At 44.7% G+C, this 141,923-nt stretch overlaps 1 protein-coding gene across 4 annotated transcripts; it reads left to right on the top strand.

Annotated features, from left to right (window-relative positions):
* The first annotated feature begins 6,172 nt into the window (after positions 1-6,172).
* Positions 6,173-100,394, top strand: MVB12B (multivesicular body subunit 12B). Of its 4 annotated transcripts, none has more exons than XM_082207763.1 (10): positions 6,173-6,191; positions 18,872-18,994; positions 32,588-32,695; positions 35,515-35,611; positions 36,499-36,628; positions 36,820-36,942; positions 46,381-46,478; positions 81,236-81,291; positions 85,069-85,128; positions 98,672-100,394. In XM_082207763.1, the coding sequence occupies exons 2-10, from the start codon at positions 18,884-18,886 to the stop codon at positions 98,756-98,758; spliced, it is 870 nt and encodes a 289-aa protein (XP_082063889.1). In that variant the 5' UTR covers positions 6,173-6,191; positions 18,872-18,883; the 3' UTR covers positions 98,759-100,394. The 4 variants fall into 4 exon arrangements, with proteins under 4 accessions (XP_082063889.1, XP_082063888.1, XP_082063890.1 ...); XM_082207762.1 differs by lacking the exon at positions 6,173-6,191 and adding an exon at positions 6,557-6,695; XM_082207761.1 differs by lacking the exon at positions 6,173-6,191 and adding an exon at positions 6,758-6,882.
* Positions 100,395-141,923: the final 41,529 nt, after the last annotated feature.

A 141,923-nucleotide genomic window follows, 5' to 3' on the forward strand; every position in this document is an offset into this window, starting at 1 on the left:
TACTAAGTACCAATTAGATGCTTCCTTGGGAAGCCATGGGTGCCCCCTTGCTGCCGGATCTTATTGAAACGCAAGGTTTATAAAAAATATTATTACACTAAAGATTGTCTCAGTAACAGCAGATCCATGGGGAAGCATTAACACTTCAAAATGTGTGCCAGTTTTTCCAGTTTGAGGAATCTTCTTGCATTTGTTAATGGGGCGTTGGGGGCATCTATTATGTATGGGGCGAATATTCCGCCTGCCAAACAACGTTGCTGTCTTAAAATTATTCTCCATTCTAAAGCAAAGCGGGGGCGGGGGGGGGCAGCAGCAAGATAGACCATTGTATTTCTGATAGCCTTAAGACCCTGAAATGAAAGGAAGCGCAATATCAAATTCAGAGATCCAAGCTAGATCTGGACAATATGAGCCATACTTATATTCCATAGCTTCTGGATTGGCTAGGGGAATGGCCATAGCTCTGTGATACAGCACGTGCCTTGCATGCAGATAGGTTCAGTCCTTGACATCTCCAGGTACGACTGGGAAAGACAATGAAGTCAATGCTGCACTCAACAGACCAATGGCCTGATTCAGTGGTACCTCAGGTTAAGTACTTAATTCATTCTGGAGGTCTGTTCTTAACCTGAAACTGTTCTTAACCTGAAGCACTTTAGCTAATGGGGCCTCCCGCTGCCGCCGTGCCGTCAGAGCACGATTTCTGTTCTCATCCTGAAGCAAAGTTCTTAACCTGAGGTACTATTTCTGGGTTAGATGAGTCTGCAACCTGAATCATATGTAACCTGAAGCGTATGTAAACCGAGGTACCAGTGTACAGTCATACCTCGGGTTGAATGTGCTTCGGGTTGAGCGTGTTCAAGTTGCGCTCTGTGGCAAACCGGAAGTAACGGAGCGCGTTACTTCCGGGTTTCGTCGCTTGCGCATACGCTCAAAATGACGTCACACGTATGCACAGAAGTGGCAAAAAGCGACGCGCATGTGCGCAGACATGCCGTCACTAGTTACGTTTGCTTCTGGGTGTGAACGGGGCTCCGGAATGGATCCTGTTTGTATCCAGAGGTACCACTGTATGTGGCTCTCCAGTGTTTCATACAAGGGGTGTTTTTTTTCTGGCCTTACCTGGAGATGCAGTACCGTATTTTTCGCCCCATAGGGCGCACCGGCCCATAGGACACACCTAGGTGTTTTTTTTTTGGGGGGGGGGGGAAATAAAGAAAAAAAATTATTTCCCCCCCAGGCGCAGGGCTGGGGCGGGGGAAGCCCGAGCTTCCCCCAACCCCAGTCCCCAGAACAGGCTGCTATCCGACTAAGGTACTTGAGAAAAATTTAACACCGATTGAGAAAGAGAGGTTTCAGAAGGAGACAGGTTTAACAATGGTTAAGAAAGTAAAATACCTGGGGGTTAATATGACCGCTGAGAACTTAAACCTATTTAAAGACAATTATGAGAAATGTTGGTCAGAAAGGACTTAGAGATATGGTCAAATTTGAAGCTTTCCTTGTTAGGTCGAATTGCTGTTATAAAGATGAATGTATTGCCAAGAATGTTATTTCTGTTTCAATCATTGCAAATTTTGGACAAAATGGACTGTTTCAAGAAGTGGCAGAGAGATATTTCTAGATTTGTCTGGCAGGGCAAGAAGCCCAGAATAAAATTTAAAATATTAACTGATGCAAAGGACAGAGGTGGATTTGCCCTGCCAGACCTTAAACTTTACTATGAATCAGCAGCATTTTGCTTGCTGAAAGAATGGCTGCTTCTTGAGAACACAGACATTTTGGATTTAGAAGGTTTTAATAATGTTTTTGGGTGGCATGCATACCTGTGGTATGACAAGGTTAAAGCACATAAAGCATTTAAAAACCATATTGTCAGAAGAGCACTGTTAAATGTTTGGACGAGATATAAAGACTTACTTGAAAACAAAACCCCAAGGTGGCTATCACCAATGGAGGTGAAGGCTCAGAAAAAACTTAATATGGAGGCTAAATGCCCAAAATATTGGGAAATTTTGGAACAAGGAGACAAATTGAAACTGCAGAGTTTTGAGAAATTAAAAGATAAAGTGCAAGACTGGCTACATTACTATCAGATAATGGAGGCATATAACTTGGATAAGAAAATTGGCTTCCAGGTGGAAAAATCAAAACTAGAAACAGAACTGTTAGAACCTAAAACTAAGATTTTGTCAAAGATGTATAACTTGCTGTTGAAATGGAATACTCAGGATGAAATGGTCAAATCTGCTATGATTAAATGGGCACAAGATGTTGGACATAACATTATGTTTGCTGACTGGGAACAGTTGTGGACCACAGGTATGAAATTTACAGCATGTAATGCCCTAAGAGAGAATATTATGAAAATGATATACAGGTGGTACATGACACCAGTCAAGCTTGCAAAAATCTATCATCTGCCCGATAATAAATGCTGGAAATGTAAAGAAATGGAAGGTACATTCTTTCACCTTTGGTGGACGTGCCCAAGGATTAAGGCTTTCTGGGAGATGATATATAATGAATTGAAAAAGATATTTAAATATACCTTCTTGAAGAAACCAGAGGCCTTTCTCCTGGGCATAGTCGGCCAATTGGTGCCAAAGAAAGATAAAACTTTTTTATGTATGCCACAACAGCAGCAAGAATACTTATTGAGAAGTATTGGAAAACACAAGATCTACCCACCCTGGAAGAATGGCAAATGAAGGTGATGGACTATATGGAACTGGCGGAAATGACTGGCAGAATCCAAGACCAGGGAGAAGAGTCGGTGGAAGAAGATTGGAAGAAATTTAAAGACTATCTTCAGAAATATTGTAAAATTAATGAATGTTAGAACGATGTTGGATAGAAACTAAGTGGTCTTTAGCTGTAATGCTATAAGAGAATACGAGAAAATGGTTATTAATAGGTAAAAACGTAATGTCATAATATTTTAAAATTGAAGATTAAGATGATTGAAGAGGGGAGGGATTTGCTGAATTAAAAATTTGAATTGGAATACAGAAAAGGGAGGCGTGAGGAGGTCCGGGAAATAGGCAAATGAAAATATGTGATGGAAAGACTGAATTGTTTTTAACTATTTTTATTTTGTATCTTTCTTTTTTCTTTTTTTCTTTTGTAATTTTTTGAAAATCTCAATAAATATTTTTTATTTTTTTTAAAAAAACAGAACAGGCTGCTATCTGCAAGCCGTGGGAGAGCTGCGCGACTTTGCACAGCTCTCCCACAGCTTGCAGAGAGCCGAACGAAGCCCGAAGCCTGAGGGGCGCAGAGCTTACTGTTTTGCCAATTAACACTGCAGGTTCCTTGGTAGTCAATAGCTGAGGAAAAATATATTTTCATTTGAACAGAATAGGCAAACCTCCTCAAACAGCAACAAACTGCCCCCTCAAACAGTAAACAAGAAATAACCCCAAAGAAATAATTTTCCCCACCAGACCTTCACCAACATACAACAGAATCAGTGGTGAGAAGCTTCAGCAGTGTTTGGTCCATCCTCCTCCTACCACATTGCCCTCCACTATTTGTACCTGCCTAAGCCAGGTGAGGCTGGATGTCTCCATGGCTGCCGCCTGTGCTGATTGGCGCTCCTAATATTGGCAGGAAAGGTTGGCTGCATGAGGCCAAACCTACACCTCTTCGGTTTTTCTTCCACATTTTCCACTACACTCACCACCCGTATTTGGGATTAAATACTGAGAGGTTTTATCCAAGTGTGGATTTTTTTAAAGCTAAAGATTAGTGTTTTTCCATCTTTAAGGAAAATCTGTACTTGCTAATACAAATTTAAATATTATGATATACGCTTGATATTTTTAGGATTGCTATTTTGAGTCAAAATGGTCAGTACTTTTAAACTGTTTTAAATTATGGAATCTGTTATGCTCTTTCTTTAAAAGGCACATTCTTTGTGAATGCATATCATGTGCCCTCCCAAGCTGTGATTGTCTTAATAACCCTGTATTATATCGGATATTTATTGTCTGCAAACCAACTAAACTACTACTTGTTTTATTTATTTGCTTCCATTTATGAATAGCTTCCCATAAAAACACTGTAAAAGGTGTTTGACAATGAAAGGGACTACCTCAGGTGATGAAATCTCCTTCGTGGGAAGCTTTTAAGCAGAGGTTGGATGGCCACCTGTCAGGGATTCTTTAATTGAGATTCCTGCATTGAAGGGGGCTGGACTAGATGACCCCTGGGGTCCCTTCCAACTCTACAATTCTATGAAATACCTTTCCAGTAAAATATAAATAAAAATAAAAACAATAAAAACAATTCCATATGTAAAAACAATTCAAAACAATTTCGTATGGTATATAACTCAAAACAATTAATAGAATAATAGAACTGTAGACTTGGGATCCCAAGGGTCATCTAGTCCAACCCCCTGAAATGCTAAGCATCCATGACACGGTGATCCATCCAAAGAATCCCCACCCCAAAAAAACCCATTTAGAACTATAACATCAAACATTGATTAAACTGCCTGTTGGAATAAAAATAAAAAGTTATCAGTAGGCACCAGAGGTTCAACGGGGGGGGGGGGGCTGTCTGATCTTAATTGGGAGGAGTTTCACAAAACCAAGCCCATAATACTGAACGCAAGGCTCCTGGTGAATCCAATGGGTGCTTCTGGGGCACCACTAACATTGACTCCCCCCAAATCCTCAGTGGCCAGGGATATAAGGGATCAGGCGGTCCTTGAAGTATCCTGGATCCAAATGGTTAAGGGCCTTGTGAATTAATGCAGGACTAAATGCAGTAATGTAAGGGTGTTTTTTAAAAAAATTATATATGCAGTGGGGTTTTTTCTGCCGGTCCTCAAGCGTACACAGTTACTGGCATTTCTCTCCCCCCACCCCATGTTAAAAGTGTGCCACCAGCATCAAGTGAATATTGGCACTTTTTTTCTATAAATAAAAAAAGCACTGTATATACACTGGCAGAGGAACGGGAGTGCGGAGGGAGCGGACCGCCCCCGGCACCACTATTCTGGTAGGGTGCCATTGCGGCAGGACCCCCCCCCCTGGACACACGCCAAGCCCCCACAGGCAGCGCGCCACATCCCCAGAACGTGTGCCATGCCCGTGGGCGGCACACCATGCCCCCAGGGGGGTGCCAGTCACACCCCCGCCTGCTCTCCTCCCCCAGTAGCGGAGCATGCATCTTCGCCACTGTATGGATATGTTTGTGCGAGCCACTTTGAGAATAATTTGGAAACATGGCAAATAAATACATTTGATGGTAATAGCACCCTATGGAACTCACTGTTACAAGATGCAATCACATTTGCTGATGATACAATGAACTCTAAAAGGATCTCTTCAAACTGGATGAAAAGGGAACAAAAAGGCAAAGGCAATTTGATGCAAAAGCAAGCGTCAACTGATGCACACTGGGGCAGTGTTGTGTACTGGTGAAGTGTGTTGGACCGGGACTTCGGAGACCAAGGATCAATACCCACAGTCATGAAGCACCCTGGATGAACTAGGGCGGGTCACTGGCCTAACCATAGCTGTCAACGTTTCCGTTTTTTAAAGGGAAATTCCCTTATTCCGAATAGGATTCCTCGCAAGAAAAGGGAAAAGTTGACAGCTATGGGCCTAACGCTCTTCACGAGATTTTTGTGATGATAAAATGGGGGAGAATCACACACACCACCTTGAGCTAACTGGAGGGAAAGCTGGGATATAAATGCAATAAATAAATAATTCCTAATTCCATATATGCAACAGCTAGGGTCTGAAATCGAGATGACGGCCCAAGGAGGTCTGGAGATTGCAGTGGATCGCTCAATGAAGATGCGCAGCAGCCTTGAGAAAGGGCAAAGGCCCATCTAATCTGGCATCCTGTACTCACAGGCTAATGGAACGTTTGGAAGCGTGGCCCGCGCGCAACAGCGACTCTCTCCGCTCGCGGTGCCCAGCAGCTGCTATTCAGAAGCATTACTGCCTCCTGCGCTGGGAAGCTGTATATGCGCTCCTGAGCCAAAGCTGCATAGGATTGCAGCCGAAGAGGCACCTCTAGCTCTCGTGTTCGCCAGGTGCCACCCTGGGTCTCTTTTTCCCCACCACCAGGAGACGCCTAGGGTTCAACCACGTGCACGCCGTGCGTAGGGAAGCGAGAACAAGGCGTTCGGCTAGGGGCACCTCGCCCTATCGGGAGCCTCCCCCAAGGTAGTAAAGAGGGCGGGCGTGATTTTTAATTTTACTGTATTTTTAAACGGCAACTCTACGGGAGGCCTCGGCGTGGTGGAGACGACGAGGCCAAAGGATTCCATTTGGGAAGGGCTGCCTGGGCGTGCGCCCTGGGCGCAAAGCGTAAGTCTCCGAGGGGCCCCTGGTGGTTGCGCTTGGGACGCAGGAGGCTCGTTCGGGGCGGGGGCCAGGCTCGCCCATTCATTCTCTCTGGGCCGGTCAGGGTGCTTGGGAGGTGAATCGAGAAAGCAGAGCGAGCGGCAGTGCGGGCTCCGGGAGGCAGGGGGCTCTGTGCTTGCGCCTCGGCGCCGGTGTCTTCTCCTCCTCGTCGGAGCGCCTCAGAGGCGGCGCCAGGCTCGACTCGGCCGCCTTCCTCCGCCCTCGCCCATGGCTCCCGCCGGCGGCCTCGGCTCCTGATGGGCTCCTGCGCTCGGTGCAACGGGCTGTTGGGGAGCGGGGGCTCGGTCTAGCGCGCCCGCCCGGGTAAGGATCGCCGCCGCCGCCTGCGGGCCCTGAGAGGGCCGCCTCTCCTTCCCACTTGCCGCTGCTTCTCCGCTTCTCCTCCTCCTCCTGTTCCTGCCTCCGCTCCCCGCCCTGCCGGGCAATGAGAAGCTGCTTCTGCTTGAAACGGGGGAGCCGGGATCAGCCGCCGCCAGCGCCCCGGGCAACAGTTAAGTGTCTCCCCTCCAAGGAGCCTTCGGGGCCAGGCCCGGCTGGCCCACCCACCCCCTTTACCCCCCACTCCGGACTGGGCCCTGCGCCTTCTCCTTCCCCTGCTTCTCTTTTCTCCCTGGGGGGTGAGGGCTTTGCATTGCTTCCTTTCCCCCCTCCCCACCTCACCTTTTGGTTTTGTGACCTCCAAACCCTACACACACCTTGTGTTGCAGGGGTGCCTTTTGTTGTAAGCGGGGCTTCCTCCGCAATAGATAGGATGCTTCTCCTGGATTGAGAGGGGGGAGGTACTCAAAACAAGCCGACAAACAAACAACAAAACGTGCTCTAGGGTGCTAGTGATGGTGGGGGCATCCCTCAGCCGCTTCCTTTCATTGTGTGGACACAGCTTTCCCTTGTTCGAAATCCTCTGGGAGCCTTGAGAATGGGTCTTGGTTTAAGGAAGAAATAAATGATTTCCTGGTAAGGATTCATAACAATGGACTGGCCTTCAGCCTAAATATCTCTTCCCATCCCTTGTCCATCTCCTGATCCAGGGGAAACTATAAGTGTATATCCCAAACAATCAGTCGATTCTAACCAATCAGTGGAAATCCAGCCAGGCACATGCCGTGGGGCTAGACCTACTCAGAGTAAACCTACTGAAACTAAGAACCATGGCTTAATCAGGTCTGTTGTTTCCACTGGGTCTACTCTGAGTAGGCCTAGCATTGGATACAACAGCCCATGTTATTCAATATGTCACGTGATGCTTTGGCTAGGTATTTATAACCCTCTGGCTACCAGCTGGTACCACCCTGCCATTTGTCGACTTTGTGAAGCACCACTGTATACTGGGTTGAACTGTTGACTGCTTGGCCTTGGCTGGTGCGCCCTGCTTTGATTGGCAGCTGATTTCCCAGTCCTTTGATGAGAATCTCTCTACACACATGATGACAGGTTTAATACAAGGGTTAAACCTGTCATCCACTGTCTTCTTGGTAGGGTGTGTTTCTGGGCAGAGCCACAGCATATAGTTCAAGCACATTTAACAGAGAGCCTGGGGACTGTAGTTTCCCCCTCACAATTCCCAGCACACTTGACAAACTACAGTTCCCAGGATCCTTTGAGGAGGGTGTCACAGGCTTGAATGTGCTTTAAATGTATTGTGTGTTTCTTCCTGTTTAAAAAGTAAGGTAACATAAGACAGATCCATAGGACAATACATGTATTAGGTGAATACAAAAGTCACATCCTTGTGAGTGAGCTCTTGAGTTCTCCAGGCGAGGTCATGGTTTGGAGAACTTGTGGTCCTCTAGATGTTGCTGGACTCCAGCTCCCATCAGCCCCAGCCAACATTGCCACGGGTCAGGGAGTAATGGGTATTGGGAGTCCACCTGGAGGGTCACAGGTTCCTTATCTGTGAGCTAGTTGTCAAGCAAAGTAGAGAGGGAGGCCAGAGGGAACCAACTACCTTAGTGTTAAGACCAGGGGTCAGCAAACTTTTTCAGCAGGGGGCCGGTCCACTGTCCCCCAGACCTTGTGGACCCCCAGACTATATTTTGAAGGGGGAAAATGAACGAATTCCTATGCCCCACAAATAACCCAGAGATGCATTTTAAATAAAAACACACATTCTACTCATGCAAAAACACAGAGTCCCGGACCGTCCGCAGGCCGGATTTAGAAGGCCATTGAGCCAGATCCGGCCCCCGGGCCTTAGTTTGCCTACCCATGGTTAAGACCATCAAGTCCGCATTGAAGTTGAACATTTGAAGATTCAGAACGGATAAAAGCCAAGTGTTTTTTCATGCAGCGCATAATTAAATTAGGGAACTTGCTCCCACTGGAGGCACGGGTGGCCATTAGCTCGGGTGGCTTTAAGAAGGTTGGACACATTCATAGAGAATAAGACTGCCAATGAGTTCTTCTTCCACAGTCAGATGCAGCAGTGCTTCTGAATACCACAGGAGAGGAGTTGTGATTGTGATTGGGTTCTGCTTGAGCGTTTTCCATTGGGGCATCTGGGCAACTGCTGTAAAAACAGGATGCTGGACTAGATAGGCTATTGGCCTAATCCAGCAGGCTCTTGTTACCATACATTCTTATGAACATGGATTTTTTTTCTTGTTCTTTTTTAAAAACAAACAACAAACAAAAAACCTGTGCAATTTTTCATCTCTTCACACCCACCTCTTAGTTACCATTTCAGGTAGGACGATTTCTACAACACTCCAGCCCCAGCTAATGTGAGCCATTTAAAAAACACATTGCAGTGAGATATACCGTATTTTTTTTTATACCGAAAGTGTACAATCTTGCAATGAACAGGACTTTGCAATTTGAAAGGGAAGCTTTATCATTTTTTTGAAGATAGTCAGAGAGCTGTGGAACTGCTTGCTGCATGAATACAAAGGGGGTATTATTAAGACATATCGCTGTAGTATTTTGGGGTGGAGAGCTCTGTCCTAAGAGCACTTTAAACAAAGTGATAAACCTTGCAGGAAATGAAAACAACACCTTTGTTGGGGTGACTGGTGTTGTGATTGCTCCATCACGGCTAGAAAAATGAACAGCAATGTGCAGCTCCAGATTGTCAAGGGGTTAGAGCACTGTACTTGCAAATAAAGGGTCACTTAAGTTTAGAACAGGGGTGGCTAAGCTGTGGACCTCCACATGTTTCTGAACTACAACTCCCATCAGCTGCAACCAGTGTGATCAATATTTGGGGCCCATGGGAGCTGTTGTTCAGCAATATCTAGAAAGGGTACAGGTTCCTCAACCCTGGTTTAGAAATGGAAAGAGGGCGCGCCACATAAATTCACAGAATTACAAACGTGTGTGTGTGCGCGTGCACACACACACACACACACATACAGAGCAACGTTCCTTTTATAAATCTAAAACTCAGGATCATTTGAATGAGTTCAGGGCTCTCAAAACATAGCCTACTTTTTCACACGAGGCATAATTGACAGTACGATTCTAAGCATGTTCATTCAGAAGCAAGTGTTGTTTTTGTTAGTGGGAGTCGGTGGCCACTAGCTTAAAAGGGATTATATAGGAATTAAAAGTCCAGGCAGCCACATTCTGCATTAATTGAAGTTCCCGAGTGGTCTTCAAGGGCAGCCCCTGTAGCAAAATATCGCAGTAATCCAATTGGAGAGGTTGCTAGACCACGAGAGTACACCTGTCCAGAAATGGTGACACAGCCAAAGCTAGGAAAACGGACCTTCTGTGACACCGAGTCCACCTGGGCTTCTGGTGACAATGCTGCATCCAGGGTACATACACCTCAGCTGGCAGGTCTGTTGATAGTAGGCCTCTTCCACCCAGCTATACTGGTCACATTAAACAGATTCTCAAAGACACGGCTCTCTTGCATGGCTTTTTAATTGATGGGGCTGTAGCTTAGTTGAGCTGTGCATTTTTGCACCCAAAAGGTCCGTGCTTCAATCCCAGGCATTTCCAGGTAGGACTGGGAAAGAATCTTTCCTGAAACCTTGGAGAGTCGCGGGCCATGAGTTTGGGCCATTCTGAGCTAGAGGTTTGCAGGGAGCAGATATAATTGTGGGGGGGGGGCACAAACAATTAGCATACCACATTGTCTGTATTCTGATGTTTCCTTAGGTCACATTCTTAGATCTTATGTTTAAAGCACCATGATAGTAAAAAAACACCCGTGGCTTCCTCCGTAAAATGCTGGGGACAGAAGTTTGCTAAGAGTGCTGAGAGCTGTTAGACTTCTAACACAGCTACAGTTCCCAGCACCCTTAATCTCCGGGTCCCAGGATTCTTGGGAAGAAGCAGCGACTGTTGGAAGTGGCATAAGAGTGCTTTAAATATATGGTATGGATGTGACCTATATTAGATTAAGGTAGCTTCCAGGGAGTTGTGTGGCAGGATACTCGAGCCAGATTTTTTAACATCTTAAAAAGTAGGGAAGGAGAGGCAGGGTGTCATCCAGGTTGAAAGCAATGTGTGTGACTTCCAAGGTGGATTGACTATGAGAGTGACATTTGATGCTTATCACACTTGCAACAAGTATGCCAGCTTGTAGTGCAACATGAATTCTGATGCTCAGTTCTTGTTCATAGATCACATTGAGATTCCCCCATTTTGCTCCTTGCTGAGATACTAGCCCTAGAACAACTGCCCAGCTCATGTTGGGTTTCTTCAGAGGATGTAGCCGAGTGCATCTGGTGCAGTTTTGTGTCATTGCAGGAAGACTTCTTTCCTGGTGCAAATTTGGGTGAGCATTTTTAGAATGAGTATTTTGAGGTTGCTGAAACTGCACTTCCTTTGCTCTCACTTCAGGAAGCTTCACAGGAGAGCTTAAAGCTTCTGTCTGTGCAGGGCTGAGTGACATGCTTCCTGTTTGATAACAATGCTGGTATCAGGTGTGATGTGAAGGAACTGATCGGATTTCCCTTCCCCATTGCCGCATCTCCTTCAGCTCAGAGCAGAATTGACCTTGCAACATGCCTGTGGTAGGGCTGAGCTGCTTGGAGATTTTCCAGGACCTGTTGAGTGGAGAAAGTGTTGTGGTTTAGGGAGCAGAGCATCTGGTCTGGCTCAGCCTAAGGCAGCTTCCTGTGCCCCTGTACTGGGAAAGGAACATAGCTTAGTGGTACAGCTTCTGCTTTGCATGCTGATGGTCTCAGGTTCAATCTCCAGCATTTCCAGGAATGTATGAAGCCTGGAGAGCCACTGCCAGCCTAGCTCAGTTTTGACTGGGCATGAAGGCAATCAGAATGATCTGGGATGGAGCGACCCCCATATGAGGAAAGGTTGCACTACAGTGGTGCCTCGCAAGACGAAATTAATTCGTTCTGCGAGGTTTTTCGTCTTGTGAATTTTTCGTCTTGCGAAGCACGGTTTCCTGGGTATTAACGGTTTTAAGAAAAAGGAGACAAACTTGCAAGACGTTTTCATCTTGCGAAGCAAGCCCATAGGGAAATTCGTCTTGCGAAGCAACTCAAAAAATGAAAAACTCTTTCGTCTTGCGAGGCATTCGTCTTGCGAGGTACCACTGTATTTGGGACTCTTTGGTTTAACAAAAATGCAAGCAAGAGGCTACATGATAGAAGCTCATTAGAAATAAGCATGGTGTGGAGAAAGTGGGTGAGGGTCACAGTAATTCTTCTGAATCCAGTTTGCTGGAAACCACAGGAGGGGAGAGTGCTCCTGTGCTCAGGTTGGCCACTGTGAGAACAGGATGCTGGGCTAGATGGGCCACTGGCCTGATCCATCAGGACACTTCTTACTTTCTTAAGGCAGCTCCCTATGCTCCTGTTCACTGTTTCCCCACCGCAAACACTTGCGTTGCCAACTGAAAACCAGGATGTTGCTCAAGAGCTGAAAAGACATGTCACCTCCCAACCAGGTAGACATGCCATTTTTCTGTCTCACCTGCAGCAACTTCCAAAGCTAGGAAATCCATTCCTTGTTGCTCCTATGGCAGTCATGGCAGCTTGCTATCCGGTGCATGCACAAGGAGTTCAAGAGCCCAGGAGCCCACCAGCCGTGGTGAGTGTCTGCAGTATTTTGGCCTGGTGACTAGCTTGGCTGCAGTCATCATAGCAGGGCTTAAGGACCAAAGGAGGGTGTGTGTCCCCCATTGCAGTAATGCATGGCTTTTCTTTTCTTTTTAAAGAGAAGTCATCCTGAAGTTGTGTATCAGACACAATACACAGTGGCAAGTTCAAAAGATAGTAAATATTAAAATAAAACAAAACAGGTGGGGTATTCAGGGGACCCAGCCAGCTGCTTCCTCTGATAGCAAAATCTAACGGTCTGTGTAAGGTTCAGAACAATATTTATCTAAATCTCCCATGCGATATCCGGTCTCTTTTTAGGTCTGATTTGGACACATCCTGTAGGCAGAATAATAATGCCCTTAAAGAGGCAGCTAGCAACAAGACAAAACAGCTTGTTTGGATCAATGGAAAAGCACCGTGTAGCAAGGAACAATTCTTAGTGTTTGAGGTGTATATCCTGAAACACACAGGATTTCTATGATGCTGGATTGTCTTTTTGGAAATTTTGTCTTTCCTGTGTCCAATGGGTTAATGTTTTGCTGAAATTTTGAGCCATTCCTTTCAGGCCAGGATAGAGCAGCAATTCTAAAACCTTTCAGCACCCAGGGCCTTCTTGAGATGACTGAGAATTACTGCCTCTCCCCCCGCCCCCTCTATTACAAAAACATAGTGTAAAGGCAGAGTCAGTCACAAAATGGAGGCGGAGTGTGGAATAATAATTTGGCAGTTAGTGACATCAGTTTCTATTGATATCTCATCCATCTTTGGAGATGGTTAATTTTTTTGCCACAGTGTTTTCCTTGTGGCAAGGAATCCCGTAGCTCAGCTTTCCTCAAGTTACAGATACTTTGCTCTGGAGATGTTGGGCCTTGGCCTCCCCGTTTTAGGTAGAATTTGCTCTAAGCCAGGCATAGGCAAACTTGGCCCTCCAGATGTTTTGGAACTACAACTCCCATCATCCCTGACCACTGGTTCTGTTAGCTAGGGATGGTGGGAGTTGTAGTCCCAAATCATCTGGCGGGCCAAGTTTGCCTATGCCTGCTCTAAGCCAAGAAGGCTTTGTCTTTTAGATTCTTCCTTCCCACTTCCACAATATCCCCCACCCCCATCCTTTGTAATTTCTTCTCTCATTCATTTCAGCTTTGTACCTTATTCTCCCCCTCAGCCAAACAGTTTCTTTCATTGCCCCTTCCTGGTTCTTTTAAATTCACCTCTTCCTCCTACAACAACTTTCCTCTCTTATCCCCTACCTTTCCATTCCCCATAAATCAGTCAATTGATTTGTCCTGACCCACCAGCAAGGCTCTTACTGCATTCTACCTCCATTGATGGAGGCAGCAGTACTTTCTGAATACAAGTGGCTGGAAACCACAGGAGGGAAGAGTTGCTGTTGCATTCAGGTCCTGCTATTGGGGCATCTGGTTGGCCACTGTGAGAACAAGATGCTTAATCATATGGGCCACTGGCCTGACCCAGCAGGCATTTCTTTCGTTCTAGGGAGTCTACCCCGCTACCAGGTCTGGCTGCTTGCCCTTCTGCCCCAGTATTGATTTCTCTTGTCTGGCAGTGGTCCTACAGGGTCATAGGCAAAGAGAAGAGGCAATGTTCCCCATTGCCTGTTACTCGAACCTTTTAATTGAAGATGCCTGGTATTGAATTGGAGACCCCTTGCCTGCAAAGAGTGGCCTCTGGAAATAAAAACATATGAAGCTCTTCCGATTATGTGAACATTCTAACATCTTAAAGTCATCATGATAACCTTTTGATAATCTTTCTGGGAGCTTGCATAGCTCTGTGTTTATGCTAAGTCATGGTTAGTTCATGCTAAGCTGCCACCTCTCTGTCCCATTAACACCAAAAGTCCAGATCCAGTAGGTGGTGACAGGAGAGAGAGGCCTTTCTGTGGCTGCTCCCCTAAATAGGATTCTCTCCCAAGAGAGGTTAGATGGGCTCCCTCCTTGTTATCCTTCTGGCAGGCCTTTGGAAACGAAGGAGCAGAGGGTGCTGACCGCTGAGCTGTCGTCAGGGCAAACTGTATTTTACTTGCTGGTTCTAAATGTGTTCCAGTGCATTTTAATAATTGTTCTTAATTAGTTTGTTGTTATAATAGATTTTTTAAAATGTTGAAACCCGCCTTGATTCCCAGCTTCAGAGAGAAGTAGGATATAAATACATTTGATATAGAAAAAGAGGGGTGGTTGGCTTTTGCTGTCGTACTCCCCAAGGGACTGAGTCCCCTAAGTCCATGATCAGTCTGAGATGAGTGGATGGAGGCAGGATGCAGTAAAAGCAAGGCAGATCTTTATTTTTCTGTTGCAACAGAGTTCCCTCCCCTCCTAGCAAGGAGGCAAGAGAGGACCATAGCCAAGAAGAAACATCTCTTTTAAGGGTTTGCATTTTGGCGTGGAGAAGAAGGACATCCCCTCTACAAACAGTCAGAAATTACATCACACATAAAGTGGGTTTACTATGGCTAAGGCAGGCCAAGGTGTGATATTCCTGAGCTCTGTTGCAACAGAAAAGTAAAGATCTGCCTTGCTTTCACTGCAACCTGCCTCCATCCATTCATCTCTGCCCAATCATGGACTTGGGGGGGGGGCTCAGTTCCTTGGGGAGTTGGGCAGCAAAAGCCAAACACCCCTATTTTTTTGTATCACATTTAATCATAAATATAATGGTTATGATTATGGTTGGGCTTAGTGTTAGATATGAGCTGAGCCAGTGTTCTCAAATGGACCCAGTGGCCTGACTGGGCATGTCAGTTTCCTAGGTGTGCTGTTCCCGTGAGAGATAGTGCCTCTCTCTTACTGCTCACCATCCTGGAGATAATAAGTGACATACTATGCATATTCAAATAGGTGAGCCAGTCCAAAGGGTCTAAGCAATAGGAAACCCAGAAGATTTGTTTGGGGGTGGGAGATATGAGAGAGAAGGGGAGGGGGAAATGGGGCAAAATAAGTGTGTGGGAAAGGCACATTGCTAGTTAGCATGCAAGAACTTCACTCATCAGCATTAATTAGACACTGGCGTCTTTCCACCACAAGTTGACTCCCCAAAGTGGAGAAAAACAGAATGCACAGTGGATGTAGATTTGAGTGTTCAGAGGTACCTGGTGTTTCCTCTGCTGGAAAGTGGGGGGTGGGCCCTGTTATTTGCTCCCCCATTCCACCCCCTAAGAAAGTGGGCAGTTGCCCCCACCTAGTATAGAAGGGCCTGAGATTTCTCCCTTTCCGCCTTTCCTCCCCCCCTCCACCATCCACCCCTTTTATAAAATGGGTCTTTGTGCGCCCAACGACAAAGTCCGAATTGATTCTGGGTTTCCTGCCCGCCCCCTGCCGCTCGCTCTGAGTCACACACCCACAAGAAGGCTTTTGTGCTTCCAAGCCGACAATGGCTTTGCTCTTTCCTCTCTTTTTTACTGCGTGCCCCCCGCCCCCACCGGAACCCAAAGGCAGATTATTGTTGGCATCTTCTAACAGGGGTGAGAGAACGTAGTTCTTTCTGCCAAAGTACATCCAGGAATGCCTGACTTGGTCACTTGGCAAATGCTGCCCTTTTTCTGAAAGATGGTCACTGTTCCACTAGGCTGCTCTTTATCATCATTTTAATTTATTAAATTACTTCTATACCACCCTTTATCTGAGGATCGCAGGGTAGTTTACCATGTGAAAACACAAAAATAGATAATATGATAAGCAACAAAAGAATACCTCCCCCTGTTTAAAAGGCCATAGATTGTTTAATCAGCGAAATGCCTGGGAGAAGTGGAATGTTTTTGCCTGGTCCTAATGATGTATAATGAAGGCGTAAGGTGGGCCTTACTGGGGAGAGCATTCCACAAATGGGGAGCCGCTGAAGAAAAGGACTGCTGTCTTGTTGCCACCCACCAGCACATGAAGAAGGGCCTCAGATGATGGTTGCAGGGTTCAGGTTAGTTCACTGAGGGGTCTTCAGCCTTGACCGCCTTGTAAGTCTCTCCGCCTGCCTGTTAACCCAAAGTGTTCTTTGTCCCTAGATATATAGTGGTTGGTTGATCACATAGTAAGGGGGAACGCTCCGTAGATCAGGGGTGCGGAGCAGTTTTCAGCCATATTCACATCTGCGGACCACATGCCAAGGGTGGTCAAGACAGAGGTGAAAGTGGATGGGGCAGCACAAGTTAGTTTGTACTGTTGTATTAACGGCTGCATCACAGCAGCCAGGCACACACGAGCCGTTTCCACACACCTGCGTCTCCATCATGGCAGGGGAAATGCGTCATCACAGTTCAAGGACACACTCCATCCAGTTAACAGCACTCAGAGAGGGTGAGGTTTGTGGCCTGGGTGGGGAGAGATCCTTGGGGATTGGACTGGGAGAATTTGAAGGCCTCACTTGACGTCCTGGCCCAAGATTCTCTACCCATGCCATAGTTCTATGTGCTTTCAAGAGATGATCCACTCACTGTCCTTCACTCATAGTTGGGCAAGACAGGGAGGAGCCACCCACTAAGCCAGGGCTGATGCCCTCCTGATGTTGCGCTGAAGCTTCACTGGGGCTGATGGGAGTTGTAGTCCACATCTTCTGGAGGACATCCACGTTGACAGCCCTGTGCTAATCCCTGACGCTGTGTGGCACCTGTACCAGCCTTCTTCAACCTAGACTTTGTTGGAACTACAATTTGCATCATCTCCAGCCAGCTCAGCCCAGTGGCAAAGGATGACGGGAGCTGTAGTCCAACAACAATACCTGGCGACCCAAGTTTGAAAGAACACCGTATTACAGGAGATGGTGTTGAATTTACACCAGAATTATTTTTTGTTTTCTATGCTTATGGGACATAATAGGGATCTCAAGACCAAGGACTTCGCATTTCCTAAATGCGACATCATACGGCAGTGGAAAAATCTGGATGGCCTAAACCTATCAGCTTGGTACTGAACAATTTGGACTTTAGCAATAATGGGAGAAAATCACATGTAAAATATGGGTTAGTCAAGGAAAAAAGTTACCGTAGTCATTTTACACCACCCAGCAGAACTTTATTGCATATGCATGCAGCAAAGACTAACAGAAACACAGATCAAGGGTAGTTATGGACATTTGGCAACAGTGGGACTTTTTATCCCCCGAGGACGTCATGATATGTCATGTGTGTTGCACCTGCCTTTTTACTGTAATTCCCCCATTTTTCGGAGTGTTATATTGTATTGCTTCTATTTAAAAAAATGTATTTTTTTCTTTTTTGGATATATACATTTGTGGATGGGGGCTGCCTTTGGGTCACATCCCCAAGCTATATTTAAAGCCCATGGCTTGAGCCCCTAAGAATCTGAGAACTCTAGTTTGTTTTAAGGGTACTGAGGACTGGAGCTCTGTGAGGTGTAAACTACAGTTCCTAGGGTTCTTTGGGGGAAACAAAATGCTTTAAATAGATGGTGTGGGTGTGAACTTTCAATGTAAGTGAACCTGCGTTCCACTTTTGAATCCTTTTTATTTCTTCCCTGCTTTAGTATCCTGCAACATCACTTTACTGCCTGATTTGTCTCTTGTTAAGATCTGTGAGATTACAATTTCCCACCCACCCATGGGTCTGATCCTAGTCACCTGAACGCAGCTCAGTGCTTTAGGCGAACTATTCCGTGCTATTTGCTTTAGCCACTGAGAGAGCCCTTGCAGGTGCTCACTGTGCACCTGGGGGTCACCTGTCTCCTTAAATAGGGGCCCTTGCAATGTTAGCATGCTGTATATTGTGGGTGTAGCTTTCTGAGTCTCCAACCACATGGAAATGATTGTATAACATGCTTCTTAGCCCTTAGGCCAGGGCTGGAGGACCTCTGCCGTCCTTTACCTAAATTGGAGCACTACGAAAAGTTATTTATTGCTGTTTTCTCCTGCTCCACATTCTTTTCTAGATTTAATTGCCCCCCTGGGCTTTGTCACCCAGCTGCAACCCCTTCTCCTATGATAGGAGCTCCCCTGGATCTCCCACCTACATGTTGGTTCTCCTGGTACTTGCAGGGGTTGCAATCTTGTGTACCACTGAATGTTTCCACTCTGCTTTGAGGTCTGAAGCCTATTGGTCTTGTTTTGCCTCCTTCAGGTGTGAGCTTTTGGATGACTGGTCGTCCTTAAGGTTTTCAGTCAGTAAACCCATTATTTGCAAATGCAGACCTGGGTGCAGTTTCTTTCTCCTTTTTAAAAAGTAGGCTACCACCCTTGGGCGTCTTTTGCTTCTCTCGGATGAAGACCTGCCTGGGTTAAACGTTCCTTAGGCAGTGATCCTTAGCTGAACCTAGTTGAGAGCCTATCAGAAAAGGGAGTCAATTCAACTGAGTTTTTATCAGCTGCAAATGCCACTTTGAGTTAGGTGTGCCCGGCCAAGGGTGTTTATTTTGGCAGCCTCTTGTTATACTGTGTGATAGGGCAGCCCACTGGCTTTTTGCCCGCTGACCTTGCCCTCCCTCTAAATCTTCTTCACTCTTTCAGGAACAGTCCACGATGCCTGAGGTTAGAGAACTTGCTGATGCCTTGCCAGATGTGTCCATGGACCCAATCACTGGAGTCGGGGTCGTTGCTTCCCGGAACCGAGCGCCTACAAATTACGATGTCGTAAGTACAAAATGAGTTGTCTTGTATTTTCCCTCCTTAATACAAAATCCTAAATAACTCTCTCTGAGCTTTCATGGCATTGAATCTGGATTATTTGGGTTTCGAATTCTTTTAATTTCGTGCACAGAAAATCTGCATTCATCCTGATGACTTGTCTCTAGTTGCTTTGCTTCTGTAAGCACTGCTTGCTCACTTACTTACTTCCTCATATCCTAATAAGAAGTAGTTTTCTAGCGTATGAGATTTTTAGTTTCCAGGCTCCCATCTTTGCTCCGAGGTCTAGAGCTATGGGGCCACATTCCCTTCTGGACAACTTCCCTGGGGGCCAAGTGCCATAGTGAGTGGGGCAGGTTGTCCCCGGCTTCTGTGAGCACACATGTACACCTCTCTGTCTTCCATCCAGCAATTAGAGTTCAAGTTTGCCTTCCCGCCAGGCAAAAATGCTTGAGTTCAGTGAGGGACATGGCCTTGGGAAGAGTTCCAAGAGCCACATGGAAAGGCCTAGAATGCTGCAATCAACCCCAGGTCTGAGGTCCACCGCCCCTTGGACTAGAAGTTTGGGGGTGGTGAAGCAAATGGAAGTTTTTTGAATGCTTATATTGATATTCTTGAGCTTGGTTACATATTCCTTTAATACAGAGCGTAACACAGGCTTCCACGTTTTGGTCTCCTTTCCTGCTATTGCATGGGGATCTGCCTGGGTTAAATATTTTTCTGTTTGTTCTGGCAACAAGTCTTGCTATGTAGCGATAGGCCTGTTGGCTTCCTGCCTACTGACCTCGGTTCATGTTACACACTTTGCTATGCAGAAAGCGCCTTCTGGAGATTTGCCCTCCAGTGGCTGCCATAACCTGGAGGGCTATACATGCCTGTCATTAATTTCTTTTTGTTCTGCTTGTGTTATTTAGGTACTGCTTAATCATTTGCATTTCTGAGCAGTGTGCATGTAAATAAACCACACAGAGAATAAAAAATCTGTCACAAAAGCAAAGTCTGACCAGCAGGCATTTTCTGCTGGAGTGAGGAAGACTTTGTCATGTGCCTGAAGTTCAGCCAGGAGGGTGCCTGTCTCATAGAATTGGAAGGGATCCCAGGGGTCATCTATCCCAACCCCCTGCAATGCAGGAATCTCAGCTCAAGCATCCATGACAGGTGGCCATCCAACCTCTGCTTAGAAACCTCCAAGGAAGCAGAGTTCACAACCTCCCGAGAGAGTCTGTTCCACTGTCAAACAGCTCTTACACTCAGAAAGTTATTCCTGATGTTTAGTTGGAATCTTCTTTCTCGTAACTGGAAGACATCTGTTTGAGTCCTATCCTCCAGAGCAGGAGAAAACAAGCTTGCTCCATCTTCCATGTGACAGCTGATAAGCGGCTTAGCGGCTTAGAAAAGGGAGGTGGGAGGGGAAAAAAACCGTAGGAACTCGCAAGACATTGTCGTCTTGCAAAGCAAGCCCATAGGAAATTCGTTTTGCGAAGCACCTCCAAAACGGAAAACTCTTTCGTCTAGCGAGTTTTCCGTCTTGCGAGGCATTCATCTTGCGGGGCACCACTGTATACTCTTGCACGTTCTGTAGCAGGATAAATAATTTATTATTTATACCCCGCCCATCTGGCTGAGTTTCCCCAGCCACTCTGGGCAGCTCCCAATCGAATGTTAAAAACAATACAGCATTAAATATTAAAAACTTCCCTAAACAGGGCTGCCTTCAGATGTCTTTTAAAGAGATGATAGCTGCTTATTTCCTTCACATCTGAAGGGAGGGTGTTCCACAGGGTGGGCGCCGCTACTGAGAAGGCCCTCTGCCTGGTTCCCTGTAGCTTTGCTTATCGCAATGAGGGAACCGCCAGAAGGCCTTTGGCACTGGATCTCAGTGTCTGGGCTGAATGGGGAGTGGAGACGCTCCTTCAAGTATACAGGACCGAGGCCGTTTAGGGCTTTAAAGGTCAGCACAAACACTTTGAATTGTTCTCAGGAACGTACTGGGAGCCAATGCAGATCCCTCAGGACCGGTGTTATGTGGTCCCGGCAGCCACTCCCAGTCACCAGCCTAGCTGCTGCATTCTGGATTAATTGCAGTTTCCGGGTCACCTTCAACGATAGCCCCACAAACATGGCACAGGTGTTGCAGGTCACAGTAGCCACTCCCTCACCATCCATGTCCTCTTGATTCTGCAGCAGCTCCTTCACTGTCAAGAAGAAGAAGAGTAAATTTATTATTTATACCCTGCCCATCTGGCTGGGTTTCCCCAGCCACTCTGAGCGGCTCCCAATAGAATATTAAAAACACGGTAAAGCATCAAACATGTCTCGTCTCTGGTGGGTGGGAGTTCCACAGAATTGAGCCCACTGAATGCATGGCTTTTGAAGTTACAAGCTATGCACCTGAGCCATTGGGGGCCACCAGCAGAGACTCCCCCAGAGATTTCAGGGTTCGGGCAAGGGTCTAAGGGATCAGATGGTCTTTAAGGTATTCTGGACCCGACTTGTTAAGAGCCTTGCAAATGGATATAACCTGCCCCAGAATGTATGGCTCCACATGGAAGCATGCATTGTTTCAGGCTTCAGAGCAGCACTGCCCACTTAATCACATCCCTTTGCGGAAGTGGCTCTCGTGCAAGTGTCGCATAATGTTTGTTCCGGACTTGCGAGAAATCTATATTTTCGCGTGACAGCATCTACTCTCTGGAACCTCACGCCTGTTGGAATGCCATGCGTACATTCCAGCCAGGGAGGGGAAGTGGCTGGGAAGGGGAAGTGACCTAGGGAAGAATCCCAAGGGTCAGATTCTGCTCCCTCCTGTGTATTGTAAGGATACAGGTGGCAGAAGCTGGGAAGGAGCTTAAGAGAGTCAGCCAGAGCAGATGCTTTTGAGTTAGGTTGACTGGTTGATCACCCTATATCTGAGCTTGGATTTGGGAAGGGAGGTGCTTTTTGGGGACAGGGAATCTGAAACCAGCCAGCTGGAGGTATGTAGCGAAAAAGCAGATGCATGAACCTGATCCTTGGGGGGCGTGGGGGAGAATGTGGATGTTGATGAACTGTTGTTGAACAAGAGTGTGAAGTCTCCCCAGAGCTCAGCTGGGTTTTTGGTTCTTGTCTTAGAGAATGTATTCTGATTGCTAAAAAGGATGCCTAACCTATGATGGAGTGTTCTAAGCACAAATTCAGCCGTAAACAATGTTAACATAAAAAAAAATTTTTTTGGGGGGGGATACAACTCTTTTCTTCCACCCACATTCCTCAGAAACCTGCAAAAGATTATAAGCATGGGATGGAGGTGATAGATTTGGGGAATGCAGGGTGGTGCCTTTTAATTTATCACTAATTGGAACATTAGGCATTTACCTAGGAGTCAGGCCAGTTTGAATTCAAAAGTAGTTTTTAGAATCATGGAATTGTAGAGTTGGAAGGGACCCCTAGGGTCATTTAGAGCAACCCCTGGTAATTCAGGAATCTCAACTAAAGCTGATCTGTGAGGGTTTCCGACTGGCAACTGTTTAACAATAGCAAAAACAAAATCACTTTTTCCACCTGATCAAGGAGGCTGAAATGAAGAGAGCTTGTCAGAAGATTTGTGCATAAAAGTACAGTGGCCTCAGCTCAACCAAAATGATGAAAACTAATTCCTACACTCGGAATATGCTCAGAGACATTCTGGAGTAGCCGGTGTTGGTTCAGAGTAGACCCAGTGATCATAGCTAAGTTAGGTTCATTAATTTCAGTGGGTCTACTGTGAGTGGAACATGGTAGAATGCAGTCCCATGTCTAATCGGAAGTATGTCCTTTCAAATTTAGTGGGGCTTACTCCCAGGTAAGAGGGGATAGGATTGCAACCTTCTTTATTCATATTAATGCAAACTAAACGTTTAGTGTATGTTCCACCCCCTTTTTTGGTATGATTTTGATAGAACTGTACGCATTGCATCATTTGGTGTATAAACAAAAGCCATCCTGAGGGGTATGATTCCAAAAACAAGCAACAGGTTGCTAGTCCTTATGAGTGCAATAAAACTCTTGAAAGTGCATGAACCATGGTGAAATTCAAGAGCTTGGTGGGGGATGAAAAGGATTGTGCATGGATCTTTCATTCCTCAGCCCTCTGGTTAGCAAGAGTTGATCAACCCTTGCGAAAACCATGCCGGCTCTCATCTTTTGCATGATCCATGCAGGTTGTAGACACTTAAGCTACTCTGGGTGTGGAATTTGGAAACCCTTGGAGCAGATTTATCTTCTACTTTTGATGCAGCAGAGAGGGTGGGTAGCACAGGTTACCTAGGTAAAGGTACCCCTGCCCGTACGGGCCAGTCGTGTCCGACTCTAGGGTTGTGCGGCCATCTCACTTAAGAGGCCGGGGGCCAGCGCTGTCCGCAGACACTTCCGGGTCACGTGGCCAGCATGACGAAGCTGCTCTGGCGAGCCGGCACCAGAGCAGCACAAGGAAATGCCATTTACCTTCCCGCTATAAAGCGGTCCCTATTTATCTACTTGCACTTAGGGGCGCTTTTGAACTTTTAGGTGGGCAGGAGCTGGGACCAAAAGACGGGAGCTCACCCCGCTGCGGGGATTCGAACCGCCGACCATGCAATCGGCAATCCCTAGGCGCTGAGGTTTTGCCCACAGTGCCACCCTCGTCCCCTACAGGTTACCTACTTGATGCTTTTAGCACTAAACTGCAAGGGAGCTCTGATTGGGGAAGGGCACCTGCTTTGCATACAGAAGGTCCCGGGTTCAGTCCCTGCCCTCTCCCGGCATGGCTGGGAAATACACTTAGTGGAAATCCTGGAGAACTGATGCCAGTCAGTGCAGACAGCACTGAGCTGGATGAACCAATGGCCTGACACTGTATAAGGCAGCTTCCTATGTTTCTAATAATTTTCACGCTGGAGCAGGGAATTTGAAAGCTCTGTTTGGGCTTTAACAGACCGCTGTTGCCTAGGAATACTGTGTTTTCCCAGCTGCAGTTGGAAGTAGCATTTTGAAAGGAAAAGGTATATGTGTCGGAAGTTTGGGGGGAAGGCACTCCACTGAGCCAGTATTCCTGAGGTGAACAGTATTATCTCTGCTGGCTCATGTACCTTTAGTTTGCAGCCCATTTTCTCCAATACATCCCAGTTCCTCAAGATCAGTCTTTCCCCCAACCCAGATGTTTCTGTGGCTACTGTGTCCATCCACTGTCATTCCCAATGGTTGGTGGTGATGGGAGAGGCAGTCAGCACCATCTTGAGGGCACTAGGTTGGGGGTAGATCAGCCTCCCGCAACCTAGTGCCCAAGTATTGCTGGAAGTCCTAAGAAGTTGTAAACTCCAATATGCACAGCTTGGCACCTTGTTTGAATCTGCCTGCATAGGCATGGCAGCTGGAGGCTCTGCTCCTTTGCCTCTCAAAACATTTCTCCTCCACCTTTCCACGGAACCAGGCTCGCAGTGTACGAAGATCAGGGCTGCAATCTAAAAGCCACAACACAAAAGGAAAATGAATTGGGGAGGGGGGAGGAGGAAAAAACCCAAGGTCAGGTACTGGGTATTAGTTATAGAGTTCAGCAGGTCATGGAGCTTAATCTAAGCAGCAAAATGAATGGGCTGCTTCATTCTCTACCCTTCTGGTAGTCTCACTGATGTTAGGAGAGACAGAGGGGGGTTTCACTTGTTCACATTCTATGACCCTGAATCAGTTGAACCAACAGAGGGTGTTGCAGATTCAACAGTTTGGCCCCAAGTGATTCCTTAGTTGTGATCCCTCCATTGCAGGGACTTGATGACTTTTGGGCTCCTTTTCAGCTCTGCAGTTCAGGAAGGAGATGAGAGTGTCCTTTTGAGAGGCAATCCCTTCACTTGATCCATGTCTTTTAACAGGAAAGCAGTAAGGGAGGTAAAGGTATATAAAGACATGGGGATAAGGGTTAGGCCAGCGCTGCCCCACCCCCAGCTCCAATAAATCTCCCCATCTCCCTTCCAGAATGTTGTCACATCCATGTTGTTGTTTTAAGTGTGCCTGTTGGGTTCAAAATATGGATTTAGAGGGGAAATGGTGCACTTGGAAAGCTGATAATGTGCAGCTTGAAAAAAATGGGGAGGAGGTTAGACGTGTTCAGTGTATGCATTTATTAAGCACTTAAATAACAGGTAAACGGATTTCAGATGTCTACAAAAAGTCATATAATTGTTTAACTCTTTGACATCTGACGAAAGGGCGTTCCACAGAGAGAGCTCAACTACCAAGAAGGCCCTCTGCCAGGTTCCCTATAACTTTCACTTATTGCAATGAGGGAACCACTATGGATACATGGATGGGGAATTTGCGCAGTTGGAAAATCTGCTTTTAAAAACAAAAAAACCCGATCGCTAATATACAATTCAGTCAATCAAAATCATAGGAGATTGCTCGACTGGAATTCCCTCGCCTATCTGGGGAATGGCAGTGTTCTGTAAAAAGTTGCCTGACAAGTTGGTGGAGAAAGTAGTTAGATGAGCAAAAAGCTCTGTTGATTCAGTGATGCGTGATATTCCAACCCACCCTTTCCCCCAGGCCCTACACAAGTTCCATAGCTGCAGAAGCAGATACAAGTGAAAAAATTCTTCTCTTGTCAAATGCAAATGCTATGCCCTGAATTGCTGTGACCTGCCCTAATATTTGGCACACTGAAGAGGCCTGCAGATTTTTGTGGCATTCTTAGTGATAGATTGGAGGATATCAGGTAGCATTCCCTGAGTGGGGGCCATGCTTTAGAATTTCAGTGGTACCTCAGGTTACATACGCTTCAGGTTACAGACTCCGCCAACCCAAAAATAGTACCTTGGGTTAAGAACTTTGCTTCAGGATGAGAACAGAAATCGTGCTCTGGCGGCCCGGCGGCAGCAGGAGGCCCCATTAGCTAAAGTGGTGCTTCAGGTTAAGAACAGTTTCAGGTTAAGAAAGGACCTCCGAAACGAATTAAGTACTTAACCTGAGGTACCACTGTATATCAGTGCTTCTTTCAGGATAAAAAATGAGGTGCTGGTACACGTGATAAAAATGCTGTGATTTCCAGCACAAAATGGCTGCCATAGGCAGCAAAAACGGGTGACAGTAGTACGTACCAGCAAGTATGCACCAGCACAAAAGCAGCACCATTTCAAATACCCAGGAGAGAGAATGGCTGCATGGTGAGACCTTTTATCCGAGGAGCTCAAGGTTGATGTACACACTACTTCCCTTCTCCATTTTATCCTTGCAACAACCACGTGAGGTTGGTTGGGATCAGAGACAGAAACTGACCCAAGGTCACCCAATGGGCTCTGTGGCTGAGAGGGAATTTGAACCCTGCTCTCCCAGGTCCTAGTCCGACACCCTGACCATAGCACCACACAGGCTGGAGCTGGGATGTAACCTGGAAGTACTTTATAGGATGCCTGGGTCAATGGGAGCCAATGAAAAAAAGAGTCAGAGCTCTCTGTGACCCTGCCAAAATCAGTGACTGCCTTCAGTGGTCTTCCTCTTCCAATCAAAATCTTCTTTAGCCATGGAGTCTTCCATTTGCTAGAGAACGGTTTGCTTTGCTTGAAGCTATTGGTATTTTGTAGACAGGACCTCCTGCTTTGTGTGTGCGCGCATGTTAATTATTTAAATGGCATGTCCTTAAAAACCATTAACAAGTTCCCCAAAGATAAATACAGGAGCTTCTTCTCAAGCTATAGCAGGAAATGAAATGACTTGTGGCTTCTGTTAATTATCTCAAATTGTTAGCAAGAAGGGCGGCTCCCTTGAAGCTTTTAATTTATCTGTTGGACTTGGAGGGGCTAACAAACGTTTTTGTGCAGTGGTGGCAGAGGAGGAAATCTGTGTCTGTTGTACAATTTTCAGCATACAGATTGTAACTTAACCTGCGTGTATCTGTGGTGAGGGAAGTGAGATGGTTTTGACAAGGGCTGGTGCAGCTGGGGTTTAAATAGCTTATGTATGTGTGTTTACCTTGCACATTTATGAACACTGATTCTATATTTGAAACCTTTGAATTCTTATAACAGGGGGAATAGGGATCCCTTACAGCTCTCATTACCTTTTATAAACTGCAGCTCCCAGGATGCTTTGGGGGAGCCATGCATGTTTAATGCGGTATATTAGTGCTTTTAATGTGTGTTGTGACAGTGTCTGTATTGGTAGCTGTTTGTAGTATGGCACATAGAAGGGCCTTGTGAATGTGGCCTCAATCTGTGGGGTGATAAAGAGCTACTTAGACTTGGCTGCTGTTACTCATTTCTTAATTGCTCCTTCTCTCACCTTCTTAGGCTTCTGTTTGCCTTGTGATGAGGTTCCTTTAAGTGTCTTCTTGCAAGCTATCCTGCTCAATTCCCTTCAAGTAATTAATACTCCATTTAAAGAGGAAGGAAGGAACCGGGAGTTTAAGGACACAATTATTTCTCTTGGTGCAAACCTTCTGAGTTTAATTTCTCTGACACGTGTCCTTGGGGCCAAATGTGACCTTCCAGACCTCTCTACCTGGTCCTAGGGATTCTCCCAGCCTATATGTCATCCTCAGCAACACCCCTGTCTCAAGGCCACACCTCTCACTGGCACCAGCTGACTCCTTATCTTCCTTTGGAATGTGTCCTTTAAACTTTGATTATGCCCCTTTCATCCCTGCATTGTAGATAGAGGGGTGTGTGTGTGTGTGTGCGCGTGCGTGCGTGCGTGCGCGAAATCTAGGCTGCTGTACAAAGGTAAAATCTGCAGTCATTGTTTTTGCCCACATTTGTATCTGGCCCTGTGTACAACTGGCATATAGCCGCCAGAAGAATGCTCAGGTGGGAATGGGGCAGGATTCCCCCCCCCCCTAAAGATATTCTAAAAGTACTTTCTGGATATCTTCAGGTGCTCATGAACTTGCTGACAGCTTCCTTTTTCTGTGTGGATGGCACAATTTTGGCTTAATAATAATAATAATAATAGTTGTTGTTGTTGTTGTTGTTGTTGTTGTTGTTGTTGTTGTTTCATTACATTCCACTTTTCTCCTAAGCTGAGATTCAAGGTGGCTTCCAACATTTTAAAACATTTAAAACATTATAAAATAAAAAGTAATAAAAACAAACTGGGTTAAAAACAATAGTCAAAATGCATCTAAGCACATTGAGAACCAGCAACTAGTATCCAGTAGCCTAGTGGCCAGCATTGCCTGGACCTTAGTTTTCAAAGGCCTGCCTGAATGGGAAGGTCTTCTCCTGCCAGTGGAAGGATAATAATAATAATAATAATAATAATAATAATAATACAGTGGTGCCTCGCAAGATGAAATTAATCGGTTCCGCGAGTCTCTTCGTCTTGCGAAGCAACCCTATTAGCGGATTAGCACTATTAGCGGTTTAGCGGCTATTAAAGGCTTAGCGGCTATTAAAGGCTTAGCGGATTAGCGGCTAAAAGGCTATTAGCGGCTTAGAAAAAGGGGGGGAAGCGGAAAAAATTTGGAACACTCTCAAGACGTTTTCGTCTTGCGAAGCAGCTCAAAAACGGAAAACCCTTTCGTCTAGCGGGTTTTCCATCTTGCGAGGCATTCGTCTTGCAGGGCACCACAATAATAATAATAATAATAATAATAATAATAATAATAATAATAATAATAATAATAATAATTTATTATTTATACCCTGCCCATCTGGCTGAGCCTCCCCAGCCACTCTGGGCAGCTCCCAATCAAGTGTTAAAAAACAGTACAGCATTACATATTAAAAACTTCCCTGAACAGGGCTGCCTTAAGATGTCTTCTGAATGTCAGGTAGTTGTTTATCTCTTTGACATCTGGTGGGAGGGCGTTCCACAGGGCGGCGCCACTACCGAGAAGGCCCTCTGTCTGGTTCCCTGTAACTTGGCCTCTTGCAGTGAGGGAACCGCCAGAAGGCCCTCGGTGCTGGACTTCAGTGTCCGGGCAGAATGATGGGGGTGGAGATGCTCCTTCAGATATACTGGACCGAGGCCGTTTAGGGCTTTAAAGGTCAGCACCAACACTTTGAATCGTGCTCGGAAATGTACTGGGAGCCAATGCAGATCTCTCAGAACCGGTGTTATGTGGTCCCGGCGGCCCCTCCAAAGAGGGAGCCTATCTAATGTGTCATGGGAGGAAATCCCACAATGTGGAAGCAGCCATCTGTCACCAACATCTGTCCTTCTGTTTCAGATGGGACCAAGAGAAGGTGCTCACCCATGGAGCTTAGCACCCAGGCAAATAAATGCCTTGGCACACATAGCCTGAACATCTGAAATGGAAGGACATAGTAATATATGAATACATTTTTGGAACCCTGGACTTTGCTTTTCTCCTCCTGTATCCTTCACATGCAAATACACAAGTGAAAATAATTTCCCATCTCTAGTTATGAGCTCCTAAGAACTGGATCAGGCCAGTGGCCCATTTGGTTCAGCCTCATGTTCTCACAGTTGGCTGCTGGATGCCCCAATGAGAAGCCTACAGGCAGGACCTGAGTATACCAACTTTTCCCCCACGGGATTCCTAGCATCTGGTATTCAGAAGCATGCTCCCTTTGGCGGTGGAGGCAGAATGTTGCCATCATGGCTAGTGCCCCTTTTATAGCCCTTTTTTGCTTAACCCTCCTTTCAAACCACCCAGGTTGGTGGCCAGCACTGCATCTTGTGGAAGCAAATACCATAGTTTAGCTGTGGAATGTGTGAAGAAATTCTTTCCTCCTAAATCTTCCAACACTCAGCATGCTTTATCTCTGTTGGAGTGGTTCTGCATTGGCAAATGCCCCAGACCCCTTCTTTACGCTGGATTATTCTAGTTTTGGATTTGGCTACTTCTGCTTTTACAGAACGGACTTCACCCCTTTTATCCAAGGAGGTGTTTGATCACAAGCTTTATCTGCACAGAAATGTAATTGTGTCGTGGACATCCTCTCTTGCAGCAACTATTTTCCTTTCAAAGTGGCTTTAGGGGAGGAAATTGTGGGGAGGTAAATGAACTTTCTCTTTTACTGGGTTGTTGTTTTTTCTTCTTCTTCTTTTTACTTCCTTGCAACCAGCTTGGGAATTTTCTTCTTTTAACTTCAAATGTTGTAAACCAGGGTTTCCCAAAATTGGGTTTCCAGCTGATTTTGGACTACAGTTCCCATCATACCTTACCACTGGTCCTACTAGGTGGGGATGATGGGAGTTGTAGTCCAACAACAACAAAATTCACAGGAGTGCAGTTTCTTTCAGGAAGTGTGAAATAGGTGAGTTCACATGGAAATAAAAGGCACGGACCAGATTTCTCTTGCATTCCAACTCTCATTGGCAGCAGCTCCCCAGGGTTTCAGGCAGGCGAAGTTCCCAGCTCTACTTGGAGATGCCAGGGATTGAAACCTTTGAACCTTCTGCATGCAAAGCTATTGCTGTTGCTGTGACCTACGTTCATTCCCTTGGAAGCAAGGGAAATAAATAATCAATTGGGCGCTCAGCATTAAACAAGGAACAATCAAAACAGGAACCTTCAACTTAGTCTTATTTAAGTTTGCGTGTGTGCGCGCACATGTGCAAAGAGAGAGGCTGAGGCTTTAAAAGCCCCTCTCTGAAGGTAGTGCAAACAGGATCTTAAGAACATATGCCAGTAATTAGATTAGGCTTTCAGCCCAAACCCTCACATTGATCATGCTGATAACAACATTACTTTTGTAAGAGGATTTTTAAAAATATTTTTTTAAAAAAAGAAAATGCAAACCTAGAAGCTAAAAATAGCAAAGTTGTCTAGACATGTCGTTACTTTGTAGGGATTATATAAAGTCACACCATACCACTTCTGGCCATTTCCTTGTGTCCCTTAATGTTCTCATCTGTGTTGCTAACAAAAAACCAGTGTTGATTAGGCTGGAAGAAATAAGTATTTGCTCTTAAATACTTAGTTCTGTCTCCTTAGATTTAAGGTGAGTATAGTAGACAGACTTTGTCAAACAGGAGGAAATTCATCCTCAAAAAAAGAGAGAGAGAGCTCTGAATAAAGTATGCATCTCTTTCTCTATACCTTAGTTTTATAAGCAAACTGTAGTTCTCATGGTTGCCAGTAGGCTTGATGAAAGAACAGGTGAGTGAGCAAATGGAGTGTTGCACAGCCCATATGATTTATTAAGAAGGAATGGCATTTAGTGGATGGGGCTGCCTCCTCTCCCTTAAGAGGATTGAGTCTATAGTGAATAGACTGTTGTTCTTTTTATGAGGGGTGGGTGGAACCTGAGTTCAGATCCTTACTCTGCCACGAAGCATTCTGGGTGGCACCAACAGAATCACTTCTTTGGTTCTCACAGAAAGCCTAAATGGTCAGAAGCCTCTACTTGCCTGTAGTAGCTGCTGATTCTGACATGGGATGGTTAGCTAGAGAGTTCCACTGCAACTCCTTGAGGATTGCTACCTTGCTTCCCTTCTAGTGGAGCTGGGGTTCTTGCTGCAGCGCCAGTGGCTTATAGGGATTATGCTGCGAATTCTTCTTTCTTTCCTGCTATTGCAAAGAAGGAGAAGAGTTTCTTTGAAAAGGAAGGTGGGCATATGAATTATATTAAGTGAGAAATCATCCGAATGAATAAATAAAAGCATGCAAGACGAACTGGCAAGCATCAGCCGGTGTTCAGAGAGAGAGGCTCAAATGGAGTGCTGCAGTTGACAACAGTCTCTGTCACCATCTTAAGCGATAGCTGCTACTGTTGAATGAAGGCTTCTGACAACTAAGCATGTGTTTCAGATACAGCTCAAGCTGGGCAGTCCATGCCTATCAGACAACAGTAGCAAAGCCACTTTCAGTTTCTCCAACCTGTGAAGAAGCTGGTGCTGGAATCTTTATACAGTGGTACCTCAGGTTAAGTACTTAATTCGTTACGGAGGTCCGTACTTAACCTGAAACTGTTCTTAACCTGCTGCTGCCTCGCCGCCGGAACCCAATTTCTGTTCTTATCCTGAAGCAAAGTTCTTAACCTGAAGCACTATTTCTAGGTTAGCGGAGTGTGTAATCTGAAGCGTATGTAACCTGAAGCGTATGTAACCCGAGTTACCACTGTATAGGGGTCAGAGAAGAACACATGACTTTCTCCAGCCTATCACTGACCAGACTCTTCATGCTGGATTTGCACCATATCTTGTCAACGTGTTATATTTATGAACTCTCAATCTTCAAATAGTTGTCTAAATTGAAGGGTGGATTAACTGACTGCCTAGCAGGGAGTATTTCTGCCTGCACACCATGTGACCGATTTCCCTTCATTTTTCGAACCACAGGCCTGTGAGGAAGGACAGAGGCTTTTGTGTTTCTCCCTTTAACCTCCAAACCCCCTCAAGAAGTAGTAGCCAAAGGTAGTTTTACCTTGATTAATATTTTATGTGGGGTTCTCTTTAATCAGTTGACTCACTGGTGACAATAGTTTTAGGACTGACACACACACACACACACACACACACACACACCCTTTGCTTTTGATCCTTCTCTCCATTGGAGGAGAGAGACTTAATGAGGTAATAAAAGCCTCAGGCCAGCGTTAATTAGGTGTAAAAGGCGAGCTGTGCCCCTGTATTAGCTATAGTGTGCTTTACCTGTCCTTTTTTCCTCTTCCTTCACCAACTCTTGGCTATTGATATTTTTTCCAGGTTGCACAGACGGCAGATGGCTTGGATGCTGACCTCTGGAAAGATGGCCTGTTTAAATCCAAGGTCACACGATATTTGTGCTTCACACGGACCTTTTCTAAAGAGAATGTGAGTGGCTTGCTTCTCAAGCTTGGGTGTTTGTTTCTTGGGCTGGTCAGGGAACAAGAAAGGTTGTAGTAGGAAGCAGAACAAACCAAATTTCTATCAAGCTTTCTTTCCTGGTTGCCTGTTGAAGGTTTTTAACTCGCCACAGGTGAGCAGGTAAATGTACTGTTCATATGCTGCATTAATGTTTTGATGTCCCACTGAAGGAGAAAGTGTCACATAATCTATGGATATTGTTCAAGTGATTTGTTGCTACTTTAAGACTACTACCACCCACTACATTTTGAGTTAAGATGCGTCCTGTTTGGCATGAGTATTGATTTTCTCACCAATATTCACACATGCTTTCATCTCAGATGTCTTGATGATGGAATAAAAGCTCACACGTTTTGCTGCTTAAGAGAGTTTTGTGATTAAGTAGTCTAAGTGTTTCTTTTTTAAAAAAAATAAAAAAAACAATTTGGAAATGTGGCTTTTGCAAGTCACCCCTTTAAAAACAAGTTTCAGCAAGGGGTATGCAGACATCTTTGCATGGGATACTGTTGGAATGGGAGGATCCTAAATACTGACCCACATAGGCAGCTTGGGAAATGCTGGCTCAAGGGCAGTCTAGTATGCGGCCTTTCAGATGTTCCTGAGCTACAGCTCCCATCATACCTGACTAATTGGCCATCCTGTCTGGAACTTACGGGAATTGCAATCTAGCAACATTTGGAGGAGGGACGCAGGTGGTGCTGTGGGTTAAACCACAGAGCCTAGGACTTGCCGATCAGAAGGTCGGCGGTTCGAATCCCAGCGACAGGGTGAGCTCCCGTTGCTTGGTCCCTGCTCCTGCCAACCTAGCAGTTCGAAAGCACCTCAAAGTGCAAGTAGATAAATAGGTACCACTCTGGCGGGAAGGTAAACGGTGTTTCCGTGCGCTGCTCTGGTTCGCCAGAAGTGGCTTAGTCATGCTGGCCACATGACCCGGAAGCTGTATGCCGGCTCCCTCAGCCAATAAAGCGAGATGAGTGCCGCAACCCCAGAGTCGGTCACAACTGGACCTAATGGTCAGGGGTCCCTTTACTTTACTTTAACATCTGGAGGGCACCAAATGGGCAACCCCTGTGCTACTTGAAAAGGCTAAAAAGCGGGGTGGAACCTGCAACAATCAGTTGCAGTGTGAAGTGCTTCCTGTTCAGAAACTGCATTCCATTCTCCCTTCCTCCAGTTTCCCATTCCACATGCATTCCATGGCCATTGACCACACCCAGTCTTAACTGGGCTGGGCTTGCCTCCCACTCCCTGCTTTGTTCCCCTCCTCGCAAATATTTTTTTGTACTTTTACAGACATTAGGATTTCCCCCTCAAGCCTGCAGGTTCCTCCCACTTTCTGTGTATATCTCACCTTTTCGCATACATTAAGGAGCGGCACTGACAGCCCGAACATCAGAGGATCTGTTGGTGTGTTCATGAGGTTTTTCTTTCTCCAGTGCTTGATTAATCAGGGAAGACGTCAGTTTGGATTCCATGTACTATTCCTTGTTCCAGCTGGCTTGCAGATGCTGCTCTTCTTTCTTTCCCCCCAGGAACTTTTCTTGTTTTTGGACCTTGCAACAAAATACATGTAGAGCTAATTAGCCAGATTCATTACATATGTCTTTGCTCTCCAGATAAGAGCTGTTTGCTGGATACGTTTAAGCACCCTGGGTTGTGCCCAATACTAGTCCTTTTCTGAGTAGACCCATTGATATGAATGAATCTAAGGTAGTTGTTTCCGATTAACTTTGGTGGGTCTACTCGATGAGTTGGATTAGCATCAACTATAACCCTCTCACTCTCCCCCAAAGTTCGTTTGATCAAAGTAGGGTTCTTTCAATGTCACAATGGCCGTGTACACAGAACGAATTTAAATCACATGACATCACCCCCCCAAAAAAATTTGACTTTTGGGAGTTGTAGTTTAAGGGTGCTGGGAATTGTAGCACTGTGGGTAGTAAATTACAGTTCCCAGCATTCTTAGGGGGAAGTCATGTGGTTTAAATGTGTGGTGTGTATGCAGCCAGATTAGTTCCCCATTTAAATTTTGAAGGCAGCCTTTTTGCCCCTTTCCCTGTCCCTAAATGCAACCCCCACTGAATCCCAAAGTACTTGGGTAGCTTTCCACACCCCACAAGCACAGCAACACATAATTGATTGAAATTGATTTTTTTAAAAACTAAATTTCCCCCCCACAACTGGACGGCAGGTTGAGTGGAGCTGGACTAGGTGAAGAATAGAATCATAGTGAATGAATTTCTAGATCAAATAGACAGGTGGCCTCTGCTTAAAAACATCCAAGGAAGAAGAGTTCACCACCTCTCATGGGAGTCGCTTCCACTGTCACAAACAGCTCTTAATGTCAGAAGGTTCTGACAGCTGTTAGGACACCTATATCCCCCTCCCAGAGCTACAATTTCCAGAGTTCCCTGGAAAGAGAGATTAATTATTAAACTGTTCTGAGAATTGTAGCTTTGTAAGGGGTCTCCTAACAACTCTCAGCATACTTAACAAACTACAGCTCCCAAAATTATTTGAGGGGAAATCATGACATAAGCCCAACTTAGTTGGATGCAAACCTGTTTGTCGAATTCAGCGTCCTGGGAATGGCACTTTTAATAATAGTACTGCAATAATGAAGGAGGAATTAAGTTTCTAGTCCTTTTGATTGTGACAACTTCTTGCTCCATTCGCACACTGTGTATGTGGGGCAGGTGCATAACTGCATGCTCAATTCTAAGAATTGTCATTTTGTTTGGGTTTCATCGCCTCTTGGCCATCACTTTCCTTCTGTCTCCCAACAGAGCCACCTGGGCAATGTCTTGGTCGATATGAAGCTCATAGATATCAAGGACACTTTGCCTGTCGGCTTCATTCCTATCCAAGAGACCATGGACACACGTGAGTTGAGACTGTTGGTCTTTGTGATGACCAGATTCTGTGCATACCCTCTTAGAGAAGGTGCTTTGTAGTGGTGAGCACTGCTGTGGGAATTCGATCCATCTTTTGTCTTTCATCCAGATTTGCTCCCACACTATGTGTGATTTGGATTTAGAGGCTGAGCACCGCAGTCAAGTGGGGAGGGTGTCGGTGGGCTACCAGATCCCTTTGATGATGCGGTCCAGGTTCTAGGTTTCTCTCCGCAGAAAGAAAAGAAGAAAAAAGAATTGTACATGGGCTCAGGGGTTGGCCGATGTCTAAAGATGCCAACATAACAAAGTAGACCTGATGATGATTTATGGACCATTTACTATCTGAAGATCTTGAAGCAAGTTACAGTAGGTAAAAATACATGAATCGTAGAATTACCAAGTTGGAAGGGACCCTAAGAGTCATTTAGTTCAACCCCCTGCAATGCAAGAATACAGGGGGTTGGACTACATGACCCTTGAGTTACCTTCCACCTCCATGATTTTATGATTTGGATATTTTTATGTATTCTGAACCATTTTGAGTTTTTCACATATTGAGCGATCTATAAATCATCATCAGGGCTACTACATGAGGTTGGTATCTTTACCTATCAGGTAACCCCTGAGTCCATGTACATGAATGTGCATGTAGAAGAAACATAATATGTCAAATGATTTACACAAAAAGCAAATACTTAAAACAGCATCAATATCCACTATTGGTATAAAAATCAGGGAGTACTACAAGGCGTGGGGGGGGGCGTGGGGGTGTTCAGAGGAGGGCTACACTTAAAGAAGGTCTGGGTTTTGTAGAGAGGTTTGGAGTAAGAGAAGAGGGAACCTACCCCTGAACTCTCACGCTGTGGCGTTTTGCAGAAGAAACTGCTTTCCGGAAGAAGAGGCTCTGCATCAAGTTCATTCCGCGGGATTCTACGGAGGCCGCAATTTGCGATATTCGGATCCTGGGCCGGGGCAAACAAGCCCCTCCGCAGTATACATTCATTGGGTAAGGGTCCCATCTCCTCCTCACCCTTTCAGTCAGGAATTTTGGAACTGAGGTTTTTCCAGATAGGAGTCCAGCATTCCCTACCAAAGGGACCCCATGCTGTTTGCGCCCCTCCAAGTGCTAGTATATTTGTTACCTTGACCATTGACTTGAGCTGTGTGGCTGATTGTCTTCTCTTGTCTGCTGCAAAGGGAACTGAACAACATGGGCATATGGTACCGCATGGGCAAAGTCCCCAGGAACCATGAATCGTCTCAGCCCACGACACCTTCTCCACAAGCTCCAGCTACAACGCCAGCTGCTAACCTTCCCAGGTGAGGCTCTTCTCAAATTCTCCAATGCCAGTGGGATTTTTATACAGTTTTATACACCACTTGACAGTATAAAATGATGATGCTATGGTGATGGTGATGATGTAGTTTACTAAAGCATAAAACAATGAAATTGTCAATAAGAATTAATAATTTAAAATGTTCTAAAAGTTAAAATAACAATAGACTAAAAATAGATTAAAACTTGCATCAGCTTTCTAAACATGTTAGCAGGTTTGTCTAAACAAGAATGCTTTTAGCAGGTGGTGAAAAGAGTACAGAGAAGGTGCCTGCCGAATGTCAGTAGGCAAGGAGTTCCCAAGTGTGAGTGTTGCCGGACTAAATACATTCATCCCACTTGTTACATCCACTTCATGTTACGTTCTTTCAGGTTACATCCCGTGGAGACCCAGAAGTACCGGAAAGGGTTACTTCTGGGTTTTGCCGCATGCGCAGAAGCGCAAAATGACGCCATGCGCAGAAGCTGCGAATCGCAAACCGCACATGCGCAGACACGCCGCTGCGGGTTGCACTCTTTTCATGTTGCGAACGGGCCTCTGGAACAGATCCCGTTCGCAACCAGAGGTACCACTGTAATCAAGTTCTTACAAATGCAGAAGAAGTATTATGGGATACCTGTTAACTGTGAGCATAAGGACATAAAACAAGCCTGCTGGATCAGGCTGGCTTGATGCCTGTGGGAAGCCTGAAAGCTGGGCATTATTACATAAAATATAGTCATTATTGCTACTATATATTTATTTATGCTCCACCTTTTTCCATGACAGGGACTCAAGATGGCTTACGGATAAGATAAGAACAGCTAAATTCATTGGGGGAACAGCTAAAAACAAATAAACTGTAATAGAATAAAAAGCATTTTATATATATATATATGCTAGCACTAGTCACCATATCCCCACTTGGAGTACTTCAACAAGCAATATAAAGGGTTCCCAGCAACTAGTATTCAGAGACATGCTGCCTCTGACATTGTGACTAGTACAGGGGTCGGCAACCTAAGGCCCATACGCTGCGAGTGGCCCCCCATGGGGGGGCCCATGGACCCCCACTGACCGCTTGGGGACCTCCGCCACCTGCTCAGTCGAGTCCCGTGCACCGCGCTAAACCGGCGCGGAGCAGAGTGGGGACTGCCTTCCGCAATGCTGGCCAGCTTCCCATTGGCTGCAGGAAGCTCCTGCAGCCAGTGGGAAGCTGCGCATACCTCCTCCTTGCCAGAAGGATCGCTGGAAATAGCGTTTGCGCATTCGTGCGCGCGCGCACACTCCGGCCCACTGCGGCATCTGCGGGACCATGAACCAGTACAAGCCACAAAAACCCCTGGACTAGTAGCTATTGATAGCCTATTCCTCTAATAAATTTTCTGAGCCTCCTTTAAAGCTATCCAAGTTGGTAGTCATCACTTCCTTCTATGGGAGCACATTCCAAAGCGTAGCTATGCTGGGCAAGGAAGTACGTTAAGAGCATAAAGAGAGCTTGCTGGATCAGGCCAGTGACCTATCTGGTCCAGAATTCTGTTTTCACAGTGGCCAGCTAGATGGTTTTCAGCAACTGATACTTGGAAGGTGTGGAGGCAGAGCATAGCCATCTTGGCAAGCAGCCATCATTAGCTTTCCCCATTTGTCTAATCCTCTTTTAAAGCCATCTCAGTTGGTGGCCACCACTGCCTCCGGCAAGAGAACGTTCCTCAGTTTAGCTATGTACGGCATAAAGAAGTACTTCCATTTATCTGCTCTCTGTATTCCAACATTCAGCTGCCTTTGGATGTCCACAAGTTCTAGACATATAAGAGGAGAAAAACTTTCTCCATGCTATGCATCATTTTATAAACTTCTAACATACCACCTCTATGTTTTCTCTAAACTAAAAAATTCTAAAACATTGCACCTTTCCTCATAGGGGGAAGATAATGTGTTGTGTGCATGCTTTTTCTAAACAGAATTAAATCACACACTGGTGCAGAGATTCGTGGGAGTGAACTTACAACTAGGAGGGGAAATTATTAACTTGAAAGAACCAAAAATGGGCAGATTTGCCTATCTGTACCCAGGCTTACCCTTGGCGTGCTTGGGATTCATTCCTGCAGTGCCTCTCTTGCTATCCTTGAAACGGTCTCCAAACAATCTGTCAGCTTCAAGCAAAGATGTCATTCCTTTCTCTCTGTGTTTGTGCGTTCCTCCTCCCCCCCACCCCCCAGTGGCAGATATAATTGTACTTAACGTCCATGCAGCAACAACAAAAAAGTTATCAGCTTGCGACAGACACTTTGGGAAATGGAACACACTCCAATTGCGAAAAGATGTGTCGGCTGCGTTTCATGTCCCACTTGCCCAAGACTGGGGATTTTGGTCTCAACTTCTGCATGTTAATGTTGAATTTCGCCTCTCCTCCCTTCCCAGCTCTGATTCTTGAGTGCCAAATAGCTTTTGATCCTGTGGGTGTGTGGAACATGCTCATGTGATTGCTAGACATAATGTCAGAAAGATGGGTGCAACGCGGCACCTAACCTAGTGTGTCGGGGTGGTGAGTCAGAGGTCAGGGGCACAAGAACATAAGAAGAACCCTGCTGGAACTTTGTTGGATTGCTCTCCCATAACTGTGTATAACAACAGCACCAATGGTCAATGGACCCTCCAGGTTCATGGGCAGTCTACCTCCAAATGCCAGTTACTTGGCTTGGGGTAGGGAGGCACATAAGATTGCGAATATTATGAATATAGGATGGTAAAGGGACCCCTGACTATTAGGTCCAGTCGTGACCAACTCTGGGGTTGCAGCGCTCATCTCGCTTTATTGGCCGAGGGAGCCGGCGTACAGCTTCTGGGTCATGTGGCCAGCATGACTAAGCCACTTCTGGCGAACCAGAGCAGCGCACGGAAACACGGTTTACCTTCCCGCCGGAGCAGTACCTATTTATCTACTTGCACTTTGATGTGCTTTTGAACTGCTAGGTTGGCAGGAGCAGGGACCGAGCAACGGGAGCTCACCCTGTCGCAGGGATTCGAACTGCCGACCTTCTGATCGGCAAGTCCTAGGCTCTGTGCTTTAACCCACATCACCACCCACGTCCCATATAGAATGGTACCTTATATCAATCCACGCATTGCTCCATCTGGCTCAGTATTATCTACACTTACTGGCAGTGGTTTTTCAGGGTTTTGGGCAGGAGCTTTCCCCAGCCATCCCTGAAGACAATAGGGATTGAGCTCAATACCTTCTACAAGCAAAGCAGGTGTTCTACTACTGAGCTATGGTCATTCTCTCAAGTTCTTAATATGCTTATCAAACCCAGAATCTATGGAATGCAAGTATGGCTCATAAGCATCAGTCAAAGTAGATAATGCTTAATTGGAGGGATGAGTTTCAAGCCTGGTCGAGGATATCTTCCCATGTTTCTGCTTTCAGGTGAAAGGTCTTAGATTAAACCCAAGGTATTTCCAGTTAAAAGGGTAATGTAACAGGCAATGGGGAAAGGGGGCTTTCTCTTTGCTCATTACCTTGGAATGCCACTGCCCGCCAAGAGAACGGAATACTGGGCAGAGGGTCAAGCTGCCAGACCTGTTAGCAGGGTTGGCTCCCTAGAACATCAGAAATACCTTCTGGATCACATCAGTGGTCCAGCATCCTTTTCTCACCGTGGCCAGCTGGATATCCCAAATAGAAAGGATCTGAGCACAGTGTGGGATCCTACTTGTAGGATCCCCATAAGTTGGATCTGAGCACAGTAGCGCTCTTCCTCTTGCAATTCCCATCAAGTGGTATTTGAAAGCTTTATGCCTCCAGCCGTGGAGAGAGAACAGAGCCCAGAGGCTGTTTCCAGAATGTTGTTTAACAGAACCCACACGATTTGCATCTTGCTTGGATGTCAAAGCACCTGAAGTGGTTCCAACTCAGTGGGTTTCGTCTGCAGAGGAGGGTGAACTGGGGGGGGGGGTGTCTGGCTCTGAGAGTCACTTAAAGGAGCTGAGGGAGAAGCAGGGGAACTTATATTTTAATGGGCTTCGATGAGAGTTTTAAACATTTACAAACGCTTTTAAAAGTTGGCCCTCCCTGCAGAGCCCTGCCTGGACGAGAAACTTAAAATACGTTGATGTTGGCTTCAGTTTTGCAAAAGAAGGCATAAGCGTCTAACTCTGGTGGTCTGGCACTAGTGGCTCTTTTTCTTTCCAGTGTATTTTAAAAGCTTGACTTGACATTTGCCTGTGATTTGCCTTCCAAGGGGGCCTTCAAAAGCAATCAACCACACCTCATATAAGGATATAAGGAAACTGCCTTATATTGAGTGAGACCATTATTTTGCATTGCCATTTTGTGTTTTTATGTTGTGAACTGCCCTGTGATCTTCGGATTAAGGTATACGAATTTAAATAAATAAATGTGTTGACTGGCTGCAGGTCTCCAGGGTTTCAGCCCCAGCCCCACCTGAAGCTGCCAGGGATTGAACCTGGAGTGTTAGAGACGTTCAGTCATAATCCCAGCATCTGGATGATCACAGGTTCTCCATCCCACCTTTAGATGATATGCATTCATTTTTAGATTTATTAATTTCTAAGCTACCCTTCAGTATTGCTGCTCACAGAGCAATTAAGGTGTTGGTAAAATGATTTTGAAACTGAATTAAACCTGATTGTTGTGGTTTTTTTAAATGTCAGGGCAGAGGAAAGCATAAAATTACAGCAGCCAAATGTAATATTTGTTGTCGTTTAGTTGTGTCCGACTCTTTGTGACCCCATGGACCAGAGCACGCCAGGCACTCCTGTCTCCCCCTGCCTCCCACAGTTTGGTCAAACTCATGCTAGTAGCTTCGAGAACACTATCCAACCATCTCATCCTCTGTCGTCCCCTTCTTGTGCCCTCTATCTTTCCCAATATCAGGGTCTTTTCCAGGGAGTCTTCTCTTCTCATGAGGTGGCCAAAGTATTGGAGCCTCAGCTTCACGATCTGTCCTTCCAGTGAGCACTCAGGGCTGATTTCCTTCAGAATGGAGAGGTTTGATCTTCTGGCAGTCCATGGGACTAAGAGATTAAGAAGGTCTGTTTAAAAAAGCTTGGTCAAATGAGGAGTCATTTGCCTAATGCCAGCAAGAAATGACAGTAGGCAACAAGTGAGCACAGGACATTAAAAGTGAGAACAACAGGCAGGGCGAAAATGTAGGTAAACATGAGGATCAGGAACTTGCTATGAATGAAGAAAGCAATGGAAAAACCAGTGTAATTTTTTTAAAGAGAGGCATTAGAAAGGGTGGAGACTGCTTCAGAATAGATTGGGATGTCAGCTTCCTGTGAGCAGATTTTATTCTTTGTTACAGGGAGGAAGTGGGAGGGTGGTGGTGGCCTTCTCCTGAGTGTTTTTGTCCTGTAATGATGTTTCTGTCTCTTACCTGACCCCCATCTCTTTTGTGCCATTTTAATGCTGGTGGGGATGTAGTTGGGAGATTCTGGTTTTCCTACATGTGCAGGAGAAATGATACTAACTGGCACTGGCTCCTATTAATGAGAGCCTTCCTCTACCTCCCACCTCTCAGCATTACAGATTCTCCTGAAGTCTTAGTAATTACTGTTAATATCGTTCAGTGGCAACTTTTCACAGGAGCGCCGTTGAATGGCTTAGTGCCTGCACACCGCACATGCAAATCGGCTCCTGTGCGCACCTAGTGATTTTGTATCCTCACTTCCGTCATGCCGTTTGCCGCAAGTGGAGTTGTAAGCATGTCATGCATCGCCTGTGCGTTCAGCAAGTGTGTCAAAACACAACTTCAATTAATTTGCTCTAATTATGGCTCCAGAGAGAGACTAGGGGCTGTATTGTTCCTCATTAAAAGACATTCTCCCTCCCCTCCCCCCTTCTTTCTTCCTCATCCGCAGTCTCCCACCGTCGCTTGCTCTTGTGTATCCCATACGGGGAGAATTTCTGAGCAAGAACACAGACTTGCATTTTAGGGACTGGGTAGAGAAGGATTTGGTCTTTGAAAGGCTCCACAATTGCCCATTCAAGTGTTGCATCCAGTTAGTGGAGGGGGCGGGAATACCGGGGTGGCCTTAAAATATCTATGGAGGAACTTCCAGCCCTTGGGCCTAGTTTGGTGGGATATAAATAAAATATATCTGTATAGAAATGAAACTGTTGGCACCAGGGGAACCTCTCTTAGGAAACATTTTGGAGGTGGGAGGATAAAACAGCTTGACCCTGGTCTGGCTGCCCACCTCTGATGTCAGAGGTGGAGTTGACTTGATGGTCTGAGAGAGTGGGTAGGGAGACAGAGGGTACAAGTAGCCAGAGTGGTGTCCTCCAGATGATGGTATACTACAACTCCCAGCAACTCCTCAGCCAGCATGGCTAAGGGATGACGAGAGTTGTCGTCAGGCAACCATCTGCGGGGCTACAGGATTCCTTGTTCCTGATTAAGTGCTTTAAGAGTCAGTGTTGTTAATTATTATTACTATTATTATTATATAATATAAAGAAATACTGTTCCAGGCAGCTCTAGGATGATTGGCTAGAGGAATGTTCTAAACTTATTTTAAGATTACTATTATTTTTTTTATATATATTTTTAAAAACCTGTAACTGATTTTAGATGTTTTTAATTGGAATTGTTTTTAGAATTTTAAAATCTGTGTTAGAATGTCTGCCGTTTGTTTGTTTGTTTGTTTGTTTGTTTGTTTCATTCAAACAATACATCTGTTTTGCCACCCCGGGGGTCCTTTGGGAGGGTGGGTGGGTTAGAAATTCAACAAATAATAAATTATTTAATATTTACATTGGGCTTGCACTTGCTTATTGATTGATTGATTGATTGATTGCCTGCCCTTCACTCCAAGGTCCCAGGGCTGCTTACAGTAGTTAAAGCACAGTATCGAAAGCAGTTTAAAACAACTTACGAACAGAAAAATAAAGGGTCCTAAACAGATACACCGAAAGGGTCAAAAGCCAGGGTGTATATTATTTTTTTAAGGGCCCATCTTATTTTTGTGATGGCAGCCAGGTGAGCTTTCAACCCACGTGATGACACTGTGCCCATTAAAATCCTGGTTAAGTGATCATGCTAACAGCAGCAGGAGTGGTTGAAAATGGAAAGGACCCCCACAGTACCAAATCAAGTTTCTCTTTCTCTCCCCCCCCCCCAAATCTGTGTGTCTGTCTTCATTTGAGTGTTAGGCTTCTTCGTATAAGATCAGAGCCCCTCCACCACCACTCCCAATTCATTTCTAATAAGCCAGCTTCAATGATTACTCCTCTTCTGTTTTTTATTTTTGCTAAATGCCTTCGCAGCCGCATCGGAATTAGCCCTGCGGTTTTGAACAGGCTCAGTGCAGCTTTTTGGCAGCTTCGATCAAAGGGATTTGGGGGTTTGAGTTGCGCCTGTTCTCCCTCCTCACGCACACCAGCCCCCCCCCCCCAATCTGCAATAATTTGATGAAGAACTTCGCCCTAATTAAATATTCAAATGCAGGGCCCGCGTCAATATGGCTTCCCGTTGGCTTGGAATGATGATTAATTGTATTCAAAACTCCGGCGGCCGCTGTTCATTTCAACTCTTCCATTGTTTCCAGATTGTTCCTCTCTCCGGCTTGCTGTTTCTCTCCTCCGCTCCACACCTCCATTCTCTCTCTCTCTCTCTCTCTCTCTCTCTCTCCCCCAACCTGCTTTTGTTCGGGTTGGGTGTGTGCGTGTCTGTGTTTCGGGATTGAAACTAGTAATTGATTTGCCATATGGTGCCAAGCTGCTCACATTTAACAATATGTGTTTAGGAACTTGGGGACTTTTATAAATTGGGCTGTTGTTGGTTTCTCGTGTGTGTGTAAGTGTAAGAGAGAGAGAGAGAGAGAGAAAGAGAATGTTCCACATCTAATTTCCTGTCTATAGAATAAAATGACAAGCAGTTTTAAAGGCATAAGGAAAACACATTTCTGCTGTTGGCTTGCAGGGATAAATAAGTTTATATCCATCCTGGCCAACCAGAAACGCTTACTTAAAATAAGGTCCCATCTGTACTATACGTTTAAAGCAGCACCCTGTCCTTTCATGGCTCTCCCTTCCAAAGAATCCTGGGAACGGTAGTTTGTTAAAGGATGCTGAGAGTTGTTAGGAGCCCACCGTATTTCCCTCCCAGAGCTACAATTCCCAGAGTCCCCTGGAAAGAGGGTTGACTATTAAACCACTCTGGGAATTGTAGCTCTGTGAAAGGAATAGGGTTCAGTGAAACATCAACACAGCATCATTGGTTGGATAAAAAAGAAAACAAAAAAACATACTGTATACCTGAAGGAGCGTCTCAACCCCCATCGTTCTGCCCGGACGCTGAGGTCCAGCGCCGAGGGCCTTCTGGCGGTTCCCTCATTGCGAGAAGCAAAGCTACAGGGAACCAGGCAGAGGGCCTTCTCTGTAGTGGCGCCCGCCCTGTGGAACACCCTCCCATCAGATGTCAAAGCGATGAATAACTACCTGACATTTAGAAGACATCTTAAGGCAGCCCTGTTCAGGGAAGCTTTTAATCTGTGATATTTTACTGTATTTTTTGTTTCTATGGAAGCCGCCCAGAGTGGCTGGGGAAACCCAGCCAGATGGGTGGGGTACAAATAATAAATTATTATTATTATTATTATTATTATTATTATTATTATTATACTGCAAACACCTATCGAAGTTTTCAGTAGACATCTAAAAGAAGACCGGGACAATTCCTTCCTAATTTCTACCGAGGGCCTTCTGGCGGTTCCCTCATTGCGAGAAGCAAAGCTACAGGGAACCAGGCAGAGGGCCTTTTCGGTGGTGGCGCCTGCCCTGTGGAATGCCCTCCCATCGGATGTCAAGGTGATGGACAACTACCTGACATTCAGAAGACATCTTAAGGCGGCCCTATTCAGGGAAGCTTTTAATGTATGATATTTTAGTGTTTTTTGGTTTCTGTGGAAGCCGCCCAGAGTGGCTGGGAAACCCAGCCAGATGGGCGGGGTACAAATAATAAATTATTATTATTATTATTATTATTATTATTATTATTATTATTATTATTCTACTGGCAAGGAGTTCCACAATGAACCGGCCTGCCCCACTTAAGGCTCAGTTCCTAGTGAAGGCTTGCGGAACCTCAGGAGCATGTAGAACCACCAAAACCATCCCGTTGATTGAGACAGAACATAAGGAATAGGACCAGAAATGTTTAGGGCTTTCTGAATGCAGTCCACTCGCAGCTCATGTGCATTTAACTTGGGTGAATTCAGCTTTATGTGCTTGTCTGAAAAAAAGGGAGAGGAAAGTCAGCATTCTAACCCGCCATTACACTCACCATTGGAGAACATTTGGAGTTGCAGGGAAGAGTGTTCATCAGGCTTGGGAGACTCTGTGTCCCCTTGGGAGAACACTTGGAAGTGAAGGGAAAGTGTGTTTTGACCAACTTGTTTTGTTTTTCCTTGCTAGGCATATATCTCTGACACTTCCGGCCAGTTTTCGAGGGAAAGGGCATGGCACTCGACCAGACTTTGAGTACCAGCACTCCAATTTATATGCCATATCAGGTAAGCCAAAGTGTTAGTTACTCGGGGTTTTTTTAAAAAAATGCTAGATAACTCAGAGCCATCTTTGACTGCCCAGGCAACTCAAACAGTCCCCTGGTAGAGTCACTCTACCTTTATAGGAGCATGACGAAGCTCAGAATCTGTTGCAATTCTGCAGAAGATGATGGGGTGTCATGCTCAGATGTTGTTCTCACAAGTCTTAAAAGGATCCTCCATGTTGCTAGCAGAAGCTTCAAGTTGTCCGCAGAAGCAGTTGGTCTGATTGGGTGCTGGATGCAGGGCTCAGACATGGTTCTTAAAAGGAACCACCCTGTGATCAGAAGCCTCAGTTGCCTGTAGCAGCTGTTGGTTCAGTTGGGTGCTACAGTCCGTGGGAAAGTCCCATTCCAGCCTCATCTCTCTATGCTGTTGTCAGCTGCCCACTAGTCCTTCCCACTGATGGGCCCCAGCAACTGGTGTTTAGAGCTGTACCAGCTGCAAGGCCATAGATTTCATATAGCTATCATGACTAGGCACTGTTTTTGGACTTTCTACTATGGCTATGGATATGGCAGGGCTGGGGAGCCTTAGGCCCAGGGGCCAAATCCAGCCCTCCAGGATTCTCTGGCTCTCTGGACTCCTCCCAGGCAACACACCTCATTGGCCCTTCTCAACCCTTGTCCTTGAGTGCTTTTGTCCAGCTGGGATGATTCTTAACTTGTCCCAATGTTGCATGTTGGAACCTCTGTTTAAAGTACTCTCCGTATCCCTGCCTGTTGTGGCAGCAAATTCCATAGCTTCAATATGCACTGAATGAAGAAGGACACCATTTTATCTGACCTGCATCTTCCAACATTCACCACATTAAATACAGTAAATGCAAACCCAATGTAAAAGAACAGTATATGTCTGAATAAGAGTTGCTTGGACAAACTAGTTTCTACACCTTCTTCATGAGCTTCCCAGGGTCATCTGGCTGGCCATGGGTAGAATCAAGAGTTTCTAGATGTGATGGAGTTGCAATCCAGCAAAGTGACCCATTGAATTTGCTGGGCCCTGCCAAGGGGAAACTGGGATTTATCTTTTACAAAGGGAAAGAAAGTAAGCTGTGAAATTCTGGCAGGGGAGTACTATTGCACTGCAAGAAATGCAAAAAAAAAAAAAAAAGTGGGGGGGGGAGGTGCTGTCAGCTGGGTTTCCTTCCTTGGCTTTTTCATGTGTTAATGGTGACTGGCACTTATAACAGAAGAACATGGCATTAACTCATGTACCTTAATGAAGGGGCTGATCAAATGGTAATCCTGGTAGGGTTTTGTTTTTGTTTTTACCCAAGCTGCTGCTGTAGGTTTCTTCCAGAGATGGAATATAACGATCGCATAATTCATGTAGGTGTTCATTCCCCCCCCCCCCCATTTCCTCCCTTGTTACTCTGGTGTGGTCTTAATTGGTTTGGAAATGAGGAGAGCGGGAATGCTGCCCTGGCAATGATCCCGGATCAGGGAAGAAGGTTTGGGAGGAAATCGGAAGAGATTTCCCTTCCCCACCTCTGTGGAAACCACAGCTCTGCTCAGTTTTGGACAGGCTTTACTGCCTTGGGATGGCTTAGGAGGGAACCCGGCATTTCCATTAAGGAAATCGCAAGTGCTTGGCTGGATCTGACTACAGATCTACCTGGCCCTGCATTTTTTCTCCAACAGTGGACAGTCACAGGGACATAGGAAGCTGCCTTATACTGAATCAGACCATTGGTCCACATTGCTCAGTGTCGTCTACACCAGGGGTCAGCAAACCTTTTCAGCAGGGGCCAGTCCACTGTCCCTCAGACCTTGTGGGCGGTCCATACTATATTTGGGTAGGGGGGGGGGATGAACGAATAACCCAGAGATGCATTTTAAATAAAAGCACACATTCTACTCATGTAAAAACACGCAGATTCCCAGACCATCCGTGGGCTGGATTTAGAAGGCAATTGGGCCTGATCCAGCCCCCGGACCTTAGTTTGCCTACCCACGGTCTACACGGACTCCCAGCAGGGGTTTCAGGCAGGGGATGTTCCCAGCCCTCCTTGGAGATGCCGGAGTTTGAACCCAGCACCTTTTGCATCCAGAGCAGATGCTCTTACTGAGCTGCAGCCTTGCCCCAGAACCAACCAAGCATGAAGACAGTTCTTAAATTATGGAGGAAGTGAAAGTTGGGGTGGGAAGGTTATTAGAGCACCCAACCCCATTTCTGCCCCTCACTAATTTTAGCCACACCACGTCCCCCTCCGCCTAGCCTTCTGAAAACAGTTGTGAGCAGGGCCACCACAAAACAAAAGGGGTCTAGGACATCCCTCTCCTCCCCCACTGGTAATTTGAGCACTGCATAACAGTGATGCTATCCTGCTGCTTTCCCCTGGCATCTGATTCTTCAGGGGTGGGGAGCATTTTTCAGGCTAAGGGATGCCTCCCCTTCTGGTCTCTCTTCCAAAGGCCACCTGCCAGTGGTGGGCGGAGCTAGAGGCAAAACCAAGAGGAACAAAGGATGTGGAACTTCCCCCATTGTACAGTAGGTTGGTTTCTGCACACCACTCTATTCCGCACGCAGGCAAGCAAGAAGCGTCAGAATCCAGGGACACATTCCAGCCAGGCAAAGGACACTCAAGGAGGATGTCAAAGAAGGCCAGTGAGGGGTGTGTCCTTGCAGAGAGGGGGTGTGGCCTAGAGAGAGTTCCAGGTGTTAGGCAGGGAGGCTACACCAGACCCCACCAGGCCAGAGGTTCTCCTCTCCTGGAGTACTTGAAAGTGAACACAGGCTGTCATGGCTAGTAGCTGTCGGCAGATCTATCACTCCAGTGTCATCTGTTCCATGCCTTTATAAGCATTGCTTGCTGGTTCCTGAAGGCCATGCGTGCTATTAAAAGACCCAGTGGGAAGCCCAGCTGTGTTTTGTTTTAAGCCTGCTTTCTCTCTATATATGCATGGCCTCACCTGTACTTCCCTTTCTTGGTCACAGTGAAGTGTGACAGACAATGGCGATAACTGGATTGAGAAGTCAGAAACTGGCTTAATTAGGTTATAGATACTGTTTCCGCCCACATACGATATGGCCCACGAGGCGTAATTAAAAGTGGTTGCTTGGACCACACATCTCAGGTAGCATCATTTGAGCTTCTCTAAACCAGGAGGGCAAGCAGAGAGCGAGAGAGCAGCGAAATGACAGAGGCCAAGGAGGGATGTGTATTTACACAGGGGCAACAGATAATAAAGCATGGAAGTGAAGCAGAATCCTGAATGAAGTAGAAGTAGAAGGGGGGGATTATTTATAATAATGGGAGTCAAACAGAAGGGGGAATAAGTCACTTTAAGGGTGCATAAATTTTTACGATGGCGCATAAACAGCCATAGCTTGTCTTGTCTCTCTCCCCGTCTGTCCCCGCCAATAACGAGGGACGGACGGCGCCGAACATAAAGGAGGAATATAATCAGGCAGAGGGAGGGGACGGATGGGAAGGCCTGGTGGATTGATCGCAGAGTGCGTTTGTATATCCCAACGTAAAAGGTTGGAGGCTGACAGGTGGCCGGGTTTTTCCACTGTATAAAGCCATGTGGGGGCTGTCAGCCCCACGCAGGCGGCCTCGTTGCAATTGATGAATTGCCTGCTTTCTTGATTAAACCTTCCGTCACTTAAGAAACAATAAGCCCAGGCGTGGATGGGAGAGAGAGAGAGAGAGAGAGAGAGAGAGAGAGAGGGACATGTCAAGAAGTGTGTGTGGGGGGGAGTCTGTTTTACCTTTCTGCAGATGTTGGGCACAGAGTACAATGTGTATTATTAAAATGAATGTGGCATTTATATTGTCTTGTTTCTTTTGTGGGAGAGAGGGCCTGTAAATTATATGTTAATAATCAGATGGTAGGCCCTTTCCAAGAGAGCGAGAACTGAGGTCTTCAATCAGTTTAATTGGTAGATTAATCAACCAGAGCTTTGGTTGACTAATCAAAGGACTGAGGATTTATTTTTCTGTGGTTATGTTTGTGTATTTTGAAAACCAATACGCCTTTTTTTTTTATACTGGTGTGTTACAGGATTAACTGTGTGTTACTGTAATGCTGAATGAAAAAGGAAATATACACAATGGCTTTTCTGCTAAGAATGAGTGGATTAGTTTGTCGTCATCATGTGCTTGCTTTGGTATGTGAAAAAGCCATCTATGATTAGATTTTGGAAATAAGGCAAGTGTGTTTAAATTTAAATCAATGTAGTTTGTTAAAAAGCAGAGTAATCTGCTAAAATATCCTTTCCTCAGTTGACAGCCTTCTTAGGCTTACAGCACAAAGCATTGTTGATTGTCGCTACAAGCAATGTGTGTGACTCTGCAACAGCGGTCAGCTGATTGTTTAGGGTTGTTGAATTTACCTGAGTTTCTAGTAGACTCTGAAGATCTACCTGCAAAATTCAGGTCCTTTTATAGCTGAAAAACAGTGATGTCTCTAAGCATATTCTGAACCTAGGAATTTGTTTTTATCATCCATGCTGAGGTCACTGTCTTTTTATAAACAAATCTACTGAAGGGCTTCATTTCAGCCTCCATGTTTGGGTGGAAAAAGTTGGGGGGTTTTGTGTTTTGTTATTGTTGTTGTTTTGCTATTGTTAAACAATGCTAGTCAGAAACTGCTAATGATGCTTTATCGAGCTTCTTGCATTGTAGGGGGTTGGACTGGATGACCCTCAGGGTCCCAGCTCTACAATTCTATGATTCTATGAAATTGGGGGGGGGGGTTATCTGAATTCCTCAAGTGTGACAGTGTTCTTTGCTATAGCCTTTGAAACAAGGGTGTTAAAGGGAAGGTGAGTCCTGAGTCAAAATTATCTGTATATTCAAACTATTTTAAATCATGAATTATGCTCATATTTTAAAAGGCACAATCTGTGTAAATATCTGTTGGGTTGTAGCTAGTGTAGTGCTTCTTAGAGTAGACACTCTGAAATTGACTTTTAAGTTCATCAGTTTCCATGGGTCTATTCTGAATAGAATTTTCGGGGGGGGGGAGTACTTATTCACGCAGAACATGGTTAATCTATGGAACTCACTCCCACAAGAGGCAGTGAAAGCTACCAACCACAGCTGGAGGCAGTAAGGCTTCTGAAAGCCAGTTGCTGGAAACCATAGGAGGGAGTGCTATTGTGCCCAAATCCTGCTAGAGGGCTTCCCATAATGGGTATCTGGTTGGCCGCTGTGAGAACTGGATGCTGGACTCGATTGGCCATTGACCTAAGCCAGCAGACTCTTGTAGTCCAATGCTATTACGTTATTTTATGTGGATACTATCCACTCTTCATGCACACAGGCTGTACCTTTTAGAATAAGAGCATAACATAATCCATGGTTTAAAATAGTTTGAGAGTATTTGTTGTTCTTTTGTCTCTGCTGTGGTTGTTTTAATAACTGCATCTGGTTTTTATGGTCTGCAGACCAAATAGAGTAGTACTGCAAAAAACAACCCCTCAGAAGTCTATTACTAGATCCAGGTATGTTTAATCTCTCTCTCTCTCTCTCTCTCTCTCCCCACCCCCCTCCCCCAATTTGCAGAATACAAAAAGACACATCCTTCTTTCCTCCTGTCTAAATTTTGGCATGGTAGAAAATGGAGGAAAGTGGTGGAAATGAAGGAAAGAATAGCTATTCAGTAGTTTGCCATCCTGACCATTGAGTTGCATTAGCAATAAAAATAATGAATTAGACTTATGTCTATAAGCAAGTTCCAGCCATGGTTAAGCATAGGCATAGGCAAACTCCAGCCCTCCAGATAATTTGGGACTACAATTCCCATCATCCCTAGCTAACAGGACCAGTTGTCAGGGATGATGGGAATTGTAGTCCCAAACATCTGGAGGGCCGGAGTTTGCCTATGCCTGGAAGCATATTTTGTTTCAATGGTTGAGATGCTGGTATACTAAATTATCCAACTAATATTGAAAGTAGCCTTATTTTTGGCTACCTCATGCTCTTTATTTTTAAATAAATATCAATTCATAGTGTGTGTTATTTTAATAAAAGCAATGTACAGTAACAGAAAAATCAAAGGAGCTCATTATAACATTTGTAGTTAATTTGAACTATAGTATGCTTAATCCTAATTCTTTCTGCGCCATTGATTACAATGGGACTTAGGTGTTCTGTTCAGCTGGCCACTGGATCACATCCTTTGAAAGATGTCAAATTGAGGAGTGCAAATATTCCATCAAAAGTTTTTGCTAAACGGATCAGCTTTTTAACACCTTGGCAGCTTTTGCAGTGAAGTTAATAAACAGCTTGTTTCAGGACAATATGTTAATGGTCCCCAAAGGAAAGAGGATTGGTCTGGCTTCCAAAAAAATGTTGGGGGGGAGGAGGAATTTGGCTGCAAGCAAAAGCCGTTTCAGTTGCAAGATGTTTCTTCTCTACAAACTCAAATGGACACACAAGCTTTCAGAAAGTTTTACAAATGAATTGTGCATTACAGACAAATTGGTTGCAGATGTTTTTTTCTGGTACTTTTTTCTGTCGGACACAACACTTGCAACTATGCCAACGTAACCATTTAAATTGCCCTTACTTGGCCTCAGTGATGCCCTCGTTTAGCCAAATCTAATAGACTCCCTAGTGTTGTGACATATCACCCTGTGTAGTGCAAGGATGGGGACTGTGACTCCAACTCCCATAATCCCTGAGCATTGGGCATAGTGGCTGGAACTGATTGGTGTTGGCATCTAGCAACATCTAGAGGGCTACAAGTTCCCCATCCTTGACATAGACTGCAGGGTTCTAAATCCATTTGGAGAATCTATGTATATAGATCAGACAGTCAGACCTTCCCAAGCCCAGCATGGATAGCATGGGGAGAGGCACAGGAACATAAGAAGAGCCCTGCTAGATTAGGTGAATTGCACCTTCCCCAACAGCAACCACCTCATGTCATATGACCAACAAGGAAGGCCTTGTTGGTAGTGTTGCTACCGAGGACTGCCTGGTTGGCATTGACCCACTTGGGGGTGCCAACTTGAATAAAATATCGGGGCCTCAGGTAAACGCTACCCTGCATAATTGATCACAAGATGCAACACACACTATTTGAATGGCAATGCTCATTAACTTTGGGGGGAGCCCAGCCCCTCAAATATTTTATGGAGAGAGTGCTGAAGGAACTTCAGTCCCTAGGAGTTGGCTCCTATGGATCCACAACAGGGCCATTTCAGTGGTGGTTCCCTGGTAGTGGAATGCCCACCCAAAAGTAGTGCACCTGTCTCCCATCTTTCAAGAGGGATTTGAAAACATTCCTGTTTATCCAGGCATTTTGTGGCTGAAAAAGGCTATTCCTGGCAGCCCCAAGATCACTAGATGGAAGAAAGTTTTTAAGCACTCTTACAACATTTCTTAAAACTAGAACTGATTTTTATATGTTTTTCAGTTGTAATTGTTTTTAGAATCGATTTTAGAATGCATGCTTTGTTTTAAATCGTACGTTTCTAGGGGGAGGGGCTCAATAGGCAGTAAGCAATAGCTCAGGATCCTCTTCTCACAGTCACCAACCAGATGGGAAGACTGCAGGCAGGACAGGATCACAACAGCCCTCTTGCATTCCTCATTAGCAGGTTTCCAGAGCCATAGAGCCTCTGATGCTGGAGGGGTCTATTGCCATCATGACCAAGTAGCTATTGACAGCCTTATCATCCACGAATTGTGTGTAAACCTTTTTTAAAAAAAGTATTTCCAGATTTGGTGGCCATCACTGTATGTTGTGATAGCATATATTTAGCTGTGACTTTTTGCATTGCAGGGAGTTGGACTGGATGACCTTTGGGACATCTTCCAAGTCTGCAAATCTATGATTCTGTATTCTGTGGGCTAATGATGCAAGTACTTCATTTTTATCCATCCTGACTCCCAGTGTTCAGCTTCATTGGTTGATCTTGAGTTCTAGTATTCTGAGAAAGGGATAAACACCTTAAACTAATTTCTTTCTCTCAGCCTGATCTGCCTTTATAGACTGTGAGAAGAATGAAGTGTGTGTTTTTTTGAAGGGGGAAGTGGGCAGGGAGAGAACTAGATACACCACCTGAGCTCTGTGGGTGAAGGGATTGCGGGGGAAACATTATTCTGGCTCCCTGCCTTTTAGCCTCAGATTCCCAGAAAATGTAGCTCAGAGGGGAATACAGGTCCCTAACAGCTCTCAGTACCCTTAACAAACTCCAGTTCCCTTTTTGGGGGATGGGGAGCAAAGTCTGTTTAAAATGGTATCATGGCACTTTAAATGTTTCACTGTGGCCCATTGACTCAACGCTGATTGATTGCTGGATAGCAAACCTTGCATCATCTTCTGCCATACCTAGAGCCCTTTTGAAGGTTCTGTTCTGGTTTGAGCCAGCTTTGACCCCTCTTTTGAAGGCTTCTTGCTGATTTGAGCCAACTCAGGCCCCCGTTTTGAAGGCTTCCTACCGGTTTGTATCCATCTGTGCTTCTATATTGTCCCCAGGGAGTTGTTGACTTTAAAACAAAAGAGAGTGGCAAAGCTGAAGATGAACATCTTGGCTGCCTTCACTGTAAAGAACATTAGGTCCCATAGATTAGACTTGAGATGGAACAGATCTGTCAGCTCGCTGAAAAGGAGCTCATTATTCCGCAGATTTGTCTCCCCATTGTCTACAAGACAATGAATGATGCCAGCCTGAGATCCTTTGTTATCTAGAGAGCTGGGTTTTTCCCCTCTTCCCCTCAGCCCCCCTTCCTCCTACATGCCTGGGTTGTTTTATGGCATCAAAGATCTAGCGATCCACCGATAACATGGCATTCTCAGTTCTGCGTGAGACACCGATAATTTGACAGCCGCGCCTTCTGCTTCGTTTCATGTCTTGCACCAGGACTTCCGGGCCTTACTCCATCAGGCAGTGCCTTGACATTGTGTGTGCATAGCTGTGTTGTATCCCCATTCCAGAGCTTGAAATAGATACACAGGTGGCTTACAAGTCCCTTAACCAGCAGTGTTTGGGTAAGCAAGTTGGGGTGAATGGACCCGAGGAATGAAGGAGCAGTCATCATCCTACATCATTGTCACCATAAGGTATGAACATAATATAAGAGCCTGCTGGATCTTATGAAGCTTCGTTTTACTGAATCAGATCATTGGTCTGTCTCACTCAGTATTGTCGTCACCATCCTTTCTCAACCTTGAGTCCCCAGATGTTGTTGAACTTCAACTCCCATCATCCTTACCTAGCAGGACCAGAGGTCAGGGATGATGGGAGTTGTAGTCCAACAACATCTGGGGACCCAATGTCTATACTACTTCAGGGTTTCAGGACATTTCAAGCCTCATGCAGAGATGCAGGGTATTGAACCTGGAACCTTCTGCATGCAAAGCAGATGCTCTAACCACTGAGCTACGGTCCTGGATAACATTTTTAGTTCATATTTAGTCTCTTCGCCACTATGCTTCTCTAGCTCTCACATGGAGTTGCTTTTGGCCTCCAGATGCTGGTCCCTTTAGTAGGTTGCTCTTTGGACTACACAGCAATGACTCTTCTGGAGAGGTCCAGCTACCACTTGCTCTGCTGCTCCTTTTCTATAGGGCATGGCCATTGCTCAGTGATAAGAAATGAGATGCTTTGCATATTATAGCTTTAAGTTTCATCTCTGGGAAGGATTCCTAACTGAATCCTAGTGGAGTCACTGCCAGTCAGTGTGGACACTAATGAGTTATATGAACCAGTGGTCTGATCATTTACTATGAAGTGGAATATCACAGGTATCACATGGCAAAATATTTGTGCCATCTGCGATAGATTTCCTACTAATGATGGGGAAATGTCTGAACGTGCTTAGTTGGTTGTCATTATTTAAGTTACCGTAATTCATGGGGGTGATTTTGTTTTATACAGTGGTGCCCCCGCAAGACGAATGCCTCACAAGGCGAAAAACTCGCTAGACGAAAGAGTTTTCCGTTTTTTGAGTCATTCCGCAAGACGAATTTCCCTATGGGCTTGCTTCGCAAGAAGAAACGTCTTGCGAGTTCTTGCGAGTTTGTTTCCTTTTTCTTAAAGCCGCTAAGCCGTTAATAGCCGCTAAGCCGCTAATAGCCGTGCTTCGCAAGACGAAAAAAACGCAAGACGAAGAGACTCGCGGAACGGATTAATTTCGTCTTGCGAGGCACCACTGTACAGTCATACCTCGGGTTACAGACGCTTCAGGTTGCGGTTTTTTTTTTGGGTTACGGACCACCAAAACCCAGAAGTACTGAAACAGGTTATTTCCGGGTTTCGGCAGTTGTGCATGCGCAGAAGCGCCGAATCGCAACCCACACATGTGCAGATGCGCCGCTGCAGGTTGCGAACACTGCGGGTTGCAAACGTGCATCCCGCATGGATCACGTTCACAACCCAAGCGTCCACTGTAATTTGCTGATAGCTTATTATCTTAAAATACTTAGGATACCAGATGTGATATGGAATCTTGGATTCTGTTACTTTGCTTTTAATTGAAGTTTGAAATGTTATAGGGTGGCAATGTGATTTTGTTGTTGTTGCATATTTTTGTCAATTTTGTAAACTTTTTTGAGTACAGTAATCTAGAACAGCAGTGTACAAATTAAAAATGAAATGAAGAGAGCAACTCCTACTCTTGTTACTACATACATAATTTTAACAGACGTGATAAGTACAGTGGTGCCCCGCAAGACGAAATTAATTCGTTCCGCAATTTTTGCTGTCTAGCGAATTTTTCTTCTTGCGAAGCACGGTTTAAACGGTTTAACAAAGTCGCAAGACGTTTTCGTCTTGCGAAGCAAGCCCATAGGGGAATTCGTCTTGCGAGGCAAATCGCGAATGAAAAAACCTTTCGTCTAGCGAGTTTTTTGTCTTGCGAGGCATTCGTCTTGCGGGGCACCACTGTACCTTCATATCAAAGACTTCCGACCTGTATGTTGTAATCAGAAAAAGGATCTTGGGAGGAACAAATGTGGTATGGTGGTTAGAGGGTCAGACTCTCTAGACCTACAGGATCAGGATTCAAACCCTCATTCTTCTATAAGCCCACTGGGTGACCTAATAGTAATAGATAATAATTTACATTTTTCCTCTTTTTTGTCCTATCACCATGTGCATTTATAAAACATAAACCAAACTTTGGAAAGAAGCACCTTGGCCAGAGCACTATCGGAAGATGAGGTCCAAATTTCAAGATAGCATTTGGCGTGGAAAATAAAGCCTCCAGCCAATGGTTTGGTAACAGCTTTGTCTCAAGCCTGGGTCTGTTGAAGTACTTTGGCGTTGATTAATGAGCGCTTGTGGCAGCTTGAATAGAAAAAATGTCCTTTCGCCATTTGCTTTGAAAATGCAGAATGGCTGAACCTCCAATTCTCTTGCAGAGAGAGGGCGGGAAATTTCATCCCATGTTGCCAAAAAAATGCCTAGTGCTCCCCTCCATGATAACTTTGTGCTCTTCAATGTGCGTTAACAGAAATAAAATTAAACCCTGTATCATTTCTTTGTAGGCGATGAGAACATTTTAATCAGGGCTTAGCCATTTATTTTTCACAGAAAAACTATTGTTTTGAGCCATCTCTTCCCCCTCCACCCCTCTCCTCACTTTTCAAAGATAATTAAATAGTTCACTAAGCACAGTGTGGTGGCGCCTTTATTAACATAGGTAATTTTGAAAGGAGGATAAAGAAAAAGAGATGCCATTGTTTTAATTTGCAGCGAAAAGAATTGCTTTCAGCTTCTTCTTGGAAGGAACATTAGGAGGTTTGGGCAGTTATTGCTGCAGTGTTTGTCTGATGTTTGGGCCTGAGGGTCTGTTGCCAATGTTAGGCCTACTCTGAGTAGGCCCGGTCAGATTAATAGGCATGACCAGTGTAGGTCCATTGATTACAGTGGTAAAATAGAAATGATTTCTGAGTAAAAGAAAACCTTAAGGACCATTCATGGCAGGATAAAAGTCTGTAATTTTATCAGGACAAGTTATTTGTTGTTTACTGTTATAACAATTGTTTTCTCAAAATTCATCTTCTGTGCCATGAGAATAAGTAACGACAGTATTTTTTTTAAGCTTCCCTGCCGCACTAAATGTTGGTGCCCCATTTGCTATGGAGAAAGTGGAGAGGTCATTTTGGTTTTCCAGGAGGTGTAGGAGGGTCACAATGACTTCTCCATTTTCTTCATTCAGCCTACCTCTCTCACACAAATGCACACAGTAGGATTCTTCCAAAGAATGATGCTGTGTGATGATTTCACTTCCTTCTGAAGGAGGAATTTCTGGGGTGAATGGGGAGGAATTGTACTTGTCAGCCATTTGGTTTGGTTTCTTTAAAGGTCCTATCACAAATTCTGAAAAGATGTGTGTGTGGGTGTGTTTCATAAAATCTATACACCACTATTTTAAAAAATCTTACATTAAAACATAGAAAAGTTAAAATACTAAAGCAGATCAAAAATTACCTCAGCTTTCTAAGCATCTGGGTAGGCGAGAATGTTTTTAGCAGGTGCCAAAAAGAGACCTGGATGATCTCAGTAGGCAAGGAGTTCCAAAGTACAGGCACTACAACACTAAATGGCTGAGTTCTTACAAATGCTGTTATAGAATCATAGAATCATAGAGTTGGAAGAGACCACAAGGGCCATCAAGTCCAACCCCCTGCCAAGCAGGAAACACCATCAGAGCACTCCTGACATGGTTGTCAAGCCTCTGCTTAAAGACCTCCAAAGAAGGAGACTCCACCACACTCCTTGGCAGCAAATTCCACTGTCGAACAGCTCTTACTGTCAGGAAGTTCTTCCTAATGTTTAGGTGGAATCTTCTTTCTTGTAGTTTGGATCCATTGCTCCGTGTCCGCTTCTCTGGAGCAGCAGAAAACAACCTTTCTCCCTCCTCTATGTGATGTGGCACCTATAACAGTGTGTTGTGCTGATCGAAGTGGTTGAGTGGGCACATGTAGGAGAAGGCGGTCTCATAGCTAAACTTGACTTGGTCCCAATATGTTAAGGGCATTATATGCTAATAGTAACAACTTGAACTTGGCCCACATCGGCAACCAGTACCAATTTCTGAGCACAGGTGTTATTTACATTCTGCACCAACTGCAAGTTCCCAGATCAAGCACAAGGGAAGCCCCACATAGAGCATATCGCAGTCTTGAAGTACCCAGTACATGAACTACTGCGGTTCCATTTTCTTGTGTGGTGTTCATGGCTCATTTGCTTTCTTTCTAAATAACATATTTGCTATTGCTGCCTCTCATGCCAGAACTCTTCCTAGTAAGTCACCATTTTCTCCTCATATGTGCCCCCAGAATGGCAATGCATTGTGAGGATGAACGCTGATTGTGACATAACATCATTCAGTTTCTGTTTTACCAAGTGGGGTGTTTTCTTGAGAGGGAGGGGAGAATTAATTTCTGTGTTGATTGGTTCTGCTCTGTTTGATGGTTTAACAACTTTATGCTGCGTTAGTGATTTTTATTGTACACCACCATTATAATAGGGGTGGCCCTCTCAACAGGCCTCTATTTCTATTGGGATTAAAGGTGTTTAAGAGTCTTTTGCTATTCTGTAAATAAGCAGAATAGAATAATTGTGTGAATGATTTGGGATGGGGGAACTTGGGGTCCAGGTAGTCACATTCAGGAGTTTCAGATGCAAACCAAAGCACATCTGGAGTTCCAGATTTAGGAATATATACCGAATTTTACACAAATAAGGTAAATTTTAAAGACATATTCCTTTAGAATGTCAAGTGTGTATACCCGCACACACGTTTTGGTTTGGTTTCTTCACATTAAGGCTTTGGCATGGAGGGAAACTAATTTAAATCTAAATTTAAATGTGGGAACCTTTGGCCCTCCTGTTTTTGCCAAACTTCAACTCCCATCAGCACTGGCAATAATGGCCAAGAGACAGAGATATGGGAGAAGTAGTTCAGCAATATCTGGGGGCCAAAGTTCCCCCTCACCTGTCTTTACTACATCTTGCTTGATTTTAAATACGTTACCAAGTATCAATATACTTTTTTTTTTTTGCCCTGGGGTCCCCCCCCCAAAAAAAATTCCTCATTTCAGTCTATGATTGCAAATGCTGGAAAAAGAATTGATGTTGGAGAATGTCAGTTAAATTTTTTGCAAGTCTGCTTGAGCAACAGGGAATTTCCTTGAGAAACTCTTCTCCTTCTTCCGAGTTATTGAGTGCTTTAATTTGCACTGTGCACAATCCTATGTTCTTCTTTTTTAGAAAAGAAAAGAAAAGAAATCCCCCTGCAGGATTGACTTTAGTTGCCCATGGCCATCAGATGACATTACATCTGTTAGGCGTTCTTTTGTGGTTTCAGCAGGGCCAGCTTCATGAGTGGGTTACAAGGCTCTGTCAACATAGGAAGCTGTTTTATTCAGAGCCAGACCATTGATCCATCCAGCTCAAGATTGCCTTCATGGATTGGCAGCAGCAGCTCTGAGATTTCAGACAGGGATATCCCAGAAATTGAACCCTTGGACCATCTGCATTCAAAGCAGGTGCTCTGCCATTGAGCTTATGCCCTTTCCCTGCTGCATTCCACTTTGCTGCTGCCTAGAAAAAACTGCTTAGCATGGGCAGGAGGTGGAAATTTATTGAGAGCCAAACCCTTTCCTGAGATGTTCAGCCTGGCCTTGCCCCAGTGTTTCTTAAAATGAGAGCTGATAAAGCAGAGAACCTGATCATGAGAACATAGAAAGCCGGCAGCATCAGAGCAAAGTCCCATCTAGTCCAGCATCCTGCTTTCACAGTAGGCAACCAGATACCTTAATCTGAAGCCCAGAAGCCAGACCTGAGTGCAACAGTGCTCTCCCCACCTGCCATTCCCATGAGCATACTGAGGCATGCCATATTCAGAGGCATACTACTGCCTCCGACAGTGGAGAGCATGGCCATTGGGGCAGGTAGGAGGCTTGTAATTCAGGCAAGCCCCCTTCAGGCCTTTGTGGCTTTGGTAGAGGGGCAAGCTGAATAATGGAGTTTGTGTACATAATCACCCCTGCCTGTCTGTATACTTTTACCCTCATGTATCCAGGCTGAACACATGAAGAAGACTGAAAGGTTAGGAGTGAGGAGTGTCAATTTCGCATTCAATTTAGTTGATTCTCAGCCAGGAACCGCTTCAAGTTTCAGCAACCCCTTCTTCCAGTACAATGCACTGCTAATCACACATGCTTATGCGCATCATGTACTAGTTGTGGTAAGAGTCGCCTGCCTTTATCAGGAATCTGCAGTGTATTTGTTTTGCTTGTACATGCCCCGTCGTTTTAATTTTTTTAATAGGAAGCTGCTGCAGCGTTCGGATATTTAAACAGTTATTAAAGGAATGACAATTAACCGATTGCCGACAGAGATTTCCTTGAGTGGGGGGGGGGGGGACGCCTCCCCGAAAATGGAGTACAGTTTGCAAAAAGTATCGCAGTGCAGTAATGACAATGAATTTTGATTTCCCGGAACTGATATTAGACTCCTTATTAAACTATGTACATCTGCTTTTAATTTAGTCCAAATAATTGGAAAATGCAATGAAGCTTTCCAATTAAAGCGGGGGCTTTATGCTGTTTAATAATACCCCCATAATATTATAGCTTATGAAGTGACAGGTGAGTTGGGTGAATGAATGAATAAAACATAAATGTGGCAATAAGGGACAGGAGAACGGGAGACAGTTGCAGGGGATTTTAAATGCTCAATGTAATTTGCATATATTAATCTCCTCTTTTCAGCCTTATCAAGCATTCTTCAGTATTTGAAGTTAAAATAGCGTTGACAGGCGAGAGCACGCTTAGTTTTTTCGAGGATTTATTACTTGTATAATTTCTGATCTTTAATAAGCAGATATGACTGATCCTCATAGTTCTATAGAAATCGTTTAATTGTTCCAGATGGCGTGTACTGATTATGCAAAATTACTTTTCACACAGTTTTTTTTCACCCCCTCTTTTGGTGCTTGTATATGATGTGTGTGATGGAGTTCGGAGTAAAAATTTTTAAAAAATTATAGCAGCCTTATCGTGCTGTTTTATGGTGTGTTAAAACACACACACACATTCAGTTGAATTTAATCTACTGAATTACATTGGCCAACAGCTATTATAATGTAACAGAGAGATCTTTTTTCTTTTTCCACTTGGAGGCTTGATGAAGAATAATATAACACATTCACTATTGTTCATTACAATATCACACACACACACACACACACACACACACACACACACAGCATTTCTAGAGAGAGAGAAGCCTATGGCATAATGCATAATTTGTGCACTTAGATAAAATGCAAAGGAATTGTTCTCTTCGTTTTTGGAGAGCAGATCCATGTGCAGAACAAATGAAATAACCTTGTTGTGACTGCTTTCCTCTCATCAAGAATGATTTTCTTTTAATGATCAGGGTGGCAAATTGTATTTTAATTTTTAGATCACTGGCACGGGCTGTGTCCTGTTGACAGGTGTCACCGCCATCCTCCTTCATGGCTCGTCTAATTCGGATATCTCAATGGTCCCTTTTTTGTAATTGAAAAGGCATTTTGTAGTAGAGAGTGGTGGCTGTAATTCAGTCTCTTTTAAAAGCTCCCCCACCTCATGCTATGTGTGTGCAAATGTGGTTGTGGGAAGTCCTAGTTGAGAATATATGAGCTTACACTGTGGGAATAGGAAACCATTAGCTCTATGGATGTTGTTGGTCTCCTAAGTCCCATTATCTCTAACCATTGGCTATGGTGGTAGGGGCTAATGGGAGTTGGAGAAAGTCTGAAGGTCACTGGTAGAGCATCTGCCTAGCATGCAGAAGTTCCTAAGTTCATTCCCCAGCATCTCCAGGTAGGTCTGGGAGAGAGTTCTGCCTGAAACCCTGAAGAGCCATTGGAGACAATTCTGAGCTTGATATGTCAGTATATGGTATATGGTTCAATATGGAATCCAACACTTTTCCAATCCCTTATTCCACCTCTTGAAGGACTCCATTCTGAAGACTACAACGTAGGGATGGAGAATCGGGGACCCTGCAGCTGTTATTGACTAAAACCCATTATCCCTGAGTTGGACCATTGACAGTGCTGGCTGGGACTGATGGGAGTCCAACAACCTCTGGAAGGCCTCGGATCTCCATCCTTTTTATGCTACAGTCTTGTTGTACAATGCTGTCTATCCATCACTGCCACACCAAGGTTTCAGGCACAGTCTTTCCCATCACTTGCTAACCATTTCCTTTTAACCAGAGTTTCTGGGTATTGAATCTGGGGACCGTCCACATGCAAAACATATGCTCTGCTACTTAGCATGCTTGGTAATAAAGTTTCAGTTCAAGAGAAGCTGGATGGAGAAGGATACTTGGGTATGTTTGTAAAAGCACTTTCATTGTGTCTACATTAGTCAGTATGAAAGGGGAGCTGTTTAGCCAGCAAGAATTGTTCTCATCCTTAGTGTTGATTGGAGCCAAACAGTGTAAAAGGAGGTGCATTGCCCACTGAGAATTGGCCCATAGGAGAAGACATGCAGGAAGAACATCAATGAGTAGTTCTTATATTGTGTGTTTTTCCCTGACAGGGGCTCAAGACAGCTTACAGCTAAAATAGAAACAGCTAAAAACATAGTGGGGAAAGTAATATTAAAAAACAATTATTGATGTATTTACTTGTGCACATGCACACAAATATACATATCTTAGGAACATGGAAAAGAAAAGGTGCTTCGTTTTCAAGAGAATTATGTGCAAGTTCTGTGCCCATGTGTGTGCACAGAAAATAGTAGATCTGGCTGGAAAGTGATACACGGAGAACTACATTGGCCATTGCAATGCATCCCTAAATAATAATTTTGTATAATGATAGGATTATTGCATAATCTTAGAAAGGGACATGGCTGTGAGAGGGCATGGCTGTGACTATCATGAAGGGACCCTGCACTTCTGAATTTGCCACTACACTACTAGGCATGACTAACATAGGTCCATTATTTTCAGTGGACCTACTCCCAAAGCCCAAATGTCCAGCCATACTAACATTAAACAATTGCTGAAGATTCCAAAGTTATTAATTAATTTATTTTTTAAAGGTGCATAGTAGATCTGTGGTAAAATGCATAAACATTGTAGGCCACTGGGAGGCTTTCCTAACATTATCAAAATATCTATAGCTCTAATAATATAAATCAGGAATGATTAGAAAAATATTTGTCCTAATGAAGTAATCATTTGGTCGTAATGCATTTCATGACTGTAGCTTTCGGGTGTGTTAACCGGATGGACGTTGTATGGATTTTCTCATTTTCATCTCCAAAACGCTATCTAATGTTTCATTAAGAGTCACATATAATGTATCTTAAGTACAGTCATTAAATATAGTTTAAGGAGATTTATGTTTCAATATTGCTTAAAGATGGTTTAATAGGCCCATTTACTTGGGCAATATTAATGAGCTCTTACTACCTAATTTTAAGGATCTTAATGTGTATGAAGAGTTTGTGGCTGCACAAAACAACTTGGAAATGGCAAGGCAGCGGACAACTCCAGATTTGCCATTGAAGCAAAACCCTCCAGTGCAACTGCATTCCTAACCCCGTAGCATTGCTCAGTTGATTTAAAGGGTTGAATCCCCCCACCATTTGGCAAGCCACACGGGTGCCCTTCACCTGCAACATGTTTCCAGTCCTCATGGTGACTGCTGGCATTCCAAACTCATCTTCCCCATGGCTTTGTGAGACGAGGCTGATCCAGCAAGACAGTTATCTATAAAGGTTCATCTAGGCTGGCTTTTCTCCTTGCCACCACTCCCAGTGGCCAACTGGAGGCATTTGGGAAATCCCCAAGCAGAACATTGAAGTAACAAGCCTCCTTTGTTACTAGCAACTGGTATTCAGAGGCGTTCTAATCCTGGATGTGGAAGACCATGACCATGAGCAGTACCAAAAGAATATAGGAAGCTGCCTTATACTGAGTTGGACCCTTGGTCCATCTAGTACAGTATTGTCTACACTGATTGGCAGTGGTTCTCCAGGGTTTCAGGCAGGAATTTCTCCCTGCCCTACCTAGAGATGCCAGGGATTGAACCTGGGCCTTTCTGCATGCAAAACGGAAGCTCTCCCACTGAGCTTATGGCCCTTCCCTAAACACTGATATAACTCCATCCTCCTCTTCCACAAATTCTTCCAGTTTCATTTTAAAGTCATCTAAGCTAATGGCCATCATCCCCATCTTGCAGCAGTGAATTCCATAAGTAGAACAGGGATGAAAATGATCCAACTTTGTGCAAATGATACTTTGGGTATCATTTAAAAGTTCCCTCCCCACCCCAACCTTGGCCATTTTTCAAAGATAATTTCTGAAGCTGTTGTCTATCTGGGAGCCATTTCTTTCACTCTTCATTGTCTTGGTTTGCCTTCAGTGATGTCAGCTAGCCTTATCTGATCATGATGTGATCTTATTCACAAAAATAAGGAGCCCACTGTATAGGAACATACACAAAGAGAAAAAACGGGTTCAGGCTAGCATACACAAACACAATATATGGCAAACAAAGTACAACGAATGTACAGTGGAACCTCAGTTTTTGAACATAATCGGTTCCGTGAGTCTTTTCGACTTCCGAAACATTCAAGAACCGAAAATCAAAGGGTTGTCAGCAAAGTGAATGGTGAAAATGGAAAAACACGCCATGGAAGCCGTTTGACTTCTGAGGCGCGTTTGAAAACAGAAGCATTCACTTCAGTGTTCGAAAACCAAAACGTTCGGCAGCTGAGACATTCGAAAACCAAGGTTCCACTGTATTTGTCACAATGTACCCACTATTACAAGGCATACAGTACATGCAAGCGGTACTCCAGAATCATCAAAACAAGTACAATATTATAATTCATGATATATTTTCATTATCTTCTCAGTACAATCGCACCGCATGGGCTGAATACATCTTTTGATTTGGGCTGTTTCTTGTAGTACTTCTTTAAGAAACCCTTGGTGTTTCATAATCTCTACTCATAAATGCCCACTAGTGGGCTTCCTCTGTGCTCTGCTAGCCAGCATGCAGCCATTGCCTCTACTTGTACCCGATGTGTGACCTTGTTCACTTCACAGGTGAGTCAGCCTGCTCATGGCTTGGAAAAGTTTGCACTATATTGTTTGACTTGGGTTGCTACCATTTTCTTCTATATTGTCAGCTGAAGGAGGAGTTTTCTCTTTGAAACTGGGATCAACCAGACTCCAGTCCTGTTTGCTACAACTGCTCTGCCACTCCCAAGAACTTCCTTGGGTCGGAAATAATGAAAATATATCATAAATTGTAATATTGTACTTATTTTGATGATTTTTGGAGTACCGCTTGCATGTACTGTATGCCTTGTAACGGCGGGTACATTGTGACAAATACATTTGTAGTACTTTCTTGCCATATATTGAGTTTTTTGATGCTGGCCTGAACCCCTGTTTTTTCTGTTAGTGTATATGAACTTAATCACAGCAGGATTCCTGTGTTGCTGATCTAGGAAGTGTTGCCTTTGGTTTTCCACTGGATATGTTTTCTCTCCATAATCTGGTCATGCAGCCAAGACAAAGTAATTGATTGTTGCTGTTTTAATTTTTCCCCCAGTTTTCTTTTTCATTAATTACATACTTCTCATATCCATAACATTTACTATGCATTCCTTCCTTCCTCCCCTCCTAGGCTTCCCCCAACTTCCGCTTCTGGTTTGTTTCTCCTTTCACCCACCTTGCTACCTCCTAAAAGAAAAAAATACTAATAACATATTTATACATTTATACAATAACATCAAACCTAAACACATAAAGATGAAAATAAGTACACCATATTATTTCTCTACCTTCTACACATTTTCTAATACTAATGATGTGAATGTTTATTTGACAAAATAATTGATTGGGCGGGGGGGGGGGGCGGAGAGGATTGCACCAAAGCAACAGTGGAGAACATAGCAGAACAACACTAAATAGGATTGGGCGGGGGGGGAAGTGAATATTCTCTCAATCAAGAATTTTCTCAGAAAATATTTCTCACATGCTGGAAGAAGTATCACTTCTGATCGAGAAATCGAACAGAGAGCATTTGATGCAGTCGAGTTCATATGATTATATCGTACAACCTTTCCTATTGTTTTCTCATTCTCGAAGTCCTCAAATCATTTCTTAAACAAAGGTCTTCTATCCAGCTGCTATTTGGCCTCTTACGTACATTGTTATGAGATTGTTCTTGTTTACGTCTTCTAGCTTCAGCGATGTTTCAAGCTACTCAGGTGGTTTATTAGTAGGAGATGACAGCAAATTTCTTATTTTCATAATTGGACATTTCTTCCCTATGGACTCATGTTTAAGATACACATTGGAGGGGGGCTAGAAATCCCCTTTCCTCCCCCCACCTCCATCCCCATAACTAGCTAATAAGTGTTGCATTGTCATCAAGAGAGTAATGGTTTGCTGATTAGCACAATTAATGACAAATGGTGGTTGGAGCTGGTGGATTGGTTTAGCAGATGATGAATGCCGTGTGGCCCAGGTTGATTCCTGCCAAGAGTGCCTTACCTGGCTGCCTGGCCTTCTGTTCTCAAGCAGGTAGCTCTCATTAGTCACAGGGCATAGGTGCCAGCTTAAATTCGCTGTCATTTCGGGGGGGGGCTTAGGAACACAGGCGTGCACTTGTTCTCGGATTCCTTTGAGAGTCGTCTGATAGCTTTCCCTGTATTGCTGATGTGGCTTTTGTTTTTATCTCTCACAAATGTCTGCTGTCTGTCTTAATCTAGTTGGGCCGAAAGCTGGCAGTGTGATAGACAGGGTCCAAGGAAGCTGACCCAAAGTAGAAGGCAATCCACAACAGTGAGGAGCAGATAACGGGAACCTGTCAAGCTTACAGGACTTGGAGAGCTCCCAGGGCCAGCAGGATATCGAACTGGCTCTTTTATATGCCCAAGCAGGGTCAGGTGACCTCCAGAGCCACACACCTCTGAGTAAGGCATCTGGTAATTTAAAGGGGCGGGATGCTGGCTTGGAGTAGTGGATATGATTCCATATGGGCTTTCAGTAATCCCTTTTTCTGCTATTTCTAGTGGAGAACTTAAAAGAAAAGAACAGTTTTGATTGATGGGTTTATTGTGATTCTTCTCTCCCACACACCCAAAAGGCTTTTGCTGGATCCATTCTTGGGGTCTAATAACCTTGCCTTGTGGATCTCCAAGGATTATGACTTTCTCTCCCTAGAATTCAGTGGGATTTGGGGGGCTGTGCAGGAGGGATAACCAGAGGCCTTCCAGAGCTTACCCACACGATTTAGTGATGGCCACCAGCTGCAAAGGAGAAGAAGAGGAGGAGGAGGAGGAGTTTGGATTTGATATCCCGCTTTATCACTACCCTAAGGAGTCTCAAAGCAACTAACATTCTCCTTTCCCTTCCTCCCCCACAACAAACACTCTGTGAGGTGAGTGAGGCTGAGAGACTTCAGAGAAGTGTGACTAGCCCAAGGTCACCCAGCAGCTGCATGTGGAGGAGCAGGGAATCGAACTGGTTCACCAGATTACGAGTCCACTGTTCTTAACCACTACACCACACTGGCTCACTGGAGGATTAGACAAATTCATGGAGGACAAGGCTGTCCAATGGCTACTAGCTACGATAGTTGTGTTCTCCCTCCTGTTGGAAGCAGTATGCCTCTGAATACTAGTTGGGAACTGGAGATGAGGAGAACGCTGTTGCACTCAAGAGTCCCCTAAGAAAAGAGAATGGTTGTTAAACCACTCTGGAAATTGTAGGTCTTTGGAGGGAACAAGGATCTCATAACAACTCTTGGCACCCTTAATGAGCTACATTTCCCAGGATTCTTTGGAGGAAGCCATGACTGTTTAGAGTGGTGTGATACTGCTATAAATGTATAGTGTAGATAAGCTGAAAGTCTTCCTTGGTTCATTCAAACTTCTGGTAATGAGTTCTGTTTTAGCTTTAGTTTAGTTGTGGTGTATGCAAGTTGTTTATACTTGACTTGCCTGCTCAATATTATCTATCGAGGGCTTCTTGACCGCTGAGCTAGTTAACAGATGCTGTTATCTATTCTATCCACACAGTATTGTGCTTCTATGCTCTCCCCCCTCCCTTTTATGCTGACAGGGTTTTTATTAAGTCATCTTTAACTGCTTTGGGCAGAAAGTTAAAACCTAGGACCCTCGTACCTACGGGACCGCCTCTCCTGGTATGCCCCACGGAGAGCCTCAAGGTCCATAAATAGCAACACCCTAGTGGTCCCAGGCCCTAAGGAAGTTAGATTGGCTTCAACCAGAGCCAGGGCCTTTTCAACTCTGGCTCCGGCCTTGTGGAACGCTCTGCCTCATGAGACCAGGGCCCTGCAGGATCTGATTTCTTTCCGCAGGGCCTGTAAGACAGAGTTGTTCCGCCTGGCCTTTGGCTTGGAGCCAATTTGATTCCCTCCCTCCCTCTCTTTTTTCTTTTCCTTCTCTTCCTGCGATGAGGCTACATTTTAATGTTCCATTATTTTAATGTATTTTATTTTTGTTTTTAAGTTGTAATCATTCATCTTGTTTTTATTATTGCTTGTAAGCCGCTCTGAGCCCGGCCTTGGCTGGGGAGGGCGGGGTATAAATAAAAAATTATTATTATTATTATTAAAGTTGAGCCACCAATCATTTAAATAAATGGGGATTCTTCCCACTTCCCCATTGATTTTGCTTCATGAAAAAGAGGACCTCTCCTAATGCTAATATCAGATGCAGTTGTTCATAGGAGAAAGACAATATGATGTAGTGGTTAGAATGTTGGACTAGGATCTAGGAGACCGAAGGTTCAAATTCCCAAACAGCCATGAAGCCCACTAGGTGAGCATGGGTCAGCCACTCTCTCACAGCCTAGCCTACCATGCAAGGGAATTAATAAAATTGAAGTCATCAATGTCCCCTTGGTGGATTTTGAACAAAATAATTGAATAATCAAGGCTTAAGTTGCCTTTGAAGGAATAGTTATAAGCATATTTACTTACTGAATTTTGAAACAGTGATGGGTTTCCTAGGGACCTGTTTTGCCTGATAGTTTCTCTTTAAGTAATGTTGGGGGGGCACCCAAACCTTTTACTAATATGGGTGAAAATCCTTAATTTTGTGTTAGTGAAAGGGGGCTAATAATTATATAGTTAATTGGCATCTGGAAATTAGGACAATCTTAATTACAGAGCACCATTTCTCTAATAGCTACAAGGCTTGGGCATTTGATCTATATGGAGATTGGTGGCTATTATGCAATTAGCAATTACATTAATGGGGGCATCCTATTTTGACGGAATTTGCATATGCAAATAAAACATACCTAATAGAAATAGCATTGCTGCCCTAATGATTCTGATTCCCTTCCCCCCCAAAAAAGACCCCTCCCCAATGTTTTTAAATCACTCTCAACCTAATTGCTATCTCTTTTGTTTTATCTCTTCAGAATGGAACTGCATGCTAAATATGCATTCTTAAGGAGATTGAAGGAACCCTTTAATATAGAGACACATTAAATGAATAAATATAAATGTAATTTCAATGATATTGAAGCATGGCATGTAGCTATTGCCACATGTGCTTTGGGGTTTGTGTCTTTGCATGTGTTGGTACTGCTGTTAAAGGACCACAAACAGTATTTATTTATTTATTTATTTATTTATTTATTTATGCATACCCATCTGGGCAGCTTGCAACACATATAAAAATGTAATACAAAAATCAAACATTTTAAACTTCCCAATACAGGACTGCCTTCAGATGTCTTTTGAAGGTTATATAGTTTTTTATCTCCTTGATATCTGATGTGAGGACGTTCCACGGGGGGGGGGGGTGGCTACTGAGAAGGCCCTCTACCTGATTCCCTGTAAGTTCACCTCTCACAGTGAGGGAACCACCAGAAAGCCTTCAGAGCTGGACCTCTGTGTTCGGGCAGAATGATGGGGGTGGAGAAAGTCCTTGAGGCATACAGGGCCAAGGTCATTTAGGGTTCTAAAGGTCAGCACCAACACTATATTTTGAAACCGAACATGTCAAAGCGTTGGTTAGACAGCTATTTAAAATATTCAGAAAATAATTAAAATCAACTAGGGCTGCCATACGTCCGGAATTTCCTGGACATAGCCAGGACTTGTCCGTCAAAAAGTGACATCTGGGCAGAATTTTCAAAAATCCGTTAAAATGTCTGGGGAAACCTGGGCATCTTTTTGGTGAATTTCCTTTAAAAATCACTCCAAAACTACTTCTTTTTTAAAGATTTTTTTTTTGGGGGGGAGCGTTTGTTTCCAGATTTTCACGTTTTAAAAATATGGCAACCCTAAATCAACTATAAGCTAAAAGCAGATTAAAACAAATGTCAGCACATTGCCAGATAGGCTTGTCTAAACAAAACATTTTCTAGTGGGCATCAAAGAGTGTACAGTAAAGGTGCCTTCCTTCATGTCAATAGGCAAGAAGTTCTGAAGGGGGGGGGGCTGCCATGCTAAAAGATTGATTTCTTACAGATTTAAGAAGGCGTGCATTGTAGAGGCAGGTGACAAGTTCTCTGAATTTTGCAGTGTTCTCCAGCCATGTAACATGTACAAAAATGCAGACAGGCAACTCCCCATATCCATGGGAGCTGCTTTCCAAGGCACTGCATGTTTGTGGGACACGCATAAGCCCGCTTCATTCCACCCTCGCGCTATTCCGCCCCCTTCTGAAGCTGAAAACTGTGTGCACATCAGTGATCAGACTTTTCTCAAATGCACACAGATGGGGAGTTGCCTGTATACTGTGAAGAAGTGTCCATAAAAACATATGTACTGGTAAAATTAACATGCAAAAAAGCATTATATTAATGGAAATCGCTTTGCAAAAATGTGAATATGAGGTAAAATTACTAATATACATTGGGGTGCACTAAAACACTGATGAATTTTCCTTTATGGCTTTTAAACAATAATCAGGGGACACGGCGGGGGGAGAAGAGGGAAAGCTCCATTACACAAGAGTGCTTCTGCTGAATCCCCACCCCACCCTGTGCTATTCCTACTCAGAGTAGACCCATTGAGAATAATGGGCATGACTAGCTTAGATCTGTTAATTTCATTATGTCTTTTATGTGTAGAATCTAGTTGGATACAGCCCATATTTTCCCTGCAAATTTAAAAGCAAGCAAAAGATTACAGATCGATGCAGAAATGGGATGGAATAGATTTCTGAATGAACACAGGCAAATTCCCCCACCCATCCTTTGGAAGGATCCCATCCTGGATGCTTTGAAGAATAGCTGTCTGGATGTGTGGGGCTCCTGGAACCCAGCTGGTTTGGGCTAATCCTCTTGGAAGCAGGATGGCAAGGCAGCCTCTGCTGAATGTACGACAACAGATGGCAGGCTCAACCCGCAAAATATACAGCAGTATGTCTTTGCCATGCAAAAGCAGCCTGTTTGTCTTCTCACGGTGTTCTTTTGGGTTGGAGAGTTCGCCTGTTTCATTCACTTTTGCCACCCCATAGCCAGTCCTCCGTTCTCCTTTTGTATAGTTTATTATTTGCACCCTACTTTTATTTAAAAATAAGTCTCAAAGCTGCTTGCCGTAAAAATAAAATGCAGCATAATAGAACAGCAGACTAACTATTATTACTATTATTATTATTGTTTGTTTGTTTGTTTGTTTTATAACCCACCCTTCCTTCATAAGGAGCCCAGAGAGGCAAACATAATCACAATTTAAAAGCAAAGGATAATCATTCTATAAACACTTTCAATTAAAAACCTCTAAAAGCAGTTGCATCGTTAAGGGGTTTGTGGGTGTGGGACGGATCCTTAAATGTTTCTCTTTTTTTGTACTTCTATCAAACGTGGAGTTCCCCTGATCATTCTGATACCTCCTTGTTTCTGAGGTTTCATAAACACTTATTAATTTAAAGCACATAGACCCTAAGAATCCTGAGAACAGTAGTTTGCCTGTACACACCTACAATTCCCAAACTCCATGTTTAATAAGTGACAGTTCCCAGGTTTCTTGAGCGGCTGGACACTTTAAATGTACATAGCCTAAGTGGTTTCATTCTGTTTGCAATCCTTTGCACTCAGCAACTGAGTTTTCTATTAGAAGGAGTTAGAAGGATGTAAGAAGCTCACTGCTAGATCATATGAAGGGTTTGGCTTCCTGCTTCTAACGGTAGATAATGATTTTCTCTGGAAGCCCTCAGACAAGTCATGAAGGTAAAAAGCTTCTCCATGTTTATGCTCCTCAGCAGTAGTACTGAGAGACATGGTGTCTCTGTAACTTAAGTAATAAAACTTTGCAATAAAGCATAAAACAAGGCAGGGGAACTCAGCCTCCATCAAGTCTGCCTGATTCTCATGTTATGGATGGACCACAAAACAGGGCCTATGAGGCTTATCTCAAAGGAAGCCACTTAGGGCTTTGAATGACTCTTTTCAGTATTTTAATTCAAGCCCCAAAACAAATAAGCTTGGACTGGGTAACCTCAGACAGGGGCCATGTGTGGCCCTCTGGACCTCAGAACTTTCCACAGGCTTCACTCTTCATTGGCCCTCCACACCACATGGTTGGAATGTGCTGGTGAAGTCTGATAGTGCCTCTTGCTTACCTAGATCGAGGGTAGAGAGAAGCTCCCCTACTGTACAAAGGTAAAATTTACATTCTTTGTTGTGCCCACTTTTGCCTCTAGAGTGGCTCAGCATTGGAATATGGCCCTCAGAAAGTTGCCACAAGGGAATGTGGCCCTCAAGTTGAAAAGGGTTGATTGGAGTTGTATGTTCTGGGCCTCAGGTGCTGGATTGTCTGACAGCAGTGTTATGTGCTAATTTGTGGTTTTAGGCTGATTCCAAAAGCAACCACAGTGCTGAACAGTAGCTATGATAATTGCAGCAACAGTACCACATAGTAGATACTAAGGTGTAGACAGAAAAGCAGAATGCCCACTCGATGCGTTGGGTCTCTGTCTTCCCTTGGCTTTTCCATCTTCCCGTGCTGGTGCATCCTGCAGCATACCAAATGTCCAACATGCTTCTTCAGGAGAGCCTAAGTCTGATAATGCCAGCATTTTTCACTTCCCTTATGTCCCCATTAATAAAGCAATGATCCAAAAGCAGCTTTGCTGAGTCTGATCTTTATGCTTCCATCACTCATGACGAGATAATTTCACACAGGATCATTTTTAAATTAAATGACGACGAAGGCGCGCAGGGCTGTTTTTCCCCCCAGTGTTCTCTAGTTCATGGGAGTCTATCAAGTCATTAATGTGTCGTGACAAACCGCTTGACGGAAACAGGCATAATTAATTATTTGCATAAATAATGACATGGAGCGGGCTCTTTTCGGCCTTATCTGTGAGGCTGACTGCTGAACCACTCAAAAAAGAAAGAGGTATTTACATTTTCCTCAAACTATGCTCCGGCTCTGCAGAAAAGGGGGCACAGAAGGGGCTGTCGCTCTTCAATGCCTGGCATCTTCAGGTAGTGCTGAAATCATGGGCAGCTGCTGCGAGTCGCTGTGGGCAGTACTGAGCTGGATGGACCAAGTGGTCTGACTCCGTATAAGACAGCTTCCTATGTTTCTAGAAGATTAGGCTCCTTTGCTTTAAGCAAAGTTGAGGTGGCAGCAGGGAGGGTCTGTTCATAGCCCAAATATACACAGCATTCTATGCCATCAAAGACGTGGGAGTTTTTATACAGGCAGTACTTTCTTTTGGACGCAGGTGGCGCTGTGGGTAAAACCTCAGTGCCTAGGACTTGCCAATCGCATGGTCGGCGGTTCGAATCCCCATGGCGGGGTGAGCTCCCATTGTTCGGTCCCAGCTCCTGCCCACCTAGCAGTTCGAAAGCACCCTTAAGTGCAAGTAGATAAATAGGTACCACTTTATAGCGGGAAGGCAAACGGCGTTTCGGTGTGCTGCGCTGGTGCTGGCTCACCAGAGCAGCTTCGTCACGCTGGCCACGTGACCCGGAAGTGTCTCTGGACAGCGCTGGCCCCCGGCCTCTTAAGTGAGATGGGTGCACAACCCTAGAGTCGGACACGACTGGCCCGTACGGGCAGGGGTACCTTTACCTTTTTACTTTCTTTTAAAATACGTAGCCCCTACTGCACGTATTAAGTCTGGGGAAAGCATTATCACTTCCCTCAGTTGTATAAAATTTGTTCTCATTGCCATATGTTCACCGGAGATGATAGATGTCTTAACTTCTGCTGGATTGTACCTTGCTGTTACTGGGTTGCTGGAGCATGAAGCCTGAGTTCCTACGACTTGGGGGGTTTGAGGAGAGCATCCAAGGTGAAGGAGCAAGAACTAGGGGAAGTAGCTCCCTAGCAAGAAAAGGCCAGTGCTGAGCCAGGTACTTTTCATAGTTGGGTGGGGAGAGACTAGTGGGCTGTTAGGGTGGCTGGAGCCACTCTGGAGACTTTGTCATCCTGGCAGCTCTCACATCTGCAGCTCAAAGTGACTCCCTCTGAGGGACAGCTTATTGGCGATCCAACAGTTCCTGGTTCTACCGAGGGCTTAGGGGAAATGTCCCCTTCTTTCTCATCTGCTTTGGTAATTTTTCATTTGGAAAGGTTGCAAAATGGAGATGAGAATACCTCTTTAGAGTGAAGAGAGGAGACATTGCACTCACTCTGATTTGGCTTTGTGACATCACCTAGCCAATTCCAGTTAGCTATGCTGCACTGTGGAGGGGGAAATAGGTTTTTGTTTGAGGATCCTTATTCTGGTTTTGAAAATTGAATTAGCAGCTTGATTTTGTAATATTACTACATTATCCGTGTGATCCCTGGTTGGCTGGAATTGCCTCATCAAGACATGAGATAGACACACACATACATTGTGTGTATATTGTAAATGAAAGTGGGGAGGCAACAGAAAAAAAATGGAAAACAGGTGCATGAACTGGTGTTATTATGTAAGTTTTCAACCCCATTAAAACTTCCATAAGCAAAAATTCAGCAGTCCTTACTCTAGCCCTACAGCTCCTGACAGCTATATTTGGCATACCTTTTTCCCCTCACCCGCTTTTAGATAATTTTTCTTGAGCTTGTCACATTCTTTGTTCCATAAAGTTCTTTATTAACATTGATTTGAAGAAACCATCTGATCTTTGAATGAGTCAAAAGGAACAATTGCACGCGTTTTCATAATCACCGTGAAATGCTGCAGATATGTATATACATAGGAGATAATAACAGCAATTAGTAGTTAGAATTCCTCCTGTTTCTGATCCCATTGTTTGTTTTTTTTCCTTTTGAGAGAACAAGTGCTTATTATTCATGGAAATGTTGTTCTGTTTCAGCTAAAACTCTCTTTTCTCCTGCAACTCAGTATATTTAGCCAATGTGACCAATGGGAATTCATCAGTGTGTTTAAATTTGGGATATTGTTGGTAGCCTTTGCTAAAAATATAGCTATTCTGGAGGGAGATGAATTGCCGGTTTGACAATTTGAGGTTGAAGCAGAGGGATATGATGCATACAGAAGAAGAGCAGGCGCATTAGAGTACATAATGCGCCAGTGCCTGGAGAAAGTGTGACAATGCGCTTTCAGATACAATTGTATTCACAGCCCATCTTCTCCAAAGTGTCAGCCCTCTTAACAAAACAATGCAGAAATAGAACACTGCAAATAAGACCTTAGCTAATACATTATGATGTCACAGGTTTTTAACATGTCAAAGCTGGTCCATAGTAAGCCAGGAGCCTAAAAGCAAGTCAGGGCTGAATGGAAAATCAGGAAGCAGAAACAAATCAGAACCAAGAGTAAGGCCAAGTTCAGCAGCTTCATAGGGCTAGTTGGAACCCTGCTGGCCCCTCATCTCATCTGTCCCCTATTGTGCTGATAAATGTAATGCCACCTTTTGACCTTCAGCAACAGAGGGCACCAGAGAGCAAGTTAGCAGCTTCCTCCTCCAGCATGGGCAGACAAGGAAAGAAGAACATGAGAACATTTCAACATTGCCTTCTCTGAGTCAAACCATTGATATATCTAGCTCAGTATTGTTTATACCAGGCATGGCCAAACTTGGCCCCCCAGCTGTTTTGGGACTACAGTTCCCATCATCCCTCACCACTGGTCCTGTTAGATAGGGATGATCAGAGTTGTAGTCCCAAAACAGCTGGAGGGCCAAGTTTGGCCATGCCTGGTTTACACTGACTGGCTGTCGCTCTCCAGGATTTCAGACAAGGTCCATCCATACCAGGAGATAATAAAAATTGAACCTGAGACCTTCTATGTGTCACACAGATTCTCTACCATGGAGCTACAGCCCTTCTCAAAAAGTACATTTGAATCTGGAGTCTCTAGTTTGAGATCCCTAGCAAGAAATAGGGGGCAAGCAGCAGAATATATTGCTGATTATTGGAAAGTGAGCTTCCCACACTGACTGTGGTAAATGGGTCATGGCAATAGTTTGCAAGTACTCTCTCCCTAAGGAGCAGCCATTGAACATGTCCATCTCTCCGGTCTCTCTTTTCCCCGTCCACCCACCTTGATACTTTCCGAAGCATAGACTTCACAAATAATCTCTTGATGACAGACCTTGACAAGACTGATTCTTGCGACTCCGTGCTCACTTCTCTTTGACACAGCAGCATTAATAACAGATCTCATTGTGCGTCTTGACATTCTTATTTTTTTTAAAAAAAAGCACAATCGTTCCGATAAAGGGCATCTGCTTAATTACAGGTTTCCTTAATTACAGCTCTGTGGAAGCTCATCTGCTTGGGCAAATCCACATTGTAGCGCTGAGTCGTTTTGGCATATATTTCCCCCACTTTTCATCTGCTGTGGGTTTCTCCACCCGTGGTGTCTTCCAAAGCCTTTCTCCTTCCTTGAAGGAGCTGAGGACACACTCCAGTTAATCCTCACAACAATCCTGTGCAAAATCTCCCCATGAGCCCCATAGCAGATGGGCTCTGAACCTGAATCTAGATTTTTATAAATATTTGGGTGCTTCCTGTCTTCTCCAAAGCTTCTCAATTTAAAGAGGAGGTTTGGGGACCAAGGGTTGGACTAGGATGTGGGAGCCAAGAGTTCAAATCCTCATTCCTCCATGAAGCTCACTGGGTAACCTAGTCTCTGCCACTCATCCTAACCTAGCTCACATGGTTGTTGTGGGCATTAAATATGGGGGGACGACTCATGCACCACCCTGAGCTCTTAGGAGAGTAAGGTGGGCTGTAAAGGTAAAGGGGACCCCTGACCATAAGGTCCAGTCATGACCGACTCTGGGATTGCGGCACTCATCTTGCTTTATTGGCCGAGGGAGCCGGTGTACACCTTGCAGGTCATGTGGCCAGCATGACTAAGCCGCTTCTGGAGAACCAGAGCAGCACATGGAAACGCCGTTTACCTTCCCGCCAGAGCGGTACCTATTTATCTACTTGCACTTCGACGTGCTGTCGAACTCCTAGGTTGGCAAGAGCAGGGACCGAGCAACGGGAGCTCACCCTGTCACGGGGATTTGAACTGCTGACCTTCTGATCGGCAAGCCCTAGGCTCTGTGGTTTAACTCACAGCGCCACCCGCGTCAAGGTGGGCTGTAAATGCAATTAAATAAACAAACATAGGAAGCAGCCTTCTGTTGTGCCAGGCCATTGTTCTATGCTCAGTATTGTCTACACACTGACTGATAGATGTTCTCTATGTCCTAGCTCCAGTCTGAAGAAGCACTTGAGCTCATATTATGGTTTCTGCCTGAAAATTTAATGAACAATTCAGTATAGTATATCAGCAAAGCAAAAATAAGAGAGAGGCATGGCAGGTGCAAGGCAGTGACAGTGAGAAACCAGAACTTAAGAATGACAGGAATACACCAGAATTCAGAAGGCCTCTTGCTCAAGCAAGTCCCTGCTTAAACGGGAAGTCCTATGTACTCCCTGGATCCAGTGACCAGCTCAGGTGGGTGGCTGCAATCCAGCTCATGAAATGTACCTCCACTGAGAAGCTGCCATTCAGTAGTTCACCACATGAGGGAGCAGCACACAGATCCAGTAGCTTCTGCTGTTTATAGTTCCTTGCTGTTCCTTATGAGTCGTAGAAGTGGGTTGAAATAAGTCCTGGGGTTTAATCGGAAGGCGTATGAAACAGCCACCTTCCGAAGTTAATGTGTTTAGTACAAGGATGGGAAATGGAGCAGAAACCCGTATGTACTCTGCTATGCATTAAACATACATAAAATAAATGTGATTTTTTTTAAAAAAAATCCTCATGAAAGTTCATCAGCATTTTAACATGAATTTCTCATAATCTGTATGCTTTTTTCACACAGTCTTCCAAAACTGTTTTATCTAAAGCACTGCATTTTTGTATGTGATTTTCACCAATCTTATCAGTTTTTATGCACCCTTTTCCTGATTGTGTGCATTCTATGGCAGGGGAAGTGTGAATTTCGAAGGATATCTGTGTTTCCCTTGATGCATGGCTTGAGACAGCGCAAATTAGGGAGGCAAACTGAACTTAAATGCAAACTGAATTGAATTTCCCCCTCATCTCTAATACAAGCCCAGGCAAAATGAGGCTGAGAGATGGGGAGGGAGAGATGTTTCCCCAAATCCCAAAGTGTCATCATTTGGAGGGCATGTCAAAAAATTATGTAGACAAGACCAGCTTGAGTGTAATGGTTGTGCTGTGAGTAGGGGCTGCATTCTGACATGGTGGTGGTGATTTATTAAAATTGTATACCGCCCTATACCCCTAGATCTCAAGGCGTTAGTTTTTCTGATTGTAATGCAAGTTCTTCTGTCCTGTTTTTTAATATTTCTTTCACCCTACAGCACCTGCTGTGCTACAGAACTGTGGCTTTTTGACCCAAATATTATTATTATTATTATTATTATTATTATTATTATTATTATTATTATTATTATTATTTTATTTATATCCCACCCTCCCCAGCCGAAGCCGGGCTCAGAGCGGCTAACAACAATAAAAGTAACACAACATTCTAAAATCAATTCATTTTAAAATCAATTCAAAATCAAATTCATGGCAACCATTGGGCTACAGTTCTGTGAGGATTACCAAAGGAGGGGGTCAGACTGTGCCTTGGCCAAAGGCCTGGTGGAACAGCTCTGTCTTGCAGGCCCTGCAGAAAGATGTCAAGTCCCACAGGGCCCTAGTCTCTTGTGACAGAGCGTTCCACCAGATCGGGGCCACAGCCGAAAAAGCCCTGGCTCTGGTTGAGGCCAGCCTAACCTCCCTGTGGCCCAGGACCTCCAAAATGTTTTTGTTTGAAGACCGTAAGGTCCTCCGTGGGACATACCAGGAGAGGCGGTCCCGTAGGTCGAGGGCCCTAGGCCTTATATCAGCATTCCACACTAAATTTCACTCCCACCAGCGGGTGTGGTGTGACACAATGAGTGTAATTGAACAATGTCACTACTTCCCCACCCCTTTCCACACAAACGTGCTTCTGTTACCCCATGATCCCTCCATGAAAATAGCAGGAAATAGCTGAATGCTAGTATATCACCTCCACACACAGTTTTTTCATTGTGCTCCCCCAATTTTGCAGGTTAAGGGGGCTGCAAACAGATTTGTTTTCTGGAATCAAATAACACAGTATACTCTCGTTAGTTTTCTGGACCTGGCTTTTACGTCGTGTGAAAGCTGAAATGTAATGTGGAAATTAACAGGGGAATGTCAGGGAGATGCAACAGACTGACATGTGAGTACAGTGTGAGAGAGACGTAGATTTTGGGGACTTGGCTGAAAAATAGTGCTGTGAATCACATCAGCATTGAGTGATGGCTAATGCTGCTTTCTTTGTGCTTGTAGCGATGGAAGGAGTGCCTTTTATGATCTCGGAGAAGTTCGCTTGCGCTTCCGAAGGGGTAAGTCCTTTTATCCATGTACATAAGTGTATATTTTCTCATCGCTCTAGCCATCCTTCCTTCTCTCTGCTCCTTCTCTATTTATTTGCAGCATTGGTACTCAGGCCTCTGGCCAAAGAAAGGCTCTCAGTGTGGCTTATAAAAATCAGTTCTGAGACAGTCCCTGACCTCAGGTTCAAAAAACATGGCATGTGAGGAAAAAGGAGGAAGAAGCAGAAGGGAAAAAGCAAGCTCAAACACAAGTTTTTAAAAGTTACAGTTGATGGCAGTCCTGGCTATCTTGCCATTGATATAAAGAGCAACCTTCCTCCTGAACCACTTTTAACACGCACCCATTCCAAGAGCAGAACTGGTGACAACATCCAGAACAGGAAAATAGGACAGCTCCTAGCACACAAGAAATACACATACAGAGGAACAGTATTAGTTTTCCTTGCCTGGATGGCTCAGATGTAGTGATGGCCAGAAGTTAGGACTGTATCTATTGATAGATTTATTGGGGAATGACCATGTTCATTCATTTCAATGGGTCTACTCCAAGTAGAATTTAGTTGGGCACAACCCCAGGTGAATCAATTGGCCTCTTTCCCCTGTGCCTGTGCTGTCCCCAGCCAAATGAAACCCAACCTTGCACCCGCCGCCCCGACTCCCTATTTCTGGGAGCTGCTTAGACCTTGAAAAATGTGAGCTATTCCGCACATGGAGCGCAAAGTAACTTGAGCTGACCCAACTCCTCTTGGTTGCCGTGGCGACGTTGGCTGGCTCCCAGCTGCCGCAGAGAAGGACAGCCTCGCTGGTCCTGTTTACCAATTCCTCTCTCAGAAGTTGAGAGGTCATTACGTCCTAATGAGGCAGCAGATGGACCTCGGCTGGAGTCCGGGCAGCGGCAACGCAGCCTTAAGAATAACCTCGTCCATCTTCCCTGCTTCTTCTTCCCCCTCTGCCTGGAGAACACAGTCAGTGCCCAAATGTCTGTTCATACTGTAAAAGCTCCTCTTGGGCTGTTAGCGTATTAGGTCAGGAATGGGATTTATTTTTTTCCAGACCAAGAGCTGCACTCCCTTCTGGGCAATGTCCCAGGATCCACATGACAGTAGTGAGCAGGGTGAAAGGCAATAGCAGGCAGAACAGCAAATGTAGGTTTTACCTTTGTACAGTAGGCTCCGTAAACTAACACACCCCTCGCTGTCCTCCATCCTGGCAAGCAAGAGGCAGCATCAGAGTTCAAGGACACATTCCAGCCAGGCAAAATCACTGAAGGAGGGTGCAAAGCAGGGCCAATGAGGGGTGTGCCTGAGGAGAAGGGGTGTGGCCTCATGAGAATTCCAAGGGCCAGGTAGAGAGGCCTGGAGGACGGCATTTGGCCCCTGGGTCCAAGTTTATGCTCCCTTGCTTTGGATGGTAATGTGTATTACTTGACAGACTGAGATGTGTTTAGCCAGCATTGCTGCCTAGCACACTCAGCACACCTTATTCTTATTGCTGAGTTGGGCCCTGAAGTCCAACTTAACAGCACCACTCTAGCCCATACATGTCCAATTTGCAAAGCAAAGAAGCTGGCCTGAGGCCACCCCTTTCACTGCCCCAAGAATGGCAAGTGGGGCTGGGGTAGTGGAGTGCCCTTCTCCTCCCCATCACATGGGCCATTGCAACAGGCAAATCCATATCTAGTTCTTCCTCCCCTCCCCCCCTCAAAAAAAAACCACCTCCCTGCCTGTTACTCAATTCAAAAGAGCCACTTTTCATTTATTTGTTTTATTGCACTTCTATCTTGGCAACTTTCTAAGAAATTTCAGGCAGAATACATGTTTCCTCTCCCAACCTGCACACAAACACACATCACATAGTATTTCCCCAACAACCCTATAAATTAGGTTAAGCTGCAGAGTGCTGATTGGCTAAAAATCACCCAATAAGCTTCCTGGCTGAGGATTTGGACCTGAGTGTCTCCCCAACCCTATCACACTGCTGAGACATAATAATAATAATAATAATAATAATAATAATAATAATAATAATAATAATAATAATTTATTTATACCCCGCTCATCTGGCTGAGTTTCCCCAGCCACTCTGGGCGGCTCCCAATCAGTGTTAAAAACAGTACAGTGTTACATATTAAAAACTTCCCTGAACAGGGCTGCCTTCTGAATGTCAGGTAGTTGTTTATCTCTTTGACATCTGGTGGGAGGGCGTTCCACAGGGCGGGCACCACTACCGAGAAGGCCCTCTGTCTGGTTCCCTGTAGCTTTGCTTCTTGCAATGAGGGAACTGCCAGAAGGCCCTCGGTGCTGGACCTCAGCGTCCGGTCAGAACGATGGGGGTGGAGACGCTCCTTCAGGTATACAGGACCGAGGCCGTTTAGGGCTTTAAAGGTCAGCACCAACACTTTGAATCGTGCTTGGAAACCACTAAGCCACACAGTCTTTTCAAATCTTAAGAGCAAGACCCTGGGTAATCCAGCCCAACTGAGAGCTCCAGTTCTCATTTCTGCAGCACGAACATCAGGGACTGCTCTCTGTCACAATTATACCTTGATTCTTATTTGACACACAGAAGAGTGAAGCCTTGCAGCTGTCCCCTGGGAGCCTCCCCCTTTCCCCTCAGCCTCACGCCCTGAGGAAACCTCTCTGGCCTGCCTCTCACGCAGGTTCCTTTATGCTCTGTCCAGCACCCTCTTGTGTACATCCTTATCCATCCCAAATACAAAGACCAAAACATACATGTAAAAAGAATTAACATTCAGCTATCTAGAATTAAAAATCATAGAAAAAGCAAGATAAGAATGAAAGGGAAAGGAAAAAGAGTGTCTCGCGATTCTCTGTCTGTCAATTATTCAAAATAATTATTCAATTATTCAAAATATTTAGGGCATACATTCCAGAATTTCTTTTTTTTCTTTTTATTGATTTTCCACATTTTCTCAAAATGACACGACAAAACACACAACAAAGAAAAACACACCACAATACAACAAAATTAAACACAGAGAAAAGTTATTTCTTCAAATACCTAATTGATAACTGACTTCCATGAACCCCCTCTAACTGAATTTCATTATATCTAACCTTTATAGCAGTTCTCCAAGTTCATACATTCCAGAATAATTTCTAGCTGTGCTAGTATCCAGCTTTTTTCCATTCTGCTAGATGGTATTTTCTGAGTCTTCCCTCCCAGGCATCTCAGATTCAAAACTTTTCTTAAAAGCCACACATGTGAGACATAATTGTCTTTCTTCCTTTAGCAATTAGAAAAAAAAACCGCACAATTTTTGGGATGGGAGAGAATGCCAGCATGTGAAGAATCAGAGAGGCCACCTGTTCATCCATTGAGCCAACCACATTGATATAATTGGGATGGGGCTGCTCTCGGTACTTTTTAATGGAGTGCAGAGGAGCAGTGACCTCCATTGTGATAATCAGGTATCTGCTTTGGCAGATAAGTGTACTGATAACTGAGACAAGCTAAGTTCTACACAGCTCTCATTGAGGGTGAAGTGGAAAGAAGTTCCAACCCAGTGGTTCCTCTTCTGGACACTGATAGTGTCCTGATTTTAAGCTTAATTTTAAATGGATTGTCCACTTGTTTTTTTCAGGGGAGATACCCACAATGTATTGGGATCCTGTGACCCACTGGACTTTTTGTGAGCCTCTTAACTAATCCCTGCACTTGCTAGGAAGCTGGAACATGCCATTTGCTGGAATTATCATTTTTATAAACTGATTGTTCTTGTTGTTGTTATTGCTATTGCTATTGTTACTTTGCATTTCCTTATAGATGCAGCCAGTCGATCTCCTGGGCATCACTATTAAATCCTTGGCAGAAATCGAGAAGGAGGTAAGTCCCTTGTGGAATCTTGTCTTTCCTTGATTTCTTTTCAGAGCCTGGGTATGATTTATTCGCTTTACAAGGCTGTGGGTGAAATTCTGCACCACCATAACCCAAATTCTGCAGCATTCTGCAGCGTCTGTATTTTGATGCAAATATGCATAACTTTCCACACTTTGCACAATTTATTTTGTGCATATAGATAAAGCTTCAGACCAGCACTTGACACAAGCTTGCTGTGGTTCCCTGTTGGGATTCAGTTAATCACTAAAATAATACATACAACACGGTGATTAACAAACATATTTTATTTCTGCTGCAAAATATTTTGGTTTTCGCCTTTGTCAGCTGCTCTGGTGGGGATATATTTATATTTTGAGACTGGGAGAACCCATACAGGGTGGGATGAAATATTGGCTTTAAAATTTGCAGAAATCTAACTCAGCCTCTCCTCCAGCTTCTGAGGTTGTTATTACTATTACTATTATTATTTAGAGGCAAAACTGGGTGAGGCAATAAGTGTTACTCTTACATTTATAAGAGGGGTTCTGCATTCACCTTTCTCCATCCAGGGAAGCAAGAGGCAGTATCACAGTTCAAAGACACATTCCAGCCAGACTAACACACTCAATAAGATTGCAGTGCAGGGCTATTGAGGGGCATGGCCTGGGAAGAGTTCTGAGGACCAGATAATGAGGCCTAGAGGGCCACAATTGTTCCCCATCACCCAGGCATGTGGGGGTGGTAGGTATGGAGAAAGGGGATGGAAAAGGTTTTTCTCACAACACTCGAACTGGATGGCTTTCAAAGATTAGACAAATTCATACAGGATAGGGCTACTAGGTCTAATGACCATACTCTGCCCCCTCAGAGGCTTTAATGCTTCTGAATATCAGTTGCTGGAAACAGCAGGAGGGGAGAGTCTGCAGGTTTTCCATGGGCATCTTGGTTGGCCACTGTGAGAACAGTATGTTGGACTAGAGGGGGCCTTGGCCATTCTTATGCTTGAAGTTTCCCATCCCAGGTATAGGAAACGTTCAGCTAAATGGACCGCTAGAGTCTGACTGTGTAAGGCAGCTTACAAAGTGCTGATTTCCAGTCCCAGGATCACTAATTGGCTATCCCTGTTTGACAGTAACATGATGCCACAAGTGCATACATTTTAAGATAAATCAGTCTCTCAAGATTCGACAAGGGAAGTGTTGTTGGCTTTTATGGCTTAATTTCACCATCTCAGCAAAGCCTCTTCAACTGCATTTCAAAGGACTTAATTTTATTCAGATCCTCCCAAGTTGCTGGCTGCCTCCCTCCCTCCCTCAGGCCCCGTGCCCCCACTCCTTCTCAGCAGGCCTCCCCTCCTGAGCACAGTCACATGTAATGGTCTTTAAACGAACACACTTGCTAACTGGCAGGAATTCAGGTTTGGTTGTTCATTTGTTTTTTAAATGTTGGTTCCAGCGATTCAGCTTGGGAGTTTTGGTTATTTCTCTCCCCCCCCCTCACACCCCATTCCCAAATGACTGGAGAAATTCGTCTTGATTATAATTGCTCTTACCCACGCATATCTAATTTGTATCTTTTTAAGTGTTAATTAGTAAACAGTTTGAGCTGACATCTTTATGCGTTTGCATCTGTGAAAAATAGCGCTTATTGCTGCCTTAGCTGCGGGCCCTTGCTGCTCACTGCAACATTGCGACATTGACATAAAATTAATGAAGACATGGGTGCCAATTTTTTTTTTTGAGCTGCCTTTAGGAAGATTTCCTCCTTGGCGGGACTCTCCTTCATGCCATTTAATTTATTTATTTTTTTAAGGAGAGGGAGATGTGTACTCATACATCACTTTCTATGCAACATCTTTGCTAAGCAGGCGTCCGTATTAATTTTCCAAGAACATGGTGCACATTTCCCAGTTACCTAGGTAGCAATCAAACTTGCAACCGGGATAATGCCAAAATGTATTCTCCTTTCTTTAAAACTTTCCCCAGCCATTAACTTTCAAGATAACCAGGTGTTGATAATAAAACAATTCAAAAAAAAATTAAAAATAAACAAACTCTGCTCTCTTATAGTCACACAGTGTCATCTAGTGGTGGCATTAAATATTGCATTGGGGGGGAATGTACTTGTTCATTGCATTTATATTATTACTTTTTCTTCAAGGAGGCATACATTTAATCCCCACAACCACCATGTGAAGCAGGTGAGGCTGAGATGCAGCGACTGGCCCAAGGCCACCCAGCAAGCTTCATGGCCAAGTGGGGATACAAACTCAGAACTCCCAAGTCCTAGTCTGACACTCTAACTACTACAGTGGTACCTCAGGTTAAGAACTTAATTTGTTCCGGAGGTCCGTTCTTAACCTGAAACTGTTCTTAACCTGAGGTACCAATTTAGTTAATGGGGCCTCCAGCTGCTGCCATGCTGCTGGAGCACGATTTCTGTTCTCATCCTGAAGCAAAGTTCTTAACCTGAAGCACACTTTCTGGGTTAGCAGAGTCTGTAACCTGAAGTGTATGTAACCTGAAGCGTATGTAACCCGAGGTACCACTGTACACCACAGTAGGTCTCATACATAAAGTAGATGAACAGGGCATACAGTGGTACCTCGGGTTACATACGCTTCAGAAATATTACCCAGAAATATTACCTCGGGATAAGAACAAAAATCGTGCTCCAGCGGCACAGAGGCAGCAGGAGGCCCCATTAGCTAAAGTGGTGCTTCAGGTTAAGAACAGCTTCAGGTTAAGAACGGACCTCCGGAACGAATTAAGTACTTAACCCGAGGTACCACTGTATTAACTTGCTCACAAAAATGAAATTGTGACATTATGTTACTGACAGACAGGGATAGCCAGTTAGTGATCTGGAGCTGGAAATCTTCCCTCCCCCACGAGCATGAATCAATTAGTCCCTGGTGGCTTAATCAAAATAGCAGTTGATCAAAATAGCAATTGAGGGTGTGGTAAAACGTTCACTCCAAAAGAGAAGGCATGGATGTCTTTTGGATTTTGAATAATAATAATAATTTATACCCCACCCATCTGGCTGGGCTTCCCCAGCCACTCTGGGAGGCTTCCAACAAAATATTAAAATACCGTAATACATCAAACATTATGCAACAGAACTCCCATTCCAAGTATGACTACAGTTCTGATCTCCTCACTTCAAAACTAATATTGTAGAGTTGGAAAAGGTTCTGGAAAACGGTGGCTGAAATGATCAACAGAATGAGGTGACTCCCCTTTGAGGAAAGATTGCAGCATTTGGGGCTTTTTAGTTTAGAGAAAAGGTAAGGGGTGACATGACAAAGGTGTGTGAAATTATACACAGTGTGGGGAAAGTGGACAGAGGAAAGTTCCTCTCCTTCTCTCATAACACTAGAACTCGTGGACGTCCAATGAAGCTGAATGTTGGAAGATTCAGGACAGAGAAAAGAAAGTACTTCTACACACAGCACATAGTTAAACTATGGAACTCATTCCCACAAGAGGTAGTGATGACCACCAGCTTGGATGACTTTAAAACATAATGCTACCACTGTCTACTAAACACGATAGCTGTGCTCTGCCTCCACAGTCTAAGGCAGTATGCTTCTGAATATCTGTTTCTAGAAATTGCAGGAAAGGAGAATGCTTTTGCATCATTGTAAAACAAAAACATCTTTGCCTGAGGTCCAAACAATCTCAGTTGGCACCTAGCAGTCTTCCTTAGGGGAGAGCATTCCATAAACAGAAGAACACCTGTTCTCTTTTTACCTCCTGGGGTTTGGTCACATTCATAGGGTGGAAAGCTTTTTTCCTTCAGGTCACTGCCCATTCCACAACTTAATATGGCTTAGTAACTTCTGAATATTCATTCTATTTGTTTACCACCTATCCTACTAGCAGCCACCAGTTACATGGGTTTATCACTAAAATTTGGAGGAACTTGCCTAATGCTAAGAGCTGTCTCTGGGGAGGATGAATTCTGTGATCATATTTTATCCTCACAACAACCCTATTATGTAGGGCAGGCTGAGAAAAAGAGAAAGAGAATGCCAGTGCTCTGTCTAGTCAGGTTGCAAGGGATCAATTCCAACCTGTTATCTCTGAGGATGTGGACAGGCTGCTTAGACAAGTTAAACCAACCACCTGTTCTCGATCCTTGCCCATCCTGAGCCAGAGAGGGCTGAGTAGTGGGCTCTGTGAGATAGTGAATGCTTCTCTCTGTGAGGGAGTCTTCCTGGAACCCCTTAAAGAGGTGGTTATTAAACCACTTCTTAAAAAACCATCTTTGGACCCGACCACTATGGCCAGTTATCACCTAGTCTCAAATCTTCGATTCCTCGCCAAGCTGATTGAGTGAGTGGTTATGGAACAACTCCAGGCATGCCTTCCAATAAGGATCCAGGCCCCATCATGGGGCTGAAACTGCCTTGGTCGTGCTGGTCAATGATCTCCGGTGGAATAGAGAGAGAAAGGTGAAAGCTGTTTCCTGGTTCTGCTAGATCTTTTGGCGGTTTTTGATACCATTGACTATGGTATCCTTCTGGACCCTCTAGCAAGGCTGGGTTCTGGGGGAACTGTTATGCAGTGGTTCTGCTCCTTCCTGGGCCGTTACCAGAAAGTAGTGTTGTGGGTGAATGCTAAGACCCCCGGGTGATCACTTGTGAGGTAAATCAGGGCTCCGTCCTCTCCCCCACACTTTTAACATCTATATGAAACCACTAGGTTTGAGCTGGGTGTTCACCACTATGCAGATTATACTTAGCTCATTTAAATTAGAACAAGTGTAGATGGTGAATGCCCTATGTGAGTGTCTGGAGGATGGATGGTGGCTAACGGATTGAGGTTGAATCCTGACAAGACAGAAGTACTATATCAGGGGGACAAGGGGCAACTGGGTGTGCAGAACTCCCTGGTCCTGAATGGAGTAACTGTGCCCCTGAAAGACCAGGACAGCTGTCCATGGATGTGCAGATTAATTCTGTGTCCAGGGCAACTGTCTAACAGCTCCATCTGGTACACTGGCTGAGACCCTACCTGCCTGTGCACCGTCTTGTCAGAGTGGTAGATCCCATGGTTATCTCCCACTTGGATTACTGCAATATGCTATATGTAGGGCTACCTTTGAAGGTGATTTGGAAACTACAACTAATCCAGAATGCGGCAGCTAGACTGGTGACTAGGAGCGGCCATTGGGACCATATTACAATGGTCCTAAAATATCAACATTGGCTCCCAGTACGTTTCCAAGCACAATTCAGAGTGTTGGCGCTGAGATTTAAAGCCCTAAACTGCCTTGACCCAGTATACCTGAAGGAGTGTCTCCACCCCCACCGTTCAGCCCGGACACTGAGGTCCACCTCTGAGGATCTTCCAGTGGTTCCCTCACTGAGAAATGAAATTACAGGGAACCAGACAGGGAGCCTTATTGTTAGTCACGCCCATCTTGTGGAACGCCCTCCCATCAGATGTCAAGGAGATAAACAACTATCTGACTTTTATAAGTTATCTAAAGGCAGTCCTGTATACGGAAGTTTTTGTATGTCTGATGTTTTGCTGTGTTCGATGTTTTAATTTGTTGGAAGCCACCCAGAGTGGCTGAGGCAACCCAGTCAAATGGATGGCATGATGATGATGATAGATGTTGTTGTTAACTGGTGCACAGTTATCTAGTAAGTTTCATAGCTGAATGGAGATTTGAATCTGTTGCTGAGCCGTTAACTGTCCAACTGACTGAAACCTCCAGCCAATCACACCGACATTTGCCTACTCTGAGCCCTAATCCCACCCACTAAATCTTAAGGCAGCCTCCCCTCTTCTGCCAAATCCTGTTACCTAGCAACCAACTGTCAAACAGGCTTGTCACATTATAACAAAACAAGGCCACGTTGCAGTCATAGAGGTCACAGAATATATCTTCCTTTTAAACAAAAATGCAATATATACATATATGTATAAGCACATTTCTCCACTGAGTCCAACAACTTCTGGGGGGCCACAGACTCCCCATCCCTGATTTAAACACTCAGTTTCCTATTACATCCAAACTTGGTTGCTGGGCTTTATGTTCTGGTCTTTGGAAAAAAATTCACACTCATAGCTTCAACATCCAGCACAATGTCTGTCTTTGCATCCCCCTCCCCTCATCATCCCCATCCAGCCCCACATAGGAATATAGGAAGCTGCCTTATACTGTGTCAGACTCTGCATCCATCTACCTCAGTACTGTAAACACTGACTGGCAGGAGAACTCCAGAGTTTCCAACAGCACGTGTGCCCTGGCTCTACCTAGAGATGCTCGGGATTGAACCTGGGACCTCCTGCGTGCAAAACAGATTCTCTACCAGTGATCTACAGCCCTTCCTGGCCAAAAGCGTAGAAAGCTGCCTTATATTGAGTCAGACCATTGCTACCTTTAGCTCTGTGTTGTCTACACTGAATGGCAGCAGCTCTCCAGTTTTTCAGACAGGGGTACCTCCTAGCCCCTACCAAGAGATGCTGTGGATTAAACCTGGGACCTTGTGTACACAGATCAGATGCCCTGCCCTCCATTGCATAACACTCAGCTGGTGAAAAGCCCTGGATGACTCAAATGGTTGCACATTAGTTTGTGACATTTTGGTGGGCTTTAATGAAGGCTGTTGCTCTACTATGGCTTTTGGTTTAATCATGTCTTAGTAACCAGAACATCAAACCAGGATCATATTCCCTGCCAGTCATTGCCCCATAGCAAGCGAAGCTAAACAGAGTAGTTTGTGTCATCGGAATCAGGCACTGCTTTGCAGCTTCTTTTTCCAGCAAAGTTTGCTTCAGTTTGGAAAGTTCTACAGTTGTACCTTAGTTGTTCAACAGAATCCGTTCTGGAAGTCCGTTCAACTTCCGAAAATGTTCAACAACCAAGACGCGGCTTCCGATTGGCTGCAGGAGCTTCCTGAACACTTTGTGGTGTTCAGGAGCCAAAACATTTGAGTCACAAGGCATTCGACAACCAAGGTATGACTGTAGTTGCACTCCTTTTGCATCACACCTTGGCACCAGGCATTTTCTAAGTATGTAAGATTTTTTTATTAAAGTTTTTCACAATACAGTACAATAACAGCTACCAAAAAATGCAAACACAACAAGTAAAATGCAGAGTCTTTTCCTAAAAGTAGTTCTCAGTCCCCAGCTCGCTTCCCAGCTCTTGCCCAGGGTCCTTTTTCCTTCCAGCCTCTCACCCTGGGAGATCCACATTACTTTGCGCCCCCCCCCCCAGGCTCTCCATTAACCATCTACCACCCCCATGAGTACACAATCCCTGGACCATTACAAAGGTCCCATACATAGGACTCCAAAGAGAAATGAAAAAGAAAAAAGAAAGAAACAAGAAGGGGGGGGAGAGAGAAAGAGAGAGAGAGAGAGAGAGAGAGAGAGAGAGGAGCAAAATGAAATGAAAAAGACAAAAGGAAAAGTAACAGTAGAGAAAACTGATTTTCCATCTATCAGTTAACATTAGAAAGAAAGAAAATATTTAAGACATTCAGTCCATGATCTTCTCCACTTTCTGTTAAACAATATTTAAGTCAAAGTTTCTCAGAACCATTCATTGATTTTTCCCACGGAAAGTCCAAGTGTTTTTTCTTTAATTTTTACTTTACCTAGGGCTACCATATGCCTGGAAATCAGTTAAAATGTCTGGGAAAACCCATGGTTTTGGGGGGTGAATTTCCTTTTAAAAGCTCCAAAACTACTACTACTTTTTCTAGATCTTGCAAAAAAAAATCAACAACTTTTGTGTCCAGATTTTCACTTTTTGAAATATGACAACCCTACTTCAGCTCCCTTAATTCCCACCACCATTCCTCCATACTGAGCAATAGTAAATTCTTCCACCCATGTCCGTGTTAAAATCTCTCCACTTTGAGCACATATTGGAATAATATTCCATATTTTTTCCTTGTCACTTAATTCTAGCCTACTTCCATACGTTCAAATTCCATTGCCTGTTATATTTCCATTTCTTGTGTTTACAACCGTTGTGAGGAAGGCATTTTCATTTCACCATCTGCTTTCTTTAGTTTAGCTACATTATCCAGTGGCACCATTTTCCGAGAACCCCAACAAGAGAGGCATTGTCTGTCATGGACCGACAGCTTCTAGAATAAGTGCAGGTTCACTTTAGCTTCACTAAAGGCACGATAGTTCTGTGGCACCAGGAGCAACTGGATCATTCAATCCCACACAGTTGCAGAGGCAAACCCAAACGCTCAAATTATGCTCCCAAATTCTGGGAATATCAGAAGCTGCCTTATATAGAGGCAGACCATTGGTCCATCTAGTTTAGTGCTGTTTTTAGCTAGGGAACTTCAGACCTGAGGGTCAAATGTGGCCTCCAAGTCTTTCTGCTGTTATGGAGGCATCCTGGGTGGTGGCTCAAATGTATGAGGGGCAGGAAGGGAGAATTTAGAGGCTGGTTCATTCGTTGAATGTGGCACTGCCCCTCCAGCCTCAGCCAGCCCCCACCTGCCTGTTGTGGGGGGGATGTTTAACAAAATCAGTCCTCCTGGCAAACTGGAAATATCCTCTCACTCGCCCAAGTTTAGGATATAGTCACACCTCAGGTTACTGACGTTTCATGTTGCGTTTTTTGGGGTTACGAGCTGCCGAAACCCGGAAGTACCAGAATGGGTTACTTCAGGGTTTTGGCCGTCGCACATGCGCAGAAGCACTAAATCATGCTTTGTGCATGCGCAGAAGTGCCAAATCGCAACCCATGTGTGCACAGACATGACGCTGCAGATTGTGAACATGCATCCCGCACAGATCACCATTCTTCAGCAGAGTTTCTTTTTCTTTGAGAAAAATAAGTGGCTCACATAAATGTAAACTAAGCTTTAATAATAAAGAAAACTAACAAAATAACAATGACTGAGGGAAACTAAAGCAACATTATGAGGCAAGTTTGAGGCAAGAAACAAGAAGAGGCAATGGTCCCTCTCAACTGACATTCTTACCTGAACACACCCTGAAGGGAGGGGCTGATTCTAGAGCAAAACACACAAGCCCCGCCCACCAGATACCAGGCACTCTACTATTCAGATTAGGCCCCAGTGTTTTTCTTACACTGCCTGCCTTCTTACATCTAAACCAAGGGCTGGCCCTGACCATCAGCTGCTGCTTCTTCAGATCTCAGTATTGCCCTTGTATAACTCAGCAGCAAAGAGAATGGGAACAAAATCAGAATTAGTTGGCTCTGCCTTTCATTGGCTCCACCTCCACCTCTTTTTGGGGTCTCTCCAAACGCTCGTTGTATGGAAATCCGCTTATCCAGACACGAGTGATTAATACCCAAGTCATGGCATACACACCGTAGATTCAGATATCAAACAGCCTGACCTGTGTGTAGTACTACAAACAAAAAAAACAACCTTTAAGAAGCCTTACTTTCTGTGTTTTGCTGGTCCTTGGCAGCCACTTCACCAGAAACTTTGCAAGGAAGAAGGGGGAGAGATCAGACAAGAGAACTTTTATTTTCATACTTGTTTTGCAAGGTTTTCCTAGATTTTCCTAGTTTCCCCCTGTCATTTGAAGGTTGAAATTCCATTATTGGGAACACATTAGATATTTCCCCAAAGGAATCAGTAGAAATCATTGACTCATTATCAATGCCTATCACTTGCCTAACAAACAATTTCCTGAGAATGTATTGCGTTAAGGTAGTGAAACCTGAATGTACTTCAGATAAATAAACATAAACTGTCTTAAATTATACTCAGAACGCCTTACAAACTGCCTATGCTAACGCAATATATATATATATAATATTACATTTATTTATTTATTTCCCACTCTTCACCCTAAGGTCCCAGGGTAGGTTACAGCATTAAAACACAATATTGAAAACAGCTTAAAATAGCAAAAGTAATAAGGTGGGTCAAAAACAATATACACATAAGGTGTCAAAAGCCAAGGTAAAGAGGTGCACCTTCAGCATTTGCTGGAAGCTGTATAATGAAGGTGTCATAAGGTGGGTGGTATTCAACAAAGAGCTCGCCCACACTTCCCCTTGTCCCAGGCCTGAGCAGTCTTTCTGTCACCTTGTTGCTTTCCCTGCTGTTTGCCACTCAATCGGAACGAACATCATTTGGTTTTTCTGCAGATTGGCTTCTGTTCCAGTTCGCCAATGGGCAGTGGATTTCCCCAGGGTAAAGTGTCTGGACAGAGAGAAGTGTGGTTAAGCCCTAAATAAAAGTACTGGCCTGTGCAACAGGACCTTATCCCCTTTCCTGTCCCCTCCCCAAATATGCTCTGGAGGGTTGGGGAAAACTCCAGAACAGATTTGGTGGGTACCTTGCGGGGGGGGGGGCGGAGAGAAAGCAGTAGCTGAGTCAACTGCAAAGCAGGTATAACTTTCAACGCCATCTTTCTGCTTTGCTATGGCTCCCCGCTGAAGGGAGAGGAGAAACGCTGGACCATCCATGGAGAACACTGGACCACCCAGCAGCAGCTGGCCTTGACACCAGACTTTAGGGTGGGGAGGTTAAAGTGGGGAAAACAGTTGGTTTGATGTGAATGAGTTTTGAATTAGGGGGAGGTTAAGGGTTTTTTTGTTTTTGTTTTTGTTTTTTGAATTAGCACATCTTAGTTGTGCTTTGTTTATTATTTGAGTATTTTTTTATATGGATGTTACGTTATATGAAATATTAATATATTACATGATTGCCCCCACTTCCCCATGGTAATACGCATTGCTTTTTTCTTTTTGCTGTAAGTTGCTTGGATACCTTTGGGTGACAAGTGACTAATGCGTCTAATAAAGGAAATGAATGAATGATCCATCTCTGTGGGGAGGGAGTTCCGCAGCTTAGGGGTCTCCACAGAGAATTACCCTCTCCTGGCCTGCCACCGTCCCAAACTTCTGAGGGTGGAGGAACTACCAAGCCCCACCCCCTGCTGATTTCAGCACCTGAGAGGGCCTAGGGAAGTAGAGGGTCTTTCAGATGTTAAAGGCATTTGTGGGCCGTGGTGTGAGGATGAAGCCTGTGACACAAGTTATAGTGATGGCTGCTGCCTTAGACGGCTTTTAAGAGCAATGTGTGGCTGCTTAGACACATTTGTGGAGGAGATAGGTCTACAAATGGCTAGTAGCTGTGATGTTAAATGGGGGCAGTCTGTCTTCAAATGGCAGGTCTTTTTTGTGCAGGGAATGACAGGGGTAGAGGACTCTTTTGACTGGAGGGTTCCAGGGTAGAAACAGCAATGCTAGGCTAGATGATCATAATAATAACAATTATTATTATTATTATTATTATTATTATTATTATTATTATTATTATTTTATTTATACCCCGCCCTCCCCAGCCAAGACCGGGCTCAGGGCGGCTAACACCAGGTATAAAAATAATTGATTAAAATACAACTTAAAAACAAGATTAAAATACAACATTAAAATGCAGCCTCAATTCAGTAGAAACTCAAATCAAAAACTTTTTGGGGATGAAAACGTCAAATCTTCACCAAGGCCAGCTATCCAGACTGGTCCTACGTGGGCCAGAAAAAAGCCAGGGAAGTCCCCAAATAGGAGTTCCATCCCAGAAGGAAAAAGGAAAGAGGGGGAGGGGATCAAGTTGATTCCAAGCCAAAGGCCAAGGGAACAACTCTGTCTTACAGGCCCCGCAGAAAGAAATCCGATCCTGCGGGGCCCTGGTCTTATCTGGAACCAGCTTTCCCTCTTTAACAGCAAACTTCAGAGGTTCCATGCCAGCATAAATGGCACAAAAATTGGGCTACTGTGAATGAAGCAATGCTTGTTTGATGTGGAACCTAAGATACGTATGCATGCAAAACTTTTTTTTATAAAAAAAAAGCCGAAATGCGACGGAGGCCCCTAAACCCAGACCCCCTGAGGGACTGAGCATGCTCAGTGGCCTCCAGTAGCCACAGAATGTCCAGCATCGGGTGAGATACAAGTGAACTGGCACCCTCTTATGCACGAAGGCATGGCTGAGTAGCTGGTTGGAGTCTAGAGCAGGAGCATCTTGTTAGGAGATGAGAATTGCATTGCAGCAGCGTGTGAGCAGCTCCACTCTCAGGACACCAATACTGGCATACCCTGCAGATTGCAGCATGTGCTTTGAAGCCTCAGAAATACGCAAGAGCCTATTAATATTATTAGCAGGCTTCCTATGGTCATAGGTAATGCTGGGCTTGATGGATCTCTGGTCTCATCCAGGAAGTAAGATGGGACCAGCCAGTACGGAAACAGTATTTAGTATTCAAATGTTTACTATTGGTGTTGCACTGTGGTTTGGCCACAAGGTGGCAGTATTTCTACATGTACTGTTCACACTAGGCTTTGGAGTAAATGCTGATTTAAGTAACAGCTCAATGAAGACACTTCTCTGGTTTAATCCTGTCTGGCAGGAGCCATGGGCTTTTAGGGACATCTGCAGGAACAGATGATTTGGAATCCTCCACACACACCCTCCCCAGCTGAAAGAATTTCCATGTGTTGAGGAGATGGTTGTACTTACTCTGCCACTGCATGTAAAAAAACAACCCAAAAAACCCTTAGGCCAAATAGTTTAATGTGGCCCCCAGGCCTCTCTGTCTGGCTCTCAGAATTTTTCCCCAGACCAGTTTAAATGTTAAAGCTTTGTGCACTAGCTTGGCTCCTTTCCATCTTCCATCCAGGGAAGCAAGAGGCAAGAACACTTTTCAGCCAGGAACAGAAGCACTCAAGCAAGAAGGGTTCAAAGCAGGGCCTGTGGGGGATATATATGGTTTGGAGTGAGTGCCAGATAAAAGGGAGGGCCAGATTTGGCCCCTGGACCACAGCTTCCCTACCCCTGAATAACACTCCCTCCACACACTCCCCACCCCAAAATCACTTAAGGAGATTACCTAATTTAGGGATTTTTGTCACATCTACACCTTACACTTAAAGCACTTTATTTGTTTGTTTGCTTGCTTGCTTGCTTGCTTGCAAAATCATAATATGCACTTCCATTAAAATACAGCAAGGCGGAATGCAGCAGATAAGGATAATATGAGCAAGAGATGCATGAAACTATAATTAAAAACATCAGTAAATGCTGATGGGTTGAAAGGAAAAATATAGTGATGTAAAGACCTGACTAAACCTTTTTCCCCCTCCTGAAGTCATCTTCCGGAAGGGAAGGGTGCTTCGTGCCAAACCTCTATTGGTAAGGGGTTCCACAGGCCAGGGGCTGCCACATGAAAGACTCATTCCCTAGAGAAAGCCAACCAAACCTCAGTGGCTTCACCACCTCCAAAAGAATCTTGGGAACTGTAGTTTAAGGGTGCTTGGGTTTATAGCTCTGTAAGGGGGCAAGTTACATGTCCCAGGATTCTTTGCAGAGAAGCCATGTGCTTTAAATGCATGTGGTGGATGATGACCTAAGCCTCTCTTTGTTACCCAAACACAAGTCAGGTCAGCTTGGGAAAGAGTCTGCTTTTAAATCTCTAGGTGTCCATTCCTCAGCTGCCTTGGCTGTCTTGATGGTTGTGTGGTGTGGCTTATCTGTGAATCCAGCTCAACACATCTATATTTCTGTTTCCCACAGTACGATTACAGCTTCCGGACAGAGCAGAGCGCTGCAGCCAGGCTCCCCCCGAGCCCCACTCGATGTCCACAGCTCCAGCAGTCCTGAAGCCCCCACCCCTGGGTGCCACGGAGAGGGGAAGCACATGTACTACTGAGAGGGGAGAGTGATTCCCCTCCTCTCCACGTAACCTTTTCCCCAAACCCCTTTATTCTCCCCTCCCCACAAAAGCAGTGTTACTGGAACCCTTTCCAGCAAAGGGGACTCTATCTTTCTTTCTCTTTCTTGTGTCTGATGATTTGTCGCTGTCTTTGTACAAAATAACTGGATAGGATTTATTTCTCTCTTTTTATTTTCGATATCTCTCCTTGCTTCAGAGATTTTGATTTGGCTGTGTTAACCCTTTTCATCAACTGTCTTGACCTCCCATATCTCCTTTCAGGGTCCACTCTGCATCATAACCATTCTAACCAATGTGTTGGATTGATGGATGTATTGGTCCATCGCCTTTTTTATGATGATGTTCGCTTTGTTTCTGATAACTGGTTCTGCCAGGTTAAAATCCAGTGAAGGCATCTTTCTCCAAAACGCCTTGCACCATCTAGGAAGCCACAGCCACCTCATCTGTGGCTTTTAACAGTGATCTCCCAGCTCATTCTGGAATACCGCCAATCCAGTGCAGTCTTACTGCTCATGTGGGACTCTAAAATCACAGCATATCATTGGTTCTAAACTTGTACCTCAATCTCTATACAAGGTTGAGGTTTATGTCTGGACTGAACAGAGACAATAAACTGGGTTGTGCTTTTGGTTGGCTGGTGTTCTTCCATAACCTGTGACAGTTTCACTCGGCACTGGAGGAGGGAAGAAAGTAAACAAGAAAAGCCAACAATTTTGCCTTCTTTGCCATGAAAATCCCACACAGCCAATTGTTTGCAGTTGGAAATGAGCTGAAGACCTTTTGTGGCCTGGACTTCCCTCTGGCTGATGAAGAAGCCTGGAGACTCTCCCAGTCCCACTAGCAAAGCCATTCTTCATCCAAAGATCATGTTATCCACCTTACTTGGTTTCCAAGGCCTGTTGGTGGGGGCCACTTCTTTTTTCCAGCTGAAAAGAAATAGACCTAGATGTTTGCCTGGAAGCGTGGGAGATGCTCTGTGGTGCGCTCTGTCTATCTGTCTCTGAATGCAGACTGCCTGGAAAGATGTCCAGACTTCCATTCTCTCCCCAGAAATACTTGAATATGGCAGCTAAGAAAACAGCCAATCAAAACATGCCGGTCGCAGCAGCTGGCTCCTAAAGTCTTTGTCTCCCCTATTGGCTGCTTGATGATGAGAGCGACCACCATGTGTGCCTCTGGAAGCCTCCTGAGAAGGGAGTTAAGACTTCAATTCACAACAAGTCTGGTCCCACTTCGCCAGTCCACGGACAACTTTAAACTTCAGTCTCCAGCATGCTCACGACAAGTGTCTTGTTCGAGACCCAAATGCATGTCTTGGTGAAATCTGTTAACTGTATTATTATTTTTTAATGTTATTTTGGAAAGCCTGTGTGATCTCATGTGCTGCTGTTTGAGAGTGCCTGCCGGAGAGAACAAAATGTTTTTGAGGGGCAGCAAAGAGGGACAGGATTATTAACACTTCTCCCTACCCACTGCCCTCTTCAGGTGGAAAGGTTCAGCTGTGTAACATGTAAATAATGATTGTCTAACAGTCTTCAAATTAAAACACGGTGGTCATAGAAAGGCAGCTGCTCTTGTGAGTTGTTTGGCAAGCATGTTCTTTAATTGTTCTTCCGAGGTTAAGTGCATGGATGAAAGTTGATATAGACATACCATCTTCCTCCTGATGGTGTGGGATGCTCCTAGTACTTTATTATCTGTAGCCCTAATCTCCCATTTGGCTACTATTCTATGTCTAACAAAATTCAGATTTTTCCTATGATGACAACTTCAGTGCTTTTTTGAAATACCAAATGTCAAGTTCTTTTTAAAGTGTCTTTTTTTCTTCTCTTCTTTTTTGGTGCCTCTGCTTTGCTGGTGCCCTAAGCATGTGCCTATAGTCTGCCTATAGGCTGACCCAGTACTGCTTGCAACTCCAGAGTTATAAGAATCCTCTCCAGCCCAAGTGGGTGGGTAGGCAGATCTGAAGCTTTTGGGTGGACTGAGTTGCTGCTGTTTCATTCTCTCACAGTTCACAGCAGTGTTTACTTGATAGAGTGTTTTCATGGGCCTTTCTCTCCTCCAGGTTTTTGACACACATTGCCCCACCGTCTTTATCTGGAGAATCCGTCTTCTAGAGCAAGGGTAGGGAAGCAGTGGCCCTCCAGTAGCAGTTGGACTACAACTCCCATCATCCCTGACATTGACCATGCTAGCTAGGGCTGATGGGAGCAGGAGTGCCACAGGTTTCCCACCCCTGATCTACATGCTGTCTTTGTCACTGTTCTCCCTCAGCCCTGTTTTCCCACTCTGAACCCCAAAGATTACCCATGGAGCAGCAAAAGCTATGGCTGGAATGTACCACTTGAAACTGCAGGTGGGGACTCACATCATAGACTGTTCCCCATCCAACGCATACACAAAAGCCAATCCCCCATGTAGAGATCTAGAGTGTCAGGGGAAAGTCTAGGTTACCCCCTTTTGATCTGACATGCTAGGTGGTGGGATTATTGTTGGGGGTCAGGTCCACAAAAAGGCTTACCACCTCAGCTAAGAACTAGGCCCTATGGATCATTCTTCTAGGATCAGAAAAACATAGGTCACGGGTGTCAAACACAAGGCCCGCGGGCCGAATCCGGCCCGCCAGACCTCGTCATGTGGCCCGTGTAGCCGCCGCCGGCCGCCAGCCTTCACCTTTTATTCTCGCTCTCTTTTTTTGACACAAGAAAGCCGTCTCTTCAGCGCATGCGCGGCAGCCTACACTCCAGAGAACGTCTGCCCTCTAGCGGCGCCGGCCGTTCTACACAGGAAACCTCCACTTTACATGCATTCAGGAAACCTCCACTTGTTTTTATATTGAGCGCATGCCATCCTGTGATGTGACAGATCCAACGGCTGCCTGAACCCTTCTCTCCTGTACTGTAAGTCCTACAGATACAACCGGCCCTTTGAGGGTGACCAAACTGCTGATGCGGCCCCCGATGAATTTGAGTTTGACACCCCTGACATAGGTTGTTAGTGCCAGGGTGATTATTTTGAAGACCAAGGCCCTTTTATTACAAACCTGGAAAAAGCTGGTGCGTTGGAGCCTGCCACTGTTAATTTTTCCTGTAGGGGGCAGGCTGTGCCTAAAATGAGAGCGTACAGAAACCACTTGAGTCCCCCCTGTTCCTTGTTGAGAGGCCCACAGAGACTTTCACAACCAGCCCTTTATCTACTGGAAAAGCACAGGTTGACCCTTGTCTTTCCCCACTGGAGGTTGCTGGTATAGCATTCAGTGTGTTCTGAACAGCCTACATTGTCTTGAGGCTTTTTCAAACCATGACAAATGCGTTTCACAGGTGATGCTTTGTCTCAGAAAAAGAAAGTGATGCAAGCTGTCTGTACATTGCCAAATGCAACAATTTGCACACACGTCTCTTTTGTTGTGTGCGCACATGTGCAAGTCTCACTGACCTTTTTAAGTGCTTCCTGTGGGCCATTCCAGCAACCGCCATGGGGGGAGACAAAGGGATTGGTTCCTTGGCATTGGCCATGTGTTCATCTAGATCAGGTGTAGGAAACCTAAGGCCCGTGGGCCAATCGCCTTCTCATTCCAGCCCCCGGACGGTCCGGGAATCAGCGTGTTTTTACATGAGTAGAATGTGTCCTTTTATTTAAAATGCATCTCTGGGTTATATGTGGGGCATAAGAATTAGTTCATTTCCCGCCCCCCCCCCCGCCCCCCCAAAAAATATATAGTGCAGCCCACCACATGGTCTGAGAGATTGTGGACCGGCCCACAGCTGAAAAAGGTTGCTGACCCCTGCTTTAGATCTCAGAGACAAACATGAGACAAAGCACTGGGCTGGATATAAGTCGTGTTACTCCTGTGATTTTATGGTGGCTGAAAAAAAGTGCAGCTGCAATTGTGAAAATGATTCCCAGCTTTCCTCAGCAATGATGATGCCACAACTGAATGCATTAAGGAGCATCTGATAGCGCAAATGGGTTTAAAATTCACTGGCAGAGCACCTGCTTTGCATGCAGAAGATCCCCGTTTCAGTTTATGAAATCTCCAGGGCTTGGAGAGACCCTCCTGCCTGAGACCCTGGAGAGCTACTGCAAGTCAGCGTAGACAGTACTGTGGTACCTCGGGTTACGAACTTAATTCATTCCGGAAGTCTGTTCTTAACTGAAACCGTTCTTAACCTGAGGTACCACCTTAGCTAATGGGGCCTCCCACTGCTGCAGTGCTGCCAGCACATGATTTCCGTTCTCATCCTCGGGCAAATTTCTCAACCTGAGGTACTACTTCCAGGTTAGTGGAGTTTGTAACCCAAAGTGTTTGTAACCCAAGGTACCACTGTACTGAACTAGAAGGGCCAGCGGTCTGTTTCAGTACAAGGCACCTTCCTGTCTTCAAATCTGTGGAGTAAATTGGTTATTTTCCAAGTAGATATGGAAGACAATCTTCCATTAGGATTGGGTTGATTGTGACTCTTCAGGAGTTGCTTTTTAACCACTGGCTGTGCTTAATGTGTGTTGGGAGTCTGGCTGTGCCTGCTCCAGATGTTGTCGATGTGCTTCCCAGGTGCTGCTCGACTGCAGCTCCTGTCGTACCTGAACTTCGGTTATAGTTGCTGGGGCTAATGGGGTTTTTTGTTCACCAACATTTGGAGGGCACCACAGAACACCCCCAAAATTGTTGAGCTGTTGTTGTTTTTTACAGAGACGCTAAGATCCAGAGCAACGGACGTATGGCAGCCCTATGACTTTCGAACCGGAGAGTCACACAACCCCAAACCCACCTCCCCCCCCCCAATTAATGATTAAGCTTGGTGCTCTGTTTTAAAAAAAAAAATCAACTGTGGGTCTGTTTTGCCCAGGTGACTTAAAGAGCGCTCAAATATAAAATGCATTAACAAGAAGTTGACAATTTTTTATGACATCAGATCATACAGGCAAAGAGAAACACTTTTTTATGTAGTTGGGAATCTTCAGTTGTATTGTATTTGTGCGTGTGTGTGTGTGTGTGTGTGTGCATATGTGCGGTGTGTGTGTGTGTGTGTATTTTTAAGATGCTATGCATTTTATTTGTGATGGGACATTGAAAGTGGATTAACTCGTTCATTATTAATCCTATTAATATTATCCTTTCATATTTATTTTAGATTGCCTTCCTTGTATTTTAAAAGGGAAGTTTGTGTCTGAAAATTTAGCTTGTATTCTTAATATAATTTGTTAAATAAAAGTTTTAACCAGTTTCATTTTCTTCTTCTTCTTCTTCTTCTTCTTCTTCTTCTTCTTCTTCTTCTGAGTTTTGAATTTTGGTTCAGGTGGAGGCATTGCATGTTCAGATGCTTCCCCCACCTGCTGCTTGTGAAAATCTAGCAGCTCAGGAAGAAGTGTCCTTCTAACCTAGGCTTCTCCTTGAGATGCTAGGGCTTTCTTATTTAATGTGGTTGGCCATTCAGATATGCAACTCATCCACCTGCATTCTGATCTGATATTTCTCCAGAGTGTGGTACGTCTGATTATCGGTCACTGGGAAGCGCGAGTGGCGTGAGAGCTGTTGCACTCAGATCCTGCTTGTGGTCCTCCAAGAGGCATCTAGATGGCCACTGTGAGACCTGGACGCTGGACTACATGGGCCTTTGGCTTGATCCAGCTACAGTGCTTCTTACATTCCTATAATAGGCTTTCGGGCTCTGATCTTTTTGGAGTACCTCCAAGGAAGATGTGCAGGCAGTATTGAAAAAGGGCCCACACTGGGAAAGCTAGCACCTCAAGGATCAGGTTGGGTTAGCCTGCTCCTCCCTGAGGCACTAGCTTTCCATACGAAGGAAGGCATTTCTGTTTAGAGGAGTATTCTCACACAATCTGAGTGTTCCAATTAGCACTCCATCCCAATTTGTTGCTCGTCAAGAAGCAAACATACTAGTTCCTTCCATATTTCTATCCAAAAAACAAAAGCAGGCAGCGTCATTGGGACTTACCCATACACTTCAAAAGAAAGAAAGAAAGAAAGAACAGTTACAATGCATTAATACTTAATGCCAATACAGTGGTACCTCGGGTTAAGTACTTAATTCGTTCCGGAGGTCTATTCTTAACCTGACACTGTTCTTAACCTGAAGCACCACTTTAGCTAATGGGGCCTCCCGCTGCCGCCGCACTGCCGGAGCACAATTTCTGTTCTCAACCTGAAGCAAAGTTCTTAACCTGAAGCACTATTTCTGGGATAGTGGAGTATGTAACCTGAAGCGTATGTAACCTGAGGTACCACTGTAAATTGTTTTAAAAAAGAAATGCTATTAGCTCTTGGCCTGATTTCAAAAGCCCTCCTCAAGCAGTTAGCTCAGACTTCCAGCAAGAATGGTCTGTCCCTTTCTGTGGGTCTGCCTATTGCTGGTTTTGGCCCTTTCCACTACTAGCATGTGGCTTCCAAAAGATTAACACACACACACCCCAAGTTCAGGGATAGCCAAAGTGGTGCCCTCCATATGTTGTTGGACTGCAACTCCCATCAGCTCCAACTAGCATGACCAATGGTCAGGAGTGATGGGTGCAGTTACGAGACTGATTGGATAGAAAGCAGAGAGCCCAACAGTAGGTGGTCCAGAGCCTACTAATTATAGTTCTGCCCCCATCTTCCTCCCTGCTGAATTCTACAAGGGCAACACGGAGACTAAGGAGGTGGAAGCTGGCAGGCATTGTGACCCCCTGGGCTGGTTGTAAGAAAGAAGGTGAGGGACGCTGTCTGTCTGAGGGCAGATTGAGATTGGTGGGGCAGTGCCCCATTTGCACCAATGGACCACCCTCCACTGGAGTGCATACCTCAACTCTAATAAAATGCTCTAAACAAAAATAAAAAAATTCAGCTATGGGGTAACCTGAGCCCAGAGCGGGTGTGGGATAAAGGGCAAACTCTTCACCAAGTCCCTTTGTCCCAGCCTTGTTTTGGCCTAAAAACTTAGTTTCAGAATCCACCCAGTGCATTTGATGAATCTAGTAGAACAAGTTGTTAAAAATTCCAAGTGGGGAATTCTATGCTGGAGCCAACTCTGTTGATCCAGTTTTTTCCTTGGCCTTCTTCATCTCATTCCCCCAGTTGCTTCTTCCGCACGTCACAGAGCAACCTGGCAGCCGGAGAGGGGATTTCATCACTTGCTTGGCCACCCAGGCAGTTCCAGCCTTTCCTTCTTGAGGCTGGGCAGACGCAGGGTGTGGTGGCCCCCTTGTGTCTCTGTGTGGTTGCATGCTTTGGGGTGGGGGTGGGAATATAAAATGGAATTGTTTGGGGTGGGGCAGGGGGGAAACAATGCTCTATAATCGATTCAAGAATTCAAATGACAAAGAGTATTAATTCAAAGCCTATAGGAACAAAACACAGTTTTAGAATAGACGGGGATCTGGACTAGCTTTTGTAGCTTGATGGCTGTATGGCTAGGGTAAAATGCGAGAAGAGGGCTTATGGCACAGTGAGTGAAAGAGCCTGCTCATGCCTTCAGGATAATTCTGTGGCATGGTTTAGTACAGTGTTTCCCAACCTTTTTTGGGCAAAGGCACACTTGTTTCATGAAAAAAATCTCGAGGCACACCACCATTACAGCCCCGTGACGTCAGCGCGCAGCGTCACGCCGGGAGGGACATGAATTGGTAGCAAATTACATAATCACCTCCTTGAGGGCTGGCTCATCTTCTCCGAAGGCAGAACCCCATTAATTAACAGGACAGAATCACACCATAGCCAAGACGAGGGGGGAAAACCTCAGTCATGCACATGTGGGGGCTAAATGAGGACGAAGACCGGGCAGAGAGCAGGCTTCCAATCACCCCACCTGGCCAGGACAATCCCTGGGTGCTCCCTTGGGCCACTCGCCTGACCCACCTCGCAGGGCTGTTGTTGCGAGGATAACACGGGGAGAACCACGCGCGCCCCCGGGAGCTCCTTGGAGGAGAAAGCGGGCGATGAATGCAATGCACGAAATATATGAGAGGCGACCAGGTTTTGCAGGTGAGGGGCCCCCGCCAGCCTCCGCTTCCAACACCCGACGCAACGACGCCGAAGTTTCCCCCCGGGCTCGGCTCGGGGAGCAACGCTGCTCCCCCCCCGGCTCCCCTTCGCCCTCCCGGCTCTCTCTGCCGCCCACTGGGGACCCCCCTCACCTGCCAAGTCCGGAGCGCCGGTGGAAGTTGCATGCATGCATGCAGGGCGCCGCGTTGCCATTGCATTGCACTGCACTCCATGCAACGCATGCATTGCCTTGCACGCCCGCCAAGGGGTCTCCCCGCGGTCCAATGCGTCCCCTCCGGCGCAGATGCAGCATTGCAAAAATAAAAAAACCCCGACGCAGCCCTACCTGGGGGGCAGCCTCCGCTCCGCCTCCGCGGGGATCCCCGGGCTCCATCCTGCCGCCCGATCTCCGCGGGGGCGCAGGCAGGCTGCGCGGGGTCTGTGCGGAAGAGCCCCTGCCCGCCCGGCCGCCGCCGCTGTGCTCATTCCATGGCCGGCAGAAGAGCGCTTCAAACAAAACGCCCGGCCCGCCAGGCCACGCTGGGAAACGTAGTTTGCGCGCGCGGGCGCGGAGCCCAAGGACGAGGGGACTACGGATCCCGGCAGCCCCCGCGCCGGGGACGGAGGGGGAGAGGCCGGGTGCAGGGATGGAGGGACGGGTGGGCGAGTGAGTGAGTGAGTGGCAGCCGCCAAGCCTTGGCCGAGAGCCAGGAAGGGCCTCCCCGGAGGAGGAGGAGGAGGAGGAGGGAGGCACAGAGCGGGAGGGAGGGAGGGAACCCCAGGGGTCATCTAGTGACGGCGCCCCAATCGAAAAATTGACTTAAAAAAAAAATTCGGATTTTTTAATTTTTCCCGCGGCACACCAGGCAACATCTCGCGGCACACTAGTGTGCCACGGAACAGTGGTTGGGAAACACTGGTTTAGTACCGCACAGTTTCAAACCACTTAACTGATTGCTCGTCTCATGTAAGAAAAGGAAAGATAAGCTCCCCAAGCTTAGACAATTAGCATGCCAGGAAACCCAAATCTTTTTCCTGATGTGTAGATTTCTACAAGCTGTGGATTTTTAAACATGCAATTGCTCTCCCTCTTGCTGTCTTTCCTGTAATCTGCAGCAAGAGAGGGTGGTCTGGAGCAAGAGAGGGTGGTCTAAACCACTGAGCCTCTTGGGCTTGCCGGTTATAAGGTCAGCAGTTCGAATCTGCACAACAGAGTAAGCTCCCGTTGCTCTGTCCCTGCTCCTGCCAACCTAACAGTTTGAAAGCACACCAGCGCAAGTAGATAAATAGGTACTGCTGCGGTGGGAAGGTAAATGGCGTTTCCATGCACTCTGGCTTCCATCACAGTGTCCTGTTGCACTAGAAGCAGTTTAGTTATGGTGGCACATGACCCGGGAAGCTGCAGGAAAACACCGGCTCCCTCGGCCTGAAAGCGGAGATGAGCGCCACACCCCATAGTCAAATTCAACTAGCTTTTACCATCCAAGGGCCCTTTACTTTTACCTATCTCATGATGGTTCTGTATAGTCAGGCTCGTAATTTACTAGATTCACAAGTGCTGCTCAAATGGTCCCAGGGGCATTCTGTGGCTTAATGCAGTCATTTCCCATTCAGCTATTTAGGGTCAGTCCTCCCTCCATACTAGGGTTCTCTGGAGGTTTAGACAGGGGTTCTCCCAACCCTACCAGGAGATGGCAAGGATTGAAACAGGTCTTCTGATGCAAAGCTATGGCCCTCCCCCTAAAAATAAAATGATAGCAGGGATGGTGGGAGTTGTAGTCCAAAACATCTGGAGGGCACATGGTTGGATATGCTGCCCGTTGTCCCCATTAGGAAGCTGCCTTATACAGACCATTGGGTCCATATAGCCCAGTGTTGTGTACACTGACTGGCAGTGGCTCTCCAGGGTTTGAGACAAGGAGCTATCCAAGTCCTACCTGGAGATGCCTGGAATTTGAACCTTTTGCATGCATAGCAGGTGCTCTAGCACTGAGCTACAAACCAGCCTTCGGCATTTCTCAAGAAAATTCCCAGACGGGTAATTTAACTGCAAAGAGGAGGAGGAAGAGGATATTCCAGGTCTAGACAATAGGACAAGTTAATTCTCCTTAGTATCCACACTGCACCTTCATGCCCTTATCCTCTGTGCCCCCTTACCCTCAAATCCTTGATATTCAATCAGGTGCTGGTGATGGGTCCCATGGCATTTTGAAAGACAAAACTCTCTCAGAGTGAGAGAAAGAGAGAGACCCCACCCACTTGCCTACATCCCCCCTTCTTGGGGATGACTGCGGTTCATCTGGACAAGGGTATAAAAACGCAGAACATCAGAAACACAGGAATTAATTTAATTTGAAGGCCACTCAAGGAGAGAAGCAGGAGGAGAGTTGAGGGAGGTGAGGGGTGGGAAATGGAGAGGGGACTTTCATATGCAAAACTTAACCCAGACGCATTGCATCAAGCTTTTCTTTTAAAACAAACTGAACTCTGTTTCAGAAAGATGTGCTAAAGAACTCCCATTCTTGTGAAGAAAAACCTAGATTTTCAAGCCTTCTGGGATCCATTGATTCTAGGATGTATTTTAATTGACTGCTTGATTTTATCTTGATGTGTTATATTATTGATGTTAGCCGCTCTGAGCCTGGTTTTGGCCAGGAGGGCAGGTATAAATAAAAATCATCATCATCATCATCATCATTTCTCATTCCCCCCCAGCTGACACTCCTCGACTCCCCCATTTTTGTGTCCCCCCGCAAAGCATTTCCTATCAGATGAAGGGTGAGCGCCATCACCATTTCACTGCACAACCATCCTTGAGAAAACCCCTTAATCTTGATTTTATTTTATTATTCTTTGATAGATTTACAAAAAAAGAAAGACACCAATAAATAAATTTCAGAAAGGAGCAAGATTAGATGCAGACGCACTTTTTGTTGTTGTTGTTCCTTTTAAAAAACAAGACTTATTGTGTGCCACTCTGCCCTCCCCCCCCCCCTTCCACCCAGGGCGGCCCTGCCCTCTGCCTGCATACCTCCAACATTCCTCCAATGAAAAGAGGGACATCCCATTCCATAATGATAATTTTACTATTTATACCCTACACATCTTACTGGGTTGCCGCATCACTCTGGGCAGCTTCCAACATTTAAAAAGAATTAAACTTTTTTTTAAAAAAAACAAACAACCCTCTATACAGTAGTACCTTGGTTTAGAACTTAATTCATTCTGGAGGTCCGTTCTTAACCTGAAACTGCTCTTAACCTGAGGTACCACTTTAGCTAATGGGGCCTCCTGCTGCCGCCGTGGCACAATTTCTGTTCTCTTCCTGAAGCAAAGTTCTTAACCCGAGGTACTGTTTCTGGGTTAGCGGAGTCTGTAACCTGAAGTGTTTGTAACCCGAGGTACCACTTTACAGGATTGCTTTCAGACGGCTTGGGGTTTGGATAACTCTGTGCCCTCGAGCGTTTCTCCAATGAAAATAGGGACGTCCTAAGAGAAAGCAGGACATTTCAGGATCAAATCAGAAACCGGGACGGCTTCTCTAAAACAGGGATGTCCCTGAAAAATAGGAACACTTTGAGGGTCTGTGCCTGCCCCTCAGAACTGGCAGGTCACACGGGGCTGGGCCTTGACAGCATCTCCTCTTCACCTGTTCTCCAGCAGCCACTATAAGCTGCCCGAGGGAGGAGGCTGGCAGCAGCGGCCATGGAGAGGCAACGGAATTCTCCTTTGCAGCCATGACTGCCACTGCTCAGGACACGTGCCAGCTCATGCTGTTCCTTGAACTCAGTGGCGGCAACCCCGGCAGGAGAAACAGGGACATTTGGGGATCAAATCAGAAGTCGTGTTGGTTTTCGTAATTGCAGGACTCCCCCCTGGAAATTTGGGGCACTTTGAGGGTATGGAATAATGGGTACATAAGAAGGGGTAAGTCATCTCCATGGCTTAACAATGATATCCACGTCCATGAATTTTAGGGCTTAGCAAGCACTAAAAGGGTGATGTGATCATTTATTTTCAGGAGAAATATTTGCCTCTGCCATTGAAGAGAAACTGCTCACTTTCCCTCTTCTGTACAAAAGCCAGCATCTTTCCATACATCAAAGGTGTGGAACCTCACAGCTGTGGGCCAACTGTGGCCCTCCAAGCTTCTCTGTCTGACTCATGGGACTCTCCCCTGGCTGTACCCCATCAACAGGCCACAACCCTCACCAGGCCTGGTTTGCACCCTCTTTGAGCATTTTTGCCACTTGTGATCCTGACTCCACCAACCAGTGCAATATCGCCCCCAGGTGGTTGCACAGAATTGAAAGAAGCTCTTGGGTGGTACAAGGTTCCCCACTTCCACCTTTCACTTTGTGCTAACTTTATAAAAGGCTCAGGCCAAGAGGTGTGGGGCAGGGGGAATGATAATAGGACCTAACTTCTCCAGATCTTGGGGAGATAAGGGTGGCCACAGTTGGATCCTGTCTCTGCTGAGCTGTTCTCTTTTGAAGAGCCCTTTCAGATGTTTCCACTTTGCGACTTGCTTTCTTGAAAGATGTAAAAACTTTGCACAACCGCAAAAAAATAAATAAAATAAATAAAAAATCAACAGACTGCAACTTTCGGTTTGGGGAACATAAGGGCGGTTTTCCAAATGCCTCTGATAACCCTCTTCAGAAGCAGGGAGAGTTCTTTCCAAATGGGATCTTACAAATTAGCCCATGAAAATATTCATTTAGCTGAGGCTCTCCCCGCACCCACTTCAGCCCCTCAAGGAAACCTCCATTTATTATTTGGCTGAAACGCTGGATAATTAGCTGTCTTGTCAACACAAAGAAGCTTTTTCTCGATGATGGTAAAATGCATCTGCTTCTAATATTTATAAAGAGTTTGCAAAGGCCATTAATTCTTCTAGTTGGGAACAAAACCAGCTGGCCATTTCTTTCCATTTGATGTGTGTGTTTTTTTTAGGGGGGGGGAGTTTTAATGTACATTTTTTCATGACTAAGGGCATGCATTTTTTGGAGAAACAGTCACACTTGGAGGCTTATAAAGGGGGTGAAAAAATGGGCCCAAGCGGGAAATGGTGTGTATTGTTAGCTAAGTAATTTCTCACCTTGCACCAGGGAAGCGGATCGGTGCCAACTTTAGCGCATTAAGTGACAGAATTCCACATGCTGCTGTAATGCAATCCATGACATGTTAGAAGGGGAAATGTCGTATGTTTTGAAGTCTCTGTCCCTCTGGGAAATGACACACTGATGTCAGCTCTCTAAGAAATTGCAGTCAACATAATCCATCCTGACACTTGAATTACAACATGAAGAGGGTTTTCTCTCTCTCTCCCCACATGATGATGGGCTTCTTCTGAGAAGGCAAAGAAGTGAAACAGCTCCTTTTGAAAGCAGAGCAGTGGTTAAAACAAAATACCTGACATGACAAGGGAGAGGAAAAATAATCAAATCATGGTGTAATTCTGCATAGAAAATAAGCTTTCTCACTCTCCCATATATAAAAACATAGCAGCTGCCTGCTGGACCAGGCTAATGGCCCATTTTGCCCATTGTCTTGTTCTCAGAGTGGCCAACCAGATGTCCCAATGGGAAGGCCACAAGAAGGACCTGAGGGCTGCCTATCTCCTGCCACTTGTGATTCTCAGCAGCTGCCTCTGACGATGGAGGCCTAACTTCTTCTTCTTCTTCTTTGGTGATCCCTCGTAGCCAAGTAAGATTGTCTTCCATAAACTCGGTTTTAACAGTGAGTCCGTAAGTGACTGTGGAGGCCAATTCTGGATCCACACATCCTTCCACAGTGGGGACATTGGTTTCCGGGTGGGAGTTGATCACGGTGTGGATTTGCCAAGCGTGCCTTCCTCTTAGCACGTTTCTCCCTTGCGTTCTGAGTTCAAGTGTCTTCACACCCCATGACACCATTGGTAAAGGCTGTTCTCCAACTGGAGCGCTTGCAGGCCAATGTTTCCCAGTTGTCAGTGTTTATACTACATTTTTTTAGATTTGCCTTGAGACAGTCTTTCAACCTCTTTTGTTGACCACCAGCATTACGCTTTTTAAGTTCAGAATAGAGTAGTTGCTTTGGAAGACGATAATCAGGCATCAGAACAACATGACCAATCCAACGAAGTTGATGTTGAAGAATCATTGCTTCAACACTGGTGATCTTTGCGTCTTCCAGATATTAGTTCACCTGTCTTCCCTAGTGATGTGTAAGATTTTTCAGAGACCGTTAATGGAATCTTTCAAGAGGTTGGAGATGGCGTTTGTAAGTGGTCCATGTTTCACAAGCATATAGTAAGGTTGGTAGTACAATAGCTTTACAAACAAACGTAGCCATCATGACTAGTAGTCATTGTTCAGAGGCAGTGCTTTTCTGAGCACTGGATGCTGTTGATCATCATGGTCCATTTGTGAGCCCCAATAGGAAGGCTCAAAGGATGATTAAGTACAGTTGTACCTTGGTTGTCAAACACCTTGGTACTCGCACGTTTTGGCTCCCAAACGCCACAAACCCAGAAGCAGCCAATTGGAAGCCATGCCTTGGTTTTCAAACCGTTTTGGGAGTCGAACAGACTCCCAGAACAGATTAAGTTCAAGAACCAAGGTACCACTGTAATAATAAGCATGGTCAGGACCTGAGTGCAACAGCATTCTCCCCACTTGTGATTCCCAGCGACTGGTATTCAGAGGCAGACTGCCTGTTAACAGTGGAGGTAGAAATTGGCAGTCATGTCTAGCAGCCATTAATAGCCTTAACCTCCCCAAAGTTGTTTAATCCTCTTCTGAAGCCACCCAAGTTTGTGGACTCTGCCGCCTCTACCAGCAGTGAGTTCCACAGCTTAACTCTGTGTTGGTTAAGAAGTCCTTCCTTTTGCCTGTCCTGGGTCTCCCAATGTTCAGCTTCCTTCCTTCATTTTATTATTATTATTATTATTTATTGTTATTATTATTATTATCATCATTGCACGTCCACAAGTTCTAGTGTCATGGGGGGGACTTCTCTGTCAACTTTCTCTACACCCTGCACACATACACAACCCCCAGAAATATAGGGGAAGATTGATGACCCATCCTTTTTAAGGTCACAGCTGAAATTGGAACAGTCAAAGTTTGGCTTGATCGAACCAAAACTGTGTGTTAAATGACGACTGGATATTCCAGATGGGATTTCTCTGCTGTTCTCCAAGATCATTACAGTTGCACTTTCATCCAGCTTTGGGTTGAGTTGTTGTGCTTTTCTCATTTTATGTTTTTAAAGTCTTCCAGTATGGAAAATCCATGTATTAAGGCGCTTTCTTTTCTCTCTCTTGATTTTCCTTTTGTATCAAGCCAGTACACACACACGAATCTGACAGCAAGCAAACATACACCAGAAGAGCTGGTTTTGGGAAGGAGGGGGAAGCATATCCTGTGAAACAATTCAGGTTTTTACTGCTATAAGAGGCAAAATGATAGGAGCGTATAAAATTATTTACATTGCAGAGAAAGTGGGCAGAGGAAAGCTTTTCTCCCACTCTCATAACACTAGACCTCATGGCCCTCCAGCCAAGCTGAACGTTGGCAGATTCAGGGAAGATAAAAGAAGTAATTCAGGCAGCACATAAGAGGCAGGGATGGCCACCAAATTGAGCATCTTTGACAAATGCATAGAGGAGAGAGCTATTCATGGCTGCTAGCCATGATGGCTTCACTCTGGCTCCATGCATGGAGGGAGCAACACTTTTGAATAGCAGTTGCTGGAAACTGCAGGTGACGGCAATGTTCTTGAGCTCAGATACTGCTTAAGTGCTTCCAACAGGCTTTCTGCTTTGCATGCAGAAGGTCCCACAGTCAGTCTTCAGCATCTCTTGGTAGGAGATCTTCAGCATCTCTTGGTAAGACCCCTGCCTTAAACCCCAAAGAGCTGCCAGCCAGTGTAGACAATATTGAACTAGATGGATCAATGGATCTGTCTCAAGGACTGGAATCTTTCTCTGTTTCTTTAGAGACATAATAATAATAATAATAATAATAATAATAATAATAATTATAATTATAATTATAATTATAATTATAATTATAATTATAATTATAATTTATATCCCGCCCTCCCCAGCCGAAGCCGGGCTCAGAGCGGCTAACAACATTAAAATGATACAATATTCTAAAATCATTTCATTATAAAATCAATTCAAATCAGATTAATAGCAACCACTGGGCTAGAGTTCTGTGAGGATTGCCAAAGGAGGGGGTCAGACTGTGCTTTGGCCAAAGGCCTGGTGGAACAGCTATGTCTTGCAGGCCCTGCGGAAATATGTCTAGTCCCACAGGGCCCTAGTCTCTTGTGACTAGCATTCCACCAGATCAGAGCCACAGCCAAAAAAGCCCTGGCTCTGGTTGAGGCCAGCCTAACCATGACTGTAAGGCAGAGCATCTTTTGTGCATGTGGAAGGCGCCAGGTTCAATCCCAGTCAGCTGGTTCAGTCCACTGAGCTGAATGGACCAAGGATTTTAATCTGTATAAGGCAGCTCCCCCTGAGTTTGTGTAGCATTCCTGCTTGTGGACCACCACTTGCGTAGTGGGCATATTATACTTCTTGCTTTAACTTGGTGTCCTGTTCCTCCTTCTGCAGTGCCCTAAGTTGGCACACACAACCCAGGGTTTGTTGTTAGTGTGTTGATCACATTCCTGCAGCTAAAACATCTGAGCCACAATAGTTCTTAGGGGAAAATTGTGGAGTTTATGTCTGTGATCTGCAAAGCTGTTCAGGCCTAATTAACTCTCTGTTTTCTGTCAGGGACAAAGAGTAAAATAAAGGCTTGGGTAGAAATGTGAGTTATTAATTGGAGGTGAATTAAGGTCAGCAGGCTTTTTTAAGCAGAAGTGGGGGCGGGGACTGTAAAGGTCTGGGCAAAGGGTAGAACTGTTACCAAATCATTCTTTGGCCATCTCTGTGTCAAGGCAGGAAGGGGTGTCCCAGGGGTCCTGTTTGTAAAGAACTGATTGTTCTTAAAAATGCACACTTCATTGCTGTGCAGTTTTCCCCAGGGGTGAACTCTGTCAGGAGTGGGGTACCTGTTTGGATGTGAGCAGTTCTTGAGCTGGAAACGAACATGGCAGGGAGGAGATTCCCAGGCCAGTCCTCCCAGGTGGAAGCTGCCTGCTGCTCCCTGGAATGTAAGGTCCTGTGAGCTGCCTTGTTCAGTCATGCCCAAGGTCCAAGGTGCCACAAATGGGCAGCCTGTGGCCCTTGGATTGGTTTCATGCAGGTGGCAGGGAAAGGGGGGGTAGGGGGGAGAAGGAGGAAGAGAGAGAGAGAATTGCAAAGATGGCAGAGGGAGAGAAGGGAGGGTGGCAGGAAGGGGGAAGGAGTGGCACAGAAAATGTGGGGATATGTGTGGCAGAAAGAGGAAAAATGAAGAAGAGAGAAATGGGACAGAAATAGATAAAACAGAGACAAAGAAAAGAGGGTGGCAGAGAGAGAGAGAGATGTATTTTTGTATGCATTTTAGTTTTTGAAACTGTTCATCTTTTCTGCAATTGGATGATTTTATTTTGTCTTCTGCTTTTGATGTCTGTTTTGGGTTTTAAATGCATTAAATTAATACATTTTGATGTAAAACACTTAAGAGATTATGAAGGTTATTATTATTATTAAGCAGTTCACTAAATAAATAAAGATCAACAAACAGTGATACTGTACTCTCTTGCTTGTCTGGATAGAGGCTGGAATGTGGTGTGTGCCTGGTCTCACCCACTTTTGGTCACACCCACTACTTGTATGTGGCCCCTGGAAGGTTGTCTGTGAGGGAATGTGTCCCTAGAGCTGGAAAAAAAATCCCCCACCTCTATTTTGCGGGGAGAACCTAAGAGAGAACCACACACACACCAGCCCAATGAGGACATTTCTTCACAGTGGACCTACTACTTCACTTCCAATCAGTCGAAATCATAGAAGGGGCCACTTGGATTATGTAGTCCAGGGGTAGTCAATCTTTTTATACCTACTGCCCACTAATGCATCTTTCTTGATGGTAAAATTTCCTTACCGCCCACCAGTGTTCGATGGAAGGATTCAGTTTGTGCCATAGAACCCCCTACCGCCCCCCTAGAATCCTGAAGCGCCCACTAGTGGGCAGTAGGGACCAGGTTGACAACCCCTGATCTAGTCCAACGCCCTGCAATGCAGAAATCTTTTGCACAATGTGAGGCTACCTGCTGAAATCCTGTAACTCTTCATTCTGGGTTGTTGCAAGGGGTGGGGAGCTGTCCCAATTTTGTCCTGCTACAGCAGATGGCACTAATTCATTCTCATTTGGGAAGCATTCCAGAATGGCAAACAACATGTGGGTAGCCCAGTATAAACCCACCACTTATGCACTATATTTGGGCCAGTGATGCACCTGGAAAGCCCCACCAGCAGTCTGGAGGGACCCTGAGTGTGCTGAGTCACCACTGAGTGTGCTGACTCACTTTCAGGAGGGAAAGGAAAACATAGAGAGAGGGGCACTAGAATGGAGAATTTTGCTCTGAAGCACTCCACATGCCAATATTTTTTTTCTTTTTTTTTCTTTTTTTTGCAGACCACAACATTTTTTTCTGCAGTTCCAACTAATTCCTAGCTTGCTGCAGTTTTGGAGGTTGCCTGTGCTTACTTCTAAGCTCTCTTTCAGAGGAGGAGGAGATTTCTAAACATTTTTTAAAGCCATGAGCCTCTCTGAACCGTAGGGATAACTTGCTCTCTGTGTGCATGTGTGTGTTTTAAACTAAATCCATGGCCAAGGATTGAGGTTTCACTTGGCAGTCCACCAGCATCTCACCAACACTTCCAGCCTAGCCGTGGGATTACTTCTCTGTATAATCCCAAGGCTGATTTATTTGAGCACGGACATATTTACAACAACCCGATAAGTAGCGGTTGCTATAAATATGTCTCGGGTACTGCACTCTTTTGCTTCTGCGCCAGCGAGGAAGGGAGCACTCCAGGAGAAATTGACCCTGAAACAAATGGAATGTATCTTAACATTCAAGATTTAAATGATGGGGTCTCCAGGTACTTGTAATAAGCTTGTTTTCTTGTGTCACTATAAAACCGTGGTCTCAGATGAGGGAAGGAGCAGGGAGGGGAGAGAGAGAAGGGAAAATGTTCCAAATGAACTGGAGTCCAGGAATCAGCCGCTTGCCTTAGCTTGCATCTGCAGCATTATTAATAACCCCATTTCCAGCATTTTGTCACTTCATTTTGTGGCTACTGCTTTCTGACATTGTACTGGCACGCCATGGGCCAAAACATGACCTCCAAGTTTCTTGAAAGTTGACTTCTTCCCCCTGCAAAAGGGCTCATATTTTTCTGCCTTTCTCAGGGCAATTAAGAACTTGTAAGATTTTGGTGACATACCTAGACAGCATCTTAAAAAGCAGAGACATCACCCTGCTGACAAAGGTCCGTATAGTTAAAGCCATGGTTTTCCCAGCAGTGATATATGGAAGTGAGAGCTGGACCATAAAGAAGGCTGATCGCCGAAGAATTGATGCTTTTGAATTCTGGTGCTGGAGGAGACGCTTGAGAGTCCCATGGACTGCAAGAAGATCAAACACATCCATTCTTAAGGAAATCAGCCCTGAGTGCTCACTGGAAGGACAGATCGTGAAGCTGAGGCTCCAATACTTTGGCCACCTCATGAGAAGAGAAGACTCCCTGGAAAAGACCCTGATGTTGGGAAAGATGGAGGGCACAAGAAGAAGGGGCGGCAGAGGACAAGATGGTTGGACAGTGTTCTCGAAGCTACCAGCATGAGTTTGACCAAACTGCGGGAGGCCGTGAAAGACCGGAGGGCCTGGTCCATGGGGTCACGAAGAGTAGGACATGACTAAACGACTAAACAACAACAAGAAGATTTTGGTGTGTAGGGTTTGAGTTTGAGTTTAAGAATTGAGGAAGAGTCTGCTGGGTCAATCCAGTGACCCATGTAGTCCAGTATCCTGTTCTCACAGTGGCCAGCCAGATGCCCCAATGGGAATCCCACAGGCAGGACCCAAAGACAAGAAAAATTCTCCACTCCTGAGGTTTCCAACAACTAGTCTTCAGAAGAGCTACTGCTTGTGGAGGCAGAGCAGAGCCATCATGGCTAGTAGCCATTGATAGCCTTGCCCTCCATGAATTAGGCTAATCCTCTTTTAAAGCCATCCAAGTTCCATAGTTCTGAACTATGTGCTGGATGAAGAAGTACTTTCTTTAGCCTGTCCTGAATCTTCCAACATTCAGCTTCATTGGATGTCAGTGAGTTCTAGCTTTATGAGGAAGGAAGGATTTTTCACTTTCTCCATGCTCTGCACCATTGTATATACTTCTGTCATGTCATCTAAAAAGTCCCAAACGCTGTCACTCCATCAGTTTGGTTTTCCTTTCCTGAAACTTTCCCAACGCTACAAGATCCCTTCTGAAGTGATGCAGACAGAACTGTACACAGCTCATTTTATCATGGTGAAGCAGTGAGCAGTGATGTGTGTATTTCTCTTTCCATTGAACCAGGAGTGATAAACCTCAGGCAAGGGGTCAAATGCAACCTCTGGACTTTTCTTTATGGCCCGTGGGACCAGAGGCCATGCCCCTTTCCACAACCCCACGGCCCTTCTCGGGCCCCAGCCCTCAACAGCCCTGCTCCACACTCTCCCCAAGTTGAACTGAATTCTGCCCGAGTTATTTGGTCTGGCTGGAAGTCTCATTGAACTGGGATCATACATGTAGAGGCCTCTCTGTCTGTAGCATGGGTGGAATTCAGCCTTGTGTACATAGGTCAGTGTTTTCTGTGTTGCTCCACCCACGTTTGCCAGCCTCTGGCATGCAGTTGCCAGGAGGTTGCCTATGAGACAATGTGGCCATCAGGCTGAAAAGGGTTCCTCACCTCCTGCATGAAACATTTCTCCAGTTCTCTGCAACCTCCCTGGCTGCTTGTGCTTCCTGATCTGGACATGGGGAAAAGGCTCATGGGAGAAGTTAACCTCATGGCATCTTCCGCTGGGCTTTATTTGAAGACCAGGACGTCGGGGGCTGGCTACCAAGCACCTGGGATCAGTGCACACTGACTTCCATAAAAGTTGAAATGCGTCACTGAAATCAAATGCTGTGGCTGCACAATAAGCAGCCCCCCTACCTGCCTGAAATTGTCCTGACAACCAGTAGGGTTGATTCTGCTGATCACTGGATTTGGTGCTACCTAATGCTGGTCTCCCTGACTTCTGCCATGCCAGGGTCAAATGTCATCAGATGCTACCACCTTCCCATGTTTTCCAGAAAGCCCAGCTGAGGACATCATAGAGTTTTCAGGAGATGCAAACACCCAGGGAGGCTGCAGCAGAGTGCAGGCCACAAGAGAGATTATCTGTAGAATGAAATGAAGGTTATTAACAAACACCATTCACCACCATGAAAGTAAGATCAAACAAATATTATCTGGCAGTAGCTATTCCCATCAGGCTACCTCAGTGGGGGAGATGGGAAGCAGGGCTCATGCTATGAATCTGGCTGAAAGACAAGATCCATCAGGCACCTCCTGCTCCTGAACTGGTCATTATAACGACTACTATTTAAGAACTGGTGGCTGGGTTTGCTTTTCCCTCCCTGACCCCTATTCCTTGTGTGTCATGTTTTCCGCAATGCAAGCCTGTGGGCAGGAACTGACTGGTTTTAATGGATTGTTATGTTAGTCACTCTGGGAGCCTTTTTGATTGAAGAGCAAATGCTCTAAATAGATACTAATAGCTAATTTGAACAAAAGCCCCCCCCCCCAGGTTACACTTCCATTTGACCAATCATGTATTTAACAAATCTTTATTATACCTCCACCCAATTGTTGGCAGTTGGGGCATTATGAATTTAAGTACCTATTATGAAGCAAGCTAACTTAGCCATATGGTGGGATTGATGTCATTCAGTAAGAACCCAATGGTTAACACTGGAGGATGTAGAAGTTGATGGTGTTCCTATTGAGGTATTAGTATTAATGAAAAATAAGCTTCAGTTTTTGAGTTGGCTTACTAACCCCTTTACATTCACGTCATTTAGAAATTGGGAAAATGGGCAAGAGCTTTAGCCCTAGGACTGCCACCTATAATTCCAATACAACACCATCCTCTATTTCAAAATAGAGATTGTGTAATGTGAATGTATGGGGAGGGAGACCATTTATATTATTTGAAACATTATGATAGGAAAGGGCAACTTCTTACAGTAGCAGCAATGCAAGTACATTTAGAAAACAATCAGATTTTGTGGCTGTTGGGAGATCATTTCTTTCAATTAAAAATTGTAAGAATTGTAAATTGTAAAAATTAAAAATATGAAAAGATAGTAATAAAACATAGCATACTGACTGAGGGATTAATTTCACTTTTATACAAAATCCTTGTTGAGAACCAATTTTGCCCCAATAAAATATAAAGACATGCTGAGAATGAAATTGGGATATAAACATTGAAGAGGGTAAATGGAACCATTTTGGGCAAAAGCACCACAGAAATCTTGGCCAGCAACTACTGGAACATTCACTAAAATGTTCTGGAACACTCACTAAAAATTGTGTGTCATATATAAAGCCCAATAGCTCTCTTTTATGCTGGAAATGATGTTAAATCATAGGTACATACTAACATATGTAGTAGGAACGCCCACAAAAAGAATTTCACAGTGACATGCACCCCTTGCACCAGGCACAGAACCCCGTTCAGCCTCTCCACCAGTGCCTCATTCAGCCCTTGAGCCCCACCGCCCACCCTACCCTCCACGAACAGGAAACAGGAAACACCACGCTGAAAGCAGCAGTAAAGGCTTGAGGCACCAGGCAAGCTAAGGGCCACGGCTGCCGCCATCACATACCAAACCATAGCTGTCAACCATCCCTTATTTGGCGGGAAACTCCCTTATCCCAGCGCCATGTCCCGCTGCTGTCCCGGATTGATGATGTCCCTTAAAATTCCCGGGTTTCATGCTCGCCCGGCTTGGGAGGGAAGCAGTGGCTCAGGGTTCTCCACTGTGAGAGAGAGTGTGTGCACGTGCTGCCACGTCTCCGTCTCTCCCTTTTCCCCCTCAGGGGTGCATCGTGAGGAGACAGGTGGCGGCGGGCGGGCAGGCAGCCCCTCTCTTGCGAGACTTCTGCCGCACTGCCAGGGGAAGCCGGAGGCAGCTGCAGCGGCAGCGGCTGAGGAGGTGGCCTCAGGGAGGAGGAAGAGGAGGGGATGGGGAGGGACACAGAAGGGCGGCGCTTCAGCGGCCGGGCCACAACCACCTCATGCCAGGCTTGCAGGCAGCGTGGACGAGAGTCTCTCTCCCTCCCTCTCAGGCGGGGAAGGGCCAATGGAACTCATAAGCCAAGCAAAATCCCTTATTTTGGCTTCTCATCCCTTATTTTCAAATCTGTAAGTTGACAGCTATGTACCAAACGCACATGCAACGACGTGTTCCAATGCAAATACTGGCACCTGAGAGGATCTGGCCATAAGCACTTCTTGGAGAGTGCTCCCTGCAGCACAGATTGTTGTTGTCTAGTCATTTAGTCGTCTCTTCATGACCCCAGGGACCAGAGCACGCCAGGCACTCCTGTCTTCTAATGCCTCCCACAGTTTGGTCAAACTCATGTTTGTAGCTTCGAGAACACTGTCCAACCATCTCGTCCTCTATCATCCCCTTCTCCTTGTGCCCTCCATCTTTCCCAACATCAGGGTCTTTTCCAGGGAGTCTTCTCTTCTCATGAGGTGGCCAAAGTATTGGCGCCTCAGCTTCACGATCTGTCCTTCCAGTGAGCACTCAGGGCTGATTTCCTTGAGAATGGATGCATTTGATCTTCTTGCAGTCCATGGGACTCTCAAGAGTCTCCTCCAGCACCAGAATTCAAAAGCATCAATTCTTCGGTGATCAGCCTTCTTGATGGTCCAGCTCTCACTTCCATACATCACTTCTGGGAAAGCCATAGCTTTAACTATACGGACCTTTGTCGGCAAGGTGATGTCTCTGCTTTTTAAGATGCTGTCTTGGTTTGTCATTGCTGCAGCATAGATAGGATCATTAAAATAAGTTGCTTTCGAAAATTCTGGACAGAAGAGGGTTGCTGGTGGCCTCTAGTTCATCGGCCTCCTCTTCCTTCCCTATGGGCCCCATGTGGGATCCAGAGACATTATGGGGAAAGATCAAGGTGTCATTAGGTGCCCTCATGCCACTTTCCTGTCACTTCAGCACCATCCTCGGTTAAAAAAGCAACCCTCAAAAAATCATTTAAAATGGGCGGGGCCTGGGAATGCACCAAGGACCTGTATGAGATAGCCATGGTGCCAAATTGGGAACCCCAGGTATAAGCTGATTTGTGTGGCCATTTTTCCTAGAATATACACACACCCCAAAGGTTGTTGGCTGTGTCCTTAATAAACTTCTCTTGGGTTCACAGTCAGAATGCAGAAAGCAAGGGGAGAAATATGCATGTACAGTGGTACCTCGGGTTACATACGCTTCAGGTTACAGACTCCGCTAACCCAAAAATAGTACCTCGGGTTAAGAACTTTGCTTCAGGCTGAGAACAGAAATCATGCGGCGGCAGCAGGAAGCCTCATTAGCTAAAGTGGTACCTCAGGTTAAGAACGGTTTCAGGTTAAGAACGGACCTCCAGAACGAATTAAGTTCTTAACCCATGGTACCACTGTATAAGAATGCTGTTTGGAGGTGCACAACACAGTGTGACCTTAAATGAAACTATGACTTAGATTGGCTTAGATTGAAACGTTTTAAAAGTAGGCCATGCTGGAAATAGACATCCATGGTACTGAGCAAATGCCAATATTCCAACAGGCTGCAGAGCAGAAAGAGAAAAAGAGGAAGCAGGGTTATTCTGTCACTACTGCTCAGAACTGCCTATGGCTCCCCCTGTCACCTAGCAGCAGTCACTCCACCAAACTCACTGCACTGTTTCCACCCCAACTGGCCATAATAACTTTAAGAACTAGTGCCTGAGATTGTGCCCCCCACTAGGGGCAGGTTTCACTAACCCTGTTTAACCCTGGGGCAGAAACCAGTACTCTGAGTATATGTTCTTATATCCATCAAATCAGTATCATCTACGCTGGCAGGACTTAGCTACATTAGTAAATAATAATAATAATAATAATAATAATAATAATAATAATAATAACAACAACAACAACAACAACAACAACAACAACAACAACAACAACAACACTGGACAACAATTTTTTACTTTTTGAATGTTGTCTCGATTTCTACAACTGATTTAGGGTATTTTTGCACTGCTGAATCAGGAAATGGCATCCGTTTCTCTCCATCAGGTCAGGTTTACTGTAAACTGAATGGTGGGCATTGATAAAGGTAAGTACACATAAATTGCATGTTGCTTCACCATTTTTCAAACTTCAGGGCTTGAACTTCCGTTTCTTGGAACTCCTGGAACGCTCAGCGGCAGAGAGGTCTCTCTTCAGAGTCCAACAGTAGTCAGCCATCATGACTGTGTCCCAGCGACCCTGATACCAGGTCTCCAACTCTTTCATGTCCTGATGGAATCTCTCCCCCTGCTCATCACTCATTGAACCCAGGTTCTCAGGTAACCGGTCCATATGTGAAAATAGGTAGTGCATCTTGACGCTCATGTTGCAGCCCAGGTTTCTGAAAGTAGTCAGCATGTTGTTGACAAGTTCTGCGTAGTTTCTGGCCTTATTGTTGCCAAGAAAGTTCTTCACTACCAGAACAAATGCCTTCCACGCTTCCAGCTCCACTTCGTTTATTGAGTTTCCGAACTCTGGATCTCTGATGAGCTGATGGATCTGAGGACCGTCAAAGATGCCAGCTTTCAACTTCTCCATGGTCAATCCTGGAAAAGCCTGGCACAAGTAAATGAAGCAGTCACCATCCTTTTCCAGAGCCTTCGTGAACTGCTTGATTAAGCCGAGCTTGATGTGCAGCGGTGGGAAGAGTATTCTGTCTCTGTCCACCAGAGGGTCGTTGATGACGTTCCTTTCTTTGCAAGGCACCAATTCCTCCCGCACAGGCCAGTCCTTCTTCGTGTAATGCTGAGCACGGTCCCTACTATCCCACATGCACAGAAAACATGGGTACTTGGTGAAGCCAGACTGTTGCCCCAACAAAAAGTTCATCATCTTCAGGTCAACACAAATAAACCACTTATGCTGATCATAACCAATTTTCTCCAGCACATACTTCACCGCTTTATAGTTCTCCTTCAATGTACTCGAGTGAGCCAGGGGTATAGATGCAAACTGGTTGACGTTGTGTAGCAGAACACATTTCAGTGCTCGCTTGCTGCTGTCAATGAACAGTCTCCAATCTTTGGGTTCGTACTGTAGCACTCCAAGCTTGAGCAGAAGCTGCGCAATATCTGCACAGTACACCAAGTCCTTCTCTTCCGAGAAAAAACGGAGGTACTCTTGATGCCTGTTGCGGAAGAAGCTGATGCGAGCACTGTCAGAGAGGAGGTTTTTTTCCTTCAATCTAGATGCCAACAGTTCGGCAGAGTCCTTTGACAAGCTGAGGTCGTGAACTAGATCATTCAACTCCTTTTGGGAAAATGGATGTGGAGCATCATCTTCAAGAACCACTTCTTCTTCTTCCTGTCCTTCAACACTGGAGGCATCTTCGTCACTAATGTCAGGAAGTTCTCCAAAGATAGGCACTGGAATTTCATCACAATGAGCTACAGGACGACGTGCTGATTCGTGGGGCGGCTGCCCCATTAACTTAGTTTTGATCCCCCAACTTTATGCTTTGCCACACCAATTTATGGAAGATTTCAAGGTTTTATGACTTCAAACTGATCCCTTTTCGACATAATCGCCCAGAACTATCGGACCTGAATACTTCTTGTCATTAAAATAATCATTTCCAATCAAAACAATTATTCGAAATGGCATTTTACCCCCACCAACTTCTTCTAAAATGCTCCACACAAGCGTACATGTGAACAAAAATGTAAAAAAATGACTCAAAAACTTGCTCAAAAAAACATAGCTCAAAAACGTGACCTGATTGAGCAAAACCAATATGATTTTTGGATTCAGCGCATCAGATTTGTCCAAATTCAACTGAAAAAACGCAGACAACAAATTTGTTGTTGACCAGTGTAATAATAATAATAAAGTGATTTGAATGTGTTATAAACATGCAACACCAGATGGTGCCAGAGAGCACAAAACCTTTCTACAGTGTTTTTACATAGGGCTTTTTTCCCTCTTTTGCTTTAAGCAATTTAATTTCTGACTTATTTATAGCATTGGGTATTTACCCCCTGAGTGTAGATTTACTCCGGCTGGAAGCAGCTGCCTAGGGTTTCAGACAGAACATTCCCAGCCCTTCCTGGGAATGGAATCAGAAACTTCCTCCATGTAAAGCAAACATTCTGCCGCTGGTCCATGGCCTGTCCCTGCAATCTTTCAGATAACCTGATTGCAAGTAATTAAGGAAACATAAGAAGTTGCCATCTACTGAGTCGCACGATTGGTCCATTTAGCTCTGTATTGTCTGCCCTGACTGGCAGTGGCTCTCCAGGCTTTCAGAGAGGAGACATTTTAAGTCCTTCCTGGAGATTCTGAGGGTTAAACCTGGGACTTTCTGCCTGCTTTGAATTTGAATATAGACCTAGTCCTGGCTCAAATGAATCCAGATCTCTATCATGCCAGCTGAAATAAGTCATACATGTCTGAGGATGTAACTCTGGTTCACTTACAGCAGACTAGGCCTACATTAAGCCTGCTTTTCGTCACTGAACTCTTACAATGTATGAAAACTTTTAAAGAATCTGAAAGTCATTCTCAAAATGGCCCTGTTTTAATAGGGAACTGCCCCAGAAAGTGTGGTTTATTTATTTTAAAAGCCCAGAGACACTGAAATTCTGCCTAAGCTACAGATTCTATCAATTAGGATTTGGGAGGGATAAATATTTGGGGGAGGTCAAAAACACCAAAGAGGAAGTTTGGACAATTTTGGCCAAATTAGAAGCAGGTTACGAAATCGGCCTTTAAGCCGACGGTACTTGGTTATTAATCCATTAAAGTCATCCAAAGAAAGCATAGCTGAGGATCCGATGGCCGCAATATACATGTCATGGAACAAGCCGTAAAACTTCCTAGAAAGGTGATTTCAAAGCCGCATTGGCCAAAGTTGGCAAATTGCAGATTTAATTATTGTGTCAGCCGTTCTTTCCACCCCACCCTGCTCCCCGCTCTAATCTCGGGGCCAAAATACATTGAGACATATGCAGGCGGTTAAGGTAATGAAGCAGCTATGGGATTAGGTGTGACTTGATTTTTCAAGGAAGGTATCGTCTTTGCATCTGATTTCTTTTCATGGCATGTGCTGCACCCCGCAAAACCTTAACGGGTTGGGTGAGGCTTTCTTGTTCATAAAGATCAAAGGTCTCCGGCCTCTTTCAAGATGCTTGCAGAATTTGTTTCCTAATTATCTCTCCTGGTCTGATCTAGGCTGTCTGACAAATACAGTTAACTCTTTGATTATCGGGTTGGAGATTACTTTCGCCCAAAATGGCTGTGGGGCCATCGTTGACTGTCTTCCTCTCAAACCCTCGTAGCTTTTTCAGCAGACCCAATTCTTTGTGATTTAATGTGGGAGGGGGGAATTAGGAAATGTGCAGCCCATCTCCATGTGTCATAATGCATGTGACGCTCATGATGTGTGGAATCTCTTGTTTGTTTGAATGGTGGGAAAGATGCTTTTCAAGATGCACAATGAAGAATAGGGTCAGTTTCTCCAGACCAGGTGGGGGGATCTATATCAGCTTGAGGGCCACATTCCCACCTGAGCAGGTCTCCAAGGGCCACATGGCAGCAGCGGGCAGGGACAGAGGCAAAGGTGGACAGAGGGGAAAATGTGGCATTTATCTTGGACACGAGGCTGCTTATTATACATTAACACATACCTTTAGCTGTTCCATTCAGTTAAGACACAATTCAGCCAGGCAAAAACTCCTCCAGTGAGCAGTGTGGTCTAGGGAGAGTTCTGGGGCCAGACAGAGAGGCCTGGAGAGCTGAATTCAGCCTTTAAAGTGAGGTTCCCTACCCTTACTCAAAACAATAGGGTCCAAAGTATAACATGGGTACCTGAATTCACTTCCTTCCTGGTTCCTCTTGCTTTTTTGCTTTTTTATTAATCATGTTGATTTGAGGATTTCAAGCTTAACTTTTATCATGGTAAACCACCTTACAGGTAGGCTATAAGTGTTGTAAATCAATCAATAAAAAGAAGAGCATCTTAGGGAAGGAATGTGGCTTAGTGGTACAGCATCTGTCTTGAACACAGAAGGTGCCAGGTTCAGTCCCTGGCATCTCCAGGAAGGATACTGTCAGAAACCCTGGATAGCTGCAGCTGGTCAGTGTAGACAATACTGAGCTCAATGGGCCAATGAGGTGCCTCAGTATAAAAGCACTTCCTGTGCCTCTGTGTTTTGCAATACCAACTGATCTCATTGTATTTGTTTGAACTCTATTATGAACAGGGTACCATCGAGGTAAGATATGAGGTTGTCATCAATGCTAGTCCTACTCAGAGTCGACCTGTTGAAAATAAAGGACATGACTGACTTGGGTCTATAATTTTGGTGGGTGGCACATACTCTGAGTGCCACATAGTTGATGGCGTGGAGTTCAACATCATATTAAGAAGATCGTTCTGTCAGCACAAGCATTTCTGCTTGCTAGACAGAACTATCTGCTCACTCCTTCCCCTTCAACCTGTTCTGGGATTCGCCTGACCCTCCTGAGCAGGTTTGGGAGGGGACATGGGGGTGCACAGGGGAAGGAGGGGTAGGAAAGTCCTGTTACACTAGTAGGACTTGTTCCACTGGCTTCTACTAGTGCAACAACTTAGTCAAATCCAGCCCACAGTGACCGTGCTCATCGTGGGCATTTTGTGCCAAGCCCACAAAGAGATGTAAATGTTGAATATTTCCACCTCTTAAAAACTTCTACCATTTTGTTTTCCTTCTGGTTGAAATCTGGACCAATTTATCAACTATGTCTCAATTAGAATTTGATAGGACCAACAGGGACCCAGTTATATTCTTCCGCGGCTCAGAACTGGCCTACGGACAGCCTAGTTGGCCTTATTGTTCATTTGAAATGAATGGGGAAGGGTCCATAAGAGTGTTCAGGGGCCTGTAAGATCTGACTGGATCCAGGGAATGGCGTTTAGCTGGCTGTCTGGCGGCGATAAATTCTTCCACATCACTTCATTTGCTTTTCCCCTCTTGGTTCTTTGGCAACCGTCTACACGTTCATTAATACCGTTTACAAGGTTAAACGGTCTCTGCGAACCATTATTTCAACTGGAACTGCCTGGGATTTGCTACGAGGTGATTCTTGATTTTGACTTCAGTCGAGCAGTTCCATTAAAAAAAAAGGAGGGAGTCTGGCGTGGTGACCTTGTCTCAGCGCTGTAGGATTTAAAAAAACAAAAAACAGAAATACCCTGGGATTTTCCTTCCCACCTAGGAAGTTATAAGAGCAACTGAATTGCTCAAGAAAGGAGACGGTAAACTTTACAGCTGCTCAAAGATGTGTGATTCTGCATTGCTCAAAATCTATTTTAAAAATATAAAATAAAACTGAGGGGCCGGTGGTTGGATGGAGACCCAAGTGTGGAACAATGTGTTGAATTAACTTTTAAAAATATTTCCTCTCTCAGAATGCTTTGAAGTGGTTTGAATCCTCCCAGATGGTACCTAATTACATTACATTTGCGTCTCAAGGAAGCCAAGGTTTTGCTCTCTCTGTGTGTGTATTTGGGTGTGTTTTCCTTTACTGCCACTTTTCTGCTTTATTTATGTGTGTGCATGTATGAAAAATCTAAGGGATTACCATCAAGCTCCTTTCCCCCTCCTCCCAATGACTTTCTAGAAAAGAAGCCAATATCCTCTTTCCAAAAACACAAGCTGTGGCAAAACAATTGAAAGCTTAGCAGACTAAGCTCAACTAATGTTTCAATGAATTTACTTAACATTTCTTTATGAGGACTAGGAGCTCTCGGTTGGGATCTATCCGCCCCTGCATGATAACAGAGCTGCAATCCCAAATGCCCATTGAAAACCATGGATATATATGAGAATCAAGAATTTCTTTTGTGGGGGCAGTGGGGTTAGCTGCTGTAGGAGACAGAAGTTTAAGAAATCTAACTGCATGATAATTCACGAGTCGAATTCTGTGTCAGCCCCCCCCCCAGCCCTGGATTGTGACCTGGGCTTTTTGACGATGCTTAATCATTGCCGTTCCATTTCTTCAGATGTGTATACCCATTTTCCATTTTAAATGGCATCATCAGCATCGTTGATGATTTAAGAAGGCAACAATGCCATGCCTGAAACTGTTCAATCCCACTGATTTACACCCAAATAAGTGCACATGGATTTGAGGCTATGCAACCTGTTTGCACAGAATTATACGAGCCTAGAAAGCTAACAAAAGTTTGCTTTAGGATTTCTCTTTGAGATTTCAGTGGAGCTCAGTTCCATGTATTTCCCTGCTAACAGCCAGCAGGGAAGGTTGGTTTTCTTGCATTCTCAAAAATTAAGCTTGAAGCAGCGACTATTGCTATGTGAAGAATTTAGTTGAAATGTTGGGATCTAAGAAAATGCAGTGAATATATTGTTTTCAAAGTTGTCTGATGAGGGTTGGGGGAAGAAATTGGAATCTGTTTTGCATTTAAAGGGGAAACTACCTAATTCACACTTTCTGAAACAATATGAAAACCAAAATACAGATATTCTTCTGAACGTGGCAATGATTTTTTAAAAAAGTGTAGTAAGGTAAAGTGTGCATATTCTTCTTCTTCTTTGGCGATCACTTGAAGCCAAGTAAGATTGTCTTCCATGAAAACAGTCTTAACAGTGGGTCTGTAAGTGATTGTGGAGGCCAATTCTGGATCCACACGTCCTTCCACAGTGGGGAATGCATGTGATAGTGAACGTAACATAAAACATTACATTACATAGGGGGGAAACTGCTTTGCAAACGTGTATATATTAGGCAAAAGTGCATGCAAAAATGTGTATATTAGGAGAAATGTGCACTAAAATACTGATGAGTTTTCATAAGAACTGGGGGTTTTTTCATGCAAACAGGTATGAAAAATTCGAGAGCCAAACTTAAGATGGGAAAAATGAGGACCAAAATTAATACATTCATTCATCCCTATATGTGACCAACCAAAACAAGCAACTTGGATTAAGTCATGGAAGAATTCAGCCAGCTAGTCAAACTACATTTGTACAGATAGTAAATTATTTCTCTCTTTTTTCACCAGACGTTCCAAGGGGAAATGATCAGACGAGTCTGACACACTAGAGACCATTGGAATCCCCAAAAATTTTTTGGAGGGGCCATTTTAGCAGTGCTAATTCAGTGTGAAGTCCAGCAACATCCATCCCAGATAAATTCTGCAGGATTTAATTATTTGTAGGAGTATTTCTAATCCAGCAACTCATTAAAATAATAATAATAGTGGTGGTGTACAATAAGATCATAAAAACGTCATGTGAAATGCTAAAATAATAAACTGCAGAACAAATGGCCAATGCTAAATCAAATTAATTATCTAAAAATGCTTGGCAGAACAGAAGCGTTTTCAGCAGGTGATGAATATAAAAACTGTAGGGACCTGTTTGATTTCAGTGGGAACAGCGTTCCAAAGTACTGGTGCCACGATGCTAAAAGCCTTCATTTGCACGTGAGTTAAATGGGTTTGGGATAGCCAGGAGTGCTTCTCCAGATCCATTGCAGTGATCCATGTGGTTTTAGAAGGGGAAAGGTTGTCCTTCAGGTAATCTGCTTGTACGCCATTTAAGGCTTTATGCACTAAAAATATTATTATTATTATTATTATTATTATTATTATTATTATTCCATCTGAAACATAAATAAATAAAGTGCATGTGCATTGAGTTTGTTGTTGCTACATTTTCAAAAATTGAAGTAAAAGAGAACAGACGATTCTGAATCATGGCTTTCATGATTTTTGCTTTGTTGCCATTCGTGTTTATTCATTCATTGAAAACAACCAGAATACGGTGACCAGTGCTCTACTTTTAGGGCAGGGCTGAAATGAATGCACTTTCTTCCCTGCATGAGATCTTGAGAAGTTCCCCCCACCCCCAGATTGGGTGGAGGGGTTACCTTCTCCCCATCAGGGCAGTGCTTAAAGGGTTGGATTAAGAGTGGCACAGACTGGGTTCAGATCCCCACACAGACATGAAACTCATGGGATGACTTCATTACAGTCTCTGTCTCACTCTTATTCTTGTTCTTCTCCACAGGGTTGTGGAGAAGAACTGTGTGTGTCACTGTGAACTTCCTGGAGGAAAATCTAAGTTAGGGGGAAGCTGAAGCTCAGCTGTAGAGCATCAGCCTTGCATGCAGAAGGTGGGAGGTTCGGCTCTCAGCATCTCTAGGTAGGACTGGGGGAGACCCCTCTGCCTTAAACCCTGGAGAGCTGCTGCCAGTCAGTGTAGACAACACTGAGTCAGATGCACCAGTGGCTTGACGCAGTATAAGGCCTATATTTTCACATACACAAGCAAACAAACAAATCATACTATGTGGGTGATCAGTTTTTAGTCCAACCTTTAAACCCTGGGCTCTTTTGGAAGGAAGGACAGGGTATAAATTGTTGTTGTTGGTAGAAGAGATAATTTGGAGTGGGTTGGAAAGAAGGACCTCAAAATTACTGGTGTATTTGATTCAAAAAATAGATTTGCCATCAGCTAGCCAGCAATGGGCCTTGTGGCACAACTAACTGACAAAATATCAAAGCACTAAAATAAGACATTTATTTTATTTGCTTATTTGTTTATTATTTACCTAATGCAAAAATAGGCTTCAAAACAATTTAGAAAATATAAAAACCCAATATGCAGGAATTAAAATACAAACATCCATACTTAAAATACGCCAACAATCCCATTAAAGCATTAAAATGTCCAATCTAGATTTTAAAAAAATCTAGTGGATCATCAGCAAGCTACTGAATGAATGGGATCTTTTATTATTATTTCACGTGAGCTTTTGCTTGGAAATCATAAAAAGGGATCACTTTGGACCAACAGAACAAGATACTTTCAAAAGAACCTTTTAGATCACATGAACTATTTATGTAAAAAACAGTATGGACAAATTTCAATCAAACTGAACACTTTGGGGAGAGAATTAAACTGTAGTCTTGCAAACACCCAGATGTAAGGCCCCTTGATTTCAATGGGGCTTAATTTTGAGTAAACATGTGCAGGATTGCACTCCCCACAAGATTTTTAACTGTCCTGTTGAAATCGGTGAGACGGAAATGTGCTTAATGTAACTTGAGTATCACATATGGAGATTTTTGCATCCGATTCTAAGCTGAAATGTGACATGTTCCAGGCTGATATTGTTTTGAGGACTTAGAAACCCCCAACATCTTTTTTAAAAAAAATAGAAACAAATAGAAACCACAGGAAGAGAAGCAAGATACATTTATCATGGTGGAGAAACAGTTACAACCAGGTTAAGATCTGTTGGGTTTTATGAGCAAACTCTCTCATGGTTCTTAGGAATGAAAAAAACGCTCCAGCCCTTTGGAAACATTTCTCTCCAGCACATTTTGCTTCCCTGTTTTCAGTTTCTAATGGTGAATTGCGATTCCTTTTCCCGTTATGAATGGATGCCACCAATAAATCTGGGACTTCATGGGCTGGATGACTCAAATGAATGGCAAAAGGGTTTTAATATATTGCTCTATAATTGACAACCCATTTTTAAAAATGGAAAGCCTTCCCCTGAGAAGGCAGAATCTATGGAGGATAGTAGAAAATTGCATTTGCCACCAGAAGTTCCTGTTCTTTGTCGAAGTGGGGGGTGTTCTAATAACTTCAGCATATTTCAGAGTGCTGTTTCAACTTAATATTATTCTCAAATGAGAAAATAAAATATATAGGCTTTTTGCATTAACTTATAACTAATTGCTACTGAGGTCCATGATGAGATACATAAACAGTCGTATGACTCACTATGAAAGTGAAGGGGGGGAATGACTCATATTTCAGTAAACAACAATAGTAAGGTAAAAAGATCAAAAGCATCTATGCTGGGTCATAATGCTTTTAAATTGTATTTATATTGCTTTATATGCTGCTTTGAAAAATACTGTTTTTTTCTTTAAAAGTGGGCTATACAATTATTCAACTAACCTTAAGGGAAAATTTCCAAAACGCATAGCCAGGTAATGATATTAGGATCAACCGTAATGGTTGTTTTTTTTTTTTTAAAAAAATATTTTTAAAATGTGCAGGCTTCTGAGCTATACAGAACTTTTCACCAGCAAGAATCTGCCCCACCACCTCCATGCTTTCTGCACCACTTCACCAGATGAAGAGTCCAGTAAAACCTGAAGGTTTGCACATGATTTTGTGGCATTTTGGCATTGTCCCCAGAACATATGAAGATGAGCATTCAATAACATATGGTCACTGAGCATTCACCCTGATTTGTTGAAGGAGATTGAGAACATAAGAAGAGCCCTGCTGGATCAGACCATTGGCCCATCTAGTCCAACATCCTGTCTCACAGTGGCTAACCAGATGCCCCAAGAGGGAGCCCCCCCCCCAAATAGGACCTGAGCACAACAGCAACTCTTTCCTCCTGTGATTTCCAGCAACTGGTGTTCAGAAGCATTACTGCCTCAGGCAGTAGAAGGGCAACACAGGCCTAAAAGCCACTGATTGCCTTGTTGTTGTTGTTGTTTAGTCGTTTAGTCGTGTCCGACTCTTCGTGACCCCATGGACCAGAGCACGCCAGGCACTTCTGTCCTCCACTGCCTCCTGCAGTTTAGTCAAACTCATGCTGGTAGCTTCAAGAACACCATCCAACCATCTCATTCTCTGTCGTCCCCTTCTCCTTGTGGCCTCCATCTTTCCCAACATCAGGGTCTTTTCCAGGGAGTCTTCTCTTCTCATGAGGTGGCCAAAGTACTGGAGCCTCAGCTTCACGATCTGTCCTTCCAGTGAGCACTCAGGGCTGATTTCCTTCAGAATGGATAGGTTTGATCTTCTTGCAGTCCATGGGACTCTCAAGAGTCTCCTCCAGTGCCATAATTCAAAAGCATCGATTCTTCAGCGATCAGCCTTCTTTATGGTCCAGCTCTCACTTCCATACATCACTGCTGGGAAAACCATAGCTTTTACTATATGGACCTTTGTTGGCAAGGTGATGTCTTTACTTTTTAAGATGCTGTCTAGGTTTGTCATTGCTTTTCTCCCAAGAAGCAGGCGTCTTTTAATTTCGTGACTGCTGTCATCATCTGCAGTGATCATGGAGCCCAAGAAAGTAAAATCTCTTACTGCCTCCATTTCTTCCCCTTCTATTTGCCAGGAGGTGATGGGACCAGTGGCCATGATCTTCGTTTTTTTTAATGTTGAGCTTCAGACCATATTTTGCGCTCTCCTCTTTCACCCTCAATAAAAGGTTCTTTAATTCCTCCTCACTTTCTGCCATCAAAGTTGTGTCATCTGCATATCTGAGGTTGTTGATATTTCTTCCGGCAATCTTAATTCCGGCTTTGGACTCATCCAGCCCAGCCTTTCGCATGATGAATTCTGCATATAAGTTAAATAAGCAGGGAGACAATATACAGCCTTGTCGTATTCCTTTCCCAATTTTGAACCAATCAGTTGTTCCATATCCAGTTCTAACTGTAGCTTCTTGTCCCACATAGAGATTTCTCAGGAGACAGATGAAGTGATCAGGCACTCCCATTTCTTTAAGAACTTGCCATAGTTTGCTGTGGTCGACACAGTCAAAGGCTTTTGCATAGTCAATGAAGCAGAAGTAGATGTCTTTCTGGAACTCTCTAGCTTTCTCCATAATCCAGCGCATACTTGCAATTTGGTCTCTGGTTCCTCTGCCTCTTCGAAATCCAGCTTGCACTTCTGGGAGTTCTCGGTCCACATACTGCTTGAGCCTTCCTTGTAGAATTTTAAGCATAACCTTGCTAGCGTGTGAAATGAGTGCAATTGTGCGGTAGTTGGAGCATTCTTTGGCACTGCCCTTCTTTGGGATTGGGATATAGACTGATCTTCTCCAATCCTCTGGCCACTGCTGAGTTTTCCAAACTTGCTGGCATATTGAGTGTAGCACCTTAACAGCATCATCTTTTAAAATTTTAAATAGTTCAGCTGGAATACCATCACTTCCACTGGCCTTGTTATTTGCAGTGCTTTCTAAGGCCCATTTGACTTCACTCTCCAGGATGTTTGGCTCAAGGTCAGCAACCACACTACAGTGGTGCCTCGCAAGACGAAAATAATTCGTTCCGCGAGTCTTTTCGTCTTGCGATGTTTTTCGTCTTGCAAAGCACGGTCCGTCGCAACTGCGCCTCTTCAAGTGGCTTTTTTAAAAAAGCGCAAGACGTTTTCGTCTTGCGAAGCAAGCCCATAGGGAAATTCGTCTAGCGAAGCAGCGCAAAACCGAAAAACCCTTTCGTCTAGCGAGTTTTTCGTCTTGCGAGGCATTTGTCTTGCGAGGCACCACTGTACCTGGGGTGTATGAGACATCCATATCTTTCTGGTATAATTCCTCTGTGTATTCTTGCCACCTCTTCTTGATGTACTGATTGCCTTATCCATTAATATAGATTTTGTTATAATCATGTGTCACTAAGCCTTGCAGCTTACTGTCACTTGTTTTTTAAATATCATAATAAATATTGACTTCATGGTCATAATCTGGACATTTGGGGAGTAAAGGTCTTTTGCTGTCATGTAGATGTATGTACCTATCAGTTACATTTTTTGCCTGTGTTTCTCTGGTGTGTTTTTCATCTCTAACCATCTTACATAACAAAACAGTACTACTTAATTTCATTTCATTCCCTTTTATGAATCACTTCCTATGAAACACCTCAAAGCAGTTTAAGAATAATGTGAACAAAAATAAAAACATTTTCATACATAAAAACAATGTTCACGGTTTACATACATACATACAGCAATACAAATATGTGTATTTTTGAACATTTTTTCTGATAACTTTATTGTTTTATTCCTTTTGAAAACTGCATTGAGGTTTTTGTTGTTTTACAGTCAGTATATACAAGTGGTATATAAATTTTGGGCAATAAATAAATACACCTACATCCACCACTGATCAGCAAAGTTCATGAAAGAAGAAAATCAAGGACCTCAACCCAATATATGACTAACCACACAATCCTGTGCCCCATCTGCACTGTACATTTAAAGCCGCATCATACCACTTTAAAGAGTAATAACTTCCCCTAAAGCATCCTGGGAACTGTAGTTGTAGGTGGTGAGAGGCGTTAGAGACCCTTATTCTTCCAGAGCTATAATTCTCACCAGTGGCGTAGCGTGGGTTGTCAGCACCTGGGGCAAGGCAAGTAATTTGCGCCCCCTAACCCGTGGATTTGCGCCCCCTAACCCTAACCCCCAGATGTTGCGCCCGGTGCGGCCGGCCCCCCCTGCACCCCCCACGCTACGCCACTGATTCTCAGAGCACCCTAGGAAGAACTGCACGTTTTGGAGAGGAATAGGGGTCTCCTAACACCACTCAGCACTCTTGACAAATCACACTTGGACCTGAAGAACTTACTTTTCCATCTAAGGGCCCTTAGGGCCCTCGTATCTATGGGACCGCCTCTCCAGGTATGCCCCGCAGAGGACCTTAAGGTCCATGAATAACCATAATTTAGAGGTCCCGGGCCCTAAGGAAGTCAGACTATCCTCCACCAGGGGCAGGGCCTTTTCAGTGATGGCTCCGACCTGGTGGAATGCTCTGTCCCATGAGACTAGGGCCCTTCAGGATTTAACCTCCTGCCACTGGGCCTGTAAGACAGTGTTATTCCACCTGGCCTTTAATTTGAATTCAGCCTGATCTTTTATTTCCCTTCTCTTTCCTCCTCCTCCTCCCCTTTATGAAGATTACGCGCTCTGAGACCCCACAGCTAATTCTCCTCTGACCTCCTCGCTGGCCCAAGTAGGACTAATTCAGCCAGCTAGCCCTGGTGACTATCCAATGTTTATTGGATAGATTTCCCCCAAAGTGATTTCTGAACTTTGAATTTTACTGTTATTCATGTTTTTATACTGTATTTTATGCTGCTTCTACAATTACTGGTAAGTGTTTTAAATTTGTTGTTAGCTGCCCTGAGCCCGGTTTTCTGAACCGGGAAGGGTGGGGTATAAATAAATTATTATTATTATTATTATTATTATTATTATTATTATTATTATTATTTTATTAATTTTGATGGGGGTGGGGGAGTACAATGGAGGGGATAATGTGGGATGGATATTCTGAATTTAAGAGAGGTATTCAACAAAGTGCAAGGACTTTTGGCTGAGCAATAGCACTTCCTTTCCCTCTCCTCTTCCTGCACCCTCCCCTCTTCTCTACAATAAAAACAGTTTATTAGAATTAATAGGGCACTCCCCCCATACCTGTCCATGCTTAGCCAGCACCCACCTGCCTGCTTTCTTACAACCAGTCCATAGGTGGCAGAGCTACCTGTCATCTTCCTTACACTCAGGGTTGTCCTTGTACAACTCTGCAGGAAGGAAGATGGGGACAAAACTAGACTGAATTGGCTCTTCCTGTCATTGGCTCTGGCGCCACCTGCCTTCTGCCCTACCAGCCCCAATGGGCACCAGCCACCTCTGGGGACAGGTCTATTGAAAGCCTATGGGCCACTTCGCTGAAGAATTGATGCTTTTGAATTATGGTGCTGGAGGAGACTCTTAAAAGTCCCATGCACTGCAAGAAGATCAAACGTATCCATTCTTAAGGAAATCAGCCCTGAGTGCTCACTGGAAGGACAGATCATGAAGCTGAGGCTCCAATACTTTGGCCACCTCATGAGAAGAGAAGACTCCCTGGAAAAGACCCAGATGTTGGGAAAGATGGAGGGCACAAGGAGAAGGGGACGACAGAGGATGAGATGGTTGGACAGTGTTCTCAAAGCTACCAACATGAGTTTGACCAAACTGCGGGAGGCAGTGGAAGACAGGAGTGCCTGGCGTGCTCTGGTTCATGGGGTCACGAAGAGTCGGACACGACCAAACGACTAAACCACAACAACAACAACAACATGGGCCACTTGTTTCCCGTTCCCCATACTCGGCTTTGTCCCCAGACAGCAAACAGGAAAAAAGGTCCCATTTGTGAAATTCTTTGGCTAATGATGGGAAATGTACACACACACACACACACACACACACATCATTTTTAATTCCACTTTCAAATATTGGATATCGCAAAAATTAGATCTTGCTGTTCCCTGTAAGGGGGACTATTTTTTGACTTTTGACATGGCATTATTTATGTTGCAGGTGGAGTCTCCATTTTGCATTTCAATTTTTTGCACCTTAAGCCAGTACCATGCTGATAATTTATCCAGCATTCGCTCCCCCTTCACCATTCTCTACCGGTGAATGACGGGGGCAGGGGTTGCAAATGAAAATTATAACAAAAGGGAATAGAAAATGATAGTAGTGAAATGCACATGGGTTGGGTCCAGGGTTTGTGCCATGCCTGCCATATTTTGGAGGTGGCCAAGGGGTATTTGAGAGTTTCCTGACTTTTGCCACATTCACACCATACACTATGGTACCACTTTAAACAACCATTGCTTTGCTCAAGGAATGTTGGGATGTGCAGTTTGTTAAGGGTACAATAGAATACTACTATTCCCACTCCCAGAGCTGCAATTCTCAGAGTTGTTTAAGAATCAATCCCTCTTCCCAGATAACTCTGGGAATTGTAGCTCTTGGAGGAGGAATAGTGGTTTCCTAACAACTCTCAGCACCCCTTACTTACTTACTTACTTACTTACTTACTTACTTACTGTTTTGTGTGGGTATCTGCATAGTGGGGTGGTTATATTGTGCAATTCTAGCTATTCTGGTCACATTCCTATTTTTCCACTTCCCTTTCCAAAGAAGCACAGCTCTTATTTAAATTCAAGGTTAAACCTCTGTGGGTGAATGACAGGCACAAGCTAGGCAAAATCAGCTTGGAGTCATATGCAAGCTTTCGAGGAAAAATAAGAAAATGAGTAGTTTCAAACAAAAAATATATATCAAAAAACCTAACCCCCCCCCACCTGCAAAATACATAACTCTCAATGGACTGTTTGCAAAGCTCAGTTAGTCGAGCATGATACTCCAAATCTCAGGGTTAAGGGTTCGAGCCCCACATTGAGCAAAGAATTTGCACTGCAGGGAATTAGACCACCATGGTCCCTTCCAACTCTGTGATTCTATGGATATTGATGTTCTATGGAATATTCTATGGATACTATGTGATTCTATGGATATTGCCTGTCCCTTTAGACCAGTTGCTGTTCTGTGATTCAAGTCCCCAATTCTAATCTCATTTTGCCGCAAATCCACCAGGTGACCCCAGGCAGCACAACTCTCTCTGCCTCAGTCTCTTCATCTGTACAATAGGAACCATTATGCTTATTCCCTTTACAGAACTTCAGGCTTGCTGATAAAACATGCCAGAAGTTCAGAGCTGCAGGCCTATCCATACTGACTATTGTACCTAATATCACATATAACAAACTTTTTATATAGTTGGGCAAGGTATTTTTTTATTTTTTATTTTTTTATTTTTATTACTACTGCTGTTAAGTTGTGGGCGAACATATCAGACGACACAGTGATTCTTCCAAAGCAGCTCTTTATTTGTAAGCTGGAACATAACTGAACTGAAGGGCTCAGTCAGCCTGCTTATATAGAGCTCCAGTACCTTGTTATTGTAGCAACTTTCTAAAACTTTCCAATCACTGAATGTCACTTTCAATCCTTCATTTGCATACAAACTATCCAATCAATGAACGTCACTTTCGATCCTTCATTTGCATAACTATCTACAGTATCCCCCTGCTGGCCCAGGGTGAGAACTTCAGTACATAACAACAACTACTACCACATACAAGATGCTTTACAAAAAGCCAGAGTGAACAGGTCACCCTGATAAAAGAGGCTTAGAATCTGAAATGGACATTGAGAAACAACAGCGTAGTGGGGGTGGGGAGTGCAGTCAAGTAGGGGAAAGAATACTTCAGTTGCTTCAGTTGTACATACTTTGACTTAATAACAACAGGGACTAGGGAGTGATTTGTCAATGAGCCCCATCAAACACAATGAGTGGGAATTCTGAATGCAATGCAATTCTAAGGATTGCACTGCCACTGCCAAACACTCTTAAAGGTAAAGCTAAAGGGACCACTGCATGTTAAGTCCAGTTGCGGACGACTCTGGGGTTGCAGTCTCATCTCACTTTACAGGCCGAGGAAGCCAACGTTTGTTCGCAGACAGTTTTTCTGGGTCATGTGGCCAGCATGACTAAGCTGCTTCTGGCGAACCAGAGCAGCGCACGAAAACACCGTTTACCTTCCCGCCAGAGCGGTACCTATTTATCTACCTGCACTTGGACGTGCTTTCAAACTGCTAGGTTGGCAGGAGCAGGGACCGAGCAATGGGAGCTCACCCCATCGCGGGGATTCGAAACGCCGACCTTCTGATCGGCAAGCCCAAGGCTCAGTGGTTTACACCACAGTGTTTACACCAAACACTCTTAGCATCATATAATTTAGAGTTGTGGGGGAATTACTGGTTTCTTTTGTTTCTGTTTCTGTTTTATTGTGTGATTTGTATTTTTGTTTTGTGAAGGGCAGTATACAAATAAACAAAATAAATAAGCATAAGAAGCTGCCTTCTACTGAGTCAGACCATTGGTCCATCTAGCTCAGTAACATGTACACTGCCTTGCAGCATCTCTCCAGGTTTCAGACAGGCAGCTGGAGATGCTCTGAATCGCATCTTGGGCTATCTGCACATGATCTACCACTCTGAGCTCTGTTCCTTCTCCTTAAAATGACATACACTTCCTTATATTGTCTCAGGCCATAGGTCCAAATCTCCCAGTATTGTCTACACTGACTGGCAGCAGCTCTCTGATGTCTTCGACAGGAAGTCTCTCCCAGCCCTAGCTTGAGATGCTGAGGCCTCCTGCTTGCAAAGTGAGCACTCTGCTTTTGAGCTACAAGTACCATAAAGGTAAAGGGACCC

Source organism: Podarcis vaucheri, assembly GCF_965113315.1.
Source record: "Podarcis vaucheri genome assembly, chromosome: Z".
NCBI classification, from domain to species: domain Eukaryota; kingdom Metazoa; phylum Chordata; class Lepidosauria; order Squamata; family Lacertidae; genus Podarcis; species Podarcis vaucheri.

Bases quoted from the DNA above. Each gene is read 5' to 3' on its own strand.
- MVB12B (XM_082207761.1), top strand. From the start codon at position 6,817: ATGAGAAGCTGCTTCTGCTTGAAACGGGGGAGCCGGGATCAGCCGCCG. The intron at 18,995-32,587 runs GTAAGTACAAAA...TATTTTTTCCAG, and splicing joins CGCCTACAAATTACGATGTC to GTTGCACAGACGGCAGATGG. The intron at 32,696-35,514 runs GTGAGTGGCTTG...GTCTCCCAACAG, and splicing joins GGACCTTTTCTAAAGAGAAT to AGCCACCTGGGCAATGTCTT.